The 132,852-nt window shown below is 47.2% G+C and overlaps 3 protein-coding genes, 2 long non-coding RNA genes and 2 other non-coding genes across 8 annotated transcripts; 5 read left to right on the forward strand and 2 right to left on the reverse strand.

Annotated features, from left to right (window-relative positions):
• Nucleotides 1-36,898: 36,898 nt before the first annotated feature.
• Nucleotides 36,899-37,036, forward strand: LOC114813929. Its single transcript, XR_003761673.1, has one exon. It is a non-coding gene; the product is annotated as a small nucleolar RNA SNORA7 (small nucleolar RNA).
• Nucleotides 37,037-38,640: 1,604 nt separating this feature from the next.
• LOC114813910 lies at nt 38,641-43,631 on the reverse strand. The gene is made up of 2 exons (XR_003761656.2): nt 43,491-43,631; nt 38,641-38,807 (listed from the first exon to the last, which is right to left on the reverse strand). It is a non-coding gene; the product is annotated as an uncharacterized LOC114813910 (long non-coding RNA).
• A 33-nt stretch (nt 43,632-43,664) lies between these two features.
• NPVF (neuropeptide VF precursor) lies at nt 43,665-48,643 on the forward strand. Its single transcript, XM_007667344.3, has 3 exons — nt 43,665-43,893; nt 45,711-46,114; nt 48,309-48,643. The coding sequence occupies exons 1-3, from the start codon at nt 43,753-43,755 to the stop codon at nt 48,394-48,396; spliced, it is 633 nt and encodes a 210-aa protein (XP_007665534.1). The 5' UTR covers nt 43,665-43,752; the 3' UTR covers nt 48,397-48,643.
• A 13,691-nt stretch (nt 48,644-62,334) lies between these two features.
• On the reverse strand, nt 62,335-89,707 carry LOC114813676. The gene is made up of 3 exons (XR_003761399.2): nt 89,576-89,707; nt 87,531-87,790; nt 62,335-62,472 (listed from the first exon to the last, which is right to left on the reverse strand). It is a non-coding gene; the product is annotated as an uncharacterized LOC114813676 (long non-coding RNA).
• On the forward strand, nt 63,928-64,066 carry LOC114814021. The gene has a single exon (XR_003761764.1). It is a non-coding gene; the product is annotated as a small nucleolar RNA SNORA7 (small nucleolar RNA).
• On the forward strand, nt 72,314-118,344 carry C8H7orf31 (chromosome 8 C7orf31 homolog). 2 transcript variants are annotated; one of them, XM_029070069.1, is made up of 10 exons: nt 72,314-72,368; nt 75,160-75,316; nt 86,734-86,910; nt 89,704-89,775; nt 94,283-94,312; nt 100,395-100,579; nt 103,399-103,487; nt 115,135-115,309; nt 115,557-115,648; nt 117,191-118,344. In XM_029070069.1, exons 2-10 carry the CDS (start codon nt 75,183-75,185, stop codon nt 117,965-117,967), a joined length of 1,731 nt encoding a protein of 576 aa, XP_028925902.1. In that variant the 5' UTR covers nt 72,314-72,368; nt 75,160-75,182; the 3' UTR covers nt 117,968-118,344. The 2 variants fall into 2 exon arrangements, with proteins under 2 accessions (XP_028925902.1, XP_028925904.1); XM_029070071.1 differs by having other exon boundaries at nt 100,449-100,579.
• A 7,285-nt stretch (nt 118,345-125,629) lies between these two features.
• On the forward strand, nt 125,630-129,895 carry LOC100077443 (cytochrome c). Its single transcript, XM_029071154.2, has 3 exons — nt 125,630-125,740; nt 128,392-128,568; nt 128,704-129,895. Exons 2-3 carry the CDS (start codon nt 128,400-128,402, stop codon nt 128,850-128,852), a joined length of 318 nt encoding a protein of 105 aa, XP_028926987.1. The 5' UTR covers nt 125,630-125,740; nt 128,392-128,399; the 3' UTR covers nt 128,853-129,895.
• Nucleotides 129,896-132,852: the final 2,957 nt, after the last annotated feature.

Consider the following 132,852-nt stretch of genomic DNA (forward strand, 5'->3'; position numbering starts at 1 on the left):
ATACCTATAGGGAATAAATCTGTGCTGTGTTCAGCTGGGAGGGATTTCAGCTGCATCTAACGGCTCCTGAATCCCAAAAGCAGAATTCTCTCCCCCAGTCCTGCAGACGTGCAAGTTGGCGGGCTTATACCAGTCGGATCCCCCTTGACTCCACGAGGCTTTCGAACCGGATGACTGGAGTTGATTGGGAGAGGGTCCTCAGGGCCAGTGGATTTGACTCGGGGAGGGTCCGTAGGGTGAGTGCAGTGGGCAGTCCCTCGGCTGCTTGAACTCCCTTGGTTCCAGTTTGAGTTCAGCTCACTGGGGACATCTCACTGATTTGTTGGACAAAAATACGTCCTGCTCTTTCGTGAGCACCTGTTTCATGTACCTGTGGGGGAGTGTGGCCTAGTGGAAAGAGCACGGGCCTGGGAGTCTGAGGACCTGGCTTCTAATCCTGGATCTACCACTCGCCTGCTTTGTGACCACGGGAAAGGCGCTTCACTTCTCTGTAAATCAGTTTTTTCACCTGTAAAATGGGGAATCAAAACCTGTTTTCCCCCCTCCTTGACCTATGAGTTCCTTGCGGGTCAGGAATCACGGTCGACCAGATTATCTAGAATCTAGCCCAGTACTTAGTACGGTGCTCGGCACCTAGCAAGCACTGAACAAAAATCACCATTTTCTATTTCTATGATTATTAATTAGATATTATTAGACACAGGTTAAGATCTTCTTTATCAGGGTTGTTCCTCTTTCGTACAAATTGCCTTCTTGAAGGGACAGCACATGTCTCTCCTTTTTCGGACTTGGAAGGAAGACTAAGAAATGCCCACCATTCCGGAATGGGATTCAGAATGGCAAACTCCGGATGGGAGAATATTCCATGCTGAGCCGGATTGTGTGGGTGGGAGATGCTGCTTTGCAGACTCAGGGCAGAATGCCAAAAGGGAAGGGATATACCTCCGGAGCAGAACTTTCTTTACCTCGCAAATCTGGTCCGCAGCCTCATTCTGTGCCAAGATACCCATCTATTTTCCGCTCGCAGATTTGGTTAAAACAACCTTGAAGATACGGCCAAAAATTCCATTACTCAAAAACTGTTAGGAGCCTGAAAATACAAGCATTCCTTCCCACACTTTGCGGCGCTGGGGGAGGGGAGAGGGGAGATACAGGACTATGAGCTTGGTTGCAAAAGAGAGGTATACATATACACTTTGGCGTCTAATGAAAACCGACCATTAACTAATAGAATCCAGCTCAAAGGGAAATAAATTGGTAACTGACAGTAATAATAGAACTCGTTTGCTACATGCCAACAGAATGAACAAATTCACTTCCAAATATTTTAGTAAATGGAATTTACCTTTATATTAAAGTTTCTGAAGATTTACTGTGAGCAATAGGATTATAATCTCTCCAAAACCGGTGATTAAATTATTTATTACTATTATTAAATTATTTATCACTAATTTAATACTTAACATATAGTCACCGTTCCATTAACGAAGTTAATTTATAATTCACTTCCTACAGCTTCCTTTACTTTAACAAAATGTGACCCGTATCTATGACAAGATATCAGGATATATTATACTCTACAGTCCAGGAAATGTTGACTCCGGTGTTTATAAACACTTGTGTCCATTTTTTTTATGCTATGCCATTTAATTAGCTGCTAATGAAACCAGAAATCCCTGCAATTCCTTTCACCGGGCATTCAAAGCTCAGGATGGCATTATTTGTTTACTCGGATGTGCTAATGCCATTAACGAGCTTTGTGTTAATCTGTGTTATTTTTCCTCCGTTCGGCATGTGCTTAATTACAATTCCATTATAGAGCTCACCAATTTATCCCAGGATACGGTTTAATTACATAGCAGTCGCCATTTGCAGCATGCAAATCTCCACGGTCTTTCTAATGAGGACTCATCTATGTCGCATTTAATACCCTTAGCACTGAATCACAGATCATTCCTTGCTTTGCACTGGTGGCTTTTCTGACGCATTGTGGTTAACCAGGGTTAAAAATAAAGGTTTATTTGATTTGGGATATTAAATGGGGAATCATCGAGAACCGGCAAAGTTTGCCTAGCTTGCTAGGGCTTCCTTTCTTTTGTATTTCCAAAGGAGCACTGTGACAAACCCTGCTTGGAACAGGAATTTTAATGTCTCTGAAAGAAATGCGTTCGGGGTGAATCTTGGAAAGGCTCCAGACCTTCAACACTGAACTGGAATTTTTTCAGCTGTCTTTCAAGTCTACTGCAAAAGCCTGGTTATTCCATCAAAGTCACTCTGAATCAACCCTCAGTTCCTAAGCATGAAAATGAAAACTCAAGCTCATGAAGAACATTCTGAGCTTATATATGTAACTTAACAACTAAACTGCTTATTCATTCTTCATCCATGCTTTTTGTGATGTGGAAAACAGCTTGGCATTTGTGACTGATCGTTTATACCACTAACTGAGACCCATGACAAATTCACAGGATTTCTCTGTTTCCCCATCTCGTTTTCTCTTTCTGAATCCCTCGCTGTCTCGCACTTTCTCTCGTCAGTAACCGCTGCTTCTCTCTCCCTACCTCTTTAGTGCCTCTAATTTCTTCCTCCTTTCTTCTGCCTTTCCTTTCTTCCCTCTTTCAATCAACCAGTCCATCACTTACTGTATGCAAGCGCGACACTAACTGCTTGGGAGAGCACGATCGAATAATAATGATGGTATTTGTTAAGCGCTGACTAGGTGCCAAGCACTGTTCTAAGCGCTGGAGCACTAACTGGGTTGGTAGGCAAGATCTCTGCCCTCGACTTTCGGCCTAGCACTTCTCGACACTCCTAGCATTTACGTGTTTGTTTGTTTCCTTCCTCAGAGTTAGTGTATAACGGCCTGATCAACTGTACAGTCCCCATACTTACCTTGATTACCATCTATGTAAATTATAGGGAACATAATAATAGTATTTATTAAGCACTTACTATATGCAGAGCACTGTACTAAGCCCTGGGAAAGAATGCACCAGTAGGTATTAGAGACCAGGTAAGCTGCTTGAAGACGGGGAATGAGTCTCGTGCTTCCATTATGCATTTCCAAAGCGCTTAGTAAAGTCCACGGTACCTACTGGGTGTTCAATAAATAAATAAATTCCAGGCCTGGGAATCAGAGGGCCTGGATTCTAGCGTCAGCCTCACCACTTGCCAGTTCTTTTACCTTGGGCAAATCACTTAATTTTGCCGTGCCTCAGTCTCCTCATCTATAAAATGGGAATTAAATCTTAATCCCTCCTATTCGGGTCATGAGCTCCACATTGGGGAAGCAGCGTGGCTCAGTGGCAAGAGCCCGGGCTTGGGAGTGAGGGGTCGTGGGTTTTAATCCCGGTTCCGCCACTTGTCTGCTGTGTGACTTTGGGCAAGTCACCTAACTTCTCTGGGCCTCAGTTCCCTCATCTGTAAAATGGGGATTAAGACCGTGAGCCCCACGTGGGACGACCTGATTACCTTGTATCGACACCAGTTTTCAGAACAGTGCTTGGCGCCTAGTAAAGAGCTTAACAAATACCACACTTATTAAATGGAACAGGGACTGCCTGACCTGATTCTTTTGTATCTACTCCAGGACTTAGTACAGTGTTTTGGCACTGAATAAGTGCTTAACAAATAGTGTACTACTACTAATAATAATTAGTATTATTATAACTTCCTCTATCACTACTTCTCTTCTCTCTTTCCATCATTCCCACCCACATTCCCCTCCCCCAAAGTTCACACCCTCCTCCCACAACAGCTCTAGATTTCTCTATCTCTTTATTTTAATGGTTATTTGTTAAGCGCTTATTACGCGCCAGGCACTGTAATAAGTGTTGGGTTAGAAACAAGCTAATCGGGTCGGACAAAGTCCACGTCCCACGTTGGGCTCCCCGTCTTAATCCCCCTTTTATAGATGAGGTAACTGAGGCACAGAGAAATGAAGTGACTAGCCCAATGTCACCCGGCAGACAGAGCTGTGTGGCAGAGGGGGGATTAGAACCCAAGCCTAAGCGCTTTCTATGTGCTAAACACTGTACTAAGTATTGAGACAGATACAAGATAATCAGATGAGACCCAGGCCCCGAGAACCCAGGTCCTTCTCAGTCCAACCGCAGGCTTTATCCACTAGGCCAGGCTGCTTCTTTATCCTCTCTCCAAGAGGTTCATGCATCTCCAGTAATCATAATAACTGCAGTATTTGTTAAGCACTAACTATGTGGTAGGCACTGTACTAAGCGCTGGGATGGAAAAAGTAAATCAGGTTGGACGTGGTCTCTGTCGCACAGGGGCTCACCGTCTCAATCCCCATTTTAGAGATGCAGTAACTGAGGTACAGAGAAGTAAAATGACTTACCCAAGGCCACCCAGCAGACAAGTGGCAGAGCCAGGATTAGAACCCATGACCCGCTGACTCCCAGGCCCATGCTCTATCCACTACGCCACACAGCTTCTCCATCTGTCACCCTGTGCTACCATCCCTGGCAGCTGTTGTCGAGGCCTCCAGTCCAACGGAGCCCCCAAAGCCCCGTCCTCTGACACCTCCCACTTTCAGGCTGCTTCCTCTGAGCCTGAGGAGGAGAGGGACCGAATCTCACTCTTTTACTATAAAAGTGCACCTGCTGAACAACCCGGCCCCCCTTTTAAAACGCCATTACTGTATGAGGAAAAAATATCCTAGAGTTTAAAGGTTCAAAGAGCACTCATCTGCCGTGTGACCTTGGGCAAGTCACTTAACTTCTCTATGCCTCAGTTTCTCACTTCTCACTTGGACAAGAGAAAAGTCTTGAGTGCTTTCAAATAATAATAATAATAATAATGATGATGGTATTTGTCATGCCAGGCACTGTACTAAGCGGTGGGGTGAATCCAAGCAAACCGGGTTGAACACAGTCCCCGTCCTGCATGAAGGTCACCGTCTTCATCTCCATTTTAGAGATGAGGTAACGGGGGCACAGAGAAGCGAAGGGATTTGTCCAGGGTCACACAGCAGACAAGTGGCAGAGTCGGGATTAGGAGCCAGGTCCTTCTGACTCCCAAGCCCGTACTCTATCCACTAGTTCATGCTGCTTCTCAGATGATTCCTTAGCAATTTTCCATTGGTTCGATCTTATGGAAATGTATCGAACCTTCAGGTCTGAGGAGACAAAGGACAATGAAAGCAGGTACTGAAAAATCCCTTCGGGACAATGACTCTCCCTGAATTCAAAACCTTACTGAAGGCCCATCTCCTCCAAGAGGCCTTCCCTGACTAAGCCCTCCTTTCCTCTTCTCCCACTCCCTTGGGCATCGCCCTGACTTGCTCCCTTTACTCATTCCCGCCTCCCAGCCCCACAGCACTTCCGTACATATGTGTAATTTATTCATTTATATTAATGTCTGTCTCCCTTCTTGTTGTGGGCAAGGAACGCTTCTGTTTATTGTCATATTGTACTCTCCCAAGCGCTTACTACAGTGCTCGGCACAGAGCAAGTGCTCAGTAAATACGACTGAATGAACGAATGAGGATGAAGCTGAATGGAAGAAAGCTTCCGTCTTCGGATTCGACTGAGTCGCCACAGACAGACCTAAATGGAGAATCGTTCCAGAGACCAGTGTCAGGGTCTGTTAGACTCTCCTCGCTAACACCAATTAACTGAGAGCTAAGGGATCCCAGGGTTTGGATCAAAGCCTCACTCGTCCGGATGAAAGATCACATCAGCTTTCAAAGAAAATTCCAGATGTCTGTCTCTATAGAAAAAAAAAATACTCATTTAAGTTGTTTTTCAGCAAATTTGGAATCACGTTTCTGCAAGGAACAAAATAATATCCCTGCAGGAGAATGTGTCAGATGTTTCATTTAAAAACAATATTCAACTGAGAAGTTGGTCGCCAAGTTGGAGAGGATGTTTGATCTCCTCCCAACTTTCCACTGCTGCGGAGGCAGACTGATATTAAATCATTCTTTCTAGTCAGCTCGCCCATTTTTTTAGAAGCGAGAAATCATTTCGGAAGGTATTTCATTTCGTTTTAGGCAGGAGATTCGCAACGTCGACACGCGGCCGGCGCAGTGGAGTGAGAGGACACAAAATCCGGCCGGAAATCATCTCTCCCGGTTGCACTAATGTACCGTAAATGCTACTGGGGCCGGCGGCCAAATTAGTTGAATGGTGTTTCGTGAAAAGCGGAGGAAATCTCCAAGAAAGGGGAGATTTCCCTTCACCTGCGGCACCTGAGGAGGAGAGAGCATGGACCCCAAAATGTGGCTACTTTTTCTTCCTCCACCTGACACTCTCTGTAAAACGTCAGTCTCCTCCATTAATCTGAAAGCTCCTTGAGGGCGGGGAATGTGCTACCTCTCTACGTTCCCTACAAGTCTGCACAGTGCTTCAACTCGGTAGGTACCCAGTAAATAATTGTGATTGTCATGATCAATGGTATTTATTAAATGCTTACTACTAGCAGACCACTGTACTGTGCTCGGGAGAGTCCAATACAACAGAGTTGGCAGATACATTCTCTACCCACAGTGAGCTTACAGTCTTGAGGGGGAGACAGGCATTAATATAAAGAAATAATATATAACTTGCAGTTATGTACATAAATGCTGAGCCTTAAACGGGGCAGGCCCCTTGCAGAAGATGTGACCTTAATAAATCTTCGAAGGTGAGGAAAGTGGTGGTCTGGCCTATATGGAGGGAGAGGGAGTTCTAGGCTAGGGGGATATTAATTGGTGTTTTAATCACAGAACAGCGATTCGGGGTTGCTCCCTCCTCCCACCCACCCCTGCCTCCAGATTTACGGATAAATTATATCAGTCAGTCAATCGTATTGGGAGAAGCAGCATGGCATAGTGGATAGAGCACGGGCTGACAGTCAGAAGATCAAGGATCCTAATCCTGGCTCGCCACATGCCTGCTGTGTGACCTTAGGCAAGTCACCTGGCTCCTCTGGGCTTCATTTACCTCCTCTGGAAAATGGGGATTGAGACCGGGAGCCCCACTCGGGATAGGGACCGTGTCCAATCCGATTAGCTTGTATTCGTCCCGGTGCTTAGTAGAGTATTTGGCACATAGTAAGTGCTTAACAAATAGCATCATCATCATCATCATCATCATCGTTATTATTTATTGAGTTTTACTGTGGGCAGGGCCCCGTACTAAGCTCTTGGGAGGGTACCGTCCGACAGAGTCGGTAGACACGTCCCCTGCCCGCAGCGAGCTTAGAGGGGAGCAGACGTTAATGTAAATAAATAAATATATAAGGGATGTTTACATCAGTGCTGTGGGGCTGCGGGAGGGTTGAGGAGTGCGAAGGCGATTTTGGACAAGATGCCTAAACGAGCACGTCGCTCCTCGGAGAGACCAGAGAAACACGAAAGCAAACACAGTCAAAGTTGCACTAATTTTCCCGGCCGATCTCTCTTTGCCAAGCAAAGACTTTTTTTCTCCTGCCCCTACATAATTAGGAATGAAGAGCAGTTCCTTTCCCTCTTCTCTGGGAAGCAGGCTCACTCACTTCAGCGATTCTGTCTCCACTTCACAGGGAAGATTATTATTGTTTGGGAGAGAGGCTGCTTGTGATTGGATTTGGAAAGCTCACCCAGACACACACGAGTTCACCGGTTTGAGTTCTCATTGTTCTAAAGGACAGATTTTTCCCTTCAAAGAATGCAGTAGGAGACCCGCCTGGACATCAGGATGCAGTTATTAGGCACGATCATATTTTATCATTTAGAAAAAACAAGTATTCACCAGTGATAAATGAGTTCTGCCTCCCCTTTGCTCGCGCTATCCTGTTTGCATTAATTTCAGGAGCGCTCAGATGCAGGAAGGCTGCTGCTTCTCAAGATCCTCAGAACTTCGCTGTTACACCTCGGTATTTCAACTCGTTTGCATAGGAAAAAGAGTCTCTGCTCGCACAAACTCAGATTGTAAAAATTGGCAGCCTAGGCACTCCGTCTGGACTTCTGGTTCTATTTCCAAACCAAATCTAAGCAACAGGAAGGGGGATTAAGAAGGTCTCCTTTTAAATCCCCGCAATGGAGTTAAAACCAGAAATCCATATCCAACAGGGGGAAGCCCACTGGATCAATCCATCGATACTATTTATTGAGCACCTATTCTACTGTATTAAACGCTTGGGAGAGTTCAGCAGTTTAACAGTCCCTCTAGACTGTAAGCGGGTTGTGGGCAAGGAATATATCGGCTTATTGTTGCATTCAGCGTGGCTCAGTGGAAAGAGCCCGGGCTTGGGAGTCAGAGGTCATGGGTTCGAATCCCGGCTCTGCCGCTTGTCAGCGGTGTGACTGTGAGCAAGTCGCTTGACTTCTCTGTGCCTCAGTGACCTCATCCGTAAAATGGGGATTAACTGTGAGCCTCACATGGGACAACCTGATTACCCTGTAACTGCCCCAGCGTTTAGAACAGTGCTCTGCCCATAGTAAGCGCTTAACAAATACCAACGTTATTATTCTACTCTCCCCGGTGCTTAGTACAGTGCTCTGCACACAGTAAGCGCTCAACAGATACGACAGAATGAACAGAAGGATGAGATCTGGTCCCTGCTCTCAAAGAACTTAGAATCTACTAGGGAGATAAATAGTTGAAGCAGTGGTATTTTTGGAGCACTTATTGGGTACCATTTACAAATAGTGGCAGCTAGGGGAAGAACGAAGATGCATCTGGTAGTAACAAGATTACAGAAGGTGAAATGGATGAATAAATAAATGAATATGTAAGTAACGTAAGGCTATCGATAAATTAATGATGGCATTCGTTAAGCGCTTACTACGTCCCAGGCACCGTTTCGAGCGCTGGGGTACACACAAGGTGATAGTGTTGGACGCAGTCCCCGTCCCACATGGGGCTCACTGTCTTAATCCCCATTTTACAAATGAGGTAACTGAGGCACAGAGAAGTTAAGTGACTTGCCCGAAGTTACACAGCTCACAAGTGGCGGAGTGGGGATTAGAACCCATGACTTGTGACTCCCAAGCCCTTGCTCTTTCCAGGAAGTCACGCTGCTAGTGTAGACTTAAGGAGGGAGAAGCCGGAGTTGGGGTAGCCAACAAGAAGGCCGGATCCGGTAGTCTAAGTGTGAGATGACCACGGCCCCAACTACTGTGTCGACCGCTTGGGTGGAGAGGAAGAGGTGGATCTGGGAAATCTTATGGAGAAAGAATTTGGCAGGATTTAGGGACTGAGAGAATATAGAAGCTGAAAGATCAAGAGGAGGTGAGAATAACACCGAGGTCGTGGATTTCTGAAAGGAGAAAGACTGTGGTGTTGTCGACAGAGTTGGGAAAATTAGGAGGGAAGATGAGAGGTTACATTTTAGACCTGTTGAGTTTGAAATGCTGGCAATATTCGCATGAGGAGAAGCCCTGGAGGAAAAGGAAACATAAAATAGTGTACTAGAAGAGAGGTTGGGCCTACTTAAGTAGATTTCAGAGTCATCCACTTAGAGGTGGAAGCCAAAGCCATGCGAGCAGATGACCCTTTTTTAATAGAGGATAATTGGGCAGGTTTGAAGGCAGGAGCGGTGGAAGATCGTGGCTCAGTGGAAAGAGCCCGGGCTTTGGAGTCAGGGGTCATGAGTTCGAATCCCGGCTCTACCACTTGTCAGCTGTGTGACTGTGGGCAAGTCACTTCACTTCTCTGTGCCTCAGTTCCCCCATCTGTAAAACGGGGATGAAGACTGTGAGCCCCACGTGGGACAACCTGATTCCCCTGTGTCTATCCCAGCGCTTAGAACAGTGCTCTGCACATAGTAAGCGCTTAACAAATACCGACATTATAACAGCATGGCCTATTGGAAAGGGCACAGGTCTGGTAGTAAGAGGACCTGGGTTCTAATCCCTGCTCTGCCACTTGCCTGCTGTGTGACGTTGGGCAAGTCGCTTAACTTCTCTGTGCCTCAGTTATCTCATCTGTAAAATGGGGATTCAGACCGTGAGCCCTCTGTGGGACGGAGGTTGTGTCCAACCCGATTATTCTACCCCTGTGCTCAGTAAAGTGCCTGGCACGTAGTAAGTGCTTAAACAAAGGAAAGGGAGGAGAATAAAAGCAAGAGTTTTTTAAGAGATGAGAGGAGATGGAATCTGAGAGTTCAGTTGTTTTCCGATGATAAAGATCGGGCGAAAGGCACAGGAGTTGAAGTTTCACAGATGTCCGTCGAAATGGGATTGGAAATTCAACGTATTTGAAGGTCTGGCTGAAGAAATCAAAGCAGGCCAAGCATATACATGAAAACGAAAAAATCCACGTGGGGATTTTGGCTAAAGTAAGTGCTGGAATTTATTGAGGCTTTTCCCCCTTACCAGCTGGGTAAATTCTAGGTGAACAGTAGAGAAGGAAAAGGCGATGATTTAAGTCTCTGTGCGACAATGTACCATCTCGGGCCTTGTTTCCCTTCTTCCCCATCAAGGGTTTGCCGTTTCTTCTAAGTATTGCGTGCCCCCGTGTGGTAAAATCAAGTCCTTGACTATTAAATTGCTTTTTCATTCCCCGTTGAGGTAGATGATCTGAAGCTCTGAATAAAAGAACTTAAACTGATTCTATAAAATACCTGAACTCACGCGCAGCTTACAGATGGTACCGAAGCATCTCCGGATCTCCCGCCGGAATTAATACCGGCCACACATCTCACCCGGCTAATCGATATAATACCTGAGAAAATCTCTAAGTAGTTGTTGCTTTTGGGGGGAAGGCACACATAATCATATCATCTTCATTATTTTCAGACTCTAAGATTGATAGATACCGTCTGACAGTTTTACTGTTCTCGTCTTCGGGTTTGTTTGATAGCCTCCTACTCCCAAATAATAAATTACTTCGTCTAGAAGGAGACTTCGGCGGAGACAGCGTCTCAAAAATATCTGCTAGGTGGGGGTTGTACGCACGCGTATATATCTTTCCGCAACACGAATATTTGGGATTCACTGGTGCTAACAGAGAGAGGGAGATATATAGGAGGAAGGGATAAACGAAGCTGTTACCGGATCAGATCGAAGGTCCGTGCTTTCTAATAGGAAAGCAGCATGACTCGGTGGAAAGAGTATAAACTTGGGAGTCAGGAAACCTGGGTTCTAATCCCGGATCTTCCACTTGATTAATGCGTGGCCTTGGGCAAGTCACTGAACTTCTTTCTGCCTTAGTTTCCTCATCAATAAAACGGGGGCGAACTACCTGTTCTCCTCCCCTTAGGCTGTGAACCTCACGTGGAACAGGTACTGCGTTTAACCTCAGTGTTTAGCGCATAATAAATGCTAAACAAATACGTAATCATTATTGGGATTCTGCCTTCAACGGTGGCATCCAAGAATGCTTGGAGGAATAGTGTGTTGGTCTTAACTATTGTCATTCTCAAAGTTGGGATAAGTGCTTACTATGTGCTAAGCGTCAGGTAGATATAGATACAATTAGATCTGTCCCACATGGGACTCATGGTCTATATGGGAGGGAGAACAGGTAGGGGGAAGGTTTATTTCTACCTGTTAAACCCTTACTATATGCCAAGGATAGACCGGAAGCGCCTTGTGGTCAGGCAATGTGTCTGTTTATTGTTCTATCGTACTCTTCCAAGTACTCAGTACAACGTTCTGCACACGGTTAAGTGCTCAATAAATACAATTGAATGAATGAAGGAAGATAATCAGATTGGGCACAGTCCCTGTCTCACATGCAGTTTGCAGTCTAAGGAAGTTTGGGTGTCCATCGTGGGTTGTGGATTTTAAATCTTGAATGAATTTTCCTCCAAACCCCAAGGCAAATAGCAACCGGAAAGTGGTTCGCTAAAACAATTCCAATCAACTCCAACACAGCCTGTCCTTTCAAGTCTTCGTTGCTTTTTCTGGATGGCTCCGCATTCTGCACCTCCATCTCTGAGTGACCGTCTTAGCTGCCGGACTGAAACCAGCATATTCATACCTGATACTGATACGAGAGAGGAATGGAAGGCTCTTTTTTATGGTATTTGTTGAGCGCTCATTAGATGTCGAGCACCGTTCTAAGCTCTGGGGTAGATACAGTTAAATCAGGTACTCACAGGGCTCGCAGGCTAAGCAGGAAGGAGAAGAGATATCGAATTCCCCTTTTACGGTTGAGGAAATTTTCTTCTAGGCCGGTTGCTTTTTTTCTTTTACAGTCCAGGAAAAGAAAGTTAGTAATGATGCTCGCAAACAGCAAGGCAGGTTGGACAACTCAGCAGCACGGCCTAGAGAAGCAGTGTGGCTCAGTGGAAAAAGCACGGGCTTTGGAGTCAGAGGTCATGAGTTCGAATCCCGGCTCTGCCACCTGTCAGCTGTGTGACGGTGGGCAAGTCACTTCACTTCTCTGTGCCTCAGTTCCCTCATCTGTAAAACGGGGATTAAGACTGTGAGCCCCAAGCGGGACAACCTGATTCCCTTATGTCTACCCCGGCGCTTAGAACAGTGCTCTGCACATAGTAAGCGCTTAACAAATACCAACATTATTATTATAGTGCATAGAGCATGAACGTGGGAGTCAGAAGGACTTGGGTTCTAATCCTGTCCTCCACTTGTCTTCTGGGTGACCCTTGGGCAAGTCACTTAACTTCTCTATGCCTCATTTCCTCCTCTGTAAAATGGGGATTAAGACTGTGAGCCCCCTATGGAACAGGGGACCGTGTCCAATCCGATTTGCTTGTATCCACCCCGGAGCTTAGCGTAGTGCCTGGCACATAGTAAGTGCTTAATAAATATCTCAGTTATCATTATGATTATTGCCACCGTATTCAAAATGTAATTTTAGCGGTTGGGCGATTGAGTGGTAGGGCAACGGGGAACTATAAATACTTTATCGACCCTGAGGTCTTCATGTCCTGAGTTGCGGGGGCTGTGCCACTCTTCTAGACCATAACTTAGGATCAGAACATTTGGGTGCTTCTCGACTTATCACTGCTTTGGTTCCCATCCAGTCATATGATCATAGCTAGCAGCGGGACTGGCCAGAAGTAACCGTTCCACTGATTGCTTCCGGTCGAGAGTGAGACCCAATCCATCTAACTCTCCTTGCAAAGGCCTGCCTACCGCAGCGTATGCCTGCCGGGGCAGGGAAGGAAACAAAGAGAGTAAATATTGCCGAGCTTCAGTTCTACCCCTCAGACTCAGAGAGTGCTGGCTTGGCATCCTCCCAGGTAGCGTTATATTTCCCCCCCTTGTTCCTGGAAAAAACCAAGAGTAAGGGGAAAGAGTGGATCAAAGTATTAGAGTGCGAATTGACGTACAAACTGTGATGACCAACTATGCCGTTTACTCTCCAGGCACAGACGAGTGAGGCGTCGGTGCTCTTCTCTTCCTGTTAAATAAGCGCAGGTTCCGAGAACAAACCAGAGGGACTTAACCGACCCTGGGATTTCTCCTAAACCGGTTCTCCTTCCCAAAAATCGGAGGGTGAAGAATAATGGGAGCGGGGTCAAATGAGGGAACTTAAATATCCATACGGCTTGAAACATAACAAACGTGGAAAACTGAATACAGTTGTAATTTACAGACCTGTTCGTCTCCCAGAGGAGGTCTGGTGAAATCATAAATTATGGGAGTGGATTTGAATTGGCTGATGCCCTTGCCAGGACCCTGAGATGGAATTACGGCTCCATAATTCAAAGCTTGTTCCCCGCTCCCCGTCCCCTCTCCCCTGTGTTTCTGGGGTCTGGACGGGAGATGTGAACTCATGACCCACACAGGAGGACCCCCACACACATTTCCACTCAGTCCACCTCCCCTTTTCCACAGCCTCCCCAAGCTTCCTTCCCAGGCGTCTCCTCGCGTAGGGCAGAAGAGTCTCCTCTGGCTGGGGAGGGTGAGTGTGCTTCCTATCACCCAAGTAACTGAAGGCCAAGAAAAGCAATGTGACCTGGGAGGCCTTTCTCCCCCACGGTGCGGCTCAACACTTCATCAAAACCACAGAGATGCCAGGAATCACTTCCTGCTCAGATGTTGACTCGGTGTCATTTCAGGTCACCGTTACTCCTTCCCAGGAGGGCAACTGGCTCAGTCCGTCACCCCTCCCGTCGGGGGGGGTGGAGGGAAAGGTAAAGGTCACTGAGAGCGGGACAGCGGCACAGCTCTGGCCGGTCCCCTGGTCTTCTAACCACATGGGCCAAACTTGGCCCCGGGTGGAAAGATTTCCAGGAGAAGCTCGGTCTCCCTCTGTTTTCCTTGGCTGTTAATTTAATGCTCATGGCACAGTTCCAACCCACCATGACAGCAGTTGGTATTTTGCTTTGTGCTCTCCCACAGCTCTGCTGACAACTTGTGTCCAAGTGGAACAGAGCAGACTACCAAAGATCTTCCTTCACTGGCTGCAGGTAAGAGGTTCTACCTCTTTAACTCCAAACTGTGATGGCTCCTTGCAGGACTCCTTTCACCTAAGGTTCTCTGCCTCACTAGAATATGGTTCTGGCCTGGAAAAATCCCCCCCTTCTTGATTCCTATCACTTACTTGATTATCACAATCAGGTTCTGAGCTCTTACTATGAAGGATGCATTGCATGACAGGGCTAGGGGGAATTAGTGCTCTACACGAAGTAAGGGCTCAATAAATACCAGTCAGACAGTCAGTCCATCACATTTATTGAGCACTTTCTGTGGGCAGACACTGTACTAAGTACCTGTAGGGTACTTGGAAGAGTATACTTCAACAGCAAACAGACGCATTCCCCGCCCATAACGAGCTCACAGTCTGAGTGATTGATTTGAATCTTCTATGTGGTTTAGTTAGTTGTTTCAGCCTGTCCTTGCTTTCCTCTTTGGGCTTTCCATTGTCCTAAGGGTCCCCAAATTTATGCCACCTTTCAATTAATCAATCAGTGATACTTACTGAGCCCTTACTGTGTGCAGCGCATTGTATTCAATATTCCTGAGAATATGATACAAAAGACCGGGCAAGCACGGTCAAGAAGATTACATTCTCAGTGTCCCTTGCAGTTCCTGCTCAAGGAGGGCTGGCCCAGGCCAGTGAGACTGTAAGCTCTCTGTGGGAAGGGAACGTGTCTGTTCACTGTTATACTGTACTTTCCCAGGTGCTCAGTACAGTGTTTTGCAGACCGTAAGAGCTCAATAAATACGATTGAATCGAATGACGTGAGCTTGATATCTAAGATGTTCATCGTATCAGCAGTCAATAAATCAGTGACATTTACTGAACGCCTGCTGTATGCAGAGCACATTAGGGAGAGTAATAATAACAGTCGTGATGTCTGTTAAAGCCCTTTCTATGTGCCGAGCAAGTACTGTACTAAACGCTGGGGTAAATGCCAGATAATTGAGTTCCACTGGGGGCTCACAATTTAAATAGGATGTAGGAGAGGTATTGAATACCCGATTTTCAGATGAGGGAACTGGGGCACAGAGAAGTTAAATGACTGGCCCAAGGTAATAATAATAACAATAATAATGTCGGTATTTGTTAAGCGCTTACTATGTGCAGAGCACTGTTCTAAGCACTGGGGTATACAGGGTAATCAGGTTGTCCCACATGAGGCTCACAGTCTTAATCCCCATTTTACAGATGAGGTAACTGAGGCACAGAGAAGTGAAGTGACTTGCCCACAGTCTCACAGCTGACAAGTGGCAGAGCCGGGATTCGAACCCATGGCTTCTGACTCCTAGATCCATGCTCTTTCCACTAGGCCAACCTGCTTCTCAATAGGTGAAGAGGAGCACAGTACAACTGAGTTGGTAGACAAGTTCCCTGTCCACAAGAAGCTTACAGTCTAGCCAGAGAAGAACCCTCAAAAGGATGGAGGCCACAGTTCTACATGATATCCTCACGGGTGTGTTCAAGCAGGGGACTTGGCCCTGAGGTGTTCACGTACTCAGCAGATCGGGGCTGGCATCCCCCCTACCCTGGAATGGAGCTTTGAGCCGCGGACAGGGGAGAGAGATACATCGCAAAATCCTCTAAAAACCAACCATAGCAGACACGGGGCCAAGAGACGATCGAGACGCGTTTAAAGCAACACCCAAATAGCTGTTCGGGAGCCCTCAGATTAGCCCCCAAGATTTCATCAGACACGGTACTTCGTGAGCCCCTAAAGGGCCTGGAGCGTTATATTTCGTGCTTTCGGGCGTAGGATGGCCCTTGCCTTGGAGGAGCTTACAAGCCAATGGGATGGGCTTGACTGAAAAATATTATTCTTTCCACCATCTCACAGACTGCTAGGACCCTAAATCAAGAGTCTGTGGATCTTTGAGGAGAGGAAGAAAAGCAGCGCGTCAAACCATTTTAAGGAATCTGTATAACGGGGGACTCGGTGTCACCATTTTAGGCTGAAAAAAAAACCTTTTAAATTCTGCAAGGCACTAAGTTTAATACATTTGGACTGCGATACCCAAATTATTTAGTCTGAGCTATCCAAAGGAGTATCAGGGACGGACGATGCTATTGAATAAACATGCCGAGGAGCTTCAGTAATGGCCGCCTGCAGCCTGCCCAGTGAATTTGAAAACCAAATCTGGAAACATTTGGCTGCTTGATTAATTTGTTCTGCCCATCCTCCATCTGCTGTTGTCACCAGGAGACCAAAGTGAGGAGCGCTGTACATGTGCTATTAACGGAGCCGGGCCAGCTGGCAACTTCCTTTCCTGACTATTAAGGGTGAGAATGGATCCGTGAAGAGGCGAATAAAGATTTCTGGGCCCCCCTCAGGTCCCCAAGCGGGGAAGGATTTGCTGGAGACGATGACCTTACGTAATGTAAAACTCCAGCCGCTGCTGTAGGTGGCTTCGGGCTCTGGGGTTGTTTGCCCGATGCCACGCGGATCCCGGAAAGGGCTGGAGAAGCATGAGGTGCACACGCCGGACTCCCAGAGGGAACTGTGCCCACCTCGCGGTTCTCATCGCCACGTCCCGGTCCGGGACCGGACGACTGCTGTTATGGAGTCCCGTGGCTCTGACCATCCCACGCCAACGTTAAGGGAAGAATGGGAGCTGGTACGGGGCGGGGCAGTGCCAGGCTGCGGAGCAACAGCTGTGAGCAACGAGGGTCTCGATCGTCAAGCGATTCATTCATTCATTCATGATCAGGAGCCGGTGGGCCCTACTGAATATCTTCCTAATCCCTGCCAAAGCTCTTTGCTCTTCTTTAGCCCCTTGGGACATGGAGCCCAGAAAGAGCAAAGGATTCGTCTCCAGAATTCGGCCCATTCTGGAGACCCACGGCGACCTAAGTCTGAGGAACAGGAAGTGACGTGAAAAGGATGAAAATCCAACTGCAAGGATGACGCAGAAGGGAGTGGGAGAAGAGGAGATGAGGGCTTAGTTAGGGAAGGCCTCTTGGAAGAGATGTCCTTTTAACAAGGTTTCGAAGGTGGAAAGAGTGATTGGGGCCTGTCAGATATAAAGAGGAATGGCAATCCAGGCCAGAGGCGGGACGTGGACCAGAGTTGGCAGAGTTGGTAGACATGAGGTTTCCCCTCAACGAGGTTACAATCTAGTCAGGGTGACAGGTAAAAAAATCAATCAACTTACAGAACATAAGTGCTCTGGAGCTGGGGATAGGATGAGTATCAAAATGCTTAAGGACTAACACGCTGCAGTCATTGCTCTGTTATCAGATAAGCTGCAAGACTCCCCACTCTTCAAAGTGCTCCAATTGTTGCCCACTCTTCGCCTAACCACTGGAGAAGCCCCGTGGCTCGGAAGCAGTGACGATGTTTACATGGGCCTGAGAGGAGAACACAAGGGTCTGGACCAAATGTGGATCTTCGGTCCCCCTCAGATAAACATTCTCGGTTCAGGCTAGATTTAAGCGGCTCTCTCCCCGTCTACCTCTCCTCACTCCTTTCCTACTGCAACCCAGCTCACACACTTCACTCCTCTAGCGACAACCTACTCACTGTGCCTCCAACTCTTCTCTCTTGCCATCGACCTCTTGCCGGCTTCAAAACCCTTTGAAAATGACATCTCCTCCAGGAGGCCTTCCCTGATTAATTTCCCACTTCCCCCCATTTTTCCCCTCCAATTGACCACTTCCACAACCCTTTAGCACTTGGGTAATCATCCTCTACTCCCTGTGGTACTTGAGTGCATAGCTTTAAACTGTTGCTTCCCCCTTCCTGTAATTGATTCTAGCGTCTGTCTCCAGTCAACCAATCGAGCATGTTCATTGGGCACGCGCTGTGAACAGAGCACTGTACTAAGCGCTGAGTTGGTAGACACATTCCCTGCCCACAACAAGCTCACGGTCTAGAGGGGGAGACGGACATTAATATCAATAAATAAATGAACTGCAGATGTGGATATAAGTACCGCGGGGCTGAGAAAGGGATAAATAAAGGGAGCAAATCAGAGTAACAGGAGGGAGCGGGAAAAGAGGAAACAAGGGCTCAGTCAGGGAAGTCCTCTTGGGGAAGGCGCATCTTCAATAAGGCTTTGAAGGTGAAGAGAGTAATTGTCTGTCGGATTTGAGGAGGGAGGGCGTTCCGGGCCAGAGGCAGGATGTGGGCGAGAGGTCGACGGTGAGACAGACGAGATCCAGGTACAGTGAGTAGGTTGGCATTAGGGGGAGCGAAGTATGTGGCCTGGGTTGTAATAGGAGAGGAGCAGAGCGAGGGCCAGATCATGTCTACCGACTCTATTTTTTTAAATGGTATTTGTTAAGCGCTTAATCTGTGCCAGGGACTGTCCTAGGCGCGTAGATAAAAGGTAATCACGTTGGACCACAGTCCACGTCTCACGGGGGACTCGCGGTCTTCGTCCCCATTTTACGGATGAGGCATCTGAAGCATCACACAGTCTCACAGTCATTTCACTCTTTGCCCAAGGTCGAACAGCAGACAGGTGACAGAGTCAGAATCAGAACCCAGATCCTTCTGACTCCCAGGCCCGTGATCTATCCATCAGGTCCCGCTGCTCCTCCACAGTGCAGAGTGCAGATTCTATTGTACTGCACGCTCCCAAGGGCTTGGTAGAGTGCTCTGCACAGAGTAAGTGCTCCATAAACCCGATTGATCGATGGATTGATTGATTAGGTAGGCAATCGCCGACCAGAGCCGTCAGAGGGGCGCCTCAGCCATTCTGATCTGGTGTCACCTCTGGCCATGTCAGGTGGCTCGTGCTCCTCCCTGGGGTCCATAATAGCCCTTCCACTCTGGGGGTCGCAATAATAATGGCATTAGTTAAGCGCTTATTATGTGCCAAATGCTGTTCTAAGCGCAGGGGTAGGTACAAGGTCATCAGGTCGGACACAGTCCCTGTCCCACATGGGGCTCACAGTCCTAATTCCCATTTTGCAGCTGAGGTTACTGAGGCACAGAGAAGTGAAGTGACTTCCTCAAGGTCACACAGCAGACATGATGATGATGATGGCATTTGTTCAGCGCTCGCGACGGGCAAAGCACTTTTCTAAGCGCTGGGGAGGATACAACGGGATCAGGTTGTCCCACGTGGGCTCCCCGTTTCACATTAGAGGGAACCGAGGCCCAGAGAAGTCACACAGCTGACAAGCGGCAGAGCCGACGTTAGAACCCACGTCCTCTGACCTCCCGGCCCGTGCTCTTTCCACTGAGTCGCGCTGGTGTTTTAGAGCCCAGCCAACCCCCCGTCCACCGTCATCTCCATAGGCAGAAGGGGCACTATAAAGCTCTTGCCCGCATCCTGCCTCCGGCCTGGAACGCCGTCCCTCCTCAAATCCGACAGACAGTTCCTCTCTCCACCTTCAAAGCCTTATTGAGACCCATCTTCCCCGAGAGGCCTTCTCTTACTGAGCCCTCATTTCCTCTTTTCCTACTCCCTCCTGCATCACTCGCTCCGCTCCTCCGCCGCCCACCTCCTCACCGTCCCCCATTCTCGCCTATCCCGCCGTCGACCCCCGGGCCACGTCCTCCCGCGGTCCCGGAACGTCCTCCCTCCTCACCTCCGCCAAACTCATTCTCTACCCCTCTTCAAATCCCTACTTACAGCTCACCTCCTCCAAGAGGCCTTCCCGGACTGAGCTCCCCCCTTTTTTCCCTCTGCTCCCTCTACGCCCCCCCTTCACCTCTCCGCAGCTAAACCCTCTTCTCCCCCCTTTCCCTCCGCTCCTCCCCCTCTCCCGTCCCACCCCCTCGGCGCCGTACTCGTCCGCTCAACTGTATAGATCTTCATCACCCTATTTATTTCGTTAATGAGACGTACATCACCCTGATTCTATTCATTTGCTGTTGTCTTAACGAGATGCTCTTCCCCTCGATTCTATTTATCGCCACTGTTCTTGTCTGTCCGTCTCCCCGGATTACTCTGTAAGCCCGTCAAAGGGCAGGGACCGTCTCTGTTACCGATCTGTACATTCCAAGCGCTTAGTACGGTGCTCTGCACATAGTAAGCGCTCAATAAATACTATTGAACGAATGAACTCTGACTCGCTCCCTTTACCGACCCCTTCCTCAGCCCCACAGGACTTATATCCATACCTGTAATTTATTTATTTGTATTAATGTCTGTCACCCCTGTAGACCGTGAGCTTGTTGTGGGCAAGGAATACGTCTACCAACTCTCTCCCCGGTGCTTAAGTGCTCTAGAGTCCTACCCCGCCCACCCAGCCTCCCCCGTCCCCCGTCGCCTCCGTAGGCAGCGGGGGGCCCTATGAAGTTCTGGGATGGCAGAATCTGTCTCTGGAGCTGTGGCCTCAGCACCCCCGACCCCCCAAGTGGAGGCAGAGGCTGCTCTGTGCCTACAGCTCCGCGTGGGAGCCAGTCTTGAGCTATGCCAACTTCTTCCACCCCATCTCCATAAATAACCCCACCGGCCCAGGCGACCATCTGTCCTCCGGTCCCTGCTGGAGACAGCTCCGCTCAAGAGGAAAGTGTTGGCTTCACCCTCACCCAGCAACCGTGCCGCGCAAGCCGCTATTATCGCTTTGACGTTTTCCCTTCTGGTCCTGGATGCGCGAGGGAGTTCCAGGGGAGAGAGGAGAAGCTGGGAGTGAAGGAGTTGGCCGCCTTCTCTTGCTCACCCTGGAGAGAACGTCGTTCCTACCCTCCACAGCTTGGCCGAGGGAAGAGACCTGACTTTACGCATAGGTACTTCAGCACGCCCCTCGTTCGTCTGTTTAGCCACCTCCCTTACAGTAACGTCGGTATTTGTTAAGCGCTTACTGGGTGCGGAGCACCGTTCTAAGCGCCGGGGAGAGAAACAGGGTCATGAGGTTGTCCCACGTCACAGTCTTCATCCCCGTTTTACAGATGAGGGAGCTGAGGCCCAGCCACGTGAAGTGACTTGCCTTATCGGGTTGTTAAGGACGTAGTGGATACAGCGTGGGCCCGGGAGGCAGAAGGTCATGGGTTCTTAGCCTGGCTCTGCCGCTCGTCTCGGGCGAGTCACTTCCCCTCTCTGTGCCTGTCAGTTCATCTGTGATATGGGGACCGAGACTCGGGGTCCCATGTGAGACAGGGGATTGTGTCCAACCGGATCTGCTTGCAACTACTCCAGCACTTACACGGAGCCAGGCACGTAGTAAGTAGACAAGCAGCTTGGATCAGTGGAAGGAGCACGGGCTTGGGAGTCAGAGGTCATGGGTTCGAATCCCGCCGCCGGTCAGCTCTGTGACCTCGGACAGGTCGCTTAACTTCTCGGTGCCTCGGTCACCTCGTCTGTAAAATGGGGATTAAGACTGTGAGCCTCACGTGGGACAACCTGATCCACCCCAGCGCTTGGAACAGTGCTCGGCACCTAGTAAGCTCTTAACACATACCAACATTATTATTATTATTACTTAACAAATGCCACGATCATTATTATTATTATTATCACCTATTCTAGGTAATAGCACAGGTGATGGCAACGCTTGGTCCGTGTAGGTAACGGTAATGCTCGGGCTGTGTCTCCAGAAGTGTCTGTTCCACTGTGGGTTTCCAGGTACGTATAGGAGCATAATCTGTGCTGTGTGTCTATATCTGTGCTTCTTAGAGAAGCAGCGTGGCTCGGTGGAAAGAGCCCGGGCTTGGGAGTCAGAGGTCATGAGTTCGAATCCCGCCTCTGCCACTTGTCAGCTGTGTGACTGTGGGCAAGTCACTTCACTTCTCTGTGCCTCAGTGACCTCATCTGTAAAATGGGGATTAACCGTGAGCCTCACGTGGGACGACCCGAGGACCCTGCATCTCCCCCAGCGCTTAGAACAGTGCTCGGCACATAGTAAGCGCTTAACAAATACCAACGTTATTATATATCTGTGCATATGTTCGGGTTTCACTGTCCCTCTTGTGCCCCGGTGTGGGTGGAAGGTGGGTGGGGCCCTGGCTCACAGAAAGACACGCACCGAAAAACACTGACTGAGCTAATGCCTGTGTAACAGTTCACCCTCTCGCCTATGCCACTGGCTCAGATTTGTCTCATCCGCTCCCCCTCTGCCCTGCTGACCTGCCTCCAAGCTCTGGGTCGCCCCGATTTGCTCCCTTAAGTCATCCCCCACAGCACTTATGTACGTAGCTGTGATCTATTTACTTCATTCGTTCATTCAATCCTATTTATTGAGCGCTTACTGTGTGCAGAGCTCTGTAAGAAGCGCTCGGGAGAGTACGGTACAACGATAGTCACATTCCCTGCCCACGATGAGCTTACAGTTTAGATTTATTTAGATTAAAGTCTGTCTCCCCCTCTAGACTGTAAATTTGTTTTGAGCAGGGAATGTACCTGTTCCATTGTTTTACTGTGTTCTCCCAAGCATTTAGTACAGTGCTCTGTCCATAATAAGCGCTCAATAAATAGGATTGACTGACTGATACTCTTGGCTGTCTCCCCTTACTTTGAGTTTCCTTCTCCACCTCTAGACTGTAAGCTCATTGTGGGCAGGGAACCATTCTACCAACTCTGTTATATCGTACTCTCCCAAGCGCTTAGTTCAGTGATCCGCACACAGTAAGTGTTCTAGAAATACGACCGACTGATTGTCCTGCACACGGGATCTGCGCAGTAAATACGACCCGTCGATTTTTTTTTTCCCGGGTAGCACTGGGTTTGCTATGACAGGGGTTTTCGGTCGTGGGTCCTGGGCGCCGTCTTTGCCCATCTCATCCTTGGCATAGGGCTGATGGCAGCTGGTGTGTGCCACTCGGGGGCTAGCAGCCCTGTGATTCCGCCACCTGCCTCGTAAGGCAACAAGCGGGCTATCCTCCAGAGCTCTGCCCCAAGCCCGACTTTCAGATTCATTTTGGCCATTACTTGTCGTTAGCTTTCTATATCATCCCATTGGTCATCTCCTATTAAGTGAGCCTTGTTCTGATGATGAGATACTAATTACCAATACCTCTGGGGGTTGGGAGATAGATGAGAAGGAAGGATTTGTTTGTTTCGTTTAGCTCTGTGGGCGATATGTCAAAGTAATTTCAAATACCTACTCTATTTTCCACAGAGTTCATGTAAATGTCAGCTTCCAATCTCGAGCATCCTCTCTCTCTTCCTTCTTTCCCTCCCCAGTCTGGCCAAGGGAAAAACAGTCTCTTTCATCCATAGCTCATTTATCCGCCAGGCAGATTTCATAATTAATCTTTCTCAACCTGCTTCACCGATAAAGAAAATTTCAGCCGTTAACACGGACGTTCTCCCCGGAAAAGGAGGCTCAGCCACCGAACTTAATGAGTCCGAACTTGTTTTGTGTCAGACGAATCTGCCCCCCCCCCCCCCGTTATCCCAAAGTGATGGTGGTCTAGAAGAAGACTGCCTTCCAATCCAAGGTTCATTCGGTCGCATTTATTGAGTGCTGACCGTGTGCAGAATACTGTACTGAGCACTTGATTCATGAACGTCTTGAGTACGAGTGAGCATTTTGGGAAGGAAAGCGTCTTTAATCGAGATCGGTTTACAGAATACACCATTCTGCCCTTCAGGTTTGAAGGTGAGAAATGGAATCAATAAGGTCCAGGCCCAAGGGGCTGGGCAGTTTACCAATATGTTAGTAAAATGTGTTAATATGCTGCTGAGTTGGGGGTGATGAGATTACACTCAAATAAATGGCAGAGTAACTGATATAAGGAAGAGAAGATTCTCAGTTAATAGTTAATTGGAAAGCAGAGCCACTGATGAATTTTGAGAGCCCTGAAAGACTTTTAAAATCTCGTTTAATGTACTATTTTATTGTTGTTCCTGCACTTTTGAATTCCCGGTGGATACCCAGGGGTGTACCAGCCTCTGATCTTTTAGATTTAATCAGACCTCTCCCTTGCTTGCATAATAGTTTATGATGCCACTGTTGATTTGCAGCCAACCAAGCACTTTTAATAATTTATGGTAAAAGCACTTAATTTTTAATGGACAAGAGTGGGTAAGAGGCAACGTCTGTATTGGGAAGTGCTCCGCGACACAAAGTAGTTAGCAGAGAGTGGCGGTATATTTATATTCCAAGTATTATTGAAAAACATGTTCATTTTATTACCAAAATTGAATGTATAATTGAGGAACACGAGTAACCTGGAGTTATTGTTCATGCTTTATTTACCAAGAGGATGATGTCGTTTTCAATTCGTTAGCAAAGCGACGACTGAAAAATCTCCCGTTATTTCCTACCCCGCACGCCGACCGCTCGTGTTCCGCCCGGCGGAGGAGCAAGCCTGACCCAGTGTGAGATTACATTTCCATTTGCTGGACTTGGCTAATCAAGAGGAAAGCAACCGTAGACTGATTTACAAGGGCCGGTATTGAAAATAACATCATTTCCGATAGCTCTTCGTCTAAAGTTGCCCGAAAGACTCGAAGTTCTACAGAGTGCACAGGTCTGGGCCGGATTTCGTAACCGGGCTGGAAAACAGCAGAGAGGCTCCATGTGGAAAGTAAGGCGAGAAGATGCCAGGATAAATATTTTTCAAGACTTGATAGAAGAACAAAGCGTATCTTGCCTTCGGAGGCACATAAAACAAAAAATGCGGCCGTCCCCTAAAAATCCCTTTCTCAGATACGCCATATGTAAAAATAAGAACTGCATCATGCAACTGCTTTCTGGGGAAATCAACTAACAGCCTCCGCCCCCTTCCCAATCGCTCCCTTTTGCTTCACTCAACAATTGACTCTCCCTAGATTTACCTCACTCAGAACTGGAGCGGGGCAGTTTGTCAAGGTTCCAGGACGTTCTTCATTACTGCTTCACGGATCTCCCTCCTACTTTTCTATTTTCCCAAGCATCACCTAGCATAAGCCTTCCCAGTTGAATTTCTGTGAAGCAGCATGGCCTAGAGGATAGAGCACGGGCCTGGGAGTCAGAAGGACCTGGGTTCTCATCCCGGCTCCGCCACTCGTCTGCTGTGTGACCTCGGGCAGGTCACTTCACTTCTCTGGGCCTCGGTTCCTTCATCTGTAAAATGGGGATTAAGACCGTGAGCCCTATTTGGGACAGGGACTGTGTCCAATCTGATTAACTTGTAGCTATCCCTGCTCTTAGAACAGTGCTCGGCACATAGTAAGCGCTTAATGAATATCGTGATTGTTATTATTAAAAATAATAATAACGATAACCTCTTTGCAGTTCTCCCCGTCTCCAGCCTCTCCTTTCTGGGGCCCGCCCTTCATATGGCAGTACAAATAATCAAATACAATTAAAACCCTCAATGGTCAACTTCAAGGGCCACCGCAAGTGGGTGGTGCTTTATGAAATTGGGGGGAGTCCAGTTAGGCCAAATTTTGAGGAGTCGCCTCTGTGCACCCTCTATCTACCCAATTTGCCAGCCCAAGTGCGTGTGCCACCAACTCCACCCTCTCACAAGATTTTTGAGAAAACTGGAGGTTTAATTTTTTTGTAAGCAGCGAGAGTGGTGTGAGCTGAGGTAGGAAGAGGAGTCAGGTCAGAACGCCGTAGTTACTGGCCGGCAGTAGTATCTTTTCCTAATTCTGGGTTAGGGAAAGAAAGGTCAGAACAGACATGAGACTTGTGTAGAGGTGCTGGTTGTGGGGGAAGTAAGGGGATGACTGTAATTCATTGAGCGCCTGCTGAATGTGGCGCGCGGGAGAGTGCAATAGAAGAAAGCCGCAATCTCAAGTGCCCTCTTTCCCTTCTCCTCTCACTGGTAGACTTAATTGTCAGCATAATAACCTCTCCCCCATTTTGGGGCTGCAAAAATTATCCCCCAAAGGGGGGCAATAACCCAAGTACATTTGGTATTGAGAGAAAGATGGCGGAGAAAGGAAAGAAAGGAAGAAAAGGAAGGATTATCTGTATTCAAAGATGAAGTCACTGATGGTGTTGTTCACCTGTGGAAGCATATTAAGTTAAAAGTTCAGCGTGGGACCCATAATTCCAACCACACAAAGACCGTCCTTTATAGTGCTAACATGTTTATGGTTTACCACGCATATTTTTGTGTTCGTCTCATAATCATTACATAATTTCTGTTTTTTAGCAGTATTTCTTAAGCACTTATTATGTGCCAGGCCCAGTACATACCAGGCTCTTTGATAGATACAAGTTAATCAGGTTAGACGAAGTGCCTGTCGCACATGGGGTTCACACTCTTAATCCCCATTTAAGAGATGAGGTAACTGAGGCGCAGAACCCTGGGTTCTAATTCCGGCTCTGCCGCTTACCAGCTACGTGACCTCGGGCAAGTCAGTTAAGTTTTCTCTACCTCCGTTACCTCATCTGCAGAATGGGGATTCAGGACCGGTTCTCCCTCCTACTTAGACCATCAACCCCATGTTGGACCTGATCATCTTGTATCTACCTCAGGCCTTGATATAGTGCTTGACGCAAATACGGTAATTATTATTATTCTAGCGTGCAGGCTGGCATACCTGATATTTAGGGCTGAGCAAGTCACCCTATTACACTTGGGTCAACTATTATCAAGGAGAGGTCTATTTAGATAACACAAACTTTCGAATTCAATCATGTTAATTATATGAACTGTTTACACAACTGTTGAGTTTCAAACTGCTTTTTCAACTCAGAGTCCCTTTACCCACAGTTGAGAAATCCCAATAAGCCCTACGTTGCGTGGTAAACCGTTCTCTTGTCCTCCACGAGACAAATCACCCATTAAAGCCGCAATTACTCTCATGAATTGCCAAATAATTGATGGGCAAAACAGAGGTTATTTGCGGTGCTCAAAGAAGCCTTTCCCAGTGGACAGATTTCCCATTCTGTAAAGTGCGTATAAAGCCGCCGGTATCCACAGTTTCTGATTTGGGGTTTGCGGTTGTTTTAGATGCTGAAAAATTGCCGTTTTGATCTTGATGTCATTTGGACCTTCTTGGTCCAGCAGAACTCTCCAGGAATTATGATGGGGGCTAGAACTCTACTTTTGTATGTAGGGGTCAGAGCAGACCCTTGGTTTGGTGAGGCCAGCCCACCCTCAGGCAAAAAAAAAAAAATGTGCTATTTGTTAAGCGCTTCCTGTGTGCCAGACGCTATACTGAGCACTGGGGTAGATACAACATAATTGGGTTGGACACAGTCCCTGTCCCATATAGGGCTCACAGTCTTATTCCCCATTTTACAGATGAGGTAACCAAGGGTCAGAGAAGTGAAGTGACTTGCCCAAGTTCACGCAGCAGACAAGTGGCAGAGTCCGGATTAGAACCCAGGTCCTTCTGACTCCCAGGTCCACGCTCTATCCACTAGGCCATCCTGCTTCTCTGCAGCTACCCACAGACAGAGTGACCGCAGATGGCACTTCCAAATACCAGGATCCTTTGGGCCACACTGCCGGTACACTACGTTAGAGAAGCGGCGTGGCTCAGTGGAAAGAGCACGGGCTTGAGAGTCAGAGGTTATGGGTTCAAATCCCAGCTCAGCCGCTTGTCAGCTGTGTGACTTTGGGCAAGTCACTTAACTTCTCTGGCCTTCAGTTACCTCATCTGTAAAATGGGGATTAAGACTGTGAGCCCCATGTGGGACAACCTGATCACCTTGTATCCTCTCCAGTGCTTAGAACAGTGCTTTACACAGGGTAAGCGCTTAACACATGCCATCATCATCATCATTATTATTATTATTATGTGCGGTACTGTATGCAGGCACGCGACATTTGGCAATGATTCATTCATTCATTCAATCGTATTTAATGAGCACTTACTGTGCGCAGAGCACTGTACTAAGCACTTGGGAAAGCACAGTACAACAATAAACAGACACAATCCCTGCCCACGGCGATGGTGTCATATGGGACCTTCGGTGGAAATCCACAAATCCAAAAGTCTGTTGCCCCTCCCTTGTCCGGGAGCTGCTGTGTCCCCTACCTTCCAGGGTGTCTCTCGGGAGCCATGGGCTGAGGTGGCGAGAGTTGAAGTGAAGGGAGATAAAAAAAAAACAAAAAACAGCAGGCATAAAGGTATCGTTGACAAACAGGGGTCGGGCCAGCTGAAAAATGTCCAAAGGGCCTCCCTCCCCCAATCCCAAATGACTCTCCTTTGGCCTCCTCCGGCACGGATTGTTTGAGCGCCCACTTCGCACCTTCTCTTCGTGTTGCGGCCTGGGTATTTTTGCAATTCTACCTCCTCGAACAAGGCCAATTATGGGGAGGGAAAGAGCTGAAGTGATGAGGCCACATTTTAGCATACCCTGCTTACAAAAACAGTGACACTCTAATCCCATACGTAAGGCCTTGCTCTCCTTTCGGTGGTTGAAAGGCCTGTTCTTTTTTCTAAGATTAGGCCCCACCTCTCAATCTTAAACCCTGCAGTATATCGGCCCTGCTAGTGGGCTCCCTCAGCGTCCTGATGGGCCCTGGTTGTGAGTTGCTAAGAGAATAGTCGCAGTAGAAGAGGAGCTAAAATGAAGGTTGCGAGAGCAAACGAGGTCCTCGTTTCCTTTCTCTCGCTTCTCCCCTTATGACGAAGAAGTGGCTTGCAATGTACCCTCCTAGGCAGAGAGGAAGAAGAGCCTCCCTCCATTTCTCTCCCTGCTCCCCGCGACGGTGTCTGTCGCGGCCGGGTCGAGGAGTCGGTGGTGCCTGAATCCTCCCTCCCGATTTTCTGAACACCAGTAAAAAAAGGAGACTTTTGCTCCCAGACTCAGGTTCGACATTCCCTCCCCAAATGCAGCTTCCCGTGGAAAAATATGCAGGGAAGAGAAAGGAGAGGATACATCACCAATTTCTTGTGGCCCAGGCCTTGATTTTTTCCTAGTCCCTCTGACTTCCCTTCTGACCCCTACCAGATCTTCGGGCCCCGGCCAAATGCCGATTTTCTTGGCTGTTCTGAGGAGTCGTTTAAACTCTCCAGAGGGCCGGAGTGCCCCCCTGAAATGAAGCGGGGGGAGGGGGACACAGCAAGGAGGGGAGGGCTGGAATTCTTCTTCCCCAGTTCCCAGCTAATGAGCACTCTTATGGCAGGAGGATTGATGAGCCTTTCAACTATTTCTCTTATCAAAATAAAAATGTTTTTTCTCAATCAAATACATGTCTGGTCTTCTTTAGATTTTGGCATATGATGAGCAACATTGTGACGGGGTAAACTGGGCAGGCTTAGAACAATTAATAATAATAATAATGTTGGTATTTGTTAAGCGCTTACTATGTGCCGAGCACTGTTCTAAGCGCTGGGGTAGACATAGGGGAATCAGGTTGTCCCACGTGGGGCTCACAATCTTAATCCTCATTTTACAGATGAGGGAACTGAGGCACAGAGAAGTTAAGTGACTTGCCCATAGTCACACAGCCAACAAGTGGCAGAGCTGGGATTCGAACTCATGAGCCCTGACTCCAAAGCCCATGCTCTTTCCACTGAGCCACGCTGCTTCTCCAATTAAAATGCTGCACAGAAGAGACTCTCTGTCCCTGGAGAAAAGTGGTCCAGTTGTCCCTCTCAGAGCTCACAGTGAGGTAGACGAGTTTCCCATTAGATGCCGTGGAGAAAGCTCGGTCGATCAATCGAGCAAGCAGTGGTATTTATCGAGCACGTACTATGTGCAGAGCACTGTACTAAGTGCTTGGAAAAGTACACTTCGACAGAATCAGCAAACACATTCCCCGCCCGTACGGTTTCGTTGAACCGGATTGATTTTCCACAGACCTTGTTCCAGAGTTTCCCTCCGTCCCCAAGGAGGTTTCTAAGGAAAACTTTGGAGGAATCCATAGGAGATCAGCTGAATCCCCAGTCAGGGCTACACCTAAGAATAAGGGAGAGGAGAGGCAGTCTCCAACCCTTAAGGAGGAGGGGGAAGGCGAGAATTAAATTCTATTTAAGTCCAGGGTTTTAAAAGAAATCGATCAGCGGACTTTATTGAGCTCTAACACAATACTAAGCCCCACACCTGCTCTTTGACTGCACGTAATTAATAATCTAATGGAGAATACAGGCAGGCAAAAACTATTTACAAATAGTGTGAGCTCGTTGTGGGTAGAGAATGTGTTTGATGCTATATTGTACTCTCCCAAGGACTTAGTACAGTGCTTTGCACACAGTGAGTGCTCAATAAATGTGATTATTATCGACAGTAATAAGAAGAAGAACAGAAGAAAGAATTAGGAAATAACAGGTAGTAAAATACCCATCAGAGGATGAAATTGCTAAAGGGTTGAGTATAAAGAATATGAATAATAATAATAAATGATTGCGGTACTCGTTAAGCACTTGTTATGTGTCAGCACTGTTCTAAGCACTGGGGTAGATAAAGATATTGAGGTTGGACACAATCCCTGTCCTTCAAGGGGCTCACAGTCTAAGTAGAGGGAGTAGGATTTAATCCCCATTTTTCAGATGAGGAAACTGAGGCACAGAGAAGTTATATGAGTTACCCAAGGTCACACAGCAGGTAAGTGGCAGAACCAGGTCCCCTGATTCCCAGGCCTGTGCTTTTTCAACCTGGCCATGCTGCTGCCTAAGAATTGAGGATGGGTATAAAAATACACAAGTGCAAGGGTGGCATGAATTAATTGAATAATTATATTAATCGAGCATTTTCTGTGTGCAGAGTACTTTACTAAGAGCTTGGAAGAGTACAATACAACAGACGCGTCGGATACGTTCCCCGCCCACAATGAGTCCAAAGTCTAGGGGGAGAAGCCTTCTTGAAGAAGGTGGGTAGAGAACCAGAAGTCAATAAAAATTGAGGTTCTTATCAATAATAATAATAGCGATATCAGTTAAGTGCTTACTATGTGCCAAGCACCGTTCTAAACGCTGGGGCAAATCCAAGGTAATCAGATTGTCCCACGTGGGGCTCACGGTCTTATTCCTCATTCTACAGATGAGGTAACTGAGGCACAGAGAAGTTAAGTGACTTGCCCAGAGTGACACAGCTGCTAAGTGGCAGAGCTGGGATTAGAACCCACGACCTCTGACCCCCAAGCCCGGGCTCCTGCCTCCAGGCCGCGCTGATCCTCAGTGAGTTCAAAGACAAAATCTTCAACCGACCAAGGAAGATTTAGCTTCACTCCTACGTTATTGAGATGATGCCTATTAATATTAAAGCCTCATCGATCTTGTTGAAAATTCACCCCAGAGAATGCAAACCATTTCCCTCGTGGCTGCTTCTGTATCTGAAGTCACTGTAACAACAAGTTACAAATCCTTCCTGCCAAACCGTTTGCAGTAAAGTAGTGCCTTTCCCATAAGATTTTGTGCACCTTGAGTCCAAGAAAATGGAGTATTGATTTTACTCCTGATAGGTTACTGGAGTTTACTACCGGGTCAAACGCTTTATTCAGTCTACTCTCTTCCGTTCCATTCGCTGCGTCCTTTTTACTGTCAATACCAAATGAGTAGTGAGAAGCGGCCTCTGTAAGCTTAAAAGGACTGGGCTGAAGCTGTCAGCATGAGCAGCAAATGCCAGAGAGCTTATATCTTGCAGACTGTAAAATGTTGGAATTCAAAAGCTCAGATTCTTTGGTCAGGAGTCACTGTCCGCAACTGTCACTTTTCATCAGAATCACATCGGCAACGGTTGGATTTGCACATCTCCGAATAAAGACGGGTGGTGATGAAAAGGGAGGGTGGGAGAGGGCTTTTCCTGTCCCACAAAACTGACTCACCACCTAATAACCACAAATTTGTTGAGAGTTTCACAACAGTGAAAATTATCCTGGGATATCTTTGACCCTAATTTCTAGAAGCTCAGGCTTATGTCTTTGTGTCATTAATTATAGGCAGCCTTATGATAAGGGGAGAATTTGCAGACACTGCCCGCTCTGAGTTTGTGAGAGGACCCCACCCCGATGTAGCCAGACACTGACGTTATTTATCTGAAGTCTAGACTGGCAGCCATCTTGTCCCAAATCGGCCCTAGTCAGGTTTTCCCTGGCAACGCACCATTCCGGGCACATCGAAAGGCAAACAGGATCAATCTCCAACCTTCAAGGCATCATCGCCATCATAATAATGTTGGTATTTGTTAAGCGCTTAGTCTGCGCAGAGCACTGTTCTAAGCTCTGGGGTAGATACAGGATGATCAGGTTGTCCCATGTGAGGCTCACAGTCTTAATCCCCATTTTACAGATGAGGTCACTGAGGCACAGAGAAGTTAAGTGACTCGCCCACAGTCACACAGCTGACAAGTGGCCGAGCCGGGAGTCGAACCCATGACCTCTGACTCCCGAGCCCGGGCTCCTTCCACTGAGCCACGCTGCTTCTCATGGGTGCCTTCAGGACCTCAAGACGTTTCAGGGCTTGAAGCTGTCTGTCTTGAGTGGCAGAACTACTCCCTACCCCACCATTCACCCCCCTCACCCCCACACGTCCTAAGTAAGACTCGTTCCCAAGACCCGTACCAACATGATCCCAGTTTCGCAGCACGGTTCCCTAAACCAGAAATTAAACCGTCCCGGGCCAGGTTCCCCATAGGCCTTCCCACAGTACCTCCGGCCTACCAGGGGCAGGTCACAGTCCCAACCTGGAGAATGGCCATGGTGCTCGGGGGAAGCGAGAACCCCCCCAATAATCTGGAAATTCTTCCAGGACGCCAAGTCTTAGCTTCCCCCAGAAGAGCAGGAAAATGGAAGCCTGGAGAATTGGGCTCAGCATTTAAAAGAAGATGAAAAGGGGATGCAAGTCACGCAGCGTGGCTCAGTGGAAAGAGCATGGGCTTAGGAGTAAGAGGTCATGGGTTCTAATCCCGGCTCCGCCACCTGTCAGCCGTGTGACTTCGGGCAAGTCACTTAACTTCTCGGTGCCTCAGTTCCCTCATCTGTAAAATGGGGATTAGGCCCGTGAGCCTCATGTGGGACAACCTGATTACCTTGTAACTACCCCAGCGCTTAGAACAGTGCTCGGCCCATAGTAAGCACTTAACAAATACCAACATTATTGTTATTATTATTATAATGGTACTTGTTAAGTGGTTACTGTGGGCCAGGCATTGTAGGGGAAACGAGCAAATTGGGTGGGACACAATGTCTGTCCCACATGGGCCTCAGTCTCAATCCTCATTTTACAGATGAGGGATCTGAGGCACAGAGAAGTGAAATGACTTGTCCAAGTTCACAGAGCAGACAAGGGGCAGAGTAGGGATTAGAGCCCATGACCGTCTGACTTCCAGGCCCGTGTTCTATCCACTATGCCATGCTGCTTCTCATCATCGGGCTAGCTCGAATAAGCAAGAGAGCCCCACACCGCAATTGACTCGACAGAACGTCTCCCCCTCCGCCATCAAATTGCCCTTTCATCTAAAAGTGTGCAGGACTAACTGAGAAATTAGCAGGCAGGTTTTTCATTCAAAAAACTGTATAAATTTTTAAATCCTGCTACTTCGAAATGAGCCATAATGGTCAAATGAATGGGATATGAATTCTTTATAATTACGGAAATGATAGGTTCCTTATTGGTCGCGTGAGTCATGAAGCCCGTGTAATTTCCCTGCCAGATGTTATTAATAATGGATAAGCAGTTATCAAATTAGGTTATTATGAACAATTTTAAAACACTTTCTGTCACTGAGAGCAAATATTTTATTACAGACTGATAAGCCTATAGGACTGAAACACTGCATAGTTTTATTACTAATTCCATTTTAATGTAAATCGTGTCAGGAATTGACAGAGACCAATGAAGTTAATTACCAGAGGATTATATACTCACTTTTGGAATGATACACCAGAGTCGCATTTTCTCTACCTACAAAATAAATACTCCACGATAGATGCGTCAGTGACGTGTCCCAGTTGCAAAGGAAAATTTCGACTACATCCCCCCTGAAGGATACCCAAAGACCAACCCCCCGGTTATTCTGTGAGGATAATTGGAAAAATTAATTTCTCTATCAGAAAATTGCTAACCACCTCTCCCCTGGGCCCCAAACTCAGCGAAAGCTGGGAGACTCGGATAAAGCTCACCCCCAATAAAATAGTGTGGTAAAGTGTTCCAGAAAAGAGGCCTATATTGGAGAATTTAACGACCGTTTCTGTAAAATTCAGGGAGGTCATTTCTTTATATTAATGTCTCTCTCCATCTCTAGACTGAAAGCTTATTATGGACTGGGAATCTCTCTACCCACCCTGTTATATTCTCACAAGCTCTCAGGACGATGCTCTGCACACTGTCAACACCTAATAAGAACCACTGATGGATTTACTGAGCTCTAGAAAGAGACTTCTCACCTGGTTTCAGGTGACATTCAAAGCTTCACTGCATTCACTCACTAGTATTTATTGAGCCCTTACTATGTGCAGAGCACTGTACTAAGCGTTCGGAATGTACGATTCCGGCAACAGATAGAGGCAATCCCTGCCCGGTAACGGGCTAGAACAAACACAATATTTGGTTGCAAGAAGCAAATTTTTTAAGCCATCAAAACCCCGTGGGAGTACTAAAAAATGTTTTTTTGCAACACCAGCTAATGGAAGAAGTCCAGTTTAAGGTCAAAGAAAAGCATAACACAGCCAGAGCGCTTGAAAACAGGGTTCTTCTGGACAAAACTTTCATGGTTGAGGGTGTACCACTATGGATAATAGGAAGCTTATCAAATGAAAGAGATAACTTCCATTTCAACTTGGAAATGACCACTACACTTCAGAGCGTGAAGAATAATAAACCCCTCTACCTGATGGCTCACCTGTTCAGATGTCATTTCCCTTGGAGCAGGGATTTCTAAATGTACGGACCTCAGGGAATCCCCACCAGATTTGATTTGGGGAACCAGTATGGCCTTGTAGAAAGGGCACTGGTCTGGGAGTCAGAGGAACCGGTTACTAATCTTGGCTCTGCCACTTGCTTGTCGTAGGCAAGTCACTTAACTTCTCTGTGCCTCTGTTCCCCATCTGTAAAATGAGAGTGCTGGAAGTAGGAATCGTATTTACTGACTCCCAGACCCACATCCTTTCCATCAGCCTAGGCTGCCTTCCTTGACACGATCACATACCATCATCCATCAGTTCCTTGGGGAATAAAGGGGAGACGGGCATTAGCAGAAACTACCGGGACAACTTCTCTTCTCCCCGGCGATGGCTCTGATACTATACCACAGTCCCAAGAGACAGGCAAGGAGGAACACTAAGACCGTTATACAGTACTCGAAGAACTCGAAAAATGGGCCACGGGCGACTAGAAGCCGCTGATTAGTTCGGTTGCACACAGAACTCTACTCAAAACTAAAGCGACTCGTTGGGATGTGCTGCTGTGGCAGACATAACCCGTGCCAATACTCACGAAGTAATTCCGAGCTAGGTATAGGGTACGGTGTTTGTCAAACTGATTCTATATCTCCAAGCTTGAAGGTATGGCAAGAGACCCAAAAGCTGGTATCGAAATATCTTTCCGGTCCTCTAAAAGACACCCAAATCAACTAGAAACATTAGTAAAAGCCCCATTATACGATAATAACTGTGCTCTAGCAAGACACCGGCAAGAAGACGTGAACGACTCGACAGAATCGATGCGGCTCTCCGGGCCAAACGATAAGCCTGAAGCAAAACAAAGTTGGTTTTGGTCTGTATTCTAGATTCCCTTACAACCATCCAAAGGTTTTTATTATCGAATCAGAGAATCCTGCTCCCTGGGCAGTACTCTATTCGATCCAGCGCAGTCAAAGAAGTAGAAAACAAAATCGGGGAGGCGGTATAGCCCAGCGGAAAGAGCACGGAACTTAGGTTAAGGAGACCCGGCTTCTAATCACAGCTTTACCGCTGGTCTTTTGGACAAGCTACAACTTAGCAGTGATTGTAGCATTGATAGCATTTATTGAGCACCCGCTGGGTGCAATGCCCTGTACTAAAAGCTCGAAAAAGTACAACTTCCCTGTGCCTCCTCAGTCTCCTCATCTGTAAAATGGGGAGAGATTGTGATTCCCCTTTGTGGCTAATCGAATTTTCTTGGAACCACTCCAGCTCTTCACACTGAATCAGAGCTTAATAAATACATATATATCAAATATTATCAAGTCATTTCTCATTCGTAACTACTTTATAGACATATTTTCTCCAGAATGTCCTATCTTCTGCCATAATCCGTAACCTTGAAAACAGCTCTTCCATTGTCGTTGTTATGGTTTCTATCCATAGCAACCATTACCACCATTATTACAGGATTCCGTCATCAGATTTTGGATGCAACCGAAAATTTACAGCGCCTTTGTAGTGTCCAGACTTCTACGTTGCTACAAGACTGGACCCCCAACAAATCAGTGAAGTAGCATGGCCTAGTGGAAAGAGCACGGGCCTGACAGTCAGGGGACCTGTGTTCTAATTCCAGCTCTGCCACTTTGCTGTGTGACCTTGGGCAACTCATTTAACTTCTCTGGCCTCCATTCCCTCATCCGTAAAATGGGGATTCCCTTATACCTAGACTATGAGCCCCATATGGGACAAGGATTGTGCCCAACCTAATAATCTACCCCAGCGCTTAGAACGGTGTTTGGCACACAGTAAGCGCTTAACAAATGTCATTGTAAATCATTACAAATCAACCCAACTCCTTAAGCATTCACTAGGATCTCTTGTGTGCCAGAACTTTAAAATGACAAAGCAACAAGAATGACCAAGAGTCTCTTGGGACAAAGTCAATCCCCAGATTCCCTCAGCCAGTCACGGGCCAAGAATGGATGACAAACAGGATAACTACATGGCTTCTCCCCTCTCGGGATGGCACCTGGAGAGTTTCCAGGACTCTACCAGTCTCGACTATGGGAAGGAGAGTCAAGCAGAGGCATATCCATTCCATTCCTAGCTTGGGCAGTGACTAGTGAGTGGAAGGCCATCTGCTACAAGCCAAAACTCACCCGTGCTAAGCAGCAGCGCCATGGGAATGAATGACTGAATGAATGAAAAGCTTAACTCCTAAAGGAACAGATAGAATTTCCCCTTGATGTACCTGCTACGTAAATGCCAGTGTCAAAGACATTTTAAATGTCTTCTCTATCCCACTTTATTAAACGTAGCAGAAGGTAAAGAAAAAAAGATACATTTCTAGTATTAACTGTATTTGCTAATGTCTGTGAAGCTTCAAGATGTCCCTTTACATCCTGTTCATTTTTTCACTGCATTAATGTTGAACACGTTCATAGAAAATAACTCCTAAATTGCAAGTTCCTAAAAAGCAGGGATACTGTTAGCGTCACTTGCTTTCTACAGTTCTGTAGTCAGCGCCTTAAACAGATGCTTCATAAATAATTATTGGTAATGATACTTTCCACTTATACTAGTCCACTTCCTGAAGGACAGAGAACCTGAATTCTAATATTGGCTCTGTCGCTTACCTGCTGCGTAACGTTGATCAAGTCCTTTAACCGTCAGTACCACATTTTCTCCAGCTGTGAAATGGAGACGAAATACCTGTTCTCCTTCCCCTTTAGACCGTGAGAGCCGGATAGGAGAGGGACTGCATCTATACTGATTATCTTTTATCCACCACAGTGCTTAGCATGTAGTAAGCACTTAAATGCCACACGTAATTTTGCCTTTAGACTTTGCAGAAAATCTTAAATGATCAACTTCTGGAAAGAAAAGTACAGAAGGAGCATAATCCATGGATTCTATTAGTCAGACCGCCCCCCCCCCCCCCCAAAAAAATGGATCACAAATAAGATCTTTTTAGAAAGTTGTAATACTTCAGTTCAAGTTAGAACAACAAGCTGGCTGTGTGCTCATGATAAAAACAATGAAGTGATACTGGCTGGAGAATCGCAAAGAAAGTCTTGGTTCCTAACAGCCATATCTGTGCAAAATACGTGCATCGTTTTAATAACTAAGCATCTGGGACTCGTCCCTTGCGTACACAGAATTCGGAGTTTTCTCAAAACTTTGGCAAGAAACTCGGCAAGCTCCTGCCAAGCCAGTAAAACTCACACATTTTTCCCGCATGTAATAAAGTCCATAAAAAAGGGACATAAAAGAGAGAATAACCCAAACCTAAGACGGATGCCTTAGAGACGCTGCTTCCTTATTTGCCTTCTTCCATTTCTTTTTAGTAGTAATAGTATTTATTAAGTTCTTACTCTGTGCAGAGCACTGTTCGATGCTATGGGAAAAACTAAGCAGACCCAGCCCGGGATCTCACTGTCTTATAAAAGTGAGGAGATGGGGCTGGAGACAGGTACTTAGAGATGAAACCAAAAACTAACCCAAAGACATGGACAGATACTTCAGATAAAAACACAGTAGGGTACTGTGCGTAGCTAGAGGAGCAGAATTTCAGACTCCTCACGGCTCAGACTCCACACAACTGCAGCGACAGTGACTGCTACAGCAGCAGATTTCCCAATTATTTTAAATAGGCGGTCACAAGAGGCCTAGAATGGAAGCCTTCTTCAATATATTGAAATACATCTTCACCATTTAATCAAACGACCAGTTAAAAAAAAAAGCATGAAATAATTCTGATGAGGATTTATAAATATTTAATGCTTATTCTTGTATTGAAGAAATTGATTCTTAAAAGTTATTTCAGTGGGTATTGAATCTCAGCTGCTTTTACTTTATGATGGAATAGTCTTCCTCTCATGTATCATGTCTGCACCTCTTCGAGGTCCTGACATCGTAATCTGTCATGGTAAAAGCTAGAAACGTAAACACAGTGTTCCTACAGATATACGACAAGCTAATTATAACAAACCATTCGTAAATCTCGGAACAAAGGCACGGCACTTCTGAAAATAACGATCTTAGCCAATTTGTATAGACTTTGATTTTTTTTTCCACTTAGCCAAAATCAAATATTACTTTTTCTTCCAAGGAAATAAATGACAAAATCACAGCATTTACCACCCATCTGCCACAGAGAACGTTAGGAGAATCAGCTAATAAATGTGTGTAAATTACTCTGTGTATTTAAGGTGCCACAAAAATGCAAAATAAGAATATAACAACAGTGCATTCCTTCCCACAACAAATACAAATGGACCGGGGTGAATACGTTGAGAAAAATAAGTAGGTAAATAAGTAGCTCTCTATAAAGGAGCTGTTCATTCCAATCGATCAATGAACGGAATTTATAATAATAATAACGTTGGCATTTGTTAAGCGCTTACTATGTGCCGAGCACTGTTCTAAGCGCTGGGGGAGATACAGGGTAATCAGGTCGTCCCACGTGAGGCTCACAGTCTTCATCCCCATTTTACAGGTGAGGGAACCGAGGCACCGAGAAGTTAAGTGACTTGCCGGAAGTCACACAGCTGACAAGGGGTAGAGCGGGGATTCGAACCCATGACTTCTGACTCCCAAGCCCGTGCTCTTTCCACTGAGCCATGCTGCTTCTCTAATCAAAAGCTGGCTTCTGTAAGACCACTGTACTAAGTGCTTGGGAGAGTACAATAGACTAGGAGATACAAGCATTAAATTAAATTACAGTTAGGGGATATAAGTGTATGGAAATAATAAAATTAGTAATAATAATAACCGCAATATGTGTTAATCAGCTACTATGTGCCAGGCACTGTACTAAGCACTGGGGTGGATACAAGCAAATCGGGTAAGTGCCGTGGGCTAAGTATCTAATATTTAGGAGGGACGGGCCCAAGTGCATAGGTGACGCAGAAAGGAGAAGCAGTGTGAGAAGCAGCATGGCCTAGTGGAGATAGGATAGGCCTGGGAATCAGAAGGACCTGGGTTCTAATCCTGCCCCTTCCACTCTTCTGCTGTGTCACCTTGGGTAAGTCACTTAACTTCTCTGCACCTCAGTTCCCTCATCTATAAAGAAGGGATTAAGAATGTGAGCCCCAGATGGGACAGAGACTGCGTCCAACCCGATTCCGTTGTAGCTACCCCAGCGCTTAGTTCAGTGGCTGGCACATAGTATGTGCCTAGCTTAGTGGAAAGAGCCCGGGCTTCGGAGTCAGACGTCATGGGTTCGACTCCCGGCTCTGCCACTTGTCAGCTGTGTGACTGTGGGCGAGTCACTTCGCTTCTCTGTGCCTCAGTGACCTCATCTGTAAAATGGGGATGAACTGTGAGCCTCACGTGGGACAACCTGATGACCCTGTATCTCCCCCAGCGCTTAGAACAGTGCTCGGCACATAGTAAGCGCTTAACAAGTACCAACATTATTATTACCAAATGCCATTAAAAAAAGTAACGGGTGAAGAGGGCTGACACATAACAAGGAAAAGTTGGTTGGAAAGCCACTGTGAACAAATGATCAGTAGTTTTGCTTCATGCAGATAGAAACTGAAAGACTATTGGAGATTTTAAGAAAGGAAGAGACAAGACTAGAATGATACTTTAGGATAAAAAGTGAAATATAGTCAGAAGAGGGGAGAGGTTGAAGTCAGAGAGACTACTAAGTAGGAAAATGCCATCATCTTAATGAGTTTGAACCAGGGTGGTGGTGCCAGATGGAATGAAAAGGAAAAGGATCTGAGAAATATTATAGAAAAAGAACCGGCAGGATTTACTGACGTGAGACCGCACGTGAGGGGCAAAAGAGAGTGGGGAGTCAAAGATAACACCCAGGTTGCGGACTCTGAAGACTAGGAGGAAGAGATATGGTTGAAGGAGAGGGGAACATTAAGGCAAGAAGTGGATTTAGGAGGAGAAATGAGAGTCTAGCTTTAGACGTGTTTGGTTTAAAGATGCAGTAAGGACATCCCCGTGAGGCTATCCTCGATGCAGAAAGACAGGCAAGTCTGTAAAGCAAGAGAGGGGCTGAAATCTGCCGATGTAGATGTGGGAGTCATCCACATAGAGGTGCTAACTAAAATTGTGTTAGGAAGAAGAAGGAGAAGAAGAAGAGGAGGAGAAGAAAGAGGAGAAGAAAAAGGAGGAGGAGGAAGGAGGAAGAAGAAGAAGGAAAAGAAGTTACTACGTGTCATGCGCTGTTCTAAACACTGGGGTAGATCCAAGATAATCTGGTCACTCACAAGCCCTGACCCACACAGGGCTTGCAATCTAAGTTGAAGGAATTGAATCCCCACTTCACAGATGAGGTAACTGAGGCACGGAGAAGCTAAGCGACTTGCCCAACGTCACTTTGCAGAGCACTGTACTAAGCACTTGCAGTACAACAAAATTAGCAGACACTTCCCCTGCCCATAACGAGTTTACAGTCTAGAGGGCTGGCTCCCCGTGCTACGTCCAGACAGTGTTGAAAGTGCAACTTGGGCATGAGATCATCCAGGTGTCGAGAGTCACCTGTGATCTGGAAACCCCCAACCACCATCACGAAGGCAGTAGGGAGCAGGGAGGACATCACATGGCTTAGCTTTCAATGCAATTTGGAGGGGAAATAAAGCTGCAAGACACAAAAACTTGCAAAAAATTCTCTTTCCGTGGTTTTTTTTCAGGGTGTGAGCTCGCAGGACAGATCCTGCCACTCACTTCGCACACTTTGGGGGGGGCGGGGGGGAATCTATCTCCTGGATATAAAGAAGAGAGTCCTCGAAGTTTCTTAACAAGAAACTGTTTGGAATGAAAATGAATTGGCTCCAGTGGGAAATTAAGTCTCCTTACAAGCCAGGCTCAGATTCGGAGAAGAATTTTTCCCCTGCTAGACCATAAAATACTTCATTTACTTCCCTCTGCGGGTGTTGGCCTGCCACAGTCCAGAACAGAAGAGACCCCGGACGCAAAGACCTTCAAAAAAAAATGAAAACTCAGGCAGAAACCAAGGGCAGAAAAGATGCTAGAATCTTTTCCGAGCAGCTTCTCTAATGGATCCCATGACTCACTCATTTAGCCCTCCTCTAGCTTCTGCTGATGTTTCTCATCTTCTGTGATGCTTTGAGGACGTTAAGAAATTAATGATGGTACTTAATGATGGTTTTTGTTAAGCGCTTGCTATGTGCCGAGCACTGTTCTAAGCGCTGGCGTAGATACAAGGTCATCAGATTGTCCCACGTAGGGCTCACAGTCTTCATCCTCATTTTCCAGATGAGGTAACTGGGGCCCAGAGAAGTGAAGTGACTTGCCCAAGGTCACACAGCTGCCAAGTGGCGGAGCCGGGATTAGAACCCATGACCTCTGACTCCCAAGCCCGGGCTCTTTCCACTGAGCCACGCTGCTTCTCATCGGTCAGAGGGCAGTATGGAGACAGGAGGACGCAAGTGGCTATCACCCACCCCTGCAGTGTAATAATCCCGAGGAACAGGGTAGCATAGTTCGTATAGGAGAAGCAGCGTGGCTCAGTGGAAAGAGCACGGGCTTTGGAGTCAGAGGTCCTGGGTTCGAATCCCATCTCCGCCACTTGTCAGCTGTGCGACTGTGGGGCAAGTCACTTCACTTCTCTGTACCTCAGTGACCTCATCTGTAAAATGGGGATTAAGACTGTAGAGCCAACCTGATTCCCCTGGGTCTACCCCAGCGCTCAGAACAGTGCTCTGCACATAGTAAGCGCTTAACAAATACCAACATTATTATTATAGAAACCAGGGAGCGTCAATCAGTTTGGCGCCTGTGCCTTGAAGCAGCTGCAATATTGACAGTCACTGGCTCCCGCCTGTAATTCGTATTCATTCGTTCACCATCCCAGACGGCCTTGGGATCACCCTAAGGGTTTCCGTAAAGCCTCGGGCGTGCCGCTAGTCAGGCAGGTCCTTAGGAGCTGGATAAGCATCTCCAATGAGGCTCTCATCGGGATTGGAGGAAACGATACGTATTTATCTGTGGAAATTCTCCTCTTGAGTCACAGTGCGAGTGTGACAAGATTACTGGAGTAATGTGGACCAGGGGAACAACAAAATCAACATGTGTGTGTGTGTATTTACTACAGCTCTGCTAGTGTTCTCAAGGACCGTGAGGAGGAAGCGGGACTATGGCAGCCCTCGACCGATAAAATCCCGTTGACTTCTATAGTTTTGCCAAATGAGGCCCTTTGGGCATATACAAAAGCCCTTTAGCTTACTCCAGACGGCCCTCTGATGGCTTATCAAAATGCCGATGAGATGATTCTATGCACATTTTACCAGAAAATATATCATTCTAAAAGCTGACACTCAAAACTTTTTTCACATCTGAACAGATAGTTACAAAAATCCAGGCGGTAACACGCTTGCCTTGATCTTCTGTGGGTAGGATTCTTTTGTATTCATAATTCCGCCTGACATTTTGAAAATATTATTTCTAATGTTAATCAACAGGGAATTGAATGGATGGATCAAAATGCATTGCGTTGAATCTATTTTTCTAAGAAATAACATGAGGATTGACATGAAGACCAGAAGCAAGATACTTTTGTTCAAGGATGAAGCAGTGAAACATATTTGAGTCCTAATTACTAAAGTTCTCAAACTTACCTAATTAGAAACTCTTTAGTAACAAGGAAAATTATTTTCAAAGTTAATGAATTTGGAAGCTGCCCCCACAAATCAGATTATTCACATTCTTCACATAGATATTTTAGTTGCTCTCTATAATGAATCTAAGCAGTTGGGGTATGTGGGAGTGATGTCACAGTTAAAAGAACCTGCCTTTGTTAGGTGACAGCATAAAAGGTCAGGTTTCCTTTGCCAAAGAGACTGGTCTGTAATATAAACTTCGCTTGAGCTGTTATTGGAAATGGATACTATTTTAGTCAGACGATTGACAATTTTGACTATAACCACTTCAGTTTTGGTAATATCAAACTCCTTATGCGTAGACGAATCCATGATGACCAATCTTCTCAGCAGAGAAAATGTTGATGCTGAATATTCTAAGGTAATCTTGAAATTTTATGTGATGCGACTGCCTTTAATTGTACAATGGTAAAAGGAGGTTCTTATAAGTAATTAATTCTTACAAGTAACCAATAACTGAAACAACTTTCTTAAGTGTGTTTTCTACGTTGTGATCACTGGATCCAGTCTTTATTTTTTGTAGAAGACCTCAGCCTCGCAACGATGTTTGTTCTAATTTTACTGGCTTCAACAATACAGAAGTAGTTGTAGATTGGTGATTAGTGCCAAATGGCACATTACTAACTCTCAATTTATGAAAGAATACTCGTTTACGATAGCAAACTGTATAGAATGGGATATTTTGGTTACACTTTTTTTCAAATGATTTAAATATGCTCTTAACACGAAACATATTTAATGGGTTATATATTTGATGTCCAATAGATAAGTACCAAATATTGAAGTCTTAACAACCTCTTAACCTACTGATATTTATAGATCGAATGTTTATGCCGGGGACGTATTGAATTTGAAGGGTTCTTCGGAGATTTGGGTTCCTCAAGACTGTAGTCTCCCTAGCGCTTAGCCCAGTGCTCTACGCAAAGTAAGAGCTCAATAAATGTGATTGGGATCCCTGGTTGGGTTGATAATATTGAGCCCAATTCTCCTTCCTACATAGGGGAAAAATGACTCTCTGGAGTGGAAAACAGTTCTGCTGCTGTTCTATTGTATCTCAGGGCTGTTTAAGAGCGGGTCCAACCCAAGAAGAGGCTTCTCTCTTGAAGCAGAAACACTTCTGCTTCAAATGAAGACTCTGGAAGAGAGGGAGGGAGACAAAAAACTCCCTCAGGAACTTCAAAGCGGACCAGACCATCACAGAAAATACTCAGACTGGTGAAAATGATAAGAGGAGGGTGAGGAGGGGGAGCACGAGGCTTCAGTGCACTATTTCTCTGCCACTGCCTGACCTCGGGCAAGTCATTTTCCCTCTCTGGCTCTCAGTTTCCTCATCTGTGAAATAGGGATAAGATAGATTGTGAGCCCCATGTGGGACAGGGATGGTGTCTAGTCTCAATCCCTTGTAACGACCTCAGCGCTTAGCACATGGTAGGACTTAATATAGGCCATAATTGCCATTACTGTCATCATTAATATAATAAAAATAATAGGCATTTCGGGGAAAGGTCTTTTTTGAGCACCGTTCGATAAGTGCACGGAATTACTAGACCTGTGCGTCTCGGAAACTCTTGGGACCAAAATCGGACTTGGAACCCAGTTCGGAGAAACCACCTTGGCTGCAGCTCTGAGTAAATTGAGATTATTGCTTATAATTACCAGCGCTTAGTACAGTGCTCTGCACCTAGTAAGTGCTCTATAAATGCCGTCAATCAATTGACTGATTAAATGAAACTATAGCGAGGTTGAAAAGTCAGATCCTAACTGCTCCCAAAAATAATGCTCCTAAATTGACTCAATGAGAAAGCTTTCCAAAATCTAAATATGGTATTAGATGGGTCTCAGTAACATAAGTTCCAGTGAGATTAGTCAGGATACATGACTACCAACTGAATAATTGTTTTTAATTTTAACACCGCCTTGTTATAGTGGTCATAAATCCTTTTCGATCATCTTTAAATCATTCCCTCCAAAAGTCTGGAGTATTCACAGAGGATCCGTATTGTTTTGAGACGTCTAATACTGTTCACCCAACAGTTCTCCATGGGAAAATCCAAAGACGTTCCATCCAAGTAGTTGGGCGAATTAAAATCTGAATTCAAATTAATTTGGAATTTTAGCATTCACTTATTGCTAATACAAAAAAGATATATATTTTTTCATCACTGTTTCTAATTTTAGCCTAGAGAAGCCCAAGAGAGAATGCAGAGAAGCCTCAATGTTGAAGAATTAAGAGACTGGGGGCCCAAAAACTCAGGGTTCATGAAATTGAACTCTGCAGCCAACAGGGCGCCAAACTCTCTAAACAATTTACCTCTGAGATTTGGGAGAACCTTTCAAGGGGAAAGGAGCATTAAGCCATTCGTTAATTTGCCTCTTCGCTTTGGAAGACATTTTGAGAGTGGAATCCCAAGGCACCTTCCTAATCTGCCACAGAGGTTCGGAAGGACAACTGCCAGCGGTGTCTCCAAGGCTTTTTCCAACTTGGCACAAAAACTTGAAAAGCCCTTCCCTCCCTACCTATTAAGATACTCCACAACCAGACAGCCTTGGACGTTTCGGAGGCCTCAACATCGGAACTTCAGGTGAGTGCATAAAAACAATTTGAAACCCAGAGCCGGTTATATGTAATTGTTGTCGTCTTAAGCGACGCCATGGAACATCTCTCCCAGAACGCCCCACCTTCATCTGAAATCGTTCTGGTAGTGGATCCGTAGAGTTTTCGCGGTAAAAATACGGAAGCGGTTTACCGTTGCCTCCTTCCGCACAGTAAATCTGGGTCTCCGCCCTCGACTCGCTCCCATGCCGTGCTGCCCAGGACAGGTGAGTTTTAGTTCTGTAAAAATGAATTAGCAATTTGGCTTCCCCAAATGAGTCCAAGAATTTGCCAAGAGAGACCTGGCAAATGGGGTAGAAGGAATCGCTTTGGGTTGGATGGACTCCAAATATTTGGATTACAGGCACTCTGAAAGATACGGATAAAATGTTAAAGAGACTTTGTACAGTGAGCTAAATGGCCCATATGAAATAAGATAAAAATAAGAATAATAGTAATTCAGTAGGAACGAGCTACCCTTGGACTCCTCTGGCAGAAGCTAGTCAAATCCTCAGTGGTTGTTTGAACTCGCTGACAGTGAGGGAAGGGTCAGTAGTAGTCACCCCAGGTGGTGTGAGAATCTCTTTTTTTTAATATGGTACGTGTTAAGTGCTTACTATGTTCCAGGCACCGTCCTAAGCACTGGAATAGATACGAGCTAATCAGGTGGAACACAGTCCCTGTCCCACAGAGGGCTCACGATCTTAACCCCCATTTTACAGATGAGGTAAATTCATTCATTCATTCAAGAATATTTATTGAGCGCTTACTACGTGCAGAGCACTGTACTAAGCGCTTGGAATGTACAATTCGGCAACAGATAGAGACAATCCCTGCCCACTGACGGGCTTACAGTCTAGTCGGGGGAGACAGACAGGCAAAAACAATAGCAATAAATAGAATCAAGGTAAATGAGGCCCAGAGAAGTGAAGTGACTTGCCCAAGGTCATACAGCAGACAAGTGGTGGAGCCAAGATTAGAACCCCGGTCCTTCTGACTCCCAGGCCCGAACTCAATCCACTAGGCCATGCTATTTCTCCTCCCCCAGGGGGTTTTAAAATATCAATCTCTGAGAGCCATCTGTGCGGACTGGTTTGGCCGTAGCTGGGATGAGGACTGAACGACCATTTGAGGATCCTTCGAGCCTAGTGATTCTAAGCTTCTATGGCAATGGTTCAAATTTCCCTTCTCCACCATTAAAATGTGCCTTAAAAAAAAAAAGAAAAATCTATTTCCTTCTCTGGCCTTGGGATAATAGGGTAAGGTTAAAGTTCAGCGGGCCCGAGGGACTAAGGGATCCAGTCAGAAGTACACCCTCACTCCCTCTCTCTCCCCTTCTCCCTCCTGACACCTTCCTGACTCTACGGGGAGGGAATGTGGTCTGGAGTAGCAGCTGCTGTAAAGGTAAGATTAGAGGAGGGGAGCACACTGGGCTAGCTGTGCTGGTTAGCCTCACCTGATGGCCAGTGAACCCATCCCCCAGTGACAAGGACCCCGTTCACCCAATCATTAAAACCGCCTATAATGAAAACATATCCCACTCCACATTTCACAGTCCAGGTGCAAAGAACTGGAGGGAGCTAGGATCCATCCTCACCCCTCATAACAGACAGATAATTGCTCTCCCCCACTTCAAAACCTTATTGAATTCACATCTCCTCCAAGAAGCCTTCCCTGACTAAGCCCTCCTCTCCTCTTCTCCCACTCCCTTCAGCAGCACTCCACTTGTCTGCTGGGTGACCCTGGGCAAGTCACTTCACTTCTCCGTGCCTCAGTTCCCTCCTCTGTAAAATGGAGATGAAGACTGTGAGCCCCAAATGGGACAACCTCATTACCTTGTATCTACCCCAGCGCTTAGAACAGTCCTTGGCGTGTAGGAAATGCTTAAAAAATACCAATGTTAGTATTATTACTTGCTCCTTCATTCATCCCTCGCTTCTATCCCCGCAACACATATGTGTATATCTGTACAGAGCTGTAATTCATTCATTTATCTATTTACTGTGAGTTTGTTGTTATATTGTGCTCTCCCAAGCATTCGGACAGTAGTTGGAACACAGTAAGCACTCAATAAATACAACTGAATTTAAATACGCCACCCGTCCTCAAAATCCCACGTCCCTTTCTGTTGTCGCAATTGGTTCCAGTTTCACGGATGTGGTTTCGTATTGCTTCCCTTTCAGGAACCAGAACTTTAACAGTTATCTTGGAAAGAAATCAGGTGGTGGTGAACTGAGTCAAGAGAACTTGGAATCCAGAATCCTAACCTAAAAATGGAGTGAAGGTCGTGACGTGGACAGGACACTCCCTTTTGAACAAAATAGCCCTTATAGTGATGAAAAGTAGTAGTTGTCATGTATTAGTTTGTGTCTCCGCCGGTGTACCATCAACAACGTTTTCGTGAATACTCACTACCACTGAGGACCTGGAAGTTATAAAGAATAGTTTTCAAAACTAGTTGTAATGTATTACCTGAAATAATTTGAGACCAAATAAAATATCATGCAACTATAAGAAATCTCTGGTAATGGAAACATTTGAAATCACATCCCCCATTTCGGAGAATCCGGTGGTCTGGGAAAATTCTAAATATCCGACTGAAGAGATAATTTTCAAAAAGGTGTGTGAAAATACAGTAAATTCATCTCCGTCACGGTCCGGAAAGAAAAGATAGTGCATTGTGGGGACATAATAGGAATTACGGTATTTGTTCAGCACCGGGATAGATTACAAGATAATCAGATCGGACTGAGTAATAATAATAATGTTGGTATTTGTTAAGCGCTTACTATGTGCAGAGCACTGTTCTAAGCACTGGGGTAGATACAGGGTAATCAGGTTGGCCCACGTGAGGCTCACAGTTAATCCCCATTTTACAGATGAGGTAACAGGCGCAGAGAAGTTAAGTGACTTGCCCACAGCCACACAGCCGACAAGTGGCAGAGCAGGGATTCGAACCCATGACCTCTGACTCCCAACCCCGGGCTCTTTCCAATGAGCCACGCTGCTTCTCTAGAGCTCACAATTCAAGAGGGAAAGGGAGGCTGGGTCTCATCCCCATTTTACATATGAGGAAACTGAGGCACACAAAAGTGAAGTAACTTTTCCAAGGTCACACAGCAGATAAGTGACAGGGATGGGAATTAAAACCCAGGTCTCCTGAGTCCCAGGCCTGTTCTCTTTCCACTAGCCTGCACTGTTTCTTAATACATAATATACCGATGTAACAGATTCTGGTAAAAATCTGCATTCTGGCAAAATTAATTTCTTCCCCCACATACCCTGGTTGGTTTGCCCTTGACCTATGGTGAGTATGAAGTTCAACACCTCTTAACCCAAGGAAGAAATCTGGAATGGAGAATTCACTCCGGTTACAGAGCTTGTGGCATTTGGTGAAATATTCATTCAATAGTATTTATTGAGCACTTACTAAGTGCAGAGCACTGTACTAAGCGTTGGAATGAACAAATCGGTAACAGATAGAGACAGTCCCTGCCCTATGACGGCCTTACAAGAGGAGCTCAGTTTCTACACATTTGACCGACTGCATCTCTGATTTCATTCAAAATTATGCTTTTGCTTTTTAACCAAATTTTCCATTCTTAAAAAAAACCTTTGACGTTTCCTTTTAAAGTATGTGTTTTATCAATACGGTGATTATTTTTAACGGTATTCTTTAAGCGCTTACTCTGTGCCAGGCTTTGGACCAAGCACTGGGGTAGATACAAATTAGTCAGGTTGGACACAGTCCATCCCTCATGGGACGCACAGTCTTAATCCCCTTTTTACAGAGAAGGGAAGTGACTTGTCCAAGGTCACGCAGCAGACCAGAGGCAGAGTTGTGATTATTCATTCAATTCATTCAGTCGTATTTATTGAGCGCTTACTGTGCGCGGAGCACTGTACTAAGAGCTTGGGAAGTACAATTAAGCAACAAATAGAGACAATCCAGTAGAGTCCAGTAGAGTCCCTCAATGTCCCACAGTGTCTAAAATGAAAAGGGTTGAAAAATTCTACAGTACTGATTCAAATGGAGTTACTCTGCTTTCTCCTATTCTACTTATAAGCAACTGTAACTACAACAAAAGCTCAAATTTAACCAGCATCTTGCCTCAGAACCCAGGTCCTCCTGACTTCTGATATTTCTTCAGAGATCCAATCTGTGCTTTTCTGAAATCGCCCCTTGTTTCCTGCTCAAGGAAACTGTCCATACTCGGGGTTCTGGAAGAAGGGAGTCTGAATGGCACTGTCAACTTTGACCCTCGGGGATGCTTTCACTCCACAGAGGGATTTAAAATGAAAATCCGGACCACGGTAGAAACATGTTCTCCATCCACTTAACTGTAATTATACTATTTATTACCCGAGCAATGGCACGACTGTTTACCGGGCTATAGTATAAATCAGCCGTCCAATTCAGCTAATGGAACTAAAACCCTCCCCCGAAGAAGTGATGCTGTAAACCGTGAGCTTTCCCAAAACACCGGATTTGAGGGCTTTTCTGTGTTGGGTGTAGGTCCCCCACAGTCGGGATGTGGCCAGGGATCCCCAGAGGGATGGCACGCCTTGCTCTTTGAAACGTTATTCACGCAAAACACTTCAAGACGTTATTACAATCTCTCATTTTTTAATGGCTAATAACGATTGTGGTATTGGTTAAGTGATTACTCTGTGCCAAGCACTGTACCAAACGCTAAGGCAGATACAAGATCATCAGGTGCTTTGCACAGAGTATTCGCTCAATAAATACGATTGAATGAATGAATGAGGTCCCACATGGTGCTCACAGTCAAGGTAGGAGGAAGAACAGCTACCGAATGCCCATTTTGCAGATGTGGGAACTGAGGCACAGAGAAATTAAGTGACTTGCCCAAGGTCACACAGCAGGTACGTGGCAGAGCCGAGAGTAGACTCCACGGTGTTTGCGAAGCACTTACTTGATACCAGGCACTGTACTAAGCACTGGGATAGATACAAGATAATCAGGTTAAAAGCAGCCTATGTCTCTCATGGGACTCACAATCTTAATCCCCATTTTACAAAGCGGATAACTGAGGCATAGAGAAATTAAGTGACTTGCCCAAGGTCACGCAGCAGACGAGGGGTAGAGACAGATTTAGAACCTATGTCCTCTAACTCCCAGGCCTATACTCTATCCACTAGGTCACCGGGGCTTGGGACTCAGAGGTCACGGGTTCTAATCCCAGCTCCGCCACTTGTCTACCATGGGATCTTGGGCAAGCCACTTCACTTCTCTGCGCCTCAGTTTACCTCATCTGGAAAATGGGGGGTAAGACTGTGAGCCCCCCATGGGACGACCTGATTACCTTGTATCTACCCTAGCGCTTAGAACAGTGCTTGGCACATAGTAAATGCTTAACGAATGCCATCACTATTATTATTATTATTATTACTTGCCCCATGTGGGACTGTGTCCAACCCAATTTACTTGTATTCACCCCAGTGCCGGGCATATAATATGCACTTAACAAATGGCATGATTATCATTATTAATTATTATCATTATTATTATTATTTGGTAGCTGGAAGGTAGTCTTGTCCCACATAGCCAACTGACCAGTGAAAATGCACTTACAGGACAGGATTGTCCCTTCCTCGGCCAATCCAGAGCAATTTCCCCAGTGTTCACACCCTAACTGGTCTCGCCCCTGCCGAGCAGAACCCTGGAACCCCTCTATATTGCTTAAACCAATTACGCGCAGGAAATGCGCCCGCCAGTTCTTTTCTACTGTACTCTTCCAAGTGCTTAATACAACACGTTCACATACAAAGCGCTCAATAAATAGGATTGAAAATAATAATAATAGAAATGTTAACCACATTACATACACATTACCGTGCACAGGAAACAGTCTTCTATACTAAGCTCATTGTGGGCAGAGAACATGTCTACCAAATCTGTATTGTACTCTCCCAAGCACTTAGTATAGTTCCTACATACAGTGAGTGCTCAGTAAATGTCACTGACTGATCCCTTAGCACAGATTTCCAATCGGTTATAGCTTGCTCCATCCATCTGCTGCCCTCCATGCTCCTGCTCTATAGACAAAACAGGACAGAAAAGACCATATTGGCATTCACTCAGATGTCTTTCTACAGGGTCTACCGTTAAAAAAGTACCACACGGATCCAAGCAAATCTCCCAGATGAGTGCCTTTGCTTCCGCGTATGCTCGCAGATCAGCAACTTCTTGCTTTTCAATCCATCAGACCACCGCCACACCGAACAAAAACTCCTCGCTATTGGCTTTAGAGCAGTCCATCACCTTTCCCCCTCTTACCTCACCTCGCTACTCTCCCTACTGCAACCCAGCCCACGGGCGTCGCTCCTCTGTTGCTAACCTGTACCCCAATCTTGTCTATCTCGCCGCTGACCTCTCGCCCACATCCTACCTATGTCCTGGAAAGCTCTTCCTCCTCATTTCACACGGACAATTGCTCTCCCTCACTTCACAGCCTTATTGACAGCACATCTCCTCCAAGAAGCCTTCCCTGACTAAGCCCTCCTCTCCTCTTCTCCCACTCCCTTCTGCACCACTCTTATTTGCTCCTTCATTTACCCTCCCTCCCATCCCCACGGCACATACGTATGTATCTGTAACAATTATTTATTTGTATTAATGTCTGTCTCCCCCTCTAGACTGTGAGCTCACTGTGGGCAGGAGTGTGTATCTTTGTTATTATATTGCATTCTCCCAGGCACTTAGTACTCTGTACACAATCAGCGCTCCGTAAATACCATTGAAAGAATAAACCAATTGAATTTATCAGTCGTGTAACATTTACTCTATACAGAGCCTTATACTAAGCGCTTGAGAGAGTTGGTAAGGGATAAAAGATTATGACAGTGTTCGTTATGCGGTCTAAAGGCATCATTTCCACGATTCTCTTGATGCCACGGGAAACAAAATTGTCTTGAAGTTCTTCAGCGAATCACCCTCCCACGAGGTACAATGCCTATTTGTCAACCGTACCACTTGCCATCACAAGAACAGTGAAAAATATGGACCCAAAGAAGAGGGGGAACAAAGTAACGAAAGGACGACTCACAAAGAGAGATTTAGAAAACATCAGGCTAAAAGCTTTATAAGTAAATGCAACAGTTCAAAGTTTCTAAATCATCGGTAATATTTTGCAATTATGTAGCCCCCTTTCGAATGATGCCCTGAAGCACTCTGCAGATAGTATTATCAGTAACTTGGTAGTAATAATAACTGTGGTATTGCTTAGGCACTTACCATGTGCTAGGCACTGTACTAAGCGCTGGGGTGGATACAAGCAAATAGGGTTGGACACAGTCCCTGTCTCACATGGGGCTCACAGTCTTAATCCTCCTTTTCCCCTTTTCCTCTACTCCCTCTCCCCTCCCCATCGCCCCAACTCACTCCCTTTGCTCTACCCTCCCTGCCCCCCACGGCACTTGTGTATATATGTACATCTTTATTATTCTATTTATTGTATTAATGATGTGTATATATCTATAATTCTATTTATTTATGATGATGCTACTGATGCCTGTTTACTTGGTTTGATGCCTGTCTCCCCCCTTCTAGACCGTGAGCCCCTTTTGGGCAGGGATTGTCTCTATTTGCTGCTGAATTGTACTTTCCAAGCGCTTTCACAGTAAGTGCTCAATAAATATGATTGAATGAATGAACGAATCCCCCTTTTACAGATAAAGTAACTGAGGAAGAGAAGAGTGAAGTGAATGAACGAAGGCCGCACAGCACTCAAGTGGCAGAAACTCTAACATGAACAGAGACATAAGCCTATCACTGCCATCCAGTGAGCTGGAAACAGAACTCGGAGTTGGTCTGAGATCATCTAAAATTCATTCATTCATTGAACAGTATTTATTGAGCGCTTACTATGCGCAGAGCACTGTACTAAGTGCTTGGAATGTACAATTCAGCAACAGATAGAGACGATCCCTGCCCAATGACAGGCTTACAGTCTAATCGGGGGAGACAGACAAAAACAAGACAGCATCATCACGATAAATAGAATCAAGGGCATGTACACCTCATTAACAAAATAAATAGGGTAATAAAAAATATATACAAATGAGCACAGTGCCGAGGGGAGGGGAAGGGAGAGGGGGAGGAGCAGAGGGAAAGGGGGCTTAACTGAGTGGAAATGAAGGGGGGAAGGAGGATGAGCAGAGGGCGGAGGAGCAGAGGGAGCAGAGGGAGCAGAGGGAAAAGGGGAAACTCAGTCGGGGAAGGCCTCTTGGAGGAGGTGAACCTTAAGTAGGGTTTTGAAGAGGGGAAGAGAGTTAGTTCGGCGGAGGTGAGGAGGGAGGGCGTTCCGGGACAGTGGGAGGACGAGGGCCAGAGGTCGACGGCGGGATAGGCGAGACCGGGGGACGGTGAGGAGGTGGGCGGCGGAGGAGCGGAGCTTGCGGGGTGGGCGGTAGAAAGAGAGAAGGGAGGAGAGGTAGGAGGAGGCGAGGTGATGGACAGCCTTGAAGCCAAGAGTGAGGAGTTGAGCCAAGTTTTCATTTTAAGCATGAGGATGTAAAGGGGTGGGTGTTTTAGAAGGTGAGGTCTGGTAGGGAACAGTCTTAGAAAGGTAATACTCCAGAAAGCCAACATTTTTCTGTCTTTTCACGCTGACTGAATCAATCAAACAGTTGTAGTTTTTGAGCTGATGAGGTCTGCGTCGATTAGACCGTAAGCCCGTCTAACGGCAGGGACCGTCTCTATCTGTTGCCGACTTGTTCATTCCAAGCGCTTAGTACAGTGCTCTGCATGTAGTAAGCGCTCAATAAATACTATTGAATGAATTGAGTGCTTGGGAGAGTGCCATAAAACAGAGTTGGTAGGCATGTTCCCTGCCCACGGTGAGTTTAGAGTCTAGAGGGAGAAACAGATAAACATTTCTATAAATAAGTTAAATTACTGATATGTACGTAAGTGCTGTGGAGGGGAGGGAAGGGTGAATAAATGGTGCAAATCCAAGTGGAAGGGTGGCACGGAGGGGAGTGGGAGAAGAGGAAATGAGGGCTTAGTCAAGGAAGGCCTCTTGGAGGAGATGTAAAAATAACAGTAGTAATAATTATGGTGCTTGTTAAATGCTTACTATGTGCCAAGCACTGTTCAAAGCACTGGGTTAGATACAGGTAATCAGGTTGGACACCGTCCCTGTCCCAAAAGGGGCTCACACTCTCAATCCCCATTTTACAGATGAGGTAATTATGGCCCAGAGAAGTGAAACGACTCGTCCAAGGTCACACACCAGACACGTGGCGGAGTCAGGATTAGAACCCAGGTCCTCCTGACTCCCAGGCCCGTGTGCAAAACTGGGTGTTTTCCTCAAAAGGTTGTGGAGGCAATGTACCCATTAACCCCATGGAATGGGCACCTATGAACCCAACTTACCGGAAATAGAAGAGAGGGTAGACTGGAATAACAGTAACCTTAACCCCTGGAGAGAGGACCCAGGGGAGCCTGGCCTAAACTTAACCCTAGCCCTAAACCCTCTAGAACTAGAACCCAGTCTTCTTAACTTCCCGACGGGAGGCACGTGACATCATGGTTTCTTGGCCAAGTATCGTGACGACAGCTAAAGTTTCATTTATACTTTGTGGCCAAGACTCGGGTTCAAGAATTTCTTGTTCTATCAACTGCAGTTAAGACACCACTAATATTATTAATTCCATCAGTCTGTCCCAATAGGTCAATGACCTTTAATCATACTGGGCTGCAGACAAGCAACGTTTTTTGACTCAAATGGTAAATTCAACTCCAATTCTCACACTAGAGTTTTCCAAGTTAATTTTCCCCTCCAGTCTTAAATTCAATCAATCAATCGATTGTATTTTTTGAGCGCTTACTGGGTGCAGAAGCGCCTGGGAACATGCATTAATAATAATGTCGGTATTTGTTAAGCGCTTACTATGTGCAGAGCACTGTTCTAAGCGCTGCAGTAGACACAGGGGAATCAGGTTGTCCCCCGTGGGGCTTACAGTTTTTAATCCCCATTTTACAGATGAGGTCACTGAGGCCCAGAGAAGTGAAGTGACTTGCCCACAGTCACACAGGTGACAAGTGGCAGAGCCGGGATTCGAACCCATGACCTATGACTCCAAAGCCCATGCTCTTTCCACTGAGCCACGCTGCTTCTCTTAATAGACACGTTCCCTGCCCACCCAGAGTTTACAGTGTAGAGCAAGGTCACCATGCTATGAGAGAAATATAGAGTAGTTGTCCTCCATATGTGAAGAAAACCCTTAGACAAGTCGCTTCACTTCTCCGTGCCTCAGTTATCTCATCTGCAAAATGGGGATTAAGACTGTGAGCCCCATGTGGCACAGGGACTGTGTCCAAACCAGTTATCTTGCATCTACCCCAAAGCTTAATGCAATGTCTGGCACCTAGTAAGTGCTTAACCAATACCATTTTTTAAAAAACTCTAAGATCCCACCGTTGTGGACACCCAAGTAATGATAACGATCATAGAATGTCTTAAGCACTTGCTATGTGCCAAGCAAAACTGTACTAAGCATATGGGCAGGGAATGTGCCTGCTAATTCTGTTATATTGAACTCTCTCAAGTGCTTATTACAGTGCTCTGCACATAGTAAGCGCTCAAAAAACGCAATTGATTGGAAGATAATCGGCTCCTCCACAGTCCCTGTCCCTCAGGGGTCTCACAGTCTAAATAGGAGAGAGAACAGATATTTAATCCTCATTTTACAATTGAGGAAACTGAAGCCCAGAGAAGTGAAGGGACTCATCCAAGGTCACACAACAGGCAATCGGCGAGTACAGGATTACAACCTAGATCCTCTGACTTCCAAGCTCATGGTCTTTCCACTAGGCCATGGTGCTTCTCATTCAGTCATATTTGTTGAGCTCTTACTGTGTCCAGACCACTGTACTAAGCACTTGGAAGAATAAAATATAACAATAAACACACACATTCCCTGCCCACAACGAACTTACAGCCTAGAGGGGGTGACTCACATTAACATAAATAAAAAAATTACAGATATAATAAAACCTCCTAATGTGTGAAGTGTCTCAACGAACCGTATAATGTTGGTATTTTGTTAAGCGCTTACTATGTGCAGAGCACTGTTCTAAGCGCTGGGGTAAACACAGGGGAATCAGGTTGTCCCACGTGGGGCTCACATCTTCATCCCCATTTTACAGATGAGGGAACTGAGGCACCGAGAAGTGAAGTGACTTGCCCACAGTCACACGGCTGACAGGTGGCAGAGCTGGGATTCGAACTCATGAGCCCTGACTCCAAAGCCCGTGCTCTTTCCACTGCGCCACGCTGCTTCTCAGTATATATACTGTTCCTATAGAATGTATTAGTCACGATATTGCTTCCACCATATTTAGAGGGCTAACGTATCCATCCACAGGTTCTTCAACAGATGTTCTTTGGAAAAACTGAGGTTCACAGAGCTGTCAAAGATTAAGATCCCACCCTGTCTTGTCTTATACTGTCGCGTCATTTCCAACCCGTAGCGACTCCAAGGACGCGTCTCTCCATCTCCATCCGCAATCATTCTTGTCGTGTATCCATAGAGTTTTCTTGGTAAAACTACGGAAGTGGTTTACCATTGCCTTCTTCCGCGCAGTACACTTGAGTCTCCACCCTCGACTCCCTCCCATGCCGCCGCTGCCCAGCACGGGGGAGTTTCGACTTGTAGCAGATGGCCTTCTACTCACTAGCCACTGCCCAGGCTAGAAATGGAATGGGAAGGCCTCTGCTCGACTCTCCCTCCCATAGTCGAGACTCCGAGAACCTGAGAGGGGTCCACCCCGTAGTGGGCCCTAAAGGTCGGTTAGACCGGTTTGGGCCCATCCTCCATTTCTTTGGGGATTGGTGCTTCTCCCAAGCAATGGTGGAGAGGATTCCGGGAAGGGAGAGAGATCTGCCCTGGTCCTAGAGCAACAACCCTTGTGGATTCTGGCGCTCCACTGGTCTTGGGGTTATGTGGATCTATAGACCCCCATTAAATAAATAGGACTCAGCTCTGTTTCGGGGTGGGGAGAACGAGTAAGATGGGACAGAGCGAAAGATGAAAAGTGGACATTATCTGACTCCTGGTTCCAAACCTCCAATAGGAAAAGCAACTTCTCGTTCATTTATTTTTTTCTGCTTTTCCTGAGGAAGGTGGAGATCTTTGGAAAGTGAAAACGACTACCCTGTAGAGATAATGCGATTCTGTGCAATCTCCTTCAGCGGCAGAGGTTGGAAGAGCCAAGAAAGCAACTAAGAACACAGCCATTATCGGGTGGAGTGGGACGAGAAAAAGTCAGTGGGCAACAACCGGGCTGTAGATCTATTCCTCACCGGGTTATTTATAGTCCGTAAACAGATATTATTCATGAGTTAGAGAGAAGCAGCAAAAGCCTCGAAGTAAATCATGTGTGAGAGCATTCAGGCCCCCAGGAATGAAATCTAGGAGTGTTCAGGTGTTGGAATCTCTGCCTCCCACTCACCCAGTATTTATGTTCATCATTAAATTCTCTATGCAAAAATAATAACTTGGGCTTCTTGGAATCTGCCCAGAAGATGAAAAATGTTACAAGGGAAGCACCTGCCTATCATTATTCTAGCTAGTGTTTACCACTGAGTTGGCATCGCAGGGTGTGAAAACGTGAACAGGATGTTATGTGGTTATCTTGGAGCGACGCAGAAACAATTTTCAAGGACATGCGAAAAAAAAAGCCTGGATATTCAAGACGTACAGAGGCAAACACAAGCACCCAAGAAAGGCTTTCTTATCCGGCCACTCTTGCTATCTTTCACTCTGTCTCTCTCCCCGTCTAGACCGGAAGTTTGTTGTGCGCAGGGAATGTGTCTGTTTATTGTTATATTGTACTGTCCCAAACACTTAGTACAGTGCTCTGCACACAGTGAGTGCTCAGTAAGTACGATCGAATGAATGAATAAATGAATACTCCCCCTGCCTCTGTAAAAGCCCTCAACTCCGACCTCATCACACTTTAGTTGCTTCAGAGAAGCAGTGTGGCTCAGTGGAAAGAGCACGGACTTGGGAGTCAGAGGACGTGGGATCTAATTCCACCTCTGCCGCCTGTCAGCTGTGTGACCTTGGGCAAGCCACTTAACTTCTCTGTGCCTCAGTTCCCTCATGCGTAAAATGGAGATTAAGACTGCGAGCCCCAGGTGGGACAACCTGATGACCCTGTATCTACCCCAGCGCTTAGAACAGTGCCTGGCACACAGTAAGTGCCTAACAAATATCGTCATTATTATTATTTAGTTCTGTCATCCTTTTGCCAACGAAATAACCCTGAGTAAAGATGTGCGAATGAAGAAAGACTAGCATTTACTAGGGACAGAATAGATTTATCGTGAGAAAGGGCGAGGCCTAGTGGAGAGAGTGCAGGCCTGGAAGTCAGAAGGACCTGGGTTCTAATTCTGACTCCGCCACTTGGTTGCTTTGTGACCTTGAGGAAATCACTTCACTTCTCTGTGCCTCTATATCCTCACGTGTAAAATGGGGATTAAGACTGTGGGCTCCATGTGGGTCGGGGGTTGTGTCCTACCTGATTTTCTTGTATCCACCCCAGTGCCTAGTACAGTGCCTAGCACACAGTAAGCGCTTAACAAATGCCGATACTATCATCATTAGAAGTAGTATTATTTTTTATCTACTTTATCACCTTCTTTATCTCCTACAGAATAAACTGAATTTCCCAAGACATTAGCCATTGTGTATATTGCTTTGAATTTTCTTTGAAAAAAATCAGCACCGTGTAAATGGCACCAGGTAAAGGTTCACTTCGGCCCCTTCTCGTGCGTCAATTCTGAAATAAGACGAGTGAAGAAATGTTAGGATAGCAAAAGGACCATAACTGCTTCAGTGGAAATTTGAAGCAATTCTAAAGGCTACTATAGCGTCAGTGGAGAGCTAATTCTGGAGGGGAAATGGAAATCTTTATCATCTTGGAAACGTGGATTTAAAAAATAAGACATTTTAAACACGTTAGTAACTCCTTTTATCAATCAACAATAATAATTATAATAAAAATGGAATTTGTTAAGCACTTACTGTGTGCAAAGCACTGTTCTAAGCCCTGGGAGGGATACATGGTGATCAGTTTATCCCATGTGGGGCTCACAGTCTTAATCCCAATTTTACAGATGAGGTAACTGAGGCTCAGAGAAGTTAACTTGCCCAAAGTCTCACAGCCGACAAGTGGTGGAGCCGGGATTAGAACTCATGGCCTCTGACTCCCAAGTCTGTGCTCTTTCCACTGAGCTACGCTGCTTCTCCGGTCAATCAATTAACAGTGTAAACTGAGTGCTTACTGTACGCAGAACACAGTATTTAAGCGCTTGGGAATGTAAAATAGGAGACCTGATCCCTTCCCTCTTACACTCTGGCTTACATTATATATTCACTAAATGGGCCATCTAGATTCCGCTGCCCCAACAACTCCTACGAACGTGAGAAGTCTTTAAATCGGTGGTATGTATTGAGCACTTACTGTCTGCCAAGCACTGTCCTAGGTCCTTGGAAGGGAAGAATGCAGAGGAGTTGGAAGACATGTTCCCCCACACAAGAAGTTCACCGTCTGGGGGGGAGTTGGACATTAAAATACGTTTCTAATAGAGGAATATGAGAGCATAAGGATATTTACATAAGTATCGCAGGGCTAGGAGTGGGGTAATTATCAAAGGCTTAAGGGATACAGAGCCAAGCAAATGGACAAGGAAGTAGGGAGGGCGATTAGAAATGAAGGCCTAGTCGGGGAGGAAGCAGCAATCAGGATTATTTATTGTCCTGTCTACAAGTGGAGAATCTAAGATATTAACGTGTGAAATGATTTAACCAAGGTCATCTAAAGAAAGTTGTGTCAGACCCTGTCCTTAGAGAAGCAGTGTGGCCTAGTGGAAAGAGCCCGGGGCCTGGGAATCAGAGGACCTTGATGTGTAGATATCTAAATTCTGTGTATTTATACTGATGCCTTCTTTGCTTGTTTTGATGTCTGTCTCCCCCCTTCTGTGTATTTATACTGATGCCTGTTTACTTGTTTTGATGTCTGTCTCCCCCCTCCTGGACTGTAAGCTCGTTGTGGGCAGGGACTGTCTTTCTTTATTGCTGAACTGTACTTTCCAAGCACTAGTACAGTGCTCTGCACACAGTAAACGCTCAACAAATACGACTGAATGAATGAATGAATGAATGAATGAATTAATTAATTAATTAATTAATCACAGTTCTTCTTCTTGTCTTCCGTGTGACCTTGTGCAAGTCACTTGCCTTTCCTATGCCTCAGTTCCCTCATATGCAAAATGGGAATTCCATGCCTGTGCTCCTCCTCTTAAGACTGCGGGACTTGATTATCTCATATCTACCAGAGTGCTTAGTATGGTGTTTGGTACATAGTTAGTGCTTAAAAAATACTGTTATTATTACTATTATTAGTAGTACTGGAATTCATTCTCTGTCAAGAGGAACCTTATTTCAAATCCCAGAGGAGAAAAATCTCAAACCAGGTTTTGTTGGACTTCATACCTGCCTTCCTGAGACATAAATATGCACATAAAATATAATGTTAATAACAAATCAATGGCATTTGAGTGCCTACTGTGGGAAAGTGCAATAAAATAGGGATGTTAGATGCAATCCCCTGCCCAGAGGGGGTTTTACAGTCTACCGGAGAAGACAACATTAAAATAAATTAGAGATAGAGGAGATAGGAGAGTAGAAGGATATTTATGTGGGAGCTGTGCAGCTGAGGTGAGAATACAGTACTCTCTCAAGCGATTAGTACAGTGTTCTCACATAGGAAGCGCTCAATAAATACAACCGAATGAAAGCAGTCACGGGGTACACCACCAAAGTGCAGAGTCAATGCCGGGGGGAGGGCAGGTAAGGGAGAATGAGGACTTAGGCTTCTTGGAGGAGGGTTTTGAAGGTGGGGAGAATCATGGATTGTAAAATAGGAAGGGGGAGTGAGTTACAGGTCTGCGGGAGGAAGTGGCTAAGGGGTCACTATTGGGAATGATAATAACAGTAACAATTTCGGTATTCGTTAAGTGCCTGCTACGTACCGGGCACTGTACTGAGCGCTGGGGTGGGTACAAGCAAATCGGGTTGGGCACGGTCCCTGTCCCACGTAGGGCTCCCAGTCTTAATCCTCATTTTACAGATGAGGTAAGCGAGGCCCAGGAAAGTGAAGTGACCTGCCCGAGGTAGCACAGCAGAATAGTGGTGGAACCGGGATTGGAACCCATGACTTTCTAACTCCCAGGCCCGCGCTCTATCCGCTTCGCCGTGCTGCTTTCGGTGAAGAGCGAGGTACAGGCTCCTACGGGAAGAGTAGTTCACCATCTGTAACGTAGAATGCCATCGATTAGAAAATGATAGGCCACAAAATAATTTGACAAATTCACTTTTACAAATGTAGTGGTTAAGCCCAGAAAATATGCTCTCCAAATTCTGTTGGATGACAGGTCCATTGAAGACATCACTGCAAAAGCTCTCTTAGCCACAAGAGGGCAAAGAAAGTCTCCGGTTTTTTGCACAATCGACTTGAATTCTCGATTCTCAAATAATAAAAGAGATTTTAAACGTGCAAGCGTAGGTTATGGCATCACACCCATTATTGCAGAAAAAAATCATGACTTAAAAACACACAAATATTATGGAATGAACTAATCTCGTCACCTAAATCCCAATTAATCTAAATTTTAGGAATTTCAACAATAATAATAATAATAATGTTGGTATTTGTTAAGCGCTTACTACGTGCAGAGCACTCTTCTAAGCGCTGGGGTAGATACAGGGTCATCAGGTTGTCCCACGTGAGGCTCACAGTCTTCATCCCCATTTTACAGATGAGATAACTGAGACACAGAGAAGGGAAGTGACTTGCCCACAGTCACACAGCTGACAAGGGGCAGAGCCGGGTTACGAACCCATGACCTCTGACTCCCCAGCCCGGGCTTTTTCCACTGAGCCAAGCTGCTTCCAATCCAGAATTGGATGCAACAAAAACAGGGCAAAAATAACTGCCTTTCCAGACCCACTTGGAAAACTTCTATTGGTGGGAGACATCGCTTCTGAAACAATTCTGACATTTTTCTGCATTGACCAGCAATAAGATACTATTTTTCCTAGTAGTGGGAACGGAGCTTTTATCTGAGGAATTCTGGAACTGTGCCTACATAAAGCGAAAAGGATAAAAGTAACTAATAAATAAAAGTCAACCGAAAAAACAACAACGCCACAGTGAAAGAGAGGGATTGAGGGTCTGTGTGATCCAGTCTGGCGATCAAAATTGATCAAATTAACGGAGGGGCTGCTTTGCTCTTCGGCTCAATTTATTAAGCAGTCGGGGAAGTTGCAGCCTGATTCATTTATTGTTGGATCTATACCCTGGATCAGGCACCCCTACAAATCTCCCAGTGCCTGAGACGTTGACCTAAAAGTAACAAGAGCAAACGCACAGGTAGTTTGCCTGTTATTCATTTAATAGCAATTAATCTATCAATTGTATTTATCGAGCGCTTACCACGTGCGGAGCACTTGCGAGAGTACAGTTTGTCAGAGTTCCCTCACCACAAGAGACCTTACAATGCAGAGGGGGAGAAAGACATAACTAAGATCAGTAAGTATCAATACGCACATTGAGGGTGGGATGAATGGAAGGTGAAAATCCAAGTTCAAGGGAATGTTGCCTTAGCAACGAGTAGACAAGACCGGGAATCCTCTAATTAGCAAACGATTCCTGCTTTAATAACAATTTTAGCACCTGGTGACGGGAAAGGACTCCAGAAACTCGAGCCCCTCTCGGGGTCGCACCTGGAGAGTTTCCAGTACTCTACCAGTCTGGACTATGGGAGGGAGAGTCAAGCAGAAGCCTATCCTTTCCATTCCTAGCTTGGGCAAGGGGCTAGCGAGTGGAAAGCCATCTGCTACAAGTCAGAACTCCCCCGTGCTGGGCGGCAACGGCACGGGAGAGAATCGAGGGTGGAGATTCGACTTTACTGCGTCGACCACTTCCAGATTTTGACCCAGAAAACTCAATGGATCCACTACCAGACCATTTCATTCAATAGTATTTTCATTCTGAGAGAGATGTGTCCATAGATGGGCTCACTTCTCTGGGCCTCGGTTCCCTCATCCGTAAAATGGGAATTAAGACTGTGAGTCCTATATGGGACAGAGACTTTGTCCAACCCGATTATCTTGTATCTACCCCAACATTTAGAACAGTGCCTGGCACGTAGTAAGCACTTAACCAATGTCATCATTATGATAATCATTGCTATTATTATTATTATATTGCAACCTTCTTCACTTACATAAATAATGGCATATGAGGAAATGCAGAGCAGACACGGAAAGAAAGTGAATCATTTTTAGTTTCTAAGAAAGGAAAACTTGCATAGTTAACGTTTATTTTTTAAAACGTGGTGGGAAATAAGGGGAAATAGGTAAAGTGGATCATTGAGGAGCCAAAACAGTCGCAAAACTATCAAACTTTAAAAGCATCTGCAGTTCAAATCTACATGAGATTCCTGCACCGTAACTGTGGGAAAATACAGTCGCTTCTAGTTTACTCCTGTTAAAGTCCTAGGTCTAATTAATTTCTGGGATTTTGTCCCCAATCAGGTTATTTCCAACCCAGGAACAAAAACATTATTTCATCCGATGCCAAGCCACAACCTTTTCACTTTTTCACTTTCATTGATTAAAACCCGTCATGCTAAATTAAGCCCTTTGGATTTCGGTCTGGGTGGGTGACATTTTAAATACTGTCCCTTCAATCTCCTTCTTTTGTCAATCTTGGATATTTCCACCGTCACAAGTGGGAAACGGCTGCCGTCTGATAGGGCACGGTGGGCACGGTGCCAGGGCGAATTTATCACGGGGTGGTTGACTTTCTGAAGACGGATGACTCCTTCACTTGCCAATCAAACCCGCTAAAGCTTTTCTCCCTGTAGCATTATGGATGACATCATTAGAGACACTAAATCATCCCTGAAGCCTTGTTTTCTTCCCAAGCAAAATCTGGACTCCACACTTTCCTCGACAACCTACCTTCACTCTAGTCCCAAAATGAAGACACGGTGATATCACTGACGAGACTATCAGCTCGACTATGGACTTAAATGAAAATCTTTAAGTATGCTCTTTCGTATTTTGAATCGAATCGTTAGAATTTGAATTTCACAAACCAGGACCCTGAGAGAAAAACAAAAATCAGCCTTGCAAGATCTGCTGAGCAACTCACAGCCAGACAGATCACAAGGTGATTTTCGATCTGAAGATGTGGAACAGATCATTCCAATCTGGTCCTGATAATAATAATAATCATGGTATTTGTTGAGGGCTTACTATGTGCCAGGCACTGTACTAAGCGTTGGGGTGGATACAAGCGAATCGGGTTGAACGTAGTCCCTGTCCGGCATGGGACTCCCAGTCTTAATCCCCATTTTAAAGATGAGGCAACTGGGGCACAGAGAAGTGAAGTGGCTTGCCTAAGGCCACACAGCAGACAAGTGGAGGAGCTGGGATTAGAACCCAGGACCTTCTGACTCCCAGACCCGGGCTCTATCCACTAGACCATGCTGCTTCTCTGTGCGAACAAGCTCGCTGTGGGCAGGGGACCTGTCTGTTATATTGTTATATTGTACTCTCCCAAGCGCTGAGAACAGTGCTCTGCACACAGGAACAGCGATACTAATAATGATGGTACTTGTGAAGCGTTTACTATGTGTCAAGCACCGTTCTAAGCGCGGGGGTAGATACCAGCTAATCAGGTTGGACACAGTCCCCTGTCCCATGAGGGGCTCCCAGTCTTAATCCCCATTTTACAGATGGGGCAACTGAGGCCCAGAGAAGTGAAGTGACTTGCCCAAGGTCGCGCAGCAGACAAGCGGCGGAGCCGGGTTCAGAGTCCAGGTCCCTCTGACTCCCAAGCCTGGGCTCTATCCGCTAGGCTCAGTGCTCAGGAAATACAGCCGACAGACTGAAGATCAGACAAAGTGGCTCCCAGGAGCTAACGTTGCTCCGTGTCCACACCTGTAGATGTGGAAGGAAACACCACTGGCAGATCAAATGCAAACAAAGAGCTCAGCATGGGGCGGAAACCCCATGACCCAGCTGGAGTGGCAGTGAGCCCAACCAAAGACTCACGAGGCCCAGAGCCTGTATAAGACCAGAAGATCCGGGGTTCCTGCAGCGGTCTGATCCTGGAGAAGTCCCGTCACCTCCTGCCGGAACAAAGTAGGACAGAAGCCGGTCTTCGGGGAGGCAGCGGGAACCAGCGGAAAGAGCAGGGGACCGGGGAGGCAGGAGACCTTGGGTTCTAATCCCACCTCCGCCACTAGACCGTTGCAGGGTCACGGGTAAGTCACTTAACCTCTCTGAACTTCAGTCTTCTCATCCGTAAAATGGGGATGAGTCCTATTCTTCCTCCCCCTTAGATTGTGAGTCCTGTGTGAGACGGGGACCTCATCCAATCTGATTGTCCTGCATCTATCCCAATGTTAACATAAGAAGATCTTAATCACATTTATTTCGTTAATGAGGCGTACAACCCCTTGATTCTATTTATTGCAATTAAGTTGTCTTGTCTTTGTCCGTCCTTCCCCCCCGATTAGACTGTAAGCCCGTCGGTGGGCAGGGATTGTCTCTATCTGTTGCCGAATTGTGCATTCCAAGAGCTCAGTACAGTGCTCTGCATATAGTAAGCGCTCAATAAATACTACTGAATGAACGAATGAATAACAATAATTATTAAAGCTATTATTATCACTCAGAACTATTCACAATCCGCAGTCATTTCTAAACAAAGACTCTTCCTCCCTCCAAGAGCTGTGTTTACTTAAACACTAGAATCAGTTCTAATCAGTAATTATCAAAGTCTCCTTCCTCTGGGGTCTCACCAACTGAGACTGTGCAGTTACATCCAACCTTTGGTAAGAGCAGTGTGTGTGTTTTTTAAATTGTATCTGTTAAGCGCTTACTACGCGCCAGCCACTGTACTAAGTGCTGGAGTAGATGCCAGTTAATCAGATTGGCCACAGTCCACGTCCCACGTAGGGCTCCCGGTCTTAACCCCCATTTTACAGATGAGGGAACTGAGGCCCAGAGAAGTGAAGAGACTGGCCCAAGATGACTTAGCAGACAACTGGCAGAGCTGGGATTAGAACCCAGATTCTTCTGACTTCCAGGCCCGTGCTCTAGCCACTAGGACATACTGCTTCTCAAACTACGGAATCAGAGGGATGGTGGGAGGTTGGCAAGGGAGTTATATGACAAGAGCAGGGAGAGGAAGATGAGGGAGAAGGGTCTCTCTGGGCCTCTTTGGCGACTGTTCTTGACGGCTTCTGGTCCGCTCCCCCTCCCAGGAAGCAAAGGGACTGATCGCCTGCATTTCTCAGCAGCCACTGGGACTTTAAAATAATAATAATAACAATGATGGTGGTATTTAAGCACTTACTAGGTGTCAAGCACTGTTCTAAAGTTCTGGGATAGATACAAGAATATCAGGTCGAATACAGTCCCTGTCCCACATGGGGCTCACAGTCTCTATGCCCATTTTATATTTACGGTAACTGAGGCCCAGAGAAATGAAGTGACTCGTCCAAGTTCACGCAGCAGACAAGAGCCGGAAGTAGAACCCAGGACCGTCTGACTCCCAGGCCCGTGCACTATGCACTAGGCCGGGCTGGGACTAGCGGGGAGGAGTCGGTCTTCCCTGCTGGGTTCAGGTTTATACCCGCCTCTGGGGTGAAACCTAGCCTTTTTTAGGTCCCTTCCGGGCTTACGACGCTAGGCCGGAGCTGCATCTGAAACAGGCAGCTTTGACGCCCCACTCTGCCTGGAGCTGAGCGTCCCAGTCGCTCCCGCGACCTTGCCGTCGCCAAGGGCAATGGCGGAAGCGTCTCATCCCTGCAGCGGCAGTAGCCGGGGAGAAACAGCCTGAGGATCCTTTCCATGAAGGCTTCCCCAAGACAAGGGCCCGGGCCTGGGCCTGGAAGCCGCAGAGAGACCCCTCTCTATTTCCACAGCCCCAAAGTCAGAGCAATCACGGGGCTCCCTCAAGAGCTGGGGGGAGGAAGATGAGGGGGAAGGGTCACTCTGGGTCTCTTGCCTGTTACTGCCTCTCCCGTCCTGGCCCCCACATGGGTGTGGAAGACAGATGAGGATCCAGGGTGTTTTTCACTCACTGACCCTGTAGGTTCTTAGCTGAGGGATCATAGTTACTGTTTCCATCCCCACCGGCTTTTTAAACTGGAAAGAGCTAAGAATTTCTGAGTAGACTATAAAGACCCTAAATCAGATATTTTTGCCTCTTTAGCTCTTCGAAGGCCGTCTGCCATTCCTAATCCTTCTTCTGCCCGCTCTCCCTTAAAAGCCCACCTTATTCTTGCCCACCATGCTCAAAATGAAAAGTAGGCACCTATGGAATCAGAATTAATTTTTTTTATCGATTGCTTGTACCTGCACATTATTATCATCAAGTGCCGTCGAGACGTTTCCGATTCATAGAGAGTCTACGGATATATTTTCTCCAGGCGGCCTGTCCTCTGCCATAATCCGTGCCCTTTCTAATGGTTCTTCTGTTATTTAGCTGCTGGTCTGTCTCTTCCACGTTTTCCCTGGATTTTTCTGGGTCTTCTCCAGAGAATTAGTCCCCCTGATCATGAGTCCAAAATATGCTAATCTAATTTGTCATTTGGCTTTTCAAAGACCACTTAATTTGGTCCAAAATCCATTTGTTTGGTTTTCAGGCTGTCCGAGGTAGTCACAAAAGCCTTCTCCAATCCCGCATTTCAAAAGAATCGACGTTCTTTCTATCCTGTTTTTTCACTGTCCAGCTTTTGGACCCCTATATTGCCACTGGAAACATCATAGAATTGACAATCTGTATTTGACAATTTGTATTACTACTGTGCAGTGCGCACCATTTCAATCTCATTCATTGAGTGCTTAGTGTGTACAAAACACTGTACTAAGCACTTAGGAGAGTAAAATATATTTATTCTTTATAAAGCACTTATTAAGTGCTAAATGTGTACTACATGCATGGTGACAGCATGGTCTGCTGGTAAATTAAAATAGGAATTATGTTTCTAAATTAGTGTTTATGCAGAACATTTTTTGAATTGGCTAGCTATGATACTTACTATTAATAATGATAGGGTATTTGTTAAGGACGTACTACGTTGCCGGACACCGTACTGAGCACTGGGACGAATATAAGCAAATTGGGTTGGATACAGTCCCTGTCCTACGTGGGGCTCACATTCTCAATCCCCATTTTACAGATGAGGGAATTGAGGCACAGAGAAATGAAGTGACTTGACCAAGGCCACAAAGCAGACAAGTGGCAGTCAGGATTAGAACCCATGACCTGCTGACTCTCAGGTCCGTGCTCTATCCACTATGCCACGCTGATATCTATTAAGTATTTATGTTCTCTAAACTGTAAGGTCCTCAAAACTGTATGCTCCTCAGGGGCAGGGAACGTTATCGACCAACTGTTGTATTCTCTCAAGTGCTTAGACAGTGCTCAGAACACAATGTGCGCTTGATAGATGCCATTTTTTATGATATTTGTTAAGTAATACTGTTGGTATTTGTTAAGCGCTTACTATGTGCAGAGCACTGTTCTAAATGCTGGGGTAGATACAGGGTAATCAGGTTGTCCCACGTGAGGCTCACAGTCTTAATCCCCATTTTACAGATGAGGGAACTGAGGCCCAGAGAAGTGAAGTGACTTGCCCACAGTCACACAGCTGCCAAGCGGCAGAGCTGGGATTCAAACCCGTGACCTCTGACTCCCAAGCCTGGGCTCCTTCCACTGAGCCACGCTGCTTCTCTGGTGTGCCAGACACTCTACTAAGCGCTGGGGTAGATACAAGTTAATCAGTTTAGACACATTCCGTGTCCTACATGAGGCTCACAGTCAACCCCCATTTTACAGATGAGGTAACTGAGGCCCAGAGAAGTGAAGTGACTTGTCCGAGATCACAGAGCAGACAAATGATGGAGCGGGGATTAGAAGCCAGGTTCTGCTGTCACCCAGGCCCGTGTACGTAAGTGCTGTGGGGCTGAGCGGGGAATGAATAAATGGAACAAATCCGAGTTTCAGGCCCTTTATTAGCTCTCCCCATTCTACCTACCCTGTTGATCTTCCTCTACTTCGACCCGGCCCACACATTTCACTCCTCTAACCCCAGACTGTTCCCCATGCCTCGATCTCATCTCTCTCCCCTCTGACCTCTGGCTCACGTCCTCCCTCTGGCCTGAAATTCTCTCCACCCTCACGTCTGACAGACCGGGGGTTATAAAAAAGGGATTAAGACTGTAAACCCCATGTGGGGGCTGGACTGTGTTTGACCCTAGCTTATATAATAATAATAATAATGACGATGGTATTTGTTAAGCGCTTACTATGTGCCGAGCACTGTTCTAAGCGCTGAGGTGGATACAAGGTAATCAGGTTGTCCCACGTGGGGCTCACGGTTTTAATCCCCATTTTACAGATGAGGGAGCTGAGGCACAGAGAAGTGAAGTGACTTGTCCACAGTCACAGAGCTGTCAAGTGGCAGAGTTGGGCTTCGAACCCATGACATCTGACTCCCAAGCCCGGGCTCTTGCCACTGAGCCTCGCTGCTTCCCCTATGTCCTCATGTCCACCAAACCAGCTCTCTTCCTCTCTTCAAAGCCCTACTGAGGGCTCACCTCCTCCAGGAGGCCTTCCCACACTGAGCCCTCCCTTTCCTTCTGCTCCTCGTCCCCTCCCCTTCCCCTGCAACCCTTTTCTCTTCCCCCTTCCCCTCCCCTCCGCACTGTGCTCATTTGTATATATTATTTGTTACCCTATTTATTTTGTTAATGAGGTATATAGTTCCGTGATTCTACTTATCCTGATGATGTTGTCTTGTTTTGTTTTGTTCCGTTTTGCTCTGCCATCCGTCTCCCCCATTTAATAATAATAATAATAATAATAATGTTGGTATTCGTTAAGTGCTTACTCTGTGCAGAGCACTGTTCTAAGCGCCGGGGTAAATACAGGGTAATCAGGTTGTCCCACGTGAGGCTCACAGTCTTAAGCCCCATTTTACAGATGAGGCAACTGAGGCCCAGAGAAGTGAAGTGACTTGCCCACAGTCACACAGCTGACAGGTGGCAGAGCCGGAATTCGAACCCATGACCTCGGACTCCCAAGCCCGGGAACTTTCCACTGAGCCACGCTGCTTCCCCTAAACGGTGAGCCCGTCACTGGGCAGGGATGGTCTCTATCTGTTGCTCAGTTGTTCATTCCAAGCGCTTAGTCGAGTGTTCTGCCCATAGTAAGAGCTCAGTAAATACGACTGAAGACTGTGAGCCCCACGTGGGACAACCTGATGACCTTGTATCTACCCAGCGCTTAGAACGTTGCTCGGCACATAGTAAGTGCTTAATAAACACCAAAATTATTATCATTATTACTTACATGTGGGTGGGAGAGAAAGTTAGCGGAAAGAATCCGGGCTTCAGAGTCAGAGATCATGGGTTCTAATCCCTGCTCCGCCGCCTGTCAGCTGTGTGACCGTGGGCAAAGACACTTAACGTCTCTGGGCCTCAGTCACCTCATCTGTCAAATGGGGTTGAAGCCTGTGAGTCCTACGTGGGACAACCTGATGACCTGGTAATAATAATGATTGTGGTATTTGTTAAGCGCTTACTATGCGCCAGGCACTGTTCTAAGCGCTGGGGTAGATGCAGACTAATCAAGTTGTCCCACATGGGGCTCACAGTCTTCATCCCCATTTGACAGAGAGGCACAGAGAAGTGAAGTGACTTGCCCGAGGTCCCACAGCAGCAAGTGGCGGAGCCGGGATATCTACCCCAGCCCTCAGAACAGTGCTTGGCACATAGTAAGCGCTTAACAAATACCAACATTATTATTATTATTATTATTAAATGAAGAGAGCAGGCGTGTGGAGAGAGAGAGACTGAGAGACAAGAGAGACTTAGAAACTTGGAGAGGTCGAGCAGGAAGGGGGAAGTGGTGAGCGCGGTCCCCGTAGTCCCCGGCACGGTCGGCCGTTGTGTTGTCGTCGTCGCCTCGGCCCTAGTTACCTTTTCGATCCCCATTGTTGGTCGATTGTTGTGTCGCCGCGGCCCGTCCTTCCGGCCTAGCCAGCCCCGGCCCTGACCGCCGCCCCGCGAGGCCCGCAGGGTCTCCCCGCAGCACCGGACCACCCTGCCCGTGAGCCTCGGTAACCCCCCCCCCCGTCCCCGAACTCCCGGGTCACGTTCTAATAATAATAATGATGGCGTTGGTTAAGCGCTTACTATGTGCCAAGCCCTGTTCTAAGCGCTGGGGTGGATACAAGGTCATCAGGTTGTCCCACGTGGGGCTCACAGTCTTCATCCCCAGATGACAGATGAGGTAACTGAGGCACAGAGAATAACAATAATAGTGCTGGTATTTGTTAAGCGCTTACTATGTGCCAAGCACTGTTCTAAGCGCTGGGGTGGATACAAGGTCATCAGGTTGTCCCACGTGGGGCTCACAGTTTTAATCCCCATTTTCCGGATGAGGTAACTGAGGCACAAAGAACAGTAATAATGATAATGTTGGTATTTGTTAAGCGCTTGCTATGCGCCAGACACCGTTCTAAGCGCTGGGGTAGATACAAGGTGATCAGGTTGCTCCATGCGGGGCTCACAGTCTTCATCCCCATTTTACAGATGAAGTAACCGAGGCCCAGAAAAGTGAAGTGACTTGCCCCAAGTCACGCAGCTGACAAGTGGCGGAGCCGGGATTAGAACCCATGACCTCTGACTCCCGAGCCCATCGTCTCCCAGAATGGGAACGGAAGGAGCAGGGGGCTGGGAGACAGAGCACCTGGATTCTAGTCTCAGCTCTGCCCACTTGCCTGGAGGCTGGTCCTGGGCAGGTCGCTTCCCTTGGTGCTCCCAACTTCCTCGTCGGTCAAAGGGAGATTCAATAGCGCGGTCTAGAGGATAGAGCAAGGGCCTGGGAGTCAGAAGGTCACGGGTTCTAATCCCGCCCCTGCAGCTTGTCTGCTGGGTGACCATGGGCAACTCACTTCACTTCTCTGGGCCTCAGCTTCCTCGTCTGGAAAATGGGGATTGAGACTGTGAGCCCCACGTGGGACTGGGCTCCCCCAATTACCTTGTATTCATTCATTCATTCAATAGTATTTATTGAGCGCTTACTATGTGCAGAGCACCGTACTAAGCACTTGGAATGTACAATTCGGCAACAGATGGAGACAATCCCTGCCCAACGGTGGGCTTACAGTCTAATCTTGCATCTATCCCAGCACTCAGTACAATGCCTGGCAAATAGGAGATGCCTAACAGATACACTCATAATTATTATTATTATTATTATCTATCTCCTCTCCCTTCCCCCTAGATGGCAAGCTCCATGTAGGAAAGGGACTAATAATAGTAATAATGATAGTATTTGTTAAGCATTTTCTATGTGCCAAACACTGTTCTAAGCACTGGGGGAGTTACAAGGTAATCGGGTGGTCCCACGTTGGGCTCACAGTCTTCATCCCCATTTTCCGGATGAGGTAACTGAGGCACAGAGAAGTGAACTGGCTTGCCCAAAGTCACACAGCTGACAAGTGGCAGAGCCGGGATTAGAACCCACCACCTCTGATTCCCAAGCCCGTGTTCTTTCCACTGAGCTACGCTGCTTCTACTGTGTCTGACCGGATTATCTTGCATCTCCCCCAGTGCTTGGCACAATGTGAGCATTTCACAAACACCCCAGGTATCTCACCTCTGTAATCTTTGGAAAGGAAAGAAAAATTGATCGGATGGTCTTCTGAACGACGACGACGATGATGGTGGTGGTATTTGTTTAAGCACTCACTACGTGCCGAGCACTGTTTTAGGCGCTGGGGTGGATAGAACTGAATTTGTGACTTTAAAAAATCCATCGACATGGGAAATGGAAAATAACAATAATAATAATAATGTTGGTATTTGTTAAGCGCTTACTACGTGCAGAGCACTGTTCTAAGCGCTGGGGTAGATACAGGGTCATCAGGTTGTCCCACGTGAGGCTCACGGTTAATCCCCATTTTCCAGATGAGGGAACTGAGGCACAGAGAAGTGAAGTGACTTGCCCACAGTCACAAAGATGACAAGTGGCAGAGCCGGGATTCGAAAGCACGAAAGCATCCTTGCTTCATTTAATTCATTTTTTTCCCATCGGAGTCAATTTCCGGTTCTCATTCGTTCCTGCGGTGATGACTTTGAAGGTTTTATCTGTGTCGCGTGTATTGCGACCTGAGAGTACATTGTCCTCATAAGCGAATGAACCTGTTGGGGTTGAAAGGCAGGCCCTGCCCCGGGCAGAGTTTCCTAACAATTCAGGATAAGGTCCCTGCATTTCTGAGCTGCCCTGCCTGGCTTAAGTGGTTTGAGTAACTGAGAGCTGGTTGACCATTCAATAGTATTTATTTATTGAACACTTACTATGTGCAGAGCGCTGTACTAAGCGCTTGGAATGTACAAATCGGCAACAGATAGAGACGGTCCCTGCCGTTTGACGGGCTTTCGGTCAATCGGGGGAGACGGACAGACGAGAACAGTGGCGATAAATAGAGTCGAGGGGAAGGACATCTCATAAAAACAATGGCAAATAAATAGAATCAGGGTGATGTACATCTCATTAATCAAACAAAATAAATAGGATGATGAAGATATATACAATTGAGCAGACGACACCAAACCCTGGGTCCTATTTTCATTACCCTATTTATTTTGTTAATGAAATGTACATCGCCTTAATTCTATTTATTTGCTATTGTTTTAATGAGATGTTCATCCCCAGATTCTATTTATTGCTATTGTTCTCGTCTGTCCGTCTCCCCCGACTAGACCGTAAGCGCGTCAAAGGGCAGGGACCGTCTCTGTTACCGATTTGTACATTCCAAGCGCTTAGTACGGTGCTCTGCACATAGTAAGCGCTCAATAAATACTATTGAATGAATGAGTGAAATCCCTTCTTTTCCTTTCCAGAGCAGGTATTTTAACTGGGAAGCATGGAAGTGTTGCGGGGCCTGCCCTATTATTACAGAGAACTTGAAGGAGCGGACACTTTATCGGATACCTTTAAATCCAACGAGATCCTGACGCCACTACGGACACCGTCACGACTAACGTCGTCACAGTCCAGGTAAAGGGAAAAGACTTTCGCAGAGCTATACTTGGTGATAGACGGGGCTGGTCTTCATCGTTCCGAGGTACGCTGTCACAGAAAAGATCTGAAGGAAAACTGTAATCCTCAAACCATAACCCGGCAACTGACCATTCGGAAAGTGTCTTGGAAACAGCGCTCGTATCTAGGATGTGGGGAACTCACGTGTCAATACGGTAACTGAGAATCTAGGAGAGGGAAGAGCTCAGTGGAAAGAGCCCGGGCTCGGGAGTCAGAGGTCATGGGTTCGAATCCCGGCTCTGCCACTTGGCAGCTGGGTGACTGTGGGCAAGTCACTTCACTTCTCTGTGCCGCAGTTCGCTCATCTGATTCTGTTTATTGCTATTCTCGATTCTATTTATCGCTATTGTTCTCGTCTGTCCGTCTCCCCCGATTAGACCGTAAGCCCGTCAAAGGGCAGGGACTGTCTCTATCTGTTACCCATTTGTACATTCCAAGCGCTTAGTACAGTGCTCTGCACAGAGTAAGCGCTCAATAAACACTATTGAATGAACGAATAAAATGGGGATTAACTGTGACCCTCACGTGGGACAACCTGATTACCCTGTATCTTCCCCAGAGCTTAGAACAGTGATCTGCACATAGTAAGCGCTTAAAAAATACCAACATTATTATTATTAAACCTGAAGAAATAAGAGTTTTTTGTGGATGCTGTGAAAAAGCTGAAGTGAACAAATGAGTCATCGTTTTAGGGGAAAAAAACAAGCTTTAAGTGAACAATATTTCACCGGGCTGGCAGGCCAACCTAAAATAAGGTCACGAGTTTGTTCATTAATCAGTACCATAATTTGGACCCGAAGAGGGGTCAGCTCTTTTACAGATTTATCTACATTTCTTAAAGATTTTTATTTTAAGAGGTTTATTGACTGAATCTGTTCCTCCCTGTCACACTTCTTCTGCAGAAAAGGTTTCAAGAAATCAGCCTAGGCTTTTGGAAAACTCTCATTTCCCTTTTCTTACTGGGGGTGGTCATCCTTCTAGAATGAGTAGCATTTATTGAGCGCCCAGCACTTTAAGCTCATTGTCTGCAGGGAACGCGTCTATTGTATTGCAGTCTCCCAAGCACACAGTACAGTGCTCTGCACACAGTAAGCACTTAATGAATAGGATTGAATGAATCTATAAAGATGCTTAAGATATAGAGAGAGAATAGACGTTCCCAGGCCACAAGGAGCTTACATTAAGGGGTGCCAGTAAGCATTCAAGTACTATTGATTGAAACCTACATTTGTATAACTGGGGGGGGTCAAGATCATCAATTGGGTACACATGTATAGGAGTGATTACTCATCCTCCCATTTAACGTTCATCGTGATGTCCTTTTGAATTAAAGGTAAAAACCTAAGGATGTCATCAGCTGCCATTTCACAGAGTTTGGAGGATTTGAAGGACCTCGGAAGTAGATCGATCAAGAGTGTTTATTGAATGCTTACTCTGGGCAGAGCACTGCATTAAGCGCTTGGGAGAGTACAACACAACAGTATAACTGACACATTCCCTGCCCACAACGAGTCTGCAGTCGAAAGGGGGAGACAGACATTACTAGAAATAAATAAATTAGAAATATGCACCTAAGTGCAGCAGAGCTGGGGGGAGGGAGGGGAGCAAAGGGAGGAACTCGGGCCGAGCAGAAGGGAGTGGGAAAAGAGGACATGAGGGCTTAGTCAGGGAAGGCATCTTGGAGGAGATGTGCCTTCAGTAAAGTTTTAAAGGTGGGAAGAGTAACTGTTGGATGTGAAGAGGGAAGGCATCCCGGGCAAGAGGCGGGATGTGGGCAAGAGGTCGGTGGTGAGATAGACGAGACCGAGGTACATCGAGCGGGTTAGCGTTAGAGGAGTGAAGAATGCGGGCTGGGTTGTAGTAGGAGAGTAGCGAGGTGAGGTGGGGGGGAAAGGTGATTGAGTTCTGTTTGATGCAGAGGTGGATGGGCCACCGCTGGAGGTTCTTGAGGAGTGGGGAAACATGGACCGAACATTTCTGTAGAAAAATGATCCGGGCAGCAGAGTGAAGTTTAGAGTGGAGTGGGGAGAGACAGGAGGCAAGCAGGACAGCAAGAAGGCTGTTAGAGTAATCAAGGCGGGGTAGGATCACATCTTGGATTAATGCAGTAGCAGTTCGGATGGAGAGGAAAGGGCGGATTCTCGCGATCTTTGTGAAGGTTGAACCGACAGGATTTAGGGGTAGATTGAATAAGAGGATGTGATGTGAGCTGGGTTCTCCGGACTAGCTGGAGCCACAGTGTAGTGGTTTTAGGTCCAACCACCGTGGCCACCATCCCGGCCACCTAAGCAGATGCAGGAAGAGACGGAGGAAAGTTTCCAGGGCATTCAGAAACGTAACATGGTAGCTCAGGATACCGTAGTCCTGGGGGATGGGGAATGAGTAATGGTGACAGTGTCCTGTGGTTATAGAAACTGACAAGACAGCTAGGATGGCCTGGTATGACCCCATTCTGGCACACAGAAGGTTGCTAAAACACACCTATATCCCATAATGTGTATTTTCAGCATGCATTTTGGTTAGAAAGCTGGGGGCAAGTGCATCTTTGTCGAACACATTGGAAGGCGAGCTCAGACGTCATTGCTTCTGTCAGTCACGGTGTGTGTACTGGAACACAAGTCCTCCTTAGCCCCAAGTTTCCAAAGAATGTAACTGCTGGACTACTGGCAGTCTGAATCTGCCTTAGAGCCCCATTTAGTCATTCTTTTAGTCTTATTTTGCTCGTTTTCTGGCCCTCTTATTTGAAACATATTTAGCATAGGCGCAAAAAGTTGAAGAAAATTACTGAATACAATCCTATCCCACTTTGTGTCACGACTGGAATTGTCAGTTAGGGCAGGGCAGTTCAGAGGTTGGTCCCCAGAATGCCACTGCACACTGGACTAGTTTCCCCTGAGAGACTTTCTTCTTCAGTTCCCAAAGTCTGCCTTCCCAGCATCTCTGCTCCTTCACCAGGCTCTCCAGACTTTCAAAAAATGGCAGAGGGAGTTTATGTAGGCCACTTTTAATCCCTTAACCGGGGGATGAGGAAAGCATCACCCTCACGTTCAGTGATTGAAAAGGGGAAGCTCAACCCCTTGCACTGAGTTTATGAAGTGCTTATCTCTGGGAAAGCTGGGAATTCTCTGCCTTTCTAAGCTTATTCGGTTTTTAAACCTGTTTATCTCTCCAGAGCGGGACAGGGCCTGGGTTTGCTCTGATTGTCTTGTGTGCTTGATCTATAAGCAAACTGACCCAAAAGCAAGCTCTTAATAATAGTCAGGTAAAATCTATTTCTCCATCCTATCTGGAAATTATTTCAGTGTTTTTCTCCCACTAAACTGTAAACTCCTTGAGGGCAGACCTCCTGATTATTAACTGTATTGTACTCAAGTGCAGTAGATGCACACACCCACACACCGGCATATACACCTGTATGCACACATATATATACATACCTGTCTCTCCCTCTAGACTATAAGCTCATTGTGAGTAGGGAATGTGTGTTATATTGTTATATTATATTCATTCTTTCTTTCGGGCGTATTAATTGAGTGCTTACTGTGTGCAGAGCACTGTACTAAGCACTTGGAAAGTACAATAGCACGATAAAGAGAGACAATCTCTGCCCACAACAGGGTTTACAGTCTGGTGGGGGGGAGGGGGGATAGTCATCAAAACAAGTAAACAGGAATCAATATAAATAAATAGAATTATAGCTATATACATAAGTGCTGTGGAGCAGGGAGAGGGGGGAAAAGCAAAGGGAGAGTTTCGAGGTGACGCCACATCATTGCAGACATACAGTGTGACTGAAGCATTCACCTACATAGCTACTTTGTTCCTATCAGTAAACTATTTTTTAGTTCCTGCCTCTCCTGCTAGATTTTTAAGCTCCTGGAGGGCCAGAATCGTGGCTATTTACTCTATACTATACTATCCCAAGCACCAAGTAAGGTTCTCTAAACACAGCAGGAACCCAAATATTATTGACTAGTTTACAGAGATAATGTGCTTAAGTAATAAAAGTGCAGTGGGAGGTTGTGAGTGGGAAGAAGAAAAATTAATCAGGGAAAGCTTCCTGTAGGAAGTGGAATTTCAGAAGGACTTTTAAAAATGGGGAAAACTGAGGTCTGGCAGATTGAAAGAGGAAAGGGAGTTCCAGATAAGAGGAAGGGGGTGAGCCGGGGGTCAGAGATGGGAGAATCGAGTCTGAGGCACAGTGAGGTCAGTTTGGGGGAACGAAGAGCGTCAACTAGATTGCGGTGGGAGAGAAGAGTGGGTAGGAAGACAGAGCGGATGAAGCGTCTTACAGAGTCAGTGGACAGGAGTCTCGGAGTGATGCGGAGAAGAATGGGTAACCACTGAAGGTTTTTGAAGAGAAGGGAGGACATGTGTGGATGTTTTAGGAAAACAATCTAGGTGGCAGAATGAAGTGTGGGTGGGAGAGGGGAGAGATTGGAAGCTAGGAGATCTGTAATGAGGCTAATGCTATAAATGAGGATATGACAAGTGCCTGGCCCAGGCTGATGGGCTGTCTGGATGGAGAGGAAGGAAGGATCCTGGAAATGTTGTAGAGGAAAAAGGGACAAGACTTAGGGATAGACTAAAATGTGAGAGTGAAAAGAGGTTGTCGAACTGAGGATCATGTCAAGTTGCTACGGCAGCTGCAAAGACTGTTTCGACTGCAGTCACCACTTGCTTGCCGTATCTCCACCCGGACGGGACTACATGAGGGGGTCATAATGCTCGTGTGCATCTCAGGGATTTCGGGGAGGTCACTGCCGCAGCGAGCAGTTGCCCACGTTTCTGTGCATGGGGGTCAAGTGGGATGCTTTTCCTGGGATCTGCTACTCTGACAGCTCACAGAGGGGCCAAGACCAAAGGCATTTTCCATAGGGAAGGGTAAGAGAGAGGTAAAATCAGAGACAGGCAGGCGGGCAGAGCCGGAGGGAAGACGTCACAGCACCTCCAGGCTCCAGGCTCCCCACCTCAACTGCTCATGGCCTCCCACCCAACTGGGGCCCAGTGAGATTTTCTCCTCGGTGCCCTGCGGAGAGACCCTCTCCATCCCTCTCCTTCATTCATTGCTGTTTGCTCTTCCGGAGACCAGCACGAGGGCAAGTGCTTAGTACAGTGCTCTGCACATAGTAAGCGCTCAATAAACACAATGACTGAATGACCGACTGCTAAGGACAGTGCTCCACATATATTAGGTTCTCAATAAATAGCATTAATTGTGACATCCCCAAGGGCAGGTGGTGTTCCTGCTTTTCAGATGAGAAATCAAACCCAAGGGGTAAAGTAGTTTACATGGGATCACAAAATAAGATCCCAGGAATAGAAAGATGCAGTTTCCAATCGTATATATTGCGCATTTACTGTATGTAGAGCATCAAACTAAGCACTTGGAAAAGTGCACTATAAAAGAGTTGGTAAACATGTTCCCCGCCCACTGTAGTTCTGTGGGATCACATCAACCCTTGTCTGTGATTCTTAACCCCTGTCAAAAGAATTAAGGTTGGTGTTACACATTTATAGTAACTAATTTCCCCCCTCTAGACTGTAAGCTCTTATGGGCGGGGAGTGCCTGTTTATTATTGTATTGTACTTGCCCCAGGACTTAATACAGTGCTTTACACACAGAAAGCACTCAATAAATAGGATGGACTCATTGACTAATTGCACCCCAGTCAATCCTCAGACAATCAGAACCACCACGTAATTCCTATTCATCTTCTCTCCTGCCTCCCAAGATAAGTTACATTGTTTAGGCCCCCCCCCCCCCCCCCCCCCCGTTCCTTTGGAGAAGGGGGGAAAATATGAAGAAAAGGAACAACCAACAGATTAACTACCCCTCAACCCTCTTCTCCACCTCTGGCATCAGCTCAGCCTCCCGCCGCCCGCCTTTCCCCTTTTCCCACCTAATCTCCAATGGATCAAGGATTCGAGTTTTGCTGCCTTTCTGTTCTTCAGTTTCCCTTGCTCTTCCGTCCCTTTCCACTTCCTAGTTCACGACCACTCTCGGATTTCTATGTCACCGCTGCTTGCCGCCATTCAATTTGAAACCCATCCAAACATTTATCTTCAAAAAGAGGCCGATAGAGCTCTAGATTGAGACTCCAAAACTTGGTTTAATTCTAACCCGGCCGGTGCCTTATTCAGTGTAAATTGCTTAATGTCCTTGTGTGTCAGTTTCCTCAAGGCTGAACTCAATGTCTGTTAGGTACTGAACTCCTTAGAGATAAATGCTAAAGCAGTGGATTTTCTCTGGAGACTTGCCACTAATAAACCAATTTTAAGTGACGTTAATATAAACCTCTTTTTGTCTCATCCCTCAACTCCTCTCCCCAAATGTACAACAAGGCCCAATGCGCACAAGTTCTTACTTTCAATTTAGCTGACCTCACTCACTCCCGGCAAGGTTTCCAAGTCAGATGTCATTTAAGGACGCTTGCCAACAATTACTAATCTGCCCAACCCAGGCTTCCATTTCGCTGCTGTTTCTCCCTCTATTTCTGGCCTCTTTCGGGAATCCGGTCCGTTTGAGCATTAAGCTTTCATTAATGCTCAACTTAGAACGCTAATTAATTAATGTTAATTTTAGTTAATTTTTAACTTGGAAATCAAGGTAGTATTAGCCGACAGGTCAGAGAGCGGTCCAATATTTCTAAATTTGTGAGATTTGTCACCACAGCCACCTAACAGTGTGTGGCGTCATTAAGAGCCGTTAGTTTAATTTAAAGAACAATGAACAAGCAAATGTGTTGGGGCTGAGACTGATTGTTCCAAAATTTAACTCTTAGGTTGAGGCATTATTTTCCTTTCTGTGAAGACTCGCTTCCAAGGTTGTGAAAAGTTCTAATTTCCAAAAGCAGATTGTTTGTGTGACCTGCAGTTTAAAAACAAAATTAAAAAAAACAACAGCCCAGTCTTAATGAACAAACCGATTAATATGGCTACTGAAGGTTAAGGTTTAGTTTATAACCTTAATGATTTCCTGCAGTTCGATTACCAGTAAATTGAAGCCAACATGAATGATTCATTAACATCTCCCAGAGGTTCAGCTTACTGATCATTAGCTCCGCAAATAGCGGATTGCGATTAGATACTGAAGTATTAACCCATTTTCCATTTAAGCGTGACCTTTTATTTTAACCTTAAACACTCGGATTACGCCCATTAAATAGGTTTGTTCTGTTTCCATAGGAACTAAATCCTGGGTTTGACCACTTCTCTGGTCGTAGGAAAATAGTTTGCAGTGGGACAGGATTTGCCTGTGACCGCCGCTAGCCGCTCTGGTGACGCAGGCCTTCGGCATCAGACCGCATCCTCAGAGCAGATCCAAGCGGCTGAGTGCAGCTACTCAGGGGTGGGACTTCCAGGGGGATCGTGTGGTGGGCACCTCCCAAACGATGCCACGAGGTGAGTGGCATCAGAGATCGGGGTAATAATAATAATGTTGGTATCTGTTAAGCGCTTACTATGTGCAGAGCACCGTTCTACGTGCTGGGGTAGATACAGATTGTCCCCCGTGAGGCTCACAGTCTTAATCCCCATTTTACAGATGAGGGAACTGAGGCCCAGAGAAGTGAAGCGACTCGCCCACAGTCACACAGCTGACAAATCCTTTTCCCTCTGCTCCCTCTACCCCCCCTTCACCTCTCCGCAGCTAAACCCTCTTCTCCCCCGTTTCCCTCTGCTCCTCCCCCCTCCCGTCCCATCCCCTCAGCACCGTACTCGTCCGCTCAACTGTATAGATCTTCATCACCCTATTTATTTTGTTTAATAAGATGTACATCACCCTGATTCTATTTATTTTCTATTGTTTTAATGAGATGTTCTTCCCCTCGACTCTATTTATCGCCATTGTTCTCGTCCGTCCGTCTCCCCCGATTAGACCGTAAGGCAGGGACCGTCTCTATCTGTTGCCGATTTGTACATTCCAAGTGCTTAGTACAGTGCTCTGCACATAGTGAGCGCTCGGTAAGTACTATTGAATGAAGTGGCAGAGCCAGGATTCGAACCCGTGACCTCTGGCTCCCAAGCCCATGCTCTTTCCACTGAGGAGAAGAGTCCTGTGGCTCCCAAAGACCTGAGGTGTGAGGCTGAGAGGGTCGTTAAGCTTTCATGGGCACCAGCGGGGTACATGCCCCCTGGTTCTACCCGTGCCCTAACCCTTCTCTTCTCCTCCTCCTCCTTGTTACCCCTTCCCTAGTGTCATCGGCATGGCCGGGTCCATTTGGGAGGCAGCAGGCTGGAAGGGTCGCAAGGGGTCACGAGAACGATCCCCGGCTTTCCCCGGTAGAAAGGTTCTTCTCCTTGGACCACACGTTTCCTCTGGGAAGAAATCATAATAATAATGGCATCGGTTAAGCGTTTACCAGGTGCCGGGCCCTGTACTAATCGCTGGGGGGGAGACAGGCAAATCCAGGAGAATGGAGGCCAGGGCAGGGTTCCCCACCGACCCGACATTCTGGAGCATATCGTTAGTTGTATCCTCAAGAAGGGGACGTCGTCGTGTAATTCGCCTGCCTGCCGGAAATCCAGTCGTGAGCCTGTGGGACGGGAAGTGACGGAGGCGTGTGGAGCAGGATTGAGAGGGGGCCGCTGACTTGAGACAGTCACCTGGGTCCCTCCTTTCTAGGTCCCCTAACCCCTGTGAAATCAGTGATCCCTGCAGTGAGCAGCCCGTCGATCGTATTTATTGAGCGCTTACTGTTTGCAGAGCGCCGTACTAAGCAGGGGGGAGAGTACGATACAACAATAAACAGACACAGTCCCTGCCTAGACCCCCCCTCTCGCTTCCCAGCCGGACGCTCGGGGCCGGAGGGAGGGTGGGGTGCTGCCAGTGTGAGAATCGGGGAAAAGTTTAGGGTGTCACAAGTGCCACCACCCCACCCCCGTCCCCAGCATCCTCTCCTTGGAGAGGGGAGGGCCCTGTGAGGAGACAAGAGGCACGTCCTCCCTCATCCACCCAGTCAACATTCCTAGTCAGGGTTGGACCAAGAGGGCAGAGCTCCATAACCTTAATCCCGGAAAAATTTCAGGCTCTCCAGTGTATGGGTAATAATAATAATAACTGTGGCCTGTGCTGAGCACTTACTATGTGCCAGGTACTGTACTTAGCCCCGGGGTGGATCAAACAAATCGGATCGGACGCAGTCCCTTTCCCACCTAAGGCTCACGGTCTTAATCCCCCTTTTACTGATACGGGAGCTGAGCCGCAGAGAAGTGACATGACTCGGCCCAGGTCACAAGACAAGCGGTGGAGCCGGGATTCAAACCCTTCCGACTCCCAGGTGTTCTAGCCACCAGATCAAGGATCGAGGAGCAGCGTGGCTCAGTGGAAAGAGCACGGGCTTTGGAGTCAGGGCTCATGAGTTCGAATCCCAGCTCTGCTACTTGTCGGCTGTGTGACTGTGGGCGAGTCACTTAACTTCTCTGTGCCTCAGTTCCCTCATCTGTAAAATGGGGATTAAGACTGTGAGCCCCACGTGGGACAACCTCATTCCCCTATGTCTACCCCAGCGCTTAGAACAGTGCTCGGCACATAGTAAGCGCTTAACAAATACCAACATCATTATTATTATTATTATTATCAAGCTGCTTTGCTTCTCATCCGGCATTGCGCTGGAATTCTGATGGGCTAATCCAGCGTGGCTACCATCGGCAGGCAATCGATCGATGTTATTTACTGAACGTCTACTGAACGCGAAACACCGGAATAAGCCCTCGGGAGAGTACCACGGAACCAAAGCATAAACCCTTGGGAGAGTACCACGGAACCAAAGCACGTTCCCTGCCCACGAGAAGTGTAGGAAGCAGCGTGGCTCAGTGGAACGAGCCCGGGCTTGGGAGTCCGAGGTCACGGGTTCGAATCCCGCCTCTGCCACTCGTCAGCTTTGAGACTGTGGGCAAGTCACTTGACTTCTCTGCGCCTCATTTCCCTCGTCTGGAAAATGGAGGTGAAGACTGTGAGCCTCACGTGGGACAACCTGATGACCCTGTATCTTCCCCAGCGCTTAGAACGGTGCTCCGCACATAGTAAGCGCTCAACAAATACCAACATTATTATTAAGTGTACAGTCTAATCAGGGAGATGGATAAACAGCAATTATTTACAAATCATGGGGTGTGGAGAAATTACAATACGTTAAGAAGTAATGTGGATAAATCAGATTGAAGTAGGTTAATAAATAATTGAATAGACAGACGTGCAGAGGTCCCGAAGTGCTGAGACTACACGTTAAATACATAAGCGGCTAATAGGTCAACTAGGTGGTTGTGAATTAATTAAGGAAGGCTTCCTGGAGGAGGTGGGATTTTATAGGTCCTCTATGAAGGGCTCCTCTAGGGCTCTCTCCCTCAGATGCTCATTGTCTTTCCCTTCCCGGACATGTTCTCTGCATATTTAGAGAAGTAGCGTGGCTCAGTGGAAAGAGCCCGGGCTTAGGAGTCAGAGGTCATGGGTTCTAATCCCGGCTCCGCCACCCGTCAGCTCTGTGACTTTGGGCAACGGAGGCGCGTGGAGCAGGATTGAGACGGGGCCGCTGACTTGAGACAGTCACCTGGGTCCCTCCTCTCTAGGTCCCCTGACCCCTGTGAAATTAGTGATTCCTGCCGTGAGCAGTCAGTCAGTCAATCAGAAAGAGCCCGGGCTTGGGAGTCAAAGGGCGTGGGTTCGAATCCCCGCTTTGCCACTTGTCAGCTTTGAGACTGTGGGCGAGTCACTTCCCTGCTCTGCACCTCAGTTCCCTCATCTGTAAAATGGGGATTAAGTCTGTGAGCCTCCCGTGGGACAACCTGATTACCCTGTATCTACCCCAGTGCTTAGAACGGCGTTCTGCACATAGTAAGCGCTTAACAAATACCGACATTACTGTTACTATCATATTTTCTACCTGCCTCTGAAACTAGTGCTAGTGCCCAGAAGCTCGTTGTGGGCAGGGAATCTGTTTGTTTATTGTTGTATTGTGCTCTCCCAAGCGCTTAGTACAGTGCTCTGTACACAGTCAGCACTCAGTAAATATGAATCGAAGTTCATGAATGTCCAGCTTCCGGTGCTATTTCAGAATGTCCGAAAAACGGCTGATGGGCAGTGTGGTCAAGTGGTGGGGGGAGGGGGGAGGGAACCCAGGGAGATCTGGGTTCATATCTCAACTCTGCCGCTAGCCTGTTGTGTGACCTTGGGCAAGTCACTTAACCTCTCTGTATCTCACTTTCCTCCTCTGTGAAATGGGAACAAGATGCCTGTTCTCCCTTATCTCTTGGATTCTGGGCAGGATAAAGACTATATCCAACTGGATAGTCTTAAATCTACTCCAGCATTTACCACAGGGGTTGGCACTTAGTAAGCTAATGTATCTCGTTATAATTATCTTCATCATTCACAGGTATCGGGAGTTAAGAAAATCACTTCAAGTGAGCAGGCTGCCGTGGGGATCAGAACGGGAATACGGTGGCATTGCCCCAGTGACCCTGCCAGCAGATCACAGACCAAAATCTGAGCCTCCTCCTCTCCTCAGTAAAGGGCGCCAACATTATGGGTTTGGTGGAGATTCATGGCCCAGGTAGGTAGACTTCTGGTATCGTGTTTAAAGGATGGTACGCTTGATTTTTCTTTCACTTTGTAAATTGAAACATTTCTTTCCTCCGCCACAAATCAGAAGCCCGTTAAAGAACTCAGAACACGGAACCAAAGCAAAGGGCAAGCGGTTCCGCCACTTGTCCGGTGGGTGACCTTGGGAAAGTCATTTCGCTTTTCTGTGCCTCAGTTACCCCATCTTTAAAATGGGAATTACGACTGGGAGCCCCATGTGGGACGTGGACTGTGGCCAAGCTGATTATCTTGTATCCACCCCAGCGCTTTCTACGGTCCATTTAAAAAAAGGTTGGAAACCCTATCGGTGCTTATTAAACACCAACAATAACCGTCAGCGCCGGTGTATAACTCCGTACTGAACTCCGTGTTTGAGATTAGAGGATCGGTGTCGTGACAGACCTCAGGAGGGGTCACGGCTGGGTTCTTCAGAAACCTGTGTCATGATTTAGAGCCACAATAGACGCTGTAAGCCAAATAGACTTTCATTCTCAAACGGCGCAACGTTCACAGTGAAAAATAGAGAAGAGAAATCAGCTGGAAAAAGAAGAGTCAATAGAAGAGAGGTCATGGCTAATGTCAGATTCTCACCTTCTCGAAGGAAAGCCGGATTGGAGTGGGCGAAGGACGGCTCTCCTGGGTGATTTTCTGAAATGAGACTTGAAGGCACCAGAAGAGGAAGCATTCGTATCAAGACTCTGTCTTTTCAACAGAAAAGGTCATTCTGGCCCACACAGGCTCAGTCAGTTTGCAGACGCTCTGCTGATCACAGCTCTCTTGCAGTCTTCCATCAGCCACTTGAATGTCATAGAATCCCCACTAGTGGCTCATCATCTTGGCAGGTTAATTTCCTAAAAGAAAAAAAAAATTAAAAGGAAGAAATCCCCCAGTAATCCTCTCTATCCAAAGCCTATCTTCCTGCCAACAGTTTCTAATGGCAGGTTTATTCTACCACACACCAGCTTCCGTGATAAACTCTGAGAAGCAACAAGGCCTAGTGGAAATAAGAATGATAATAATCAGGGTATTTATTAGATGCGTACTATGTGCCAAGCATTGTTCTAAGCACTGGGGTAGATACAAGGAAATCAGGTTGTCCCCCCGGCGCTCAAAGTCTTAATGCCCATTTACAGACGAGGTAACTGAGGCACAGAGAAGTTAAGCGGCTTGCCCAAGGTCACACAGCAGACAAGTGGCTGAGCCAGGATTAGAGCCCACGACCTCTGACTCCCGAGCGCGTGCTCTTTCCACTAAGCCACGCTGCTTCCTTTTAAGAGCACGGGGTGGGAGTTAGAGGACCTGGGTTCTAATCCCAGCTCCGCCACTCATCTACTGGGTGACCTTGGGCAAGTCACTCAACTGCCCTATGCCTCAGTTCCCTCATCTGTAAAAATGGGGATTAAAGCTGTGAGCTCCAAGTGGGACAGGGAGCGTGTCCAGCCCAGTTACCTTGTATCTGCCCCGGCACTTACTACGTGCCAGGCATTGTATTAAGCGCTTAACAAATAGCAACATCACCAAAGCCGCGGGATGGGACTGAGCCAGGGTGGGAAGGAGGAGAGGGGCAGCAGTCTGAACAGCACAGCACAGCACTTTTACCCTGTGTAGATGGAAAAGTCACCAGCCGTAGCCTCCTCTCCCCACCCCGGCTCCGTAACTGGAATCTCCAGGCCGGGGCTTGCCTGGCTCACGTTTCAGATGTGGATGTGAAGCCGCGTGGCTCAGTGGAAAGAGCCCGGGTTTAGGAGTCAGAGGTCACGGGTTCTAATCCCGGCGCCGCCACCTGTCAGCTCTGTGACTTTGGGCAAGTCACTTGATTTCTCGGTGCCTCGGTTACATCATTTGTAAAATGAGGATTAAGACTGTGAGCCCCACGTGGGACAACCTGATTACCCTGTATATGCCCCAGCGCTTAGAACAGTGCTGGGCACAGAGGAAGCGCTTAATACCAACATTATTATTATTACGGGGCAGGATAGAGTCCCCTCAAGCTTTTCCCAGGATGCAATCTGTCTTTGGAAGAACGAGGCCCAAAATCGCAGCTTCTCTTGGGTCAGTACCTACACAGCGAGTGAAACAGGTGGCCTGGGTCTGCCCAGGATACCCCGGGGGGTGACCGGCTCATATCTCAGGCCAACCGGCTGCTGGTTGGCTTTGCAGGACAATACCCAGGTTCTCTTCCCGGCCCACATTCGGGGCAGGTTGGGGAAGGGTTGGAGGTCAATCTGGAAGCAGCGTGGCTCAGTGGAAAGAGCACGGGCTTGGGAGTCAGAGGTCGTGGGTTCTAATCCCGGCTCCGCCACTTGTCAGCTGGGAGACTTTGGGCAAGTCACTTCACTTCTCTGAGCTTCAGTTACGTCATTTATAAAATGGGGAATAAGATTGTGAGCCCCACGTGGGACAACCTGATTACCTTGTATCTCCCCCGGCACCTAGAACAGTGCGTGGCACATAGTAAGCGCTTAACAAATGCCATCATCATCATTAATCTTACCTCACATTAAGTCAGCCAGGTGAATTTCGATCTCAACTTTCCAGTCTCTCCCAATCCCTCACCTTTTCTCCTTATGAAAACACACCAAGAGACGGCTACGTAAACAAACGTACACACGTGCATCCTTAAGTTTTTCACTTACAGAATTCTTTTTATCCAAGTGAGTTTTGAAGAGACAGCATAACCCCGGTATTCCTCTAAGATGCAGATATGGGATCGGCGGATAACTGCTTCAGAAAGTGAAATCGCTTTGTTTTTCTTCCTTCTCAGGGGCTATCCCATTGAACAGTACTACGATTTGACCCAGAGGAAAAAGAGCAAATTATATGGAAACGACTCCTTGTAAGTTCCATTGTCGTCTAAGATAAAGCCGCCATCCTCACAGTCATTGTTTATTCGGACCTGTGATCCATGAGAGTGCACAGGCCCTGCCCGTAAGGAAAGCTCGGTAGAGTCAGGGAGACGGTGAAGTACAGCTGACCTTTGATCAGAAGGCAGTGCTGTTGCTCTTTCTGAGATGTGTTATAAGCGTACAGGATATTTTCCTGCAAAGGGAAGGAAAACATAACAGTTTTATGTCAACAGCTCCCACTGAAGCGTTAACACAACCGAGAATATTCAACAGTGGGGAGAGACTTGGCTCAACTCAATGATGAAAGGGGCTGCTTGGTGGATAAGCTTTCCTCCTCTTCCTCTCAGCTCTGGTAAAGAGGGGGTCCCTCCTGGTGGCTGTGGATGGGAGGAGGGGGGTCCTGGTAAGGAGCTTGGCCTCTCTCATCTCTCAGGCCAGATGGAATTCATTCATTCATTCATCCAATAGCATTTATTGAGCGCTTACTACGTGCAGAGCACTGTACTGAGCCCTTGGAAGGTACAGTTCGGCAACAGAACCTGGGCGGGGTCGCCTGTGATGGTACGACCACCTCAGCTCCCCAGATCTCACACCCCAAGTTTTGAAGGTTCAGTTACGCAGATTTGCAAGGAGTAAGACAAGTCATAAGCCAAACCAGTAGTGATGATTTGAACGTGTTCGCAAGTGCAGCATCTCTGCTTTATGAAAAATAGAGATGGTCAGGGCAGTAAAGCAAAATGACTGTAATGGCAAGAATCCAGTTTGGAGCAGTCAAGAGAAGCAGTAGAGCAAGACTAATGGAATCGTTGGGTGGGAAGGGAAATCGAAACCCCATCCTATCTATTGCCTGGCTTCGGTTTGTTCACTTCTAAACCACTCAGGAAGAGAAGAGGCTTCCCGTCCCTAAAGACCTCCAGAGAAGGAGTTTCCGCAGCTACCCTCAGACAATCATTCCAACATTTAACCAAACTCTTGAACAGGAAATTCTGCCCGATGTCTAATCCAAATCCCTCAGGCTACTTCCGAAACCCATTTCCTTTTTTTCAGTGTAAAGTGGAGAAAGAGAAGAGTCATTCATACTTTCTCATTCATTCAGTCATATTTATTGAGCGCTTACTGTGTGCAGAGCACTGTACCAAGTGCTTGGAAAGTACAGTTAGGCAACAGGTAGAGACAGTCCCTACCCAATAATGGGCTCACCATCTGACAATAATCTGTTGTAAAAACCCTTCAGCTAATCAAAGACTTTGGGGGGTGGCTCCAATCATTTCTCCTGATTTCTTTAGCTCTGTCTCATAGATCTGGGAAAATACCCCTCTTGTAGTTTGCTGGACATTCAGAGCCACCTGGGGGAGCAGGGTTGTGCAGGTATCCAACGTCTAAGGGACCCGCCTGTCTATCCGATGAATCGGTCGACGGTATTTACTGAGTGCTTACTATGTGCAGAGCACGTGCTTGAAATACAGCAGAATTAGCAGACCCATTCTCTGCCCATAATGAGTTTACAGCCTAGAGGAGGGGAATAACCACCCTACGAAAAAAATCGCCAGAATGAAGGCGAGACATATTTTTAAGTCGCACTACATCGAGGCACTCGAGGTAATGTTGCTGGATCCCCTTCAGGGTCACTGGAGATCAGCTCCCTAAACTCCTGACATCTGCGATAGTCCCAGCTCATCGCGTCCCCCCGGCCCGGCTTCAGACATTTCGTCCGCCTGAGACGGGAATCAATCCCACCATATTCCGTAGAGCATCATCGTCAATTATTGCACCCACAGCTCTCGAGTCGAGATGTCACAGGGAAGCCGTTCAAACCCCCAGACCTGAAGTGTTTCTCCAGGAGAGCCCTGAGCCACCCCCACTTTGCTCCAGGGCCTTTGTGCCCCCTCCAAGATTCCCCCCGGACACAGGCACCACTTCCAGCAAATGGGAGGTTATACGTTTCTCCCCTTTGGCTGTCCAATTATCCCACCACATCTCCTTTCTTAATAATAATAATAATGGTATTTGTTAAGCGCTTACTATGTGCTGAGCACTGTTCTAAGCGCCGGGGTAATCAGATTGTCCCACGTGGGGCTCAGATTTTTTAATCCCCATTTTTACAGATGAGGTAACTGAGGCCCAGAGAAGTTAAGTGACTTGCACTAGGTCACACAGCAGACGAGTGGCGGAGTCAGGATTAGAACCCTCGACCTCTGACTCCCAAGCCCGGGCTCTTTCCACTGAGCCACGCTCTTCTCTCCCCACTCCCCGGGTAGCGTCTCCCGAGGCTCTTGTCTCGCTGCTTGCCATCTGGAGGTGGCACCGGTCCCCTAGAATGTGTGTGCCACCCCAAACTACGGTAATCTCAATGCTCTGAAAGACCAGGCATCTGGACAGTGTGGATAACGGAGCCTTCACCGCCCTGTTCTCTAGCCCTTTCATTATCTGGGCAGTTCACCTCCGGGCCCAAAAGAAACAAATTCACTGCTCTGCGTTCCATTCGTATTGGTATGTACACACCAAATAAGAATCAAGAAAGAAAAATACTATCCGCACATAGGATTGACTTAGCTCTAAACTAGCCATTTAGTTTTCCGTTTGGATTAGCGTGTTTCGGACCCGGTGTTTTTTCGACATTGTTTTATTCAAGTAACTTCGAATTAGAAATTTGATTAAAATGGCATACGAAGTAAGGTTTAGCCACTGGAGGGCACCAAAGGAATATTTAAACCTAATAATCCAAGTTATTCTCTAGATTTATACTTTGAAGAGCAGTTTATACCTGACTGTAAAATTAACGGGCCAATCTAGATCCGGAAAATGGTTTGCTTTGAGTTTTGTGAGTTCCAAAACACTTCAGTGTACTTTACACCTTGAATCCTTAATCCATTCGATGTACCATCCTTCCGCTTTTAACCTGGCCAATTAATTCCATGCCAGCATTTAATTCCACATCTCGTTGATCAGTTGGATTCGGGATTAGCCATCCCGGTGGTACTTGGGACACGATATTGAAACAGTGTGTGACCCAGTGGAAAAGCACAGGCCTGGGAGGCAGAGGACCCGGGTTCTAATCCCAGCTCCGCCACTTGTCGGCTGTGTGACCTTGGACAAGGCACTTCACTTCTCTGGGCCTCAGTCACCTCATCTGTAGAATGGGGATTAAGACTGTGAACCTCATTTAGGATGTGGACTCTGGCAAACCTCATTAGCTGGTATCTACCCCAGCGCTTAGTACAGTGCCTGGTACATAGTCAGTGCTTAGTAAATACAAAAAAAGAAAGGGCACAGGCCTAGGATTCAGAGGCAGCTCTGCCACTCGCCTACTGTGGGACTTTGGGCAAGTCACTTAATTTCTCTGTACCTCACTTTCCTCATCTGAAGAATGGGGATGACGACCGTGAGTCCCATGTGGAACGTGGATTGGGTCCAGTCTGATTATTCTGCCCGGTACGGTATTTGGCACATAAAAAGCACCTATCCAATACCACATTTTTTAAAAATTATTTTTATAGCAATAATTCAAAGGAGGACTGTCCGGTAATAGCGAACATTTTTTTTCTTCATTTTGTCTGGCCAAGGCAGACAGGAAATTAAGGAACGAACTGCCCCTCTGACCCCCTCCTTTCTCTCCATGCCTCATCCTCGGCCCCTTCCTTGCTCGCTCATTATTCATCCCGCCCACCTCCTTGGCAAACTGGGATGGAACATCTTGGAGACCACTTCAGTGGTGAAGCCAGTGTCATCAAGATAATGGGGGCAGGGAGCTGGGGTGAAAAGGAAAGAGAGGAGAAAAGGAGAGAGGATTCTAATGGGAAAAGGGGAGAAGGGGGAAAAAAAAGAGGAAGTAGAGGAGAGAGAAAGGAAAGAGAGGTAGGCCAGGGTTGGAAAGTTTGACTCCGGTGGCTGATTATAATTATCGCTTCATCTACTACCAATAGGGACAAGCAGTTTTGGACTAAGGGAGAAAGTACACAAGGTGCTAAAATATCATTTCCAACTGGGCAACCTTTCCAACATTCCCAGCTTGTGTCAGGTCATAAGATTGTCCCACAGGTCTGATGTCAGCAACTCCCTGACTGGCTGCCAGGGTTCTGAGAGCCAGTGTCAACATGAACTCGCACTCCTGCCCCGAACACTTGTACCATTCGAAGCGATTAGCAAAATTAATAACCTGTGGACTCACCTGTCAGAGGTGGAAAAAAATAAGCAAACCCCGACAGGAAAGAAACATGAGGAAGAACAGACTGACGAAAGCATCCCGGTCCATAACTGCGGTTCCGACCCACGGGTTCCAGAGGCGCAATGAAGAGAATCGTCGACACTAGTATTAGCGGTTAGTACAGTGCTTTGCACACAGTAAGCGTTCAATAAATAAGATTGAATGAATTAGTCTGGAGTTGGACTGTTTTGAAATGCCAGGATTTCCTGCTTGATGGCGTCTGGAATAAACAGCGCCCCTTCTAAAGAGAATCACCTAAGGCGTCTTTTGTTTTGTCTTGTTTTTTATTCTAGACTCCCTAAACCGCCTAGCACCAAGGCTGAGTGAGTATACTACATTACTTCTCTTCTTTTAATGTAGCCAATAATGTTTTATTACCTACCTCACAAGGAAGAAGGGAAGTCAAATGAGATGTGATTCATGAAAGCACTTTGAACTCTGTGCAGGAAAAGTACACTTGTAGGTAGTGTTTTATTATTGTTTTGTGTCCTAACAGCTGCAAGTGAGTATTTAATTTGAACACTAGGGTTTTGTGACACCTTGGAGGTATAGTTTCTGAAGAGAAAAATTAAGGTCTTTCCTTCCATAAATATGGCTTCAAGGGCTTTTTCCGCTCTCAATGACGGATCCTTCTACTGCATTTTTTTTCCTCCAAGGATTCTTCTTTCAGCTCTCTAGATTCAGCCCTAGCAAATTCATGTTTTTCCCTAATTCCCAGATGGGAATACCTCAGATTTACTGTAATAGATTGGGAGTCCTGGGAAGATTACTGGGTAAACTGAGGTTAATCGGGGTGTTAACTGACTGTAAAGGATTTGGGTGGGTGAGAAAAAAGATCCTCCCTGTGCTTTATCTCTGCCAAAGACAGCAGGAGACCAGGAGGAGAAAAATATGTTCTGGAAATTCATTCCTTCATTCATTTAATTGCATTTATTGAGCGCTAGCACATCTCCTCCAATAAACTTTCCCTGACTAAGCCCTCCTTTCCTCTTCACCCTCTCCCTTCTGCGTCTCCCTGACTTGCTCCCTTGATTCATCTTCCCCCCACACCACCCGGCCCCACAGCACTTAAGTACATCTCTGTAATTTATTTATCTATATTAATTTCTGTCTCCCCCTCTAGACTGTAAGCTCGTTGTGGGCGGGGAATGAGACTGTTTATTGTTATATTGTGCTCTCCCAAACGCTTTGTACAGTACTCTGCACACAGTAAGCGCTCAATAAATACAACTGAATGAATGACTGAAAAGCAGTGTACTGCTGTGTGACCTTGGGCAAGTTGATTCATCTCTCTGTGCCTCAGTTTCCTTGTCTGTAAAATAAGCATTAAATAAATACCTATTATTCTTTCCCCCTTTGACCGTGATCCCCATGTGAGACAAGGACTGAGTCCCAGCGTTTAGTGCATTGCTTGGTGTTTAGTACTTAACAAATATCACTATTATTATATTCCTTCCCCCTCCCCTGCGTCTCCCCAGACTGTGAGCTCGTTGTGGGCAGGGATTGTCTCTCTTCATTGTTATATTGTACTTTCCCAAGCGCTTAGAAGAGTGCTCTGCACACAGTAAGCGCTCAATAAATATGATTGAATTGTAGAGAAATGGAAGAAAGAAATAGAGGAGAAAGAGACTCCAAGAGAGAAAGATGGAATAAAACAGCATATAATACAGGAAAGGCCGGAAGGGGTGAGGTGAGGAGAAGAAAAAGGCAGTGTGAGGGGGAAACACAAAAATTGCAAGAATTTTTCAGGGTTATCAGCTAGTTCCCGTTATTTGAAACCAAACGTTTTTGTTCAGTGAATCCACTTGCCACAAGTTAAGACTTTGAAAATGAAAGGAACAAAAAAAAAAACCCAGTCACAGCAATGGGGCATTCCACAGAAAACCCTCATCTCCCCTCTGAAGATGTGTCTTAACAAATGTAAAATAAAATGGTAGTGAAGCAAAAACTTTTGGGTCGAGTGCCGAAACCAAAACCGGCAAGTGCATTTGATATATCCCCCAGAGGGCTCACATAAAGCCCCGAGCACTTTAGATTTCTTAAACGAGTAATGCAATCACAGGAATGGACAGACTTATGTTTTCGCCAAATTTTTTCCCCCATTTACTATCCGGCTGATCTTTAAGCCCTAATCATTTCTTAGTGACCTAAACTACCGTTTGCTCATTTTGCTGTGATTAACACAGGACTTAATGAAAATAATAATGAAAATAGAATGTTCTGAGATTGTGCCAAGATGATTCCATCAGTAGAAAATTAGGTCCAGGTCCCCTGATGAGGCAGGGTAAGTAGAAAATTTTCTCAGGGTTGAGTCTCACTGACCCGATCCTCTGAGGCACCGGAGAACGTAGAACGCCTCCTGGGAAAAAAGTGGTAGGTTGTTTAGTATTTGCCCCTGGGAAGAGATAGTGTAATTAACCTCCGATACGCAAGGGCTTCATACGATTGAATGAATTCTCAAGAATTCGTTTAAATCTTCCTGGTCAACCGTAAGATTGGTGATGTTAATAAGTACGTAAATTCCATTACCCCCCGATGTTGTGATGTGGTCCAGTGTGTGCCTTTCAGTGCGACTTCCCCCGCAGTGTAGTGATGTCAAATAGTGTATCCTTCAGTGTGACTTTCCCAGCAGTGTAGTGCTCCATCACAGTGTGTCATTCAGTGTGACTTTCTCAGTGGTGCAGGGGTCCATCACAGTGTGTAATTCAGTGTAGTGTGTCGTTCAGTGTGATTTACCCTGCAGTGTAGTGCTATGTCAGATTGGGCCATTCAGTGGGTCTTTCTCCGTCTTACCCAGTGGCGCAGTGATGTATCACAGTGTGTCCTTCAATATGACTTAACCAGAGGGACAGTGATGGATCACAGTGTGTCATTCGGTGTGACCTACCCAGTGGTGCAACGATATGTCACATTGTGTCCTTCATTGTGATTCACGGAAGCCCAGCCTGATCGTGTCGCAGTCCTTTAGAAGCAACAGCAGTAGGACGATCAGTCGTATTTATTAAATCTTTACCATCTGCAGAGCGCCGTATTAAGCCCTTGGGGGAGTACAGTATAACACAATTGGTAGACACGTTCCCCGTCCACGATGAGCTTACAATCTAGAGGGGGAGACAGACATTAACATAAATAAATTAGGGATATGTGCCTAAGCGTTGTGGGGCTGCGACAGCAGCAGTTAACTCTCACCTGCAAACCTAGCAGTGCATCCCCCGAGAGGAGTGAACCGGTTGTGGGCAGGGAATGTGTCTGTTTGTTGTTATAGTGTACTCTCCCAAGCGCTCAGTACAGTGCTACACACACAGTAGGCATTCAGTAAATACGATCGAATGGAAGAGGAGCACTGCGGGGCCATGACGTCGATTTTATTCATCAGCGGGAAAGGAACATAACCGTCAAGGGACAGGTGAACATCTAGCACGCTGTCGTTGAAGGATGGGATGAAGTGGGGAGAGAAAGAGAGTCAAAAATACGTGAACGTGTTTCCACGGAGGCTGACAGATTTCCTGAAAGGAATTTTCGGGTGGAGTTTTCCCTTTCTGGGCCTGAATGTCCGAGGACCCGGCTACCAGAGAGTCAGAGGTCATCTTGGCAATTACAAGCCGGTTGAAGCCTCAGGTTTCTGCCTCGGCGATATAAGCTCACTGTGGGCAGGGAATGTGTCTGTTTATCGTTATATTGTACTCTCCCAAGCGCTTGGCAGAGTGCTTTGCACAAGGTAGGCTCTCAGTAAATACAGTTGAATGAATGAGTGTTCATTCATTCATTCAATAGTATTTATTGAGCGCTTACTATGTGCAGAGCACTGTACTAAACGCTTGGAATGTACAAATCGGTAACAGATAGAGACGGTCCCTGCCCTTTGACGGGCTTACGGTCTAATCGGGGGAGACGGACAGCCGAGAACAATGGCGATAAATAGGATCGAGGGGAAGAACATCTCATTAAAACAATAGCAAATAAATAGAATCCAGGTGATGTGCATCTCATTAACAGAATAAATAGGGTAATGAAGACATATACAGTTGAGCGGACAAGTACGGTGCTGAGGGGATGGGACGGGAGAGGGGGAGGAGCAGAGGGAAAGGGGGGAGAAGAGGGTTTAGCTGCGGGGAGGTGAAGGGGGGGTAGATGGAGCAGAGGGAAAAGGGGAGCTCAGTCTGGGAAGGCCTCTCGGAGGAGGTGAGCTTTAAGTAGGGTTTTGAAGAGGGGAAGAGAATGAGTTGGGCGGAGGTGGGGGGGGGGGGGGGCGGGAGGGAGAGTGTTGCCATCAGCACATCGGTGGGACAAACTGGTACCATTTGGGATTTCTCCAGACTTCTGCCCTTTCTCCCTCTCCCTGGCAGACGAGCCTCAAGGCAGCCTCCCCTCCCCGCCCAGAGTCCATCCTGCTGTGGCAGTAGTCGAAGAGAAGTCAATTCAAAGCCACCAGCCCCAAGCAGCGTCTCTAAAGCCAACCAGGTGTCCCTGTTGTGGGGAAACTCTCTCAAGGGAAAATAGCCCAACACTTTGGAATCCTTAAACGCCGAATTACGGCCAAGAGCACTGTACTAAATCCTGCTGACGCGGGTTATCGAGGGGATCGTCTTCAAAGTCATTAAAAACCGGAGGCGGCTCCGTAAAAAAAGAATCTCAGTTTCCCATTAGGTTTGCCCAAGGAGATGTGACCAGTGTCGAGAAAGTCACTAGCGACGCGTGAATATTGGCAGAGGTAGGGATATTAGAAAGACTCCCCCTCGGGCATCAGCTGAGGGGAGGAATGCACCTCTGGGCAAGCCATTGCCCTGGGATCAGCTAAAATATTGCATTCCCAATTGAAATGACTCCCCCAAACCTCCCGGGCGGTCCTCGGCTTCAACAGGGTCAGTGCCCTTCTTGCCTGTCGCCGATTGAATTGAGCGGGATAGGAATAAAATGGCGGTGGTGAGGAAGTGTAGATTTCATTAATGTGGATCAGTTGTCGGCGCTCCCGGGCACCGACGCCATGGGAGCAGTTGCATCCGTGGTTCCTGGCTTCTAGGGAAAAGGGTGTCATTTTGCCCCCGTGGCACTCGAACCACCTCCCCACCGTGAGCGTGGCAGAGTCCAGAAGTCCAGGGCGTCGCTCGATCCGGCCCATCCCAATCCGGCCCAGCCCAGGCAGCAGCAGCGGCAGCAGGAGGGAGGCAAGCCCCAACCGAGAAGCAGCGTGGCGGCGGCCTAGTGGATAGACGCCGGGCCTGGGAGTCAGAAGGACCTGTGTTCTAATCCCGGCTCTGCCGCTCGTCTCCTGTTTGAAGCTGCTTCACATCTCGGTGCCTCGGTTACCTCACCTGTAAAGTGGGGATTAAGACTATGAGCCCCTTGTGGGACATAGGTCGGGTCCAACCTGATTAGCTCGTATCTACCCCATTGCTGAGCACAGTGCCTGGCACATAGAAATAATAATAATGTTGGTATATGGTAAGCGCTTACTATGCGCAGAGCACTGTTCTAAGCGCTGGGGGAGATACAGGGTAATGAGGTTGTCCCACGTGAGGCTCACGGTTAATCCCCATTTTACAGATGAGGTAACTGAGGCCCAGAGAAGTGAAGTGACTTGCCCACAGTCACACAGCTGACAAGTGGCAGAGGCGGGAGTCCAACTCATGACCTCTGACTCCGAAGCCCAGGCTCTTTCCACTGAGCCACGCTGCTTCCCCGGCGTTCAACAAATACTGGAAAGAAACAAACCAGCCGAAATGAGCCAGATTCACCTCAGGGGGCACAGCCCTGTAAGCACATATGTTTTATAATAGTAATAATGATGATATTTGTTAAGTGCTTGCTACGTGCCAGGCACTGTAGTAAGAACTGAGGTGGATACAAGAAAATCGGGTTGGACTCGGTCCCTGTCCCACTTGGGGCTCACAGTCTCAATCCCCGTTTTACAGATGAGGTAACCGAGGCCCAGAGAAGTGAAGCGACCCGCCCAAGGTCACACAGCAGACAAGTGGCGGAGCCGGGACTAAGTCCACGGGGCACCTCCTGGGTGCCACTACGCCCCTTCTGGCCCCCTTCCAGCTGAGTTGTGCCCCTGACCCTGGGCAATTGTGGGCACCAGGGACTCCTCTGTAAACTCTAGACTGTAAGGTCGTTATGGGCTGGGAATGAGTCTCTCTATTGTTTTATTGTACTCTCCCAAGTGCTTAGTACAGTTCTCTGCACGCAGTAAACGCTCAATAAATATGATTGAATGACTGAATGAAATCACTGTTTCATTAACTGGAATGAAAAGAGGTCTTCTAATAGAAAAATGATTTTATTCTTCAGGTGAATATTTGACAATTTTAAGACGGTATTCTTTTTCATTGAGGTAGAATAGGATTAAATTCTATTCACTTATTTATTTCCTTTCTTTTTTTCCTTTGCGAAACCAAACCCGAGACAACTGTGCGTGCCATTTCCAATCGAGCATCCCTATCACACTCACATCCCTAGATGTGCTTTGTTCCCAACTTTTACATCACCCGGGGATCAAAACACGGGCATCCTAGCAGCTGGACACCAGCCGTTCCCTCCCACCATGCCCACCAAGAATTACGATACAACGGTTTTGAAGAAGACGAAAGGTAAAGGCAATGTTCTGTTTTCAGGATGCTGCTGATTGTGTTTTTTTCAAATATCTATCGATAATGAAATGAAGCATTGGTATTTATTAAGTGCTTACTATGCATCGGGTACTATACTACCTGCCACTCTCTCCCACTTAGGCTGTGAGCCCCATGTGGGACAGTAACTGTGTCCAAACTGAGGATCTTCTATCTATCCCAGCGCTTAGTACGGTGCTTGATACATAATAAACGCTTAACAAGTACCGTGATCCTTATTCTTCTGAAAATGAGCTTATCGTTCCATTAGGCACAGTTGGAAAGGAAAGTCTCTCTCCCCCTCGGAATTCAAACATGAGCCTCTCGACTGTTAGCGATTCAGAGTTCAGGAGGAAAATGGCCTCCAAAAATGGTTTTCTAGATCGAGCAGCTCTCCTCTAGTGGATCAGGTGCTTGGTTATCTGAGTTTAATTCATCATTTTGTCACTGGGTGATATTCGGGGACTATCTACTAGACTCTTTCCATGGCCTAATGGAAAGAGCCCAGGCCTGGGAGTCAGAGGACCTGGGTTCTAATCCCAGCCTGTCAGTTGCTTGCTGTGTGACCTTGGGCAAGTCACAACACTTCTCTGTGCCTCAGTTTCCTCAACTGTAAAATGGGGATTAAAAACCTGTTCTCCCTCCTACTTAGACTGTGAGCCCTATGTGGGACTGGAATTGTGTCTTAATTAACTTTTACTACCTACCTCAATCCTTAGAACGGTGTTTGACACATAGTAAGTACTTAAATGCCGTAAAAAATTATTCAGTACCTCCACGTCTCCTTTTACAACGGTATTTTTATAGTATTTAATAGACACTTATGGGCTAAGCGCACGGTACAGCTCAATTCAGACATAGTCCCTGTCCTTTAAGGAGCTCAAAAATTCAGAGGTAAGAAGAGAAGGTATTTTAACTCCAACTTACAGATGTGGAAATTCTGATACATAGAGAAGCTGAATGACTTGCCCAAGGTCACGCCGTGGCAGAACTGAGATTGGAAGCTGTTCCCACTGGACCATACGGCTAACAGGACTGTCCCTCTAGGTAACCACTGCCAAAGTGACCACATACACCGGGCTCATAGCTTTCAACAGATCCTCTTTATTAAAGAGATCCAGGGGCACCACATTCCAGGGTGAACCATCCCAGCATCGTCTGGTAGCCACGCACATCTTTTCAGCAAAGCCTTTTATAGCCAAAGGGATCCGAATTCTCAACTGCTTCCCAGACTCCTCTTCTTCATTCCCAGGCCAACAGAGTCCTTTGCCTTTTGCTGAGAGTATCCGGGGCTATCCCTTCTCAGCTAAGCTCTTCTCAAAGGAAATTCCTCCGGGAATCTCAAAGGAAATTCCACTCCGGATGATGTAAACTGGACTGATTCCTCCCCTTTCGCTGAGAGTATGTGAGACGATTTTCCTTGCGACATCTCCGCTTTGATGCTCGGATGCAGGAATCTTTTCCCGGAGCAGTTCCGGAGATGATCGGATTATCTGCCCTGGACTGATGCAGGCTCACTCTGGAAACGTTGCATCTTTCTGTGTTTATTCTGCTGCTGGCACACCGTGTGCCTGGCGACCCCCTGGACCACGAGTAACAGAACCCAGGTATCCTGACCGCCAGTCTCAATCTCTTTCCTCAAGTCTCAGTCCCTGACCATTAACACCTTTGGAGCCAGAAGACCTAGAAACACAGTCCCCTTCTGGTCATGGCTCTCGGTCCCACGGAGGAGTCCACCGGTTAGCAAACTGCCATTTAAATAACATCTATTTGCTTGGCGCCGCAGATAGATTTCCCGTTTTAGCAGAACGGGGCAACGCAGGGCCGTCCCCAGTTGTAGCCGTTTTAATTAGCTGCAGAAACGCGGCCTGGATTTATAAGAAGCTGTCCAGCCCGGAAGGAGCTGAGCGAAGGCTGTAGTCGGCTTTCTTGCTCAATGCTCCCTCTTTGGAGATTTAAGTGACGGGAGGCCAATTTGGCCATCTCTCACCCAGATCTTTCCAGGCAGGAATACGACATTCGGTGTCGCGGGCTTCCACGCGGCTCGGACTCTTCCTCGCTCAACAGATGTAATAATAATCGGGTTCTTAGACGGGAGTGAGCAGAACTTCTTTCTGGTTAGGATTTACCGTGGGGTCCCTGGAGGCCAGGCTGCATTCCCCGTAAAGCCGATCAGAAAAGGAACCGTTATCCTAGCAGTCTCCTCAGCTGCTTCCTTCGAGGGTGGCTAGCCTGTGGAGGCTAAGCTATATGGACTAAGGAGGGACCTCAGCAACCAATCAGTCATCAAAGTGGTATTTACTGAGCGCTTACTCTGTGCGGAGCACTCTACTTGGGAGAGTACAGAGCGATAGAGTTGGAAGACATGATCCCCGCCCATGCTTAGTACAGTGCTCAGCACCCAGTAGGCGCTCAGTAGATATGATGGATTGAGGAGCCTACAGTCTAGAATTCAGAAGCCTTTTTCAGTCCTTTGACAGAGAACCTGAGATGACAACCTTAGTACTGCAGCAGAGGGTGCTAGACTCACAGGATTTCCCAGACGAGGTCTGTGTCCGCCCATGCGATCGGGTAGAACGCGTCAGACATCCAAACCCCCTCGGCCCTGCGACCTCCAGGGAATACTGAGCCCCTTGGAAATGCTAACCCGCGTGCCGGTCCGTCTCTGCCGTATCGCTTTCCTTTTGGTCCTTGGCGTGGACGAGTCAAAACTTGACTCCTAATTCTTTCGGACTTTTCAAGAGCATGAGAGCATTCCGAATAGTGTAATAGCCCGGGGTGTTTTTTCTTGAAAACTTCAGGCAATCCGTACAGACACGAAGTCATTGATTTTCCCACGGATTCCCAGAAGAAACCTTTACAGTGGCCGGGTCAGCGCACGTATTTTCATGTGAGTAGCTACCGTTTCGATTTATGCATATGTGCCTGTTTGGTCTTAAGTGAAACAGAGAAATAACCTCTGCCCAGAAAGTATTATGGAGTGTGTAGGAGGAACTAGCCGCTAGCTAGCTGCTTTTCTGATTATCATTCTGATCATTCACCCCGCCAACCTCACCTCGCTGCTCTCCTACTACAACCCGGCCCCCGCGCTCCGTTCCTCTAATGCTAACCTTCTCTTCTGTCTCGCCGCCGACCCCTTGCCCACAACCTGCCTCTGCTCTGGAACGCCCTCCTTCCTCATATCAAACAGATAATTGTCTCTCCCCCACTTCAAAACCTTATTGAAAGCACATCTCCTCCAAGAAGGCTTCCCCGACTAAGCCCTTCTCTTCTCTTCTCCCACTCCCTTCTCCTCCGCTCTTACTTGCTCCTTCATTCGTCCTCCCTCCCATCCCTACATATATCCCATATCCCATATGGGATACACATATCCCATATGTGTATTTCTGTAATTTATTTATTTATATTAATGTCTGTCTCCCCCTCTGGAATGTGAGCTCGTTGTGGGCAGGAGTGTGTCTCTTTGTTGTTATGCTGTACTCTCCCAAGCGCTTAGTACAGTGCTCTGCACACAGTCAATGGACTTGTCAGCTGTGTGACTGTGGGCAAGTCACTTAACTTCTCTGGGCCTAAGTTCCCTCATCTGTAAAATGGGGATTAACTGTGAGCCTCACGTGGGACGACCTGATTACCCTGTATCTACCTCAGGTCTTAGAACAGTGCTCTGCACATAGTAAGCGCTTAACAAATACCAGCATTATTAATAAATACGATTGAACGAATGAATGAATGAATGATCCACTTGAAACGGAAACGCTCTAAATGGTCCGAGAAGGACTCAAATAGGGATAGTGTCCCTCTGCATTCTCAGAAAACAGCTAGTTTAGCCCCCTCTCTTGCCCGTCACCACAAAAGCTTAGATCTTAGATCTTCCCAGGAGAGGTAGGAAAAGAGAAAATGAATTCACAGTCCCAAAACTCTTATCAATCAGTTACTTAGACTGTGACCGACCTCATTAACTTGTATCTGCCCCAGAGCTTATCATCCAGTCAAGGAGTGGTATGTATTGAGCACCACCTGTGTGCCGAGTGCTGTACTAAACACTTGGAAGAGAATAATACAGTAGAGTTGAGAGATACTTTCCCTGCGCATAAGGAGCTAGAGGGGGAGACGGGCAGATATTAAAATAAATTACAGAGAGGGGAAGAGACGGCTTCTATGTACATAAAGGCCGTGGGGCTGGCGGTGGGATGAATATCAAGTGCTTAAGGGTATGGAACCAAGCTTATCGGTGATGATGAAGTGTGGAATTGATTGAGAGTGTATCGTTCAGTGTTTGGTATGTAGCCCTCAATAATACAACTATCATTTTTGATAATAAATAATAAGCAGTGTGGCCCAGTAGAAAGAGTAAGGGCCTAATAGAGGACCAGTGTTCTAATTTCACCTCCACCTCCTGTCTGCTGTTTGACTTTGGACAAGTCACTTAACTTCTCTGTGCCTCAGTTACCTCATCTGTAAAGTGGGAATTAGGGCTGGTTAGGTTGTATTCATCCCAGAGCTTAGTAGAGTGCCTGGCATATAATAAGCGCTTAACAAATCCTGGAAAAATGCGTAAATAAATAAATAATGATATTTATCGGGTGCTTGCTGCGAGCAAAGCACCGTACTAAGCACTAGAGAGAATTAACACTAAATAGAAACAATCCTTGCCCTCAAGGAATTTGCAAGCTAGGGTGAATGTGCCTACAATCGATAAGCACTGTGCCATGTTCAGTGGGGAAAAAAATGAACCTAAAGCATCCACGCGTCCTTACCGTGGGTATATACCCTGTCCCAAAGCCCAGATAAAACTGGAAAAAGCAGAGTTTAAGGTGAGAAAAGAAATGAAAGAGATCACAAAATTTCTAATGTAGAAAAGCAATGTTTTCAAGACTCTATTGACTATTTAGTTAACTCTTGGAGTCCTAACATTGGAATGAAAAATGGAGGCATATATTAGGAGAAAAGAAGAACGCCTGGAAGCGGTGATAGAGATGAGGGCTAAGATGGAGAAGAGGCTTTGAGGAAAACTTTAAAGGGCAGTAGGAAACGATTGACCAAGAAAGGGGCTGATGCCCATCTAGAGATGAGAAGCAGCTTGGTCTAGTGGATAGAGCACAGGCCTGGGAGTCAAGAAGGACCTTGGTTCCGATCCTGACTCTGCCACTTGTCTTTTGTGTGACCTGGGGCAAGTCACTTCACTTCTCTGGGCCTCAGTAACCTCATCTGTAAATTGGGGATTGAGACCGTGAGCCCCATGTGGGACAGAGACTGTGTCCAACCTGATTATCTTCAATCTACCCCAACGCTTAGAACAGTGCCTGGCACGCAGCAAGCGCTTAACGAATTCCATTGGAAAAATAAAAAAACAAGAGTGATCAGGTCAGAGAGTGGCAGGTGCATTCTGGCCTTCCCAGGGGCAGCACTAATCAATCAATCAGTGGTATTTATTCAGCGTTCACTGTGTGCAGAGCACTGTTCTAAGTGCTTGGGAGAATACGATAACACAGAATTAGCAGAAAATATCATTGCCGGTGTGTTTTTCTGCTATCATAGACTCAACTGTAAAGATGCGACTAAAGTTATCACGATTAATTCATTCCACTGTATATTTACCTCGCAGTTTTCCCACATACAATTATCACCTTTTAGTCAGTATTTCACACTGTAAGAGGTAGAATTTGAATTTGGACCCTTGGTCATCACAACTCTGTTTGTTTAGCTCTAGGACTTTGTCAAGTTGTGTAGTTCTACAATCTCCTAAAAAGAGTTAGAGAGCCTGACTTCCAGGAATAAAATGTTCCTAGTTAGGAGTAGAGGAATGAGTGATCCCTTGAGATTCCTTTCAGCACTGTAATTTCTAGGGTTTTTGTTTTTTTTTCCAATTCCCCCCGGTCCATTTGTCTTTTATTAAAAGCAATGCTCTGTCATGTTTCTGCTTGCTTTGCTCCTTCTCTCTGGACACTGGCTACTCTCCAAATGGCTCTGAGCAGCTTATAGTTGTTCCCCACAGCCATCCCTCATGACCGACGTGTGTGGAAGGTTAGCATTGCCGCCCTCCTTTTATAGACACTCAGCTGAGATAAAAGGGCCGTAAGTGACCAGCCCAGTGTTACCAAATCAGCCGTGCGAAAGCCAGCATAAGAATTTGGAGCACCCAAACCACTTGCCGCCAGATTTAATAATCATTTGTTAAGATTATGAGCCCGATGTGGGACAGGGACTGTATCTAACCTGAATATCTTCTATCTACCTCAGAGTTTAGAACGGTGCCTGGCACATAGTAAGCACTTAACAGACACCATTTTTAAAAAATGGTATTTATTGAGCATTTGGTATGTGCAGCACACTACATTAAGCACTCGAATAAAAAGAACAGTGGTGCTTATTCTTATTAGGGTGCTTATTATGTTGAATAATAAGAACAATGGTGTTTATTAAGATTTACTATGCGTCGTGCACTGGAACAGGTACCAGATAATCAGGTCTAATATAGTCCTTGACCCATCCCACGGCTCACAGTCTAAGATGGAGGGAGAACAGAAACCAGTGCACAGAAAAGTTAAGCGAGTTGCCCAAGGACACACAGCAAGCGAGTGGCAGAGCTGGGACAAAAACCCAACCCTCAAGATTATCAGTCCCGTTCTCTTTCCGTTAAGTCAAGTTGCCTCTGCCCTGCTTCTTCCTTTAGCAGCAGATGTTGAAGACTGTGGCACGGAGTGTGAGTAAAAAAAAAAACCCAGTCTAGTTTGGCAAAAGCCAAAGGGACCATGGCCTTTATTCACTAGGGTCTGACGTTCAACGCTCGACTTATCTTCATCTGCTACCCACTCTGTGGATGAAGGAGAAGAAAAACACTTGCTGGACTGGTCGGTCCGGGTTCGCCTCAATCAGCAGCAGACAAGATGTCAGGTTGGAAGGGGGTGACATCCAGGTTAATTCTAATCGAGGTCTGGAGAGTGGGGAGAGACCATGCCCAGCTGGAAAGAACACGGGCCTGGAAGCCAGATCGGAATTCTATTCCCGGTTCCACCAGTAGCCTGCTCTATGACCCTAGCCATATCATTAAACTTCGCCATGCTCCCATTCCTCGCCTGGAAAACAGCAATGAAATCATGCTCACCCCCCCCCCCCTTAGACTATATGGCCCACGGGAGACGGATTATTTCATATCTACTCCAGCACTTAGCCCGCTAGGTGCTTAACAAGTTTTGCCTTACGCTGTCATTTCCGACCCATAGCGACTCCATGGACGCATCTCCCCCAGAACATCCCACCTCCATCTTCAATCGTTCTGGTAGTGTAACGGTAGAGTTTCCTGGGTAAAAAGAGGGAAGTGGTTTCCCGTTGCCTTCTTCCGTGCGGTAAACTTGAGTCTCCACCCTCGACCCTCTCCCGTGCCACTGCTGCCCAGCACGGTTGAGTTTTGACCGGTAACGGATTGCCTTCCACCCATTAGCCGCTGGCTCGACTCTCCTTCACGTAGCCGAGACTGGTAGAGTACTAGAAACTCGCCAGGTGAGACCCCACCTTCTAAAGAGGGACAGAGAACCTTAGGTCACCCAGTCTTTGAGGCGTTGCATTCTACAGTGGAAGCACGCGATAAGTTTTTGTTGTCGCTTGGCCAAAGAGGATCCTCCCCTTAGCTCTCTTCCCCCTCCTGCATGTCTTATACCTGAGAGAAAAGGAGAAACCCGTAGCTCTAGAAGAGAGTCACCCCTCCACATTTCCAAGCGAATGGAGGCTCACCTACCCCTCCAAAAAAAGGGAGTCAACAGTTACGAGGACAGAATTATTTCTCATTTAAAGGCTCTTGGCCGAGATGCTCTGGGCCAACTTCCCTTTAGAGGAGGCCCACAGCTCATGACACATAATAATAATTATGGTATTTGTTAAGTGCTTACTATGTGCAGAGCACCGTTCTAAGCGCTGGGGTAGATACAGGGTAATCAGATTGTCCCACGTGGGGCTCACATTTTTTTTTTAATCCCCATTTTTACAGATGAGGTAACTGAGGCACAGAGAAGTTGCACAAGGTCACACAGCAAACAAGTGCCGGAGCCAGGATTAGAACCCGCGACCTCTGACTCCCAAGCCTGGGCTCTTTCCACTGAGCCACGCTGCTTCTCATAATAATAATGTTGGTATTCGTTAAGCGCTCACTACGTGTGTCCCATGGAGCTCCGCTGAATGTACGCAGGGGCCTGTGGTAGGATGACCACACCGTCCTGTCGTAATTTAGAGCAGCCCAGGAGCCCAGGAAAATTGAGCTCGTGTCTCCCGGTCTGCGAAATACACCGGGGATGAAATTTCATCTTGGGCCCTTCGGTCTGCAGCTCAAGAAAGAAAGGTTCAGTTTGGGGAGAAAACCTGGATTTTTCAAGTCCTTGCCAGACATTCGTGTTGAGACAGTTGTCTGCTTTCTGGCACCACTTGTGTTTCCAAGGAAGGCACGGCACTGTGGGAGTCTATTCATTTAAGCTGCTGTGGGGCTGCGTGAGTTTGCAAAACGCGTGGCTACCCAAAAATTTATGTTGGTATTTGTTAAGCGCTTACGATGTGCCAAGCACTGTTCTAAGTGCTGGGGTAATAATGTTGGTATTTGTTAAGCGCTTACTATGTGCAGAGCACTGTTCTAAGCGGTGGGGTAAACACAGGGGAATCAGGTCGTCCCACGTGGGGCTCACAGTCTTCATCCCCATTTTACAGATGAGGGAACTGAGGCACAGAGAAGTGAAGTGACTTGCCCACAGTCACACAGCCGACGAGTGGCAGAGCTGGGATTCGAACTCATGAGCCCTGACTCCAAAGCCCGTGCTCTTTCCACTGCGCCACGCTGCTTCTCCAAGGTAGATGCAGGTCGTCCCACGTGAGGCTCACAGTTAATCGCCATTTTACAGATGAGGTAACTGAGGCACAGAGAAGTCGAGTGACTTGCCCACAAGTGGCGGAGCCGGGATTCGAACTCATGACCTGCGACTCCCAAGCCCGTGCTCTTTCCGCTGCACTGACTGGATACACCGCACTGTACTAAGCACTTGGGAGAGAATAATACGACCTCGGGGAGCTTACAGCCTAGAGGAGGAGTTACGGTCTAGAGAACTGTGAGTAACCATGTAACCATATTTACTTAGCTAGAGACTCCACAAAGGTCGTTATCAGAACAATTATAAGATCAGGGTCACCAGAATCTTGGAGCCTTACCTTTATCAGGTTGTTGGAATTAATGAAGGCTAGAGTAAGTTTCCGGTCCCTAGACAAGCAACTTGGCTCCGTGGAAAGAGCCCGGGCTCGGGAGTCAAAGGTCACGGGTTCGAATTCCGGCTCCGCCACTCAGCTGTGTGACTGTGGGCAAGTCACTTTACTCCTCTGTGCCTCAGTGACCTCATCTGTAAAATGGGGAGCCGAGTGGGACAACTTGATTACTCTGTGTCTCCCCCGGCGCTTAGAACAGTGCTCTGCACATAGTAAGCGCTTAACAGGTACCGACATTGTTATTATAAAGCAACCAGCTTGACTCTCGGAAGAGCCGGTCGGACTTAAGACTCTCGTCTACGTGCTTAAGTGTCCAGGGCTCTGCTGGCTTCGAGTGCTGGATTGGAGAAGCGGCATGGCTAAGTTGATGGAGCACGGGCCTGGGAGTCCGAAGGATCTGGGTTCTAATCCCGGCACTGTCACAAGTCGACTCTGTCACCTTGGGCATGTCACTTTACTACTTTGTGCCTCAGTTTCCTCATCTGTAAAATGGAAATTAAGATTGTGAGCCCCATGTGGGACAGGGTCCGTGTGCAACCCGATTTGCTTGCATCTATCCCAGCGCTTAGAACAGTGCCTGGCACATAAGAAGCGCTTAACTAATTCCACAATTGTTATTATTGTTTTCCAAGACTAGTGGGTTTCAAATAAGACTCTGCTGAGAGGGGAGGTTTGGAAGCTGGCAGAAGGACACCCAGGCCAAACTCTGGAACATGAGGTCCTTCAGACATTTTCATCACCTGCCACTGAGTCGGCAGTTTCAAATAGATGCTGCCCGTCAAAATTGGAATACCTTTAGATGTTTTACGCACGTACTCATGCAACAACGAGTAACGCGATCTCACCTATTCTTGAAACACAGACCAAACTCAGATGTGCCAGAAATGGGAAAATCCTCTAGGTGCTGAGGCCTTTTTCAGAGAAGCATCGTGGCTTAGTGGCCGGAGGCCGGGCTTAGGAGTCAGAGGTCGTGGGGTCTAATCCCAGCTCCGCCACTTATCAGCAGTGTGACTTTGGACAAGTCACTTGACTTCTGTGTGACTCAGTTACCTCATCTGTAAAATGGGGATGAAGACTGTGAGCCCCACGTCAACTGGATCACCTTGTATCTACCCCAGTGCTTAGAACGGTGCTTGGCACATAGTAACCGCTATACAGAGTACCATCGTTATCATTTTTAGAGGCCTATTTTTCCAGAAACTTCTACTTTGCCCTTCAGGCCGCCACATTGTCTAGCAGCAGATGCAGAGAGTGGTCCACCCTCACCTCTTAGGAGAGAAATCACCCTGAGGTCAGTTTTCCCTTTAAGCAGAAACTCTTTATTCTTAAGAGAGGTTTTTGTTTGCTCAATTGCTCCTTAGAATTGAGTGTCATATCCCTCACGCAGAGCAAGCCTTTTTATATTTCCATTGTGCTACTGTGCTTTTGTACTGTTCTTGCAAAGATTGCATTTCGATTCGTGCCTCTGCCATAAATATCCCGAGCATTTGTTGGTGTAGAAAATCAGAGCAATATAGGGAGGTCAGAAGAGTCGAGTCACTTTTGGAGACTGCTTTAAATACGGGATTTGTTGTCCGGGAAACAGAGTGAGTCTGATTCTCTCCAGTTCCAGCTCAGTTCGCGAGAGTGAAACCAGGCACTTAGGAATGCGCTCTTTGAGGATACTGAGGGGGCTACTCATTGATCTGATAATAATAATAATAATCATGGTATTTGTTAGGCTCTTACTATGTCCCAAACACTGTACTAAGTGCTGGGATAGATGCAAGATAAACAGGTCAGACGCAGTCTGTCCCACATGGGGATCGCAGTCTATGAGAGAAAGGGATTTAATCCCTGTTTTACAGATGGGAAAACTGAGACGTCGAGAATTTAAGTGACACAGCGGGCAAGGGTAAGACCTGGAATTAGAGCGCAAATCCTCTGGTTCCCAGGCCAGTGCTCTTTCCGCTGGGCCACACTGCTTCCGTCCTTGACCCAGAGCACAGTGGTAGAATTCGAAATGGTCCTAAGAAGCTGGAGTGTAACTCCCAAAGTGCCAGAAAAGTTAAGTGACCTGCCTAAGGTCACACAGCGGGCAAGTGATGGAGCCGGAATTAGAATGCAGGTCCTTCGGGCTTCCGGGCCTGTGCTCTATCCCCTAGGCCATACTGCTTCTCACTCTTACACTCCTTCCGCTTTTCTGCATTCCCAACCACCCGACCCACTTCTTTCAACACACATATAGCACCGTACTCTCATCTGTGAATCAACGCCTTAGCGTGGCGGGAGAGTTTGCGTCGCCGATGAAGCTTAGAGCTCTGCCACTGAGAGATATTCTCCCGTCAACGTTATCCGTAACGGAAAGGTCTAAACCGAAGCATCGGACGAAGTCGATTCACCTGTGCTGGGCAGCAGCAGCCTGGGAAAGAGTCAAAGGCGGACCACCAAGGGATCAAAATGTTGATCAGAGACAATGGCAGAGACTTAGGTTTTTACCACACAGAAAAAAATACTTCTAGGTTTTTTACCAAGAAGACTCTAGGGATGAAAATCCACAGGGTTGCTATGAATCGGAAGCAGCTCGACGGCATTTGATCATCACATTCATTCGTTCATTCAATTGTATTTATTGAGTGCTTACTGTGTGCAGAGCGCTCCACTAAGCGCTTGGAAAGTACAATTAGGCAATAAAGAGAGACAATCCCTGCCCACACAGGGCTTATCGTCTAGTGCTATACTATATCACTGTGGTATTTGTCAAGCACTTACTAGGTTCTAAGCACTGGAGTCGATTCAGTATGAGCGGATGGGACACGGTCTTATTTAAGCATTTGCTTAGCCATGTATCCATCTTTCCATTCTCCTCCTCTGCTTATCTAGTGCACTTCATCTGTTTCATTCATTCATTCAGTAGTATTTATTGAGCGCTCACTATGTGCAGAGCACTGTACTAAGCGCTTGGAATGGACAAATCGGTAACAGATAGAGACGGTCCCCGCCCTTTGACGGGCTTACGGTCTAATCGGGGGAGACGGACAGACGAGAACAATGGCGATAAATAGGATCGAGGGGATGAACATCTCATTAAAACAATAGCAGATAAATAGAATCAAGGTGATGTACATCTCATTAACAGAATAAATAGGGTAATGAAGATATATACAGTTGAGCGGACGAGTCCAGTGCTGAGGGGATGGGACGGGAGGGGGGAGGAGCAGAGGGAAAGGGGGGAGAAGAGGGTTTAGCTGCGGAGAGGTGAAGGCGGGGGTAGAGGGAGCAGAGGGAAAAGGGGAGCTCAGTCTGGGAAGGCCTCTTGGAGGAGGTGAGCTGTAAGTAGGGTTTTGAAGAGGGGAAGAGAATGAGTTTGGCGGAGGTGAGGAGGGAGGGCGTTCCGGCACCGCGGGAGGACGTGGCCCGGGGGTCGACGGCGGGCTGGGCGGGACCGAGGGACGGTGAGGAGGTGGGCGGCGGGGGAGCGGAGCGTGCGGGGTGGGCGCTAGAAAGAGAGAAGGGAGGAGAGGTAGGAAGGGGCGAGGTGATGGAGAGCCTCGAAGCCTAGAGTGAGAAGTTTTTGTTTTGTGCGGAGGTCGATTAGGCAACCACTGGTAGGGATTGTCACGTTCAATCACTTAATACAGCGTAACAGTGTACTTAATACAGTGTACTGTGCTCTTCCCATTGTAGGAGCCCAATCAATCAATTCCACTGCTTGATTCTTGTTTTATTGGTCACGAATCCCCCTGATTGGCATCTTGTTGTTCCCTCTGCTCTTCTCCCGCCTTGTCCACCGGCCCGTCTGCCCTCCGTGAATTACTGTCAAGCTCCAATCAGTACATACACACTGGTGACTAGAAAAGTCCCAAAAGCTATCTGTCAGGCAGATGTGCTCACAGTAGAATACCTGGGTGGGTTCTGGGTAGGCTCAAGGACATATGATGATGATGATGATGATGGTATTTGTTAAGCGCTTACTATGTGCAAAGCACTGTTCTAAGCACTGGGGGGGATACAAGACAATCAGGTTGTCCCACGTAGGGCTCACGGTTTTAATCCCCATTTTACAGATGAGGTTAACTGAGGCACACAGAAGTGAAGTGACTTTGCCCAAATTCACACAGCTGACAAGCGGCGGAGCCGGGATTAGAACGGCTATCTTACCGGTACAGGCTCTCGTAATATCCCGGCTGGATTATTGTGTCAGCTTTCTCTCCGATCTCCCTTCCTCCTGTCTCTCCCCGCTCCAGTCTATTCTTCACTCCGCTGCCCGGCTCATCTTCCTGCAGAAGCGCTCTGGGCATATCACTCCCCTTCTTAAAAACCTCCAGTGGTTGCCCATCGACCTCTGCACGAAAGAAAAACTTCTCACTCTAGGCTTCGAGGCTCTCCATCACCTTGCCCCTTCCCACCTCTCCTCCCTTCTCTCTTTCTACCGCCCACCTCCTCGCCGTCCCTCGGTCTCGCCTATCCCGCCGTCGACCCCCGGGCCGCGTCCTCCCGCGGTCCCGGAACGCCCTCCCTCCTCACCTCCTCCAAACTGATTCTCTTCCCCTCTTCGAAACCCTACTTAAAGCTCACCTCTTCCAAGAGGCCTTCCCAGACTGAGCTTCCCCTTTTTCCTCTGCTCCCTCTGCTCCTCCTCTACCGCCCCTTCACCTCCCCTCAGCTAAGCCCTCTTTCCCCCCCCCTTTCCCTCTGCTCCTCCCCCTCTCCCTTCCCCTCCCCTCAGCACTGTGCTCAGCCGCTCAACTGTATATATTTTTATTACCCTATTTATTTTGTTAATGAGATGTTCATCCCTTTGATTCTATTTATTGTTATTGTTTTTGTCTGTCCGTCTCCCCCGATTAGACTGTAAGCCCGTCAAAGGGCAGGGACTGTCTCTATCTGTTGCCGATTTGTACATTCCAAGCGCTTAGTACAGTGCTCTGCACATAGTAAGTGCTCAATAAATATGAATGAATGAATGAATGAATGAATGAATGACCTCTGACTCCCAAACCCAGGCTCTTTCCGCTGAGCCACGCTGTTTGTGTCTTCCGTTCGCTCCTGCCAAGTTGGACTAGAAATGAAGTTCTCTCCAAGAAAGTCGCTTTCAAAAACCACAGCAGTTCTCCACAGGCACAGCAACTAATTTTAAACTGGGTTAAAGAAGCAGAGCATCGATCTTGTGTCGGGGGAATCAGATCAATAGTGTTTCGGCATCTTCCTCAATGCAGACATTTGGAGCCTTTTCTGGGGGAAAACCTTGAATTCTATTAATATTATTCTATTAATATTTTCTATGAATAGAAAACCTTTCTATTTGTATTATATTCCAGCTTCCTAAATTCGTTCAGGGAAGCAACCAGCTATTCTACCCCAAACCACCTAAAGCTTTGGCTCCTAACACCAATTCAAATATTTGGGACCCCAGTTTCCTTGCAAGAGTGGCCAACATCCAGAGAAACCTGGAGCGAGCCACTTGGATGACAACAAACAAGCGTAATTTCACAGGTATTATTTTCTCTTTCTTATAAATGTGAGCGTTTTGAAGGATGTGGTTCCACAGCTTTGTCCTCTCTCTTTTTTTTCAATTCTTTATCCAAAGTCATTGAAGAACTGATGGGGTGGAAATGTTTTCTGGGGATGGTTGTCGATGCTTTTTCCTTGTAATCTGGGGAAGTGTTCCCACAAGACAATTTCGATGTTATTCATTACTTTTCCAAGCCAAAGAATAATGGCATGTAATGTTTCCATTAAGGTTTGGGGCCCATGAACCCCCTGGAACTGGATGATTATCATGAAAAGGAGGTTGCCAAGTTAACTGGAGAGAAACGGTTCGACTCAGAGCCCGTAAGTAAATACAGTCAAAACTCGATTATTCGAATAACTGTGAATTTTTCCAGCCCCCTTTCTTTTTCTTCTTGATTTCTCTGACTATGAACTGTTGGGCTGTTGAGAGACAAAGGGGAAGTTGCCCCATTTCAAATGCCCTACCCTACCACACTAAACTGAGTGAAAATGCATTGCCAGAATCAGATATTGTGAACGACAAGAAGATATTTTCTAGTCAGTCGTGCTTCTGCTCTAAGGTAACCGCTATGATTTCTCCTCATCCGATCAGTTTTCGGAATAATTGACGTAGGTAGAAAGTTTGAATAGCAATTTAAATGGAGGTGTTAATCGGTGCTAGCAAATTAGTGTCTACTTTGCATTTTAAGCAATTATCTATGCATTTGGATGATGTTGGCAAAGGCTTTCTCCAATTATTCTTAATAAGTGAGAGTTGGCTGTATTTACTAGAGGTAAATCATCAAGCAGCTTAGTGATTACAGTTCCTTCTTATGGACTGAGTGGTGTGGATTCAGAGGTAGAGTGAAAGGGTAGGTCCAGCTCTAAATTATTTGGTATTCATGACAATGATTTAGTTTGAGGCCAGAGCCTCATCCCATGTAAAAGTTTAAATGAGAAATTACTATTTTTACCAGGATAAAATACAGTGCCCCAGAATAATTGCAGTGGTCTCTTCAGAAAGAGAGAGCGGAATGGGAGTACAGTGTTGATGCAGATTCCCGAAGTGTTTTGCACACAGTAAGCACTCAATAAACACCACTGATTGATTGCTCGATCGATTCCAGAATTAGAACCGGACAGGATGAATTATGTTTTTTTTCCGTATGCTCCAGTGAGCTGGAGGAGAGTCTTGAGAGTCTTACCGTGAAGAGTACACCAATCTGATGATAAGGGTGGTACTTATTAAGTGCTTACGCTGTGCCAGGCACTGAACTATAATGTTGGGTTAGCTACCCAATCTTCAGCTTGGACACAATCCCACATGGGGCTCCCAGGTTAAGGGGGAGGGAGAACAGGTAATGAATCCCCCATTTTACAGATGAAGAGACTGAGGCACAAGAAGTTGAGTGACTTGCCCAAGGTCACACAGAAGGCAGGAGACCCAGAGCTGGTCTCCTGACTCCAGTCTTGACCTCGTGATCCTCAGTCTATTGTCTCAGCTTTAGGCTTTCATGACCTAAAATCCTGAGACGGTTTCTTATGTGAGGGGAGGGTCTTTGACCCTTTCAGCAGCATAGCCTAGCGGCTAGAGCACAGGCCAGGGAGTCAGAGGGTCATGAGTTCTAATCCCAGCTCCGCCACCTGTCTGCTGTGTGACTTCGGGCAAGTCACTTCGCTTCTCTGTGCCTCACCTCAGCTGCACGCCGGGGATTGAGACTGTGAGCCCCACGTGGGACAGGGAATGTGACCAACCTGACTAACCTGTATCTACCCTACTGCTTAGTTCAGGGCCTGGCACATAGTAAGGGCTTAACAAATACCGTAATTATTATTATCATTTACTTGCCAGTCTTATTCCTGTCCTATTTTCCGCCCCCTCAGAAAGAAAAATCCCACCCGACCTTCTCCCGACCAAGACCGCTGGAAGGGCGCATCGCCCGCCTGCTTCAGGGCCGGCGACCTCATGGGTCAGAGTCACGAGACAAGCCGCCCTCCCGCCCGGAGCGCACCCCCGCGCCCCTGGGCGTCGTCCAGGCTACCACTCCGGGGCCGGGGCCGATGGAGACGAGCACGCCGTCCGGCGTCGAACGCGGAGGGCAGATTTCAAAAGCCGACAAGGAGATCAAGGAAGTACCGCCACCCCGGGCTTTCTCTCGACTCCCACCTCTCCACGATCAGGTGGTGTTTTATGAAGTAAACCCTTTCCCGAAAATCACTGACACCTGCCAGACAGAGTCTTTGTACTGGAGGCAGCTAGCGGTGAGCCCCGAACCCATCTTCTGTGAAGATCTGAAACCCAGGCCTCACAGTCAGTACCCTGTGGGCCAAAAGGCGGTTCGCCTTAGCAAGCCGGGTTTTCCGGGGGACCGAAGAGACCAAGGAGTCGCCCATTTAGAACCCGTTTCCAGTCCACTCCCAGCCCCTCCGAATGCCGGGGACTTGGAAGACGAGCGAGACGCCGGACCCCCCAGGATCAATGCCGAGGGGGCTCGCCCTCAGACATCCTTGATGGAGCGGCAGGATTCTTTCTCTAAAACGGACACGCGCAGACGCTTCCACGAATCGATCCAAGAAAGCAAAATAGACCTCAGGGATAATCATCGTTTTGGGAGGAGATACAGGTTCTACGGCTTCCATTCATTTTATTTCCATAATTGATATCTACTCCCGTGTCCCTCGGAAACTTCACGGCTGCAAGGGGAGAAAAAGAACCGAATCCCCTGCTTAGGGTTGCGGCGCTCTGAAGACCGCTGGGTTGCTGAAAACCCTTGCCCCTGCCGTTTCAAATCAAGCAGTCTTGCGCGTTAGTGGATCAGAAAAAAAGCAGTGTGAAAGGTTGAGAGGTTAAATTAAATTTCCAGGCACAGCACAGGCCGTCTTGGAGTCACGAGGAGGGACAGAGCACTGACCTGAAGTCCTAATAAAAAAGAAGAGGTCACTAGGGATTCGTTCCCTACCGACCTGAAGAACTTCGGCGGCATCGTTGGGGATGACGGGGGTTTTGCCAAACGTATCGCGGAGGTGGATCTCTGGCATCCGAGCGTGTGTCCGCGTGTGTGCGCCTACGTGCACTGGGGTGGTGGAATTGGGAGCAGAGGCGATGAGATGGGGAGAGTAGTTTTGCCACTGTGGTACGGGTGGAGGAAGAGGTGGTTTGGACTCCGGCAGGGCCGCGGGGAGACGTGTCCCCAAGGACATACGGGTAAATGAGGGAATGGCCAAGTTCCGAAGACTGAGGAGGCCTCCACGGGGGAGCGGGTAAGGGAGGCGAGTCCACAGAGACTAACGTTTGAAACAGCCAGCGTGGCTCAGTGGAAAGAGCACGGATTTAGGAGTCAGAGGTCATGGGTTCTAATCCCGGCTCCGCCACTTGCCAGCCGTGTGACTTTGGACAAGTCACTTAACTTCTCTGTGCCTCAGGTCCCTCATCTGTAAAATGGGGATGAAGACTGTGAGCCTCACGTGGGACAACCTGATTACCCTGTATCTCCCCCAGCGCTTAGAACAGTGCTCAGCACATAGTAAGCGCTTAACAAATACCAACGATATCATTATCATTAATCCTCAAATGGATTCTCTGAGATAATAATGATAGATTGTTACGTGCTTACTATGTCCCGAACACTGTACTAAGCATTTGGCTAGATACAAGATAAGCAGATCAGACACGGTCCCCGTCCCACATGAGGCTCACGGTTGAAGTAGGAGGGAGAACTGGCATTTAAGTCCCACTGTACAGATGAGAAACCTGAGGCAGAGAGAAATGAAGTGTCTTGCCCGAGGTCACACGGCAAGCAAGGGACGGAGCTGGGATTAGAACTCAGATTGGCTGACTCCCAGTTTCTGCTCTTTCCGCTTGGCTGTGCTCCTCCTAGTCACTTAATCAGCGGTATTTATTGAGCATTTATTGTGTACAGAACACATCTGGGAGAGTACAGTGCAGCAGAGTTGCCAAACACAATCCCTGCCTACAGGGAGCTACGGCGTACGGAGACGGCAGGGAAGAAAGACATTAAAATGATTGAAATGAATCCTGAGATTCTGCTGTAACGATGCTCGTTTCTGAATCGCAGGTGAGAAAAATTTGTGGATGAGAAAGAATTTGTGGGCATCTTTAGGATAGCTCGAGAGTGGCCATTTGTACCAGAGAGTCCAATTTCAGCCGCTCTGCCCCATGCCCAGATTTCTGGGGGTGGAGCAGTCAACAGCAAAAGATGCTGCTACGGAGCATCGTAGGTTCTAGGCAAATTCATTCATTCGATCGTATTCATCGAGCGCTTACTACGTGCACAGCACTGTACTAAGCGCTAGGAAAGTGCAATTCGGCAACAAAGAGAGCCAATCCCTACCCACAACGGGGTCATAGTCTAGAAGCAGCAAGACGGGCATCAAAACAAATAAACAGGCATCGATAGCATTAATATAATTAAATAGAATTATAGATATATATACAGATCAAAATAAGTAAACAGGCATCAGTACAAATAAATAAAATTATAGATACGTACATACATACGCAAGTGCTGTGAGGCGGAGGGGTAGAGCAAAGGGAGCAAGTCGGGGTGATGGGGGAAGGGGGAGCTGAGAACTCAGTTTGGGAAGGCCTCCTGGAGGAGGTGAGCCTTCAGTAGGGCTTTGAAGAGGGGAAGAGAGTTAGTTTGGCAGATGTTAGGAGGGAGGGTGTTCCGGGCCAGTGGTAGGACGTGGGCCAGGGGTCGACGGCGGGACAGACGCGAACGAGGCCCAGTGAGGAGGCGAGCGGCAGCAGAGGAGCGGAGTGTGCGGGCTGGGCTGGAGAAGGAGAGGTGAGTGAGTAGGAGGGGGCAAGGTGATGGACAGCTTGGAAGCCAGGAGTGAGGAGTTTTTGTTTCACGCTAAGGTTGATAGGCAACCACTGGAGATTTTTGAGGAGGGCTCTGACATGCCCAGAACATGTCTGCAGAAAGATAATCCCGGCAGGGGAGTGAAGTACAGACTGAAGTGGGGAGAGACAGGAGGTTGGGAGATCGGAAAGGAGGCTGATGCAGTCATCCAGTCGGGAGACATGGTAGCGGTTTGGATGGAGAGGAAAGGGCGGATCTTGGCGGCGATGTTGTAAAGATGAGACCGGCAGGGCGGATCGGATGCGTGGGGTGAATGAGAGAGTGGAATCAAGGATGACACCGAGATGGCGGGCTTCTTATCCATTATGAAAAGTCACACTAATGTTAATTGTGGGTAACATGCAGGAAACACTTTTTTTAATGAATTAGATTCCTTTCACACATTTCCCTCACATCTTTTTTCCTTAATCTGATAGTGCAATGCATTCTGAAAGTAAATGAATAATGATACTTCATTAATATGTTCTTACCAATAACCTAATAGTCTCTCACTTATTTAATAACTACCCTTTTAAATTTTATACCTATCTATACACGACGTCATCCAAAACTCTTCTCGTGTCATCTACAGGCAATGTTAATTGGACTTCGGGAAAAAAAAAAATCACCTCTCCTACGTCATCCTGTCTTAAACAGAATATAATCGTATTGGTTCAGTAGACAGAGGCTGATGATTATCTGACTCGACAAATTTCCCTGGAAGGACTTTGAGATTTCTTGCTCGGCGCTGACCGAAGCGCCGTAGAGCAATGAAACGGTATTTTGGTTATGATAAAAACCCGTGGGCTCAGCACTGAGTCCGGCCAAATCGACAGCATTGAAAGGTTCGTTAGAACTCTGGTCGCCAACCAGGAAGAACGGTTGTGAGTCTTTTAATATGTTCAGATGAAATGCCCTCCTATAGCTCTACTCAGGATTATTTCATGGCTCTTGAGGATTTGCTGCCTTAGGAAATAGGTTAAAAATAAGCTCCTCCCTATACGTATGCAGGCATGTGAATTCCACACCAATTTCACAGCCAAGACACGAGGGACAGAGACTGTGTCCTGCCTGATTAACTTGTACCTATTCCACCGCTTAGTGCAGTGCCTGGCACATAGTCAGCGCTTAATAAACACCATTAAAAAATTTTTAAAAAGAGACCTGTGTGCAAGTCATGGCTTTTCTGCACATCCTCATCAATCAATCAGTGATATTCATTTATTCTGTGGTATTTGCTACGGGCTTACTACGTACCAGGAACTGTACTAAGTGCTGGGGCAGATGGAAGCTAATCAAGTTGGACAGGTCTGTGTCCCACATGGGGTCACAGTCAATCCCCCATTTTACAGATGAGGTGACTGAGGCACGAAAAAGTGAAGTGACTTGCCCAAGGCCACACAGCAGACTCGTGGCAGAACTGGGATTAGAATCCAGGTCTTTGTGACTTCCAGGTTTATGCACTTGCCGCTCAGCCTTGCTGCTTCTCTGTTGAGTACTTACTCAACAGAGAAGAGAATAGAATAGAATAGAATAGAATAGAATAGAATAGAATAGAATAGAATAGAATAGAATATATCGTATACTATATGGTCATATATAATATATTTGTATGTAATATAAAATATAATATAAGTATATGTTATATGCTATATAAATAATTATATAATCTAATGGTATTATTATTATAATGATGATGATGGCATTTGTTAAGCGCTTACTATGTGTCAAGCACCGTTCTAAGCGCTGGGGGGGATATAAGGTAATCAGATTGTCCCATATGGGGCTCACAGTCTTCATCCCCATCTTCCAGATGAGGTAACTGAGGCACAGAGAAGTTAAGTGACTTGCCCGAAGTCACACAGCTGACAAGTGGCGGAACCGAGATTAGAACCCGTGACCTCTGACTCCCAAGCCCGTCCTCTTGCCACTGGCCATGCTTACCGTGCGCAGAGCCCTGCACTAAGCACTCGGCCAGAAATAGGAACGTTCTTCCCATCTTGACAGGGGGGCCTTCGTCCGCGGGGTGAGGCCAGAGGGAGAGGGAGATGGAGGCGAGGGGAGAGGGGCAGACTATGCCAAAAAGTTAACTAGGACTTCGGCGCGGGAACCGAGCGAGGTAGAAGCCGCAACAGACAGAAGGAACGGGGTCAGAACCAGCTGGAATCCAGCCCCCAAACTCTGTGAAACTACTTGGCAAACTGAATCTGGCCCACTCCTGTTCCTGAACACCACTCATTTAAATCCTACTCCCTCCTCCTCAGGCCGGGAGCTCCACGTGGGACAGGGACTGCGTCCAACCGGATTATCTCTCTCGGTGCTTAGAGTTTAGCACATAGTAAGCACTTGACAAGTACCATAGTTTTTCTCTTTCCGTGTCTTCGGGCCAGAAGGAAAAGGAGCAGGCGTCGGCGAGCTTGGAAGTCCAGGATTAAGTCCTTGTTTCCGCTAAACCCGTTCCCTTCTGCATCGCCCTTGCACGGCACCCTTTAAGCGCTCGATATTCACCCTACCCTTCGGTCCCCAGCACTTACGTACGTATCTGTAATTTTTGTATATTAATGGCTTTTTTTCTCCCTCTGGGCTGCAAGCTCCATGGGAGCAGAGAATGTGTCTGCCTACTCTTGTATTTTGCTCTCTCGAGCTTGTTGCTATTGTTCTTGCCTGTCCGTCTCCCCCAGTTAGACTGTAAACCCGTCAAAGGGCAGGGACCGTCTCTATCTGTTACCGATTTGTCCATTCCAAGCGCTTAGTACAGTGCTCTGCACATGGTGAGCGCTCAATAAATACTAATGAATGAATGAATGAATGAACCTAGTACAGTGCTTTGCACTCAGTAAATGCTCAGTAAACACCCCGGGCGGATTAATCGACGACAGTAGTATTTGGTGAGCTCGTACTATGTGCTAAGCGCTGTACTAAGTCCTGGGGTAGATACAAGGTGATCAAGTCAGATATGGTCGCTTCCCCGCATAATAATAATAATAATAACTGTGGTAGTCATTAAGTGCTGCTGTGTGCCAGGCACTAAGTGCTTGGATAAATACAAGACAATCCGGGTGGATGCAGTCCCTGTCCCACATAGGGCTCCCTTTCTTAATTCCCATTTTACAGATGAGGGGACTGAGGCACAGGGAAGTGAAGTGACTTGCCCGAGGTCACACAGCGGACAAGTAATAATGATAATAATGTCGGTATTTGTTAAGCGCTTACTATGTGCAGAGCACTGTTCTAAGCGTTGGGGGAGATACAGGGTAATCAGGTTGTCCCACCTGAGGCTCACAGTCTTCACCCCCATTTTACAGATGAGGTCACTGAGGCACAGAGAAGTGAAGCGACTTGCCTACGGTCACACAGCTGACAAGTGGCAGAGCCGGGATTTGAACCCAGGTCCTTCCGACTCCCAGGCCCGTGCCCTATCCACTAGGCCACGCTGCTTCTCCGGGGCTCACGGTCTAAAGAGGGAGGATGGAAATTTAAGCCCCACTTTACCGCCGAGGAAACTGAGGCACAGGGAAGTTAAACAATAATTATGGTACTTGTTAAGCGCTTACTACGTGCCAAGCACCATTCTAAGCACTGGGGGAGATACAAGTTAATCAGGTCGGACACGGTCCCGGTCCCTCGTGGGGCTCCCCGTCTCGATCCCTATTTTACGGTTGAGGTAACTGAGGCCCAGAGAATGGAGGTGACTTACCCAAGGTCACACAGCAGATGAGGGGCGGAGCCAGAATCAGAACCCAGGTCCTCTGACTACTTCCAGGCCCAAGCTCTGACCACTAGGCCAAGGGGGAGTTCGCAGCTCCTGAGCGGTGACGGCCGTGGGGCTTCTTCCCTCAGGACAGCCTCGGCAGCCTCATCCTCACCCCGATCACCAAAGCAGCAGTAAAAGGTGGAAAACCTCTTTGCCCTTCTAGTTAAACTACATTCATTCGTTCATTCGGTCGTATTTATTGAACGCTTACTGTGCGCAGGGCACCGTGCTAGACGCTTGGAATGCGCGGCTCAGCGGAAAGAGCCCGGGTTGGGGAGTCAGGGGTCGGGGGTTCTAATCCCGTCTCCACCACTTGTCTGCTGTGTGGCTTTGGGCGATGACTTCATTCGTTCATTCAATAGTAGTTATTGGGTGCTTACTATGTGCAGAGCACTGTACTGAGCGCTTGGAATGGACAATTGGGCAACAGATAGAGACGATCCCTGCCCAGTGACGGGCTCACGGTCGAACAAAACAAAAACAAGAAAACATTAACAAGATCAATAGAATCAAGGCAGCGTGGCTCAGTGGAAAGAGCCCGGGCTTGGGATCTGTTGCCGACTTGTTCATTCCAAGCGCTTAGTGCAGTGCTCTGCACATAGTAAGCGCTCAATAAATACTATTGAATGAATGAAGACTGTGAGCCCCACGTGGGACAACCTGATCACCTTGTATTTCCCCCCATGCTCAGAACAGTGCTTGGCACATAATAAGCGCTTAATGAATACTATTTTATGAGAAGCAGCATGGCTCAGTGTAAAGAGCCCGGGCTTGGGAGTCAGAGGTCATGGGTTCGAATCCCGGCCCTGCCACTCGGCAGCTGTGTGACTGTGGGCCAGTCACTTCACTTCTCTGGGCCTCAGTGACCTCATCTGGAAAATGGGGATGAAGACCGTGAGCCTCACGTGGGACAACCCGATGACCCTGTATCTACTCCAGCGCTTAGAACAGTGCTCTGCACATAGTAAGCGCTTAACAAATACTGACATCATTATTATTATTATTACAATTCGGCAACAGATAGAGACCATCCCTGCCCAATGACGGCTCACAGTCTAAAAGGGGAGACAGATGGCAAAATGCCCCTTGAGTGCAGGGATCGGGTCTAACTCTGTTGCAACCCCTCAATCGTCTTAATCATCTGCACACAGAAGACGCCCAATAAATACTATAGTTATTATAGAGCCCGGGCTTTGGAGTCAGAGGTCATGGGTTCGACTCCCTGCTCTGCCACTTGTCAGCTGTGTGACTGTGGGCAAGTCACTTCACTTCTCTGGGCCTCAGTCCCCTCATCTGTCAAATGGGGATGAAGACTGGGAGCCCCACGTGGGACAACCTGATTCCCCTGGGTCTCCCCCAGCGCTTAGAACAGTGCTTGGCCCATAGTAAGCGCTTAACAAATACCAACATTATCATTATTATAATGAGCGTTTAAGAAATAGCCTAATTATTTATTAGTATTATGGGGTGGGGGGGGGGTCTGACCCTTGACCCCCCCCGGCCTTCAAGAGGCCCCGCCCATGGAGCCGTTCTCTACTGCGCCTGCGCAGAGCGTCCCGCCCGGCCTTCGTCCGTACGTAACCGCCGGGCCCTCCGTCGGCGCCACCTACCCTGCTCGTCGTCCGGCGTTCGAAGGGCGGAGGACGCAGCCAATGGCGGCCCGAGGCGGCGGCGCCGGATTGGCCGGCGCCCCGTGACGTCACGGCGGAGGGGCGGGGCGAGATCGGTTGCACCGCCAGCGGTGACATAGGCCTGGGGGCCGGCGTGTCCTTGGCCAGAGACGGGGGCGCGTTGGTGCAGGTCGGGGACGAGGAGGTGAGCGGGGCGGTGGACTGGACGCCGGGGGAGCGGGGGGAGCGCGCGGAGGGACGGACGGACGGACGGACGGAGGGAGGGAGGGAGGGAGGCCTAGGCCTCGCCCAGGCCTGACAGGCCCAACCGCCACGGACCCAGAGGTCAACCCGGGCCCGGAGCGCAGCGGGGCCTAGTGCTTGCAGCCCGGCCCTGAGCTCTCCTCATAATCTTGGTATGTGCACAGCACTGTTCTAAGCGCCGGGGGAGAGACAGCGTCCTAATAATACTAATGTTGCTGTTTGTTAAGCGCTTACCATGTGCACGCCACTGTTCTAAGCGCTGGGGGAGAGACAGGGTCCTAATAATACTAATGTTGCTATGTGTTAAGCGCTTACGATGTGCACAGCACTGTTCTAAGCGCTGGGGGAGAGACAGGGTCCTAATAATACTAATGTTGCTATGTGTTAAGCGCTTACGATGTGCACGGCACTGTTCTAAGCGCTGGGGGAGAGACAGGGTCCTAATAATACTAATGTTGCTATGTGTTAAGCGCTTACGATGTGCACGGCACTGTTCTAAGCGCTGGGGGAGAGACAGGGTCCTAATAATACTAATTTTGATATTTGTTAAGCGCTTACGATGTGCACAGCACTGTTCTAAGCGCTGGGGGAGAGACAGGGTCCTAATAATACCAATTTTGATATTTGTTAAGCGCTTACGATGTGCACGGCACTGTTCTAAGCGCTGGGGGAGATTCAGGGTCCTAATAATACTAATGTTGGTATTTGTTAAGCGCTGACGATGTGCACAGCACTGTTCTAAGCGCTGGGCAGGGTCATCAGGTGGTCCCCCGTGGGGCTCCCAGTTAATCCCCATTTTCCAGATGAGGTCACTGAGGCCCAGAGAAGTGAAGAAGAATGTTGGTATTTGGTAAGCGCTGACTATGTGCAGAGCACTGCTCTAAGCGCTGGGGTTGATACAGGGTCATGAGGTGGTCCCCCGTGGGGCTCACAGGCTTCATCCCCATTTTCCAGATGAGGTCACTGAGGCACAGAGAAGTGAAGAATAATAATGTCGGTATTTGTTAAGCGCTTACTATGTGCAGAGCACTGCTCTAAGCGTTGGGGTTGATACAGGGTCATCAGGTGGTCCTACCTTAGGCTCACAGTTAATCCCCATTTTACAGATGAGGTCACTGAGGCCCAGGGGAGTGAAGTGACTTGCCCACGGTCCCACAGCTGACACGTGGCAGAGCCAGGATTCGAACCTATGACCTCTGACTCCCAAGCCCGGGGTTTTTACGCTGAGCCAGTCACTTCTCAGGGCCTCAGTTTCCCCCTCCCTACGGTGGGGGCGGTGAAGACGGAGCCCCCTGGGGGACGGGAACTGTGTCCACCCTCATTAGCTTGAGTGATCATTTCTGTAATTACGGTAGCCACCCTCATTCGCTTGAATTACAGAATGTACCGTAATTATGGGATTTGCCAGGTGCTTATGTGGTGCCAATCATTCAATCAATAGTATTTATTGAGCGCTTACTACGTGCAGGTAGTAGATAGGTGCTCTGTATCTAGCAAGCGCTCAATAAATACTATTAATGAATGAGTGCGGGCACTGTACTAAGCGCTTGGAGTGGATAATTGGGCAACAGAGAGAGCCCATCCCTGCCCGACGACGGGCTGACAGTCTGATTGGCACAGTGCCACGCACTGTGCTAAGCGCCGGGGAGGAGGGGAGCAGATCGTCCACGTGGGGCACGTAGTCTCCGTCCCCATTTTAGAGACGAGGTCACCGAAGCCCAGAGAAGCAAAGTGACTCGCCCAAGGTCACCCAGCAGGCCAGTGGGGGAGTCGGAATTAGAACCCAAGACCTTGCAGCTCCACCCCCCAGCGCCTAGAACAGTGCGTGGCCCTTAGGAAGCGCCTAAGAGATGTCCCCAAACCCTGGTCGTTGGGGGTCTTGGCTGCACGTCCCCCTCCAAATTCCCTTCCAGGCCCCTTATCCCTCGACCCCCTTTGGGTTTTATTGCTAATTTTGGAGCTGTTCTCCTCCCCGTCCTGGGCCCCGGAGGAGCCACGGTTAGGAGTCGCTCTGACCTTGGCCCACTTGGGTGCCGTGAAGGTCATGAGGTGATTGTGACCCCGTTTCTGACCTGGCCCCCAGTGACTAGGATGACCCTCAGGTGGGGTTTCGCTTTCGGTTCCGGAATGATGGAATGATCCTCCTTCGTTGAGAACTTCGAGGTGAGGAAATGGGTCGCACTCCCCGCCCCCCACGGTGCTCACAGTCCGGGAAGGGACGGAGAACAGGTACTCCCCGTTTGGTAGGTGGAAAAGGTGGGGTCCGGACCAGTGAAGTGACTCGGCCAAAGTCACTCAGGAAGCAAGCGAATGGCAGAGCTGGGATTAGAACCCAGATGATCCGACTGCCGGGACGCCGGTCGGTGCTCGCGCCACTAGGCCACGCAGTGTATCGTGAAAGTTCCCTCCCCGCGTATAAACCTATTGGTGTTCAAAAAAAGAGTTAAGGGGATTAAACCAAAAAAAAACCCTAACCTCAATGCCCACCTATTACTCAGCGTTAACTCTTCTGAGAAACTCGTGGAGATTACAGATGAATAATTCTGCCCCCGGGGAAAAGGTGACTGTAGACTATATGCTTTTGATTTTTAGCATTCATAATGGGTGACTTCGAGAAGGGCAAGAAGATCTTTGTGCAGAAATGCGCCCAGTGCCACACAGTCGAAAAGGGAGGCAAGCACAAGACCGGACCCAACCTGAACGGACTGTTTGGACGGAAGACTGGGCAGGCTCCAGGTTTTAGTTATACAGATGCCAACAAGAGCAAAGGTAAACGGGGAGAGGGAAATGGTGGGAAGGGCTATTTAAGTAGGGAGGCGGGCGGTATATTTGACTGCATCCTGCTTGCGGTATGAGCTCCCCGCGGTTCGGTCCGTTGAATTAACTATCCTAACTTTCGTCTAGGCATCACCTGGGGAGAGGAAACACTGATGGAATACTTGGAAAATCCCAAGAAGTATATCCCTGGCACAAAAATGATCTTCGCCGGCATTAAGAAGAAGGGCGAAAGGGCAGACTTGGTAGCATATCTCAAAAAAGCCACCAAGGAGTAATAGTTGTTTCCTGCCTTATTTATTTCAGAAAAGGGATGTGTCCTGTGAATGATTTTTTTTCTTTTTTTTTTTTTGTACATGCACCATACCTCTACCCTTCGATTAGTCTCATCGACCAGAAAGTTATAAATGGCTGTTCGGATTTATTGTTCTAGTCATGACTTAAAAAGAATTGTGTAAACAAGATTGGCATTTGTTTTAATGATTATGAGCATGCTTTCTGTGTTTTTGTAGTCATTCCAAATCACTTCAATTGAACGGTCACTTTTTTAAAAAAAACAAAAAACTAGACTACCCAAGTCTGGTGGCTAGTGAAGTCTCGACTTGAAAGGATCTTTAACTCCACCCCTCAAAAGAACCCGGGAGAAATGACTCTTTTAATTTTGTAGTAGTATCAAGTTAAATAACTATTTTAAGCACTGAGGGAAAAGAATTGCCTTGCATGAGAAAGGAAACCCTAGTTGCCGTCTGCAAAAAAAAAAAGGTGCTTTTAAATAACAAATGCTTAGCCTGCTACCCAAATGAATGGGATAGAGGGGCTGGGCCACTGAATAAAAATAAAATTGGGTGTCCCACAGTCGATGCCTATTCATTTTGCTGTGGTTTAAATAAAATTCTAGTTTTATGACCTGATTAGAGAAGTGCCGAGGCATTTTAATATGTTCGTCAAATCTCCTAGAATACGGGTTTCCCAGTTTCTAGGACAGAATCTTCACAGATCAAGTATCGAGCGACGGCTAAGCCAAGATTAATGGGTTTATGCCGAAGGAATTGAAATCAGACTCGTGATCACTGTTGGCTCGTCGTTTAGGGTACCCGGATCAAGCTAAACGGGTAGCTGTGAGTACTGGGCCATAAAGCACCTTCATTTAAAGATGACTGTAGAGAATTATATTGTTCAAAATGTAAAAATTTGCAGACAAACGTGTGAATACTGTACCATGTTTTCTTAAACTTCTCTGGAAGGTTAGAAGTGTAGATGACCATCCACACAGTTTGTAAATGGTGTGATCAATAACATAATTAAAACTCTTCTGAACATAGTTCTTTTTCTGAAAGTTTTTGAGTTAGCTTTAATAACCGTGAACTGCTTTACTGTGCGGCAGAGTAGGTTGTTTTAACGGCCTACGGCCAAGCAAGCACAAATCTGTATTTGACTCCGAGAGGAGCTTCCAGATCCCTATGCCAGAGGGAAAGGTGTGTGGAATTTCAGTTTGAGGGGCATTTTCTCTGTCCCACTTCTTACTCAAAGGTTGTGAATATTTACAACTGAAGGATGTCCTGGAACAAGCCTGGTGGTGCAGTCAATACGCTAAATTGGCTCACAGTGATGTTTCTGGGGCAGACGAGTCCTGCTTTATTACCAGCTTCGCCCTTTTTATGAGTCCTTAAAGTATTAGGTAGAAGGGATCGAGAGTGGCTTTCAGTGCCGCATTGGAATCTGGATTTCAGCTGACTTAATGGCCACGATGAACGATACCTCGAGGGCGCGTAGTTGGAGCCGTAGTATTTTTTTTAATAGTGCTTGTTGAGCATGTACTATGTAACCTGGTATTATTCTAAGCACTGGGATAGGTACAAGATGATGAGGTTGGACTCTGTCGAGGTGGAGGGAAGAGGAATCGATATCCGGCTCTCGGTTACAGAGAAATCAAGTCGTCAGAACTGGGGTTCTAGTCCTGGCTCGGTCGTTCGCTGGGTGACCCTGGGCAAGTCACTTAACTTCATTGTGCCCGTTACCTCATCTGTAAAACGGGGGTTAAGACTGACACCTATGTGGGACAGGGACTGTCCAACCTGATTAGCTTGTATCTACCCAGCGCAAACCCTATCAGGTGTGTGCTCCCTCAAATCTCCCCTCTCCCTTTCCCAGTGGGGTCTCGAGAGATTATCTCCTGCCTGTCAATCTACCCCTTCCCCCTCTACCTGCAACCCCGTCCCTTACCAACTTCTCAGAACACTTGCCCCTTACATTCCCTCTCTGACCATCTAAAGCAGTCGGCTCTCCACTGACTTCCGCCCTACCGCTTTCAAACATGCTCATGTATCCCCTATGCTGAAAAAAGGCCTCCCGTGACTCCGTACCGCCCATTTCTCTTCAAACTCCTTGAACAAGCTGCCGCCTCCACTTCCGTTCCTATTCTGTCCTTGACTCCCTTAAATCCACAGACACTTGCCCACTCGAAAGTCACCGATGAGTTCAGTAAATCGATAGGCCTTATCCTAATCCTCGACCTCTCGGCTGCCTTCTGCACCATTGACACCCCACTCCCAACTTCTGGAAACATCTAACTTGGGCTGCACTGACATTGTCCTCTCCCGGTTCTAACCCTCTGGCTGCTGTTTCTCCTTCTCTTGCAGGCTTTTCCTCTGCCTTCCACCCCCTAACTGGGCATCTCTCAAAGCTCAGTTCTGGGCCGCCTTCTATTTTCCATCTACACCCACTCCCTTGCAGAACAAGTCCGTTTCCATGGCTTTGACTACCATCTCTATGTGGGTCATCCCCAAATCTCCAGCTCCGATGCTTCTCTGCAATGTCGCATTCCCTCCTGCCTTCAGGACATCTCTACTTCATTCAATAATATTTATTGAGCGCTGACTATGTGCAGAGCACTGTACTAAGCGCTTGGAATGTACAAATCGGCAACAGATAAGAGACAGTCCCTGCCCATTGACGGGCTTACAGTCTAATCGGGGGAGACAGACAAAAACAATAGCAATAAATAGAATCAAGGGGATGTACATCTCATTAACTAGGGTAATAAAAACATATGCAAATGAGCGGACGAGCACGGTGCTGAGGGGAAGGGAGGGGGAGGAGCAGAGGAAAAGAGGGGGAAAGGGGGGCTTAGCTGAGGGGAGGTGAAGGGAGGGTAGAGAGGGAGCAGAGGGAAAAGGGTCTCCTCTACATAGGTGTCCCTTCGACACATCAAACCTAACATGTCCAAAACAGAACCCCTCATCTTGCCACCCGAACCCTGTCACCAAATCCTCTTCTACCTTCACAACATCAGGATAACCCACCCTTTCTTCATCCAAATCGCTACTATGCCGCTCCAAAAACGTATCCTAATCTTCCTTGACTGATGCATCAGCCTCCCCACTGACCTCCCTGTCCTGTTTCTCCCCACTCCAGTCCTTCCTCCACTGTGCTGCCTGGATCATTTTCTTTTAATGGTATTTGTTAAGCACTTTGTGCTAGGTTCTACTAAGCACTAGGGTTGATCCAAGATAATCAGGAGGGACACAGTTCATGTATGACTCCCCATTTTACAGATGAGGTAGCCGAGGCCCAGAGAAGTGACTCGCACAAGGTCACTCAGCAGACAAGTAGTGGAGCTGGGATTAGAACCCAGTTTCTTCTGACTCACTGGGCCGTGCTGCTTCCTGCTACCGCCCAGTATGCTCACTTTGCCCTCCTAGTGGCAACCTACTCACTCTATCTTGATCTCACCTTTCTCGTCGCTGACCCTTTGCCCAAATCCTCCATCTGGCCTGGACCTCCCCCTTCATATCCAACAGCCCATCATCTCACTTTCAAAACTTTATTAAAATCAAATCTCCAAGAGGACTTCTGACTAAACCCTCGATCGGTTAATCGTATTCATTCAGTAGAATTTATTGAGCGCTTAGGTGCAGAGCACTGTACCAAGCGCTTGGAAATGTCAATTTGGCAACAGATAGAGACAATCCCTGCCCAATAACGGGCTTGCAGTCTAAACGGGGGAGACAGCAAAGCAAAAAAGAACAAAAAAATTTGAGTGCTTACTGTGTGCAGGGCACTGCACTAAATGCTTGGGACAGTAGTGATAATTACGGTACTCGTTAAGTGCTTGCTATGTGCTAAGCACTGAGGTTAATCAGGTTGGACATAGTCCCTGCCCCACACGGGGCTCATACTTAATCCCCATTTTGCAGATCAGGGACCCGAGGCCCAGAGAAGTTAAGTGACTCGTCCGAGGTCATGTAGTAGACATTTGGTGGAGCTGAGATTAGAACC

The sequence above is a fragment of the Ornithorhynchus anatinus genome, chromosome 8, assembly GCF_004115215.2.
Source record: "Ornithorhynchus anatinus isolate Pmale09 chromosome 8, mOrnAna1.pri.v4, whole genome shotgun sequence".
Lineage (NCBI taxonomy): Eukaryota > Metazoa > Chordata > Mammalia > Monotremata > Ornithorhynchidae > Ornithorhynchus > Ornithorhynchus anatinus.

Coding starts and splice junctions, on each gene's coding strand:
- NPVF (XM_007667344.3), top strand. CDS start 43,753: ATGGATACTATTTTAGTCAGACGATTGACAATTTTGACTATAACCACT. Junction 43,894..45,710: donor TTGATGCTGAATATTCTAAG/GTAATCTTGAAA, acceptor TTCTAATTTTAG/CCTAGAGAAGCCCAAGAGAG. Junction 46,115..48,308: donor CCTCAACATCGGAACTTCAG/GTGAGTGCATAA, acceptor CTTCCCTTTCAG/GAACCAGAACTTTAACAGTT.
- C8H7orf31 (XM_029070069.1), top strand. CDS start 75,183: ATGGAAGTGTTGCGGGGCCTGCCCTATTATTACAGAGAACTTGAAGGA. Junction 100,580..103,398: donor GGTTTTGAAGAAGACGAAAG/GTAAAGGCAATG, acceptor TGAAAACTTCAG/GCAATCCGTACAGACACGAA. Junction 103,488..115,134: donor GTCAGCGCACGTATTTTCAT/GTGAGTAGCTAC, acceptor ATTATATTCCAG/CTTCCTAAATTCGTTCAGGG.
- LOC100077443 (XM_029071154.2), top strand. CDS start 128,400: ATGGGTGACTTCGAGAAGGGCAAGAAGATCTTTGTGCAGAAATGCGCC. Junction 128,569..128,703: donor AGATGCCAACAAGAGCAAAG/GTAAACGGGGAG, acceptor ACTTTCGTCTAG/GCATCACCTGGGGAGAGGAA.